Consider the following 119,395-nt stretch of genomic DNA (forward strand, 5'->3'; position numbering starts at 1 on the left):
CGTCACATTTTATCATCGACGTACTGTTAACATCTCAAAGACTTTTGAATTGGGTATTTTGCAGTAATATGGTTGGAATATTGCTACCAGCGACAACAGCACCGTACGTCATCATTCACTAACGTTATGATTCAACTGTGAAGGCTATCTATGTTCTCATTTAAACGTTGCAGGCCCCAACTATGTTTCAAAGTGTGTCGGCACCATACTCGTACTCGTGGGTTTCACCAAAATGATAAACGTCTTAGACCTGCATCACTTCGGACTTCCAAACTGACTCGCCGTGATATTACTGGAATTCTGGTCAAAGCGGCGTTAAACCCAACTTAATCACTCACTCACGCTTTATAATGCAGCCGTGGACGCTGTCATTGTTCTGATTAAACTGTGGTAGGTCGTGGCTATTGGCTGTGTCTCAAGGAATTTGTATTATGAAATAAACTTTGATTTCAAACGTATTCAATGCAGTACAACGTCCAGTTAATTGTTCTGTTGGAGTTGGCAAAATAAGGTTTCACCTGGAACAAATTACAGCAAAATGTATTTCACCATAATGTATTTCTACAAGGTTCCAAGAACAACATACTAAAAGTCCGAAGCAATCACAGTTTGGGATATATATCTGATGTGCAATATCCAATATGGCCAATAGTTATCAATATATCTTCCATATTTCAAATGAGGTTCAATCTATTATTGAACAAAGCATATATCTTTTTGCAAAAAGGTCATACTAGGTTTCTTAAAAAGTTATTCACGAGGTCTACAGAAGGCTTTGACTATTGACAAATCTACAAAAATTCAACATGGCCGTCAATTTCAAGATGGGCGGCAAGTTTCCTAAATCCCTGGTTCAGGGAAATTTGACAGCAAATCGCAATATAAATCAAATTCTTCAACCTCGCCTTCTTCCAGTCGCTGACCGCCAGAGAGAGCTGTTTCAACAGCACAACGCTCTACCGCACACAGCTCGTTTCACGGTAGACTACCTTCATAATGCCAACATCAACGCTTTGCCCTGGCCGTCGAGATCTCCAGGTCTCAACCCAATCGAACACCTCTGGGATGAACGCGATCGACGTGTACGTCAACGTCAGAACACGCCGCAGACACTCCCACAACTGGCCAACGCTTTACAAGCAGAATGGCGCAGAATTCCGCAGGACAGAATTCGTACACTTTTCCAGTCAATGCCGAGGAGATTCAGAGCCGTGATTGTTGCCCGGGGCGGTCACACGAGATACTGAGTTCAGCGCAACCTTTTGGCCTTATATGAGATGACGAGGAACAGTTTTCTATGTCTTTGTTAACGACAACATGTGATTATGGAGCAAATATTTGATCCACTGCTCATTCATTTACATACTTGTGTGATTGAGGAACACTATAACGTGTAGAATAGTGGCAAAACTGTCAAGGTCAATGCTGCAGCTAGGCGTTGCAGAGTCAATATATACCTCGAAAGTGTCAACAGGTTTGTGATCATCCTCGGGGTACTGTTTATTGGTACAGCTTGGATGTCTCTACAGACAACACTGCAAGTCAGCACACAGCACACCATATTTCCGACAAGTGAATCTTCTTGTTTTACAGTCTCTATTGCAATTACGGCGGATGTTGTCCAGTGTGTTGAGGTGGTTATTCCGGCTCGTGGCGTCTATACAGGCCATTGACAATCTCATCAATGGAAATCGTTTTGGCGCCAAAACGGTCGTGTTTGGCAACATCGTACCAATCACAACTGTCTCGGATACCCTGCAGCTCCATGCTTTAGTCACGTACAGACATTGTCAATATTTCAAACAATGAGATGTGCACCAATATCATTAATACCATTTTCAAAAATGTAATGATTATTGTCCTTATATGCCTACAAATAATTGTTCTTTCCGCGCACAGGTTTTCATACCTTATGTAGACCGCCTCCGTGGTCTAGTGGTTGAGCGTCCGCCCGGAGAGCGGAAGGTCAGGGGTTCGATCTCCGGCCGCGTCATACCAAAATACGTTAAAAGATTGTACTTGTTGTTACCCTGTCTGGTGCTCAGCATAAAGGGGCTAAAACAAGGAAAATTTTGCGATGCCACTAGGCCTAGCCAAGCGGGATCAGTAGCCATATCTGTGGAAAAACAATTGTTGTTTTGCGTATATGTTGCTTCGCCACTGTATAAGAACGGATTTCAGTTGGAACTATATTGGCTACTGTCACTGTCCGACTGACACATCACTTACCCTGTGACGTAATAAATATTAATGCGCGCATTCCAGTAAAACTCGCAATGTTTCGGTAATGTTTGTGAGAGAGGGGAAGCGATTTTCAAGCACAGAATTAAAGAATTACATTATATGATGAAGAGGTTATCACGCTTGTGTGTTTGGGGATGGTAAATATCCTGCATTAAGAATAAACACTTTGTATTTAGCTCAACAAGGCTCGCTAAATACAATGTTTCTAATGCAGGATATTTACCATCCCCAAACACACTCGCGTGATAACCTCTCTCTATATATAGGGCAATAATCTTGGACGCGACGTTACGTCACGTCATACCTCATGGCCACAATAACAGCGGCCACCTTGAACTTGTTTTCCATGTGTATATATCAACTTGATTTTGCTCAACAAGGCTCGCTAAATACAATGTTTCTAATGCAGGATATTTACCATCCCCAAACACACTCGCGTGATAACCTCTATATATATAGGGCAATAATCTTGGACGCGACGTTACGTCACGTCATACCTCATGGCCACAATAACAGGGGCCACCTTGAACTTGTTTTCCATGTGTATATATCAACTTGATTTTGCAGTTGAATGCCCACACCAAAGTCAAAGGACAGTTGAGAGTTGTGAGATGGCTGTGTGTGTACATAACCTTAAAAGAAGTCACTGGTTTAATCTATCTTGCCAGATTCTTGCCGTGATACAGCTTTGACTGACGGGTTTAATTCATGTCTTCATTTACCATCAACATGCACACGTGTTCATGCATCTCACTCTGGGGCTTGCAGTTTTACCAGGCACGTGACGTGGAATATTGAAAGGCTAAGATGTATTTACCCCCTGGCCTCTCTTTCAGAACTTTAAACACATAAACACGAAAATGTGTAAAATACGCACACCGTTTTTGAATTACCGTTAACATATATCCTGGGCATGTTCTCAAGTGCCCAGGTCTCAAGGTCACAACATCGGCTCGCTGTTTGCCGAAGTTAACCATCTACAGAATGGACGCTACAACCTGTTACAAACACACAAATGGAATTTACACAATGATGTAAGGTATTCTGAAGAAAGTGAGCATATGCTGTCTTACCTTACAGGAAGTAACCTTCTTGAATGGAGGTCAAGGTCACACCATCGACTTGCTATAGCTAGCAGAGTGGAAGCAATACACAAAAGAAACTACGCTCACATATACGTTCAACTGTACAATTAGGAATTATATTAACTCTACAGTAAACTACGGTTATAACGAACTCAAAGGGACCGCTAATTTTAGTTCGTTATAAGCATATATACAGCATATATACAACAAATGGCCGGGACTAAAAATAAGTTCGTTATATCGGTCAGTTCGTTATAAGCGTGTTCGTTATAACTGTAGTTTACTGTATTACATTTCATTTCTCAGTGTGAACTATTATGAGATTAGTAAAGTGGTAAACTTGTGCTGTTCACCACTTTTCTTGTGCAACGTCAAGGGAAGGAAGGCGAACGTTTCACCCATGTCACATATACATAAAGTCAACCAATTTGTAAAAACGTGTCCGACTGGATTAGTTGAGATTACCCTTCACCTTAGTTAGCTTGTTCAAGTAAGACTGTTCAGTTCGAAGCGAAAGGTGTTTTGACGAGTATCGCATATTTGTATTGACTCTTTGTCATGGCGAGTCTTACTATAACGGTCTGCGTTGATGGAGTTTGTTGCGAATTATGTTTGAACATATTCCCCATCCGAGGTCCACACCGGTCGACCAATGATGCTTGAGTGCCTGGATCCGACTTGTGTTTAAAGGCTTCCTCCTGGTTATGTAAAACGTCCCCCACAACTGTGCTGAACTGTAGTCTTTTGTAACACTGTCGTCGTGGAGGGGTTTCGCTGAGGATCACGACAGTATATTTCTCATTGTTTTGCAACTAAACCTGTTCAGGCAAAATATGGAGATGAAAACCATATACTTGTAGGTCTCTGCAACAAATGATTAGAAATATTAAAATCGTATTCGAAAAATCACAAAAAAATAAATGACCCTACCTAACATGTGTTTGGTCCCTGAAGCAACATTGAGCCCATTCCTTGAAGACCCGGGTTAGAATCGATCTTCAGTAACCTATGATTGTTGTAAGATTAACGGGATCAGGTGGACAAGCCCGGTACTTTGGATGTCGCATGTCGTTGCGGGGCTCGATGCTCATGATATCAGTCACTGGGTTGTCCAGACACGATTGTTTACAACACACAAACAAACAAAACCATTCGTCTGCCTATGTGTTATTTTGAAAGTCCATAATTAGTCATAATTTAGTTGTTGACGTCACATCCTTTTCCATATGTCTGACGCAGACGAAGAAAGACAGAAAATAGGGAGACATCACAATATGTAAAATGTCTTTAATAGGTTTAAAATGAGATTGTTCGGTTTGTATCTATTTGAAAAGACACGCACCTGTTCGGCATCATGTTTCTAAACAACCATATACACAGAATTCTTTTTTTTCGAAACAAGCAAATGAATCTTTCAAAGCACAACTTTATGTATTGTAATTAGAACGTCGTTGATAACTTCATTTTGCCTCAGAGCTAATCAGCAATTTGAAAAAATACAAACATGCGAAAACAATTTTCCTTTATGATTTTATGAACATATATGTGTCTCCCGACGGGTTACCATCATGAGATTCATACAATTCTTCTGACAGAAATAAAGAAATATAGTATACACAATAATATTCTGTGAAATCACGATGATAAAATGTTACAAAGAAAAGGAGCTTTTCCTGTGACGTAGTTTAATTTTTTTGTACATGTACATTCGAACGCTGGGTTCAAAGGCTGCTAGGGGCGGTCAGGTAGCCTAGTGGTTAAAGCGTTCGCTCGTCACGCCGAAGACCCGGGTTCGATTCCCGACATGGGTACAATGTGTGAAGCCCATTTCTGGTGTCCCCCACCGTGATATTGCTGGAATATTGCTAAAAGCGGCGTAAAACCATACTCACTCACTCACTCACTCACTCAAAGGCTGCTGACTTCTAAGGTTCAGCATCTCTCGGGAGAATGTACTTCGTTTTGAGACTTGTAACCATGCATGCGTCCTGGGTTCACAACTAACAGACAGAGACTGTAACATCGCAACGAACGAAGAAGGCAAAATACGTCCCATCAGTTGGCTTCGATTTTCTGGTATTCTAAAGGAACTCTACCACCGAAAGTCAGATCATTCACGGTAAATATAATGCTAATCTGCTTACCGGGCTAGAACATCAAGGTTAAACATCGAGGAAAATTCTTTGAAGGTGTGTTGTTCCACAAGGACAATTCATCTGTGTACAAGTCATGACTGTGGCTTTGGATTCATTGGTCATATGAATATTCACCTGATATGGCACCGTTGGATTTCGATTTGCGTCTTATATCAATAAATCTCGTCAGCTGTGGCAAGTTTTGAACGGGCGCTGGACCGATAAGGTTTCGCTTGTATGCTCGGTTGCCTTTCATGTACAGTGAATGCCCATTCCAGCCCTTGTCTTTCCGTGGGTTGACACAAATATAGCTCGTCTGCCGTACAGTGGAGAGCACATGGTTTCGCAGCTGCTGCGGCCCGGAGTTATCTCCCATTGCTCGGTCTTGCACCCGTCTACGCCGTCCACAACATGGCCTTTGTTTATCCAAAAATTCTCTTTATTCTGTTCCATAGTACATAACTGGTCGGCCGATAATAAGCAGCCAACTCCATCAACGCAATCGTAAATCGCCACAAAATACAAATATGCGATACACGACAACGCACCTTTCGCTGAAACACATTCACCATCATTCCCTTGAAATTCAATGGGGCGGTGAGGTGAAGCGTTCGCTGGTCACGCCGAAGACCCGGGTTCGATTCCCCACATGGGTACTGTGTGTGAATCCCATTCACGGTGTACCCCGCCGTGATATTGCTGGAACATTGCTAACAGTGGCGTAAACCCATACTCACTCACTTGAAGCTCAAATGCACAAGAAAAGTGGCGAACAGCGCGCGTTAACCACCTTACTAATCGCACAACAGGAAATGTAATATGTAATGTAACACCTTCGTAGAACATATGCGTATTATGGTGGAGAGTAAACTGTTTTACAAATTGGCTAACTTACCGTGCGTGTATGTATTTTACGCCGCACTCAGCAATATTCTAGCTATAAAACGGCGGTCTGTAAATAATCGAGTCTGGACCAGACAATCCAGTGATTGATATCATGAGTATCGATCCACACAAATGGGATCGATGACATGCTTCAACCAAGTCAGCCAGCCTGACCACCCGATCCCGTTAGTCGCCTCTTACGACAAACATGGTCGCCTTTCACGGCAGGCATGGGTTGCTGAAGACCTATTCTACCCCAGATCTTCACTGGTCACAAATGCACAAGAAAAGTGACAAACAGCGTGTGTTAACCACCATCACTCGTGTTACTGCAGTTCGCAATCCGTAGCACTGTATCATATATCAATGACATGATGTTAAAGCTGCGTTCATGAGTTGTGATGGTTATATTTTTGCTCTCGGGGCTTGGCATCTAAATTCACAACTAAAAAGGGTCGTTTTCGGCAGATACCTGGTCAGGGAAGGGGAAGCACATATAAAAACATTATATTAATACTTACTCTTGACGAGGGCAATATACGAAAACATTTGGGTCGGGTAGAGCCGATCTGACGGCAGTCGGGATCGGGTACGAGGTTCCTTGTTTTCGTATATTGACCTAGTTAAGAGTAACCATTCCTTTTGTTTCACCAAAATTCACTTTAAAGTTTATGAAGCCTTTAACCTTTTTCTGTGTCATTACAGTAACTTATCTACGAACCGTGAAATGTTACCACTGGACGCCAACTTGTTTTCTAGCAGACGAGTCAATATTCATCATCTGACGAGAAAACATTCGAGGTCAATGCCAGTCTCGTGATTTTTTGTTTGGGGGGGGGGGGGGGGGGGGGGGGGGGGTCTACATCTCACGTAGTCCGGATTAACCAATGGAATTGCAAGATTCTAAATAGCGAACAAGCTATGTGACTTCTGTTAACATGGTCAATTAACACGCCTGCTGTGGAGCGGTTATGAAACATTCTGATAATGTCTTGATAGCATGTGTTTGACATACACAACGGACAGTGCTAGATAGCTCAACAGGCGGATTATAACCGATTATTTCCTTAGAGTGGTAGTGATAAGAACTTGGTGACTTCAAGCAAACCCTGATATAAACTACCATACGCTTAATAAGAGGACCAGTCACACTCTAGGTCCCCTAGGAGAAGGTAAATTGTAAGAATGGAGACATTAGAAGATTGTGAGACACAGGACAAAAGTATAGTCCGGTCCTCCACCGATGAAATCTTTGACGAAGATAAAGCCTTAAACGAGGATGGAATAGAAGATGGATCTACTCAGGATGAAAAGCTTCAATACAATTTGATACAAGTTCCTCCAGCCCCGATTATGATCACTGCTGCCCTACAGGCAAGTATCTTAAATCACCTGTTAGTACTTGATTGATAGTTACATGTTCATCCGTCCTTTTTTTAAGTTGGTTGGTTTGTTTGTTGTTTAACGCCGCACTCAGCAATATTCCAGCTATATGACGGCGGTCTGTATATAATCGAGTCTGGACCAGACAATCCATTTATTGATATCATGAGCATCGATCCACGCAATTGGGATCCATGACATGCATCAACCAAGCCAGCGAGCCTGACCATCCGATCCCGTTAGTCGCCTTTTACGACAAGCACAGTCGCCTTTTACGGTAAGTATGGGTTGCTGAAGACCTATTCTACCCCGGAATCTTCACGGGTCCGGGGCACGGGTGGTACAGTTGTCAAAGGCCCCGGGATTTGCGGTCAAAGTTGCGTCAATCAAGAGTGGTGAAAACATGATCACGGTTCGCCCTATGTTTCCTGGATGCCAGCGCCACACCTGTGCTCCTGGGTTTCAGCAAATTTATAAACGTCATAAAGTTATAAGACCGGCATCACTTCGGACTTTCTTCTCACATCAAGCTGACACGCGGTGATGTAACTGAAATAATGTTAGCCTAAAGACCAATTCACTTATTCTCTCGCTCACTTCGAATATCTAATTCTTTGGATACAAAGAGGATGTTCAAATGTTATTCAAATGATATTTATGTAATCGCGCAAATAGGAATTAAAATGTTCAACATTTTCATATTGATAACATTGTATTGTATTTCGGAAGAATATTCTCTCCATAGTATATAGGTATTACAGTCCTTACCTAGTAACATTTGGATGTCTGGCTGAGTGATATCAGTTAATCAACATTCCGCAAAGAAAATAGCCAGGCGTATTCAAAGGATACATATATAATATAGAAGCCAGTTAACTACCAATGAGATGACACATGACAAATTCGTGATATTCACAACGCTCTGCTTTTTTGGGTACGTCTGCTTTTATAAGTCATCTATCCTCAACACGCCCATGTGGTCTGCATCGTGTGATATCTTGCCGCTTCACGTGTAGAATTGAACCTGGGCCGACGAACGAAAGCTTTTACCGCTAGGCTAACCCACAGCCCAGATTCGAGCTGGAGGGCGAATACGGTTTAGAGGAATTATTAGGTTTGATGCCGGCCAAAAGGGGTTTTGAAGATGATCAATCATGTTTGACGGGTTAGGGTTAGCAATGCGGATCTTTTGTAGTTCCTATTTTGACTTTTTCCATATGTTCCCGTGTTTAAGGTAAACAATTAGCATGCCTTTGCATGTGTTTGTGACGAATGCCACCGGTCGGGCAGGTTACGTTCAGCTTTTCGCGAACACCTTGTATCATCACTATTTGATAGCCACATACTCATCATTTAGTCGGAATCGCACACTCGTCTCTGCTTTTGATAGAGATTTCTGGCGAATGTGGAAAGGGACCTGTCGCGTTATTTACATTCATAGTCAGCAGAAACGTACTTCAGAGCGCGTTCAGAATACACTTTCCTACAGCGTTTTGAATTGTTTTATTGCCTAGTTCTTCAAAACAGGGAAAACTGGTGGCCCAGGCGTCTCAGGCATCGGAATTCGGTTTGCATACTTTGGGCACGCCAGAAACCTATGATTGTGGGTTCGAATCCCGGTTCACCCCGGTTATGTTTCTAGGCTTGTCAGCACCATACCCGTGCCCGTGGGTTTCACCAAAGTTGTACGTTTCTGAGACTGACATCACTTTGGGTTTCCTCCCACATCGCATTATTCCATGCGGCGTTAAACCAAACTAACTAACTCACTGTTATCTCCAAAATTGTCTTTTTTGAAACGTTCAAGGAATAAAAGTGTTTGTGTGTACATCTTTTCCCCAGCATGTATTGTTGAGTCTGTCCTCCTGTTTGGCTACAAGTTTCATCGTCTCAGACGTGTTGTGCGCGGCTGCTGATAGTCCTATCAGAACGAGGCTGTTCTCTTCAACACTGTTTCTGTGTGGAATCTGCACTATCCTGCAAACGCTTGTGGGAATAAGGTAAGATCTATGTATGCGAGACTACAAAACACAATACAACTTCTAGTTTTTGTTGTCTTGACTGGAGTACGTATATGTTCTCGACCGAGTCATCCTGGGAAACCATTGATTTGAGTAGACAAAGACCAACTTATTCAACTCTGTCAACATTTAGACTTGCATCTGATGTCACACCAGTTGCTATGTTCCGAAGATTTGGATCCTCTGTAAATGGATTTTCTTCCTCAAGTAATACACAAATGTATTGATGTCATTGTAATCTCAATTATCGTGCTTGCGTGTCTTCGTGTTGTTCACCTGTGTAGAATTCAGTGTCTGTGAACTGGTGTATGGCAATGTTCATGTCTACACAAGCTGGTCTGGACAATAACCATTTAGCTCTCTGAGATTCTGACATTCAGTATCCTCCAGTTAATTCACCTGTTGTTTAAATACTTATCATTAAAACCTTCTCAATGACAAGATCTGTTGATATCCTCCAGTCAGTTCACCTGTTGTTTAAATACTTATCATTAAAACCTTCTCAATGACAAGATCTGTTGATATCCTCCAGTCAGTTCACCTGTTGTTTAAATACTTATCATCAAAACCTTCTCAATGACAAGATCTGTTGATATCCTCCAGTCAGTTCACCTGTTGTTTAAATACTTATCATCAAAACCTTCTCAATGACAAGATCTGTTGATATCCTCCAGTCAGTTCACCTGTTGTTTAAATACTTATCATCAAAACCTTCTCAATGACAAGATCTGTTGATATCCTCCAGTCAGTTCACCTGTTGTTTAAATGCTTATCATCAAAACCTTCTAATTGACAAGATCTGTTGATAAGCAAGCACTAAAAACGATCACTTCCCCTGGGTATATGATGTCGAGATTCAAAGCAGTTGTACACTTCAGGGTGATCTGCTTCTAGATTAGGCATATTTTTCAAGTACGTGTTAGCTGAGTTCACATACAAATTGTGTCCAGCGGTAGTCCTGTACAGACAGAAGGTGAATATGCCTGTTCCCTGTACGTTCTGCTTGTAGGTTAAGTCTCTTATATCCAGGTACTAAAGCCAAAGAGGTGACTATGATAAAGTTTCCAAAATGTTCGAGCAGTTTCTTTTCATGTACAGAACACTGTTTGCATCATTTCCACTGAAATGAATCATCTTTTACAAGATCGTTTACTTTTGATAGTTCATCATCATTCTTGGCTGAGATCTTTTGCACACTGAACTCTGTTCAGAATATACAGATCTCCCATAGAAAGATTTACTGGTTTTGTCTTGACCCTCATGTAGCTGTGGAACATCTTCACTCGTTTTGAATTTCACTTTACAATACTGGTGATAAATGGCTTCGACAACATGGACATCCTGGGTAAACTCAGCTCGACCTCGTTCTGTCTGCCCCAATCATCAGCATGCTGTTTGCAAATAGCCTCACTGTTTTCTTGAAGGTGGTTGGTGCGAACTGGATAAACATCCAATCCCTTTTTCTTTTTTGAATGTTTTGCAAATTTTCCACACACAAAATTTTTCACTGAAGGGAAAGTGTGGTTACATGGAGCGCAGTGTTTTGGGTCTTCTTGAGTCAGCTGTGGTTGTTCAATCAATAGCTATGTCGCGTTTAATAACGTTGGGGTTGCATTATTTGCGATGACAATCTTGGTGCACAGGTGAGCTCTGTAAAGTGTCTCCATGCTGACTGCTGACCTGGTTTATACCTTGGCCGCCTTTTGTTCCTTGCTCGTTAGTTAAAGGGCCATCTATCGTTGTGTCTTTGCATATTTTAAACGTGATCATCCCTGAGACCAAACCTTCCAAACAAGCTACATACTTATCACATCAACAAATAGCGATCTCCCAAACTTGTTTTATTTGTTAGACTAATGTACATAACGTGATCACCTTCACATGGATTTGATTTATTCATGATGATTGATATGCCACAAAGTATTAAATTTGTTGCATTAGCATAATCAAATTTCCTTAGATTTCAAACTATTTTGCATCTGACCTCTGCCGTTGTGTTCGGGGATGAGGTTAGGGGGGATAGGTGGAAAACATACCCAATATGCATTGCACGTGCACTAACCGGGGGCCGAAGCGCACTGTCACAAACTTTGTCAGTGTGAAAACACTGGACTACGATACTAAACATGACATATACTCTTGATTCACGTCATGGAACATTCATGTAAAACAAATATATATGATACCTAAGCAATAAAACAAAATATTTGTACGCCTAATGTCAACTACATAACTTGAGTGACATGACTGTAAAGGTAAAACAAAAAAATGTCTCGAATGTCTTCAATCCAATTGATCTTTTTTGTCGTTCCTCGAATACGTTACATGATATTAGTCTGCACTGCCTTACATAATATGGTGTAAAAACATACAACATTATCAAGAATTATAACAATCACATATTTGTTTTCCTTTCGGGGAACATATCCACTCAGTAGTAACTTTGCCTTGTAATGAATGTGTTTATCACTTGATAAAGTAAGTGTTGCAATTTTGACTGATACAATTTCCGCTATACCACTGAACTTTGATAATATTATAAGTCCTATTTACGAAACTCAGTTTACCTTTTTCGGACAGGCTCCCGATTTTTCAAGGACCCTCTTCATCATTTTTACCAGCACTACTTGCCATACAGAACAATGCGGAATGGTCATGTGACCATGTATCTAATGGAGGTTTGTATATATTCTGGGGAAATATCACTAGGGGACATAGGTTTATGGCAGACTAAAGATGGATTTATCACGACAACAATGTCTCAAACGTTGCTTCCCTCTCACGAGTGATAGTTTGATGCAATCTGATATTGTTTAACGTGACAGTTACATCGTTAGCGAACTGCAGAGTTCTTGACACATGTTTTAGATTAACTAGTATGTCTTATAATAATATTATTATTATTAATTAAAATAATAATAATACGATTAGTCTAACACTGACACCGATTCTTTTATGTATATGATAATAATAATAATAATAATAATAATAATAATAATAATTATATTAATGATAATAATATTAATAATACGATTAGTCTAACACTGACACCGTTTCTTTGATGTATAGGGTTTGGGGTATATGACATATAACATTGTATATAACATTTGTTATTTGCATTACAGATACCAATACCTACGATGAAAACAATTCGACGATATCTCCTCTTAACATGACTGAGACATCGTCCTTACTCGGATTAACGGAAACTGAGAAGTTGCAAAAGGTAGTAACATTTTAATTTTGGAGATTTATGGTTTGTTTGACAGTGTTTCAGAATCGGATACAAATCGGTAGATTTGAGGAAATCCGATTCTAATAATTATGTTAAAATTGGATGTTTAATAGTTTGATAGTGTTTTCCAATATTAACGTGCCATTTCTGTCAACACCTGGTGTCGTCACCGACTTTCAGTGACCCATTAATATGACTTTCACCACTGTTTGGATTTTTTAAACCCAATGGATAATCGAGACTGATTATTCTCTGGCGTTGATGTTTAATATGTTGTAATATCCAGTAAAGAACCTTGTCAGACGCCAAGTATTGGTATGTAATAAGTATTTCTCCTTCACTTCATAAACAACATATTCCCGACACGCTGACAACAGAACAGTTTGAAAACTAGTATATGTGAAAAACGTAATTTGCTCGTGTCCGAAGCCTATTTGGGATAATATGAATATGCCCCCATTATATCGTGCTTGTCGCAATAGCCTACCGAAATGGGAAGAAGGTGGTTATCCCTACCTGGGAAGATTCACTTTAAGATAGACCTTGCCTGTTATTTGAAACCTTTTTCCAAGAATAAAACCATCATTTATCAAGACTTGATACCTTGCTTTTTTCTAGTCTATCGATCACTGTATTGTCTGGTTTGTTTACCCGCGGACGTCTCATGGCAGAAGTACTGCTGTGCTGCGTCAGGCAATGGGTAGTAACTTTTTTGGTGCAAATTGTGTGGATAGCGGGTTCTACCGGTAGGGCAGGACATGATTGCCTTTTTCGCGAGCACCTGGTGTCATCGCTGATTTTCAGTGGCCCATTCATATAATTTCAACAGCTATTTGCCCTTAGCTCCGGGTGGAATCTATTTCGGCAGAAGATCTAGGATGGGTGTTCTCTTGCATTGACAATTGTATTATCTTTGTTGCAGCTGTCTGGAAGCTTAATGGCAGCTTCATTTGTTGAGATACTGGTTGGTTCAACAGGACTGGTTGGAGCTATGCTTCGTTACATTGGACCCGTGACCGTGGCGCCTACAATATCACTGATAGGACTTTCTTTGTATAAAATCCCAATTATATATTCTAGACCGTCATGGGAAATTTCCATCGCGTAAGTATCTTTAAGTTGATATATGGCAATTACGAACTATGCCTTTTATCAAGTATCCCTCACCATGATATGTGTCTATGTGATCTACTGTGTCTTATCTATCAGACGATAATATTTGCCATATATTTGATATATATTTGTTTTGTGTGTTTGTTCAACGCCGCACTCAGCAATAGTCCAGCTATATGACGGCGGTCTGTACATAATCGAATCTTTACCAGAGAATCCATTAATTGATATAATGAGCATCGACCCACGGCATTGGGATCGATGACATGCATCACACGATCCCGTTAGTCGCCTCTTACGACAAGCTTATTCGCCTTTTAAGGCAAACATGGGTTGCTTTGATAGATATATGTCACCTAGTTTCTGTCACTGTACAGATTTTAGATTCTTATAACCTTGACAAAGAACAAAGCAGGTTTTATCTTATCGTCTTCCAAAACACCCTCAACATCAGAGGCATCAGAAAAAGACATATGAAATATTTAAAGAAATCATATCAATATATTGTCCTCGAAATATCGAAATGTTTTATTGCTTTGAACCTTGGAGTTCAGAAGACTGCTGACGTCATCTCCATGTTTATTTTTCTTTTCTTAAGCGTCCTTCTGTAATTTATAATTGGTTTGTTTCTCGACCCTTTTTGAAAAGGTCCGGTACTTAATGATGGTCTAAGTTACAAACTTGCAAATAATATACAGAACACTTTCGGTAGCATTCACAACGAATAAAAGCGAAGAACAAAATCCTTTCCCGTTACAAACACAGGCAAAAGGCAGTCAATTATTCACCTGAAAAATTCACCTCCATATATCCACCATTAAACGTTTTCAAAGCTTTACTGAGGCCTGAATGTTGTAACCTTGATCAAGCAACTTCCGAGCAAAAGGTGTATGAAGATGTTTCAAATCTTGGAAGAAAGAGCATGACCGATTGTACCTTAAAAGATGTATGTTAAAGACACCAAGGATGCAGGAACAGTGCTCGACATAAAGAGGAAGTTCCAGTAACATTTTAGTTACAAATGTTACTTTGAAGATGATTCAAGTTGACAAAAATCCCTAATCACACGTCACTATTTATACAGTTGGGCATTATTCTATATATTTGGATGGTTCATCAGTTAAACCGCTGAGAATTTCTACTTGTGCATTTTACAGCTTTGATTTAATTTCCCACCCCGTTTTCATATGCCAGAGCCGCCGTCCTGGTTCTGGTGTTTACCCTCTTCCTTGATAATGTGAGATTACCACTTCCCACGTGTGGAAAGGAAAAGCCGAAGAAAGGAAAGAGGAACGGTGTTCGTCTTTTCGGATTACTTCCGGTATGCCCAAAATGTGTTCAAGTTTTTTCATGCATCTTATTATGGTCGATTTGAACACAAACAAAACTCCCATTTAGATAACGATGCCTCCCCGACTCGACGATCCTGGTGGCTGCTTTTCTCAATGTCAAGTTTATTTGTTTGTTGTTTAACGCCGCTCCCAGCAATATTCTAGCTATATGACGGTGTCCTGTAAATAATCGAGTCTAAACCAGACAATCCAGTGATTGACACCATGAGCATCGATCCACGCAATTGGGATCGATGACATACATCAAACAAGTCAGCGAGCCTGACCACCCGATTCCGTAAGTCGCCTCTTACGACAACCATAGTCGCCTTTCACGGCAAGCATTGGTTGCTGAAGACCTATTCTACCCTGGAACTTCACGGGTCACATGCCAAGTAGAAAATATGAAATTCGAAATAATGAAGCTGTTGACTGTAGTTCAGTTTCTAGGCATCTGTATTACATAAATAGTGAAAATTTTAAAAGTAAAATTTCTGTTATTGTCTGACAATTTATTTATTACCTTAGTGAACTGGACATTCTGTCATGCACCTGAGTTTGGACAAGAATCTCCAGAAAGATACAAACTGTAACTCGAGATTGTGTAATTTGTTTCAGATCCTGCTAAGCATCGTGTTAATGTGGATGGTATGCGCCGTTCTCACTGTCACCAACGTCTTCCCCGACGACCCTAGCAGTCTTCGTTACATGGCCAGGACGGACTCTAAGTCGTCTCTGCTATATCTCACTCCCTGGTTTATTTTCCCATACCCAGGTATGCAGTCACATAGTTGTCACGAATCTCCCTATTGTCATGTAGGTGACGCATGACCTACAGAAGGCTCTCTGACCCTCCCCAAAGTAAAGTCGCATAACTGTGCGCAAGGGCAGGCAAGGATGCACGTCCGGTTACTGCCAAAGGACAAGGCTCCGGCCAGCCGACAGTCCCAGCAAGTTTGTTTCAAGTTATTTTACGCCACTTCGCGTATCTGCTATTCCTATTTTGCTATGTGTGTATGGAATCTGAGCATCGATCTACGCATTTGGGACCGGATGACATGCACAAAGCGAGCCTGACCAATCAATGACGTTAGTTGCCTCATACGACAAGCATAGGTTGCTGAAACTGAATTATATGCGAGCGCACACACATACACATACGCATACGCACACTCACAACAATGTCTTTGAAACGGGCACCGGGTAGTAGAGCATAGCCCTCCTAAAACAACATACATGATAAATTTATACAAAGCAGCAATAAGTGGACCTCTTTTATATATATATATATATATATATATATATATATATATATATATATATATATATATATATATATATTTGCTATGGTTTTCTTTTACCATTTTGCAGATTTAAGCATTCTGATTAGACTATAAAGTTGTTTATTATAATCGGTAATGTTATCTGGAATCGTTTTGTAAACTGCTTTCTGTTTCTTCATAAAAATGTTCATCCACAAGTATGAGCTTTGCCTCATACGTCTTTCGCATCCTCCACAAGGATTCCTTGTGCTGTCACCTAGGGTCATTTCTAAGTTCCGGAACATTACAGGAACAGATGATATGAAAAATATAAATTGTCAATGCAAGAGAATAACCAACCTTGATTTTTTGCCGAAAATGAATCCACTTGGCGGTAAGGGCAAATAGTTGTGTAAATAATATGAATGAACGAGTGAAAATCAGTGATGACGCCAGGTTTTTGCGAAAAGGGGAGTGTGAGTATAGGAACAATAAGATAGAACTTGTGGTGTGACATTGTGTGTATTGGTCCTGCTGACATCTGCGTTGAATTCCACAACCAATCAGATTATGATCTTGTAGCGTGCTTGTTGTCCTGTAAGCCACATTCAGATATTGATCCAGATACCAGTCGTTCTTACTCACGGACTGGAATTCGAGGTTTTTAATAGATGGGCGGAATTTAAAAATGAACATATGTTACCACAATGGGCTACGGTTGTATTCTCTGACAATGTTATTATTATCATGTAATTATTCGTAATGCTATACCTTGTAACGCCTACGGAGGAATAAAATTATATATATAGGATAAGCAAATTGGTTCATCCAGATCTGCCCTTATCCAATTAGGTGAGGGATATAACATACAGCAGTGAAATTAGGTGTATTTAAAGATGGGGCGGTGGGGTAGCCTAGAGGATCAAGCGTTCGCTCGTCACTCCGGAGATCCGGGTTCGATTCTGGTGTCAATAATCACTCACTTATTTATTTAGAGATGAAATGGGACATTATGATGTTTTCATTTTCTTTCAGGTCAGTTTGGAATGCCAGGTTTTAGCGTGGCTGTGTTTATCGGGTTTAGCGCAGCTTTCTTTTCATCGTTGGTGGAGTCTGTGGGTGACTATTTTGCTGGATCAAAAGCTTGTGAAGTCGACACTCCGCCAGATCACGCGGTGAACAGAGGAATTTTCATGGAGGGGCTAGGTGGCCTACTTTCTGGTTCAATAGGTGTAGGGCATGCTACGACGTCCTACAGTGGCAACATTGCAACCATATCTGTGTCGAAGGTAATGTTTGATAGCTAATAATTAAATTTAATTTATTACGCCTTGTTGCTTGAAAGTATAAAAAATTCAAATGTTCCAAGAATACTTCAAGTTGGCTACTTCCTTTACAGAATATAATTGTGTGTTTTAAAGCAATGTCCGATAAATCCTGTGTTTGACAGACATTCAGGTTAGGTTAGAAGCAATTCCATACATATTCCCTGAACAGACAAGACACTAGATTTACGAATTCAAATATTTTACAATGTTCTTTCATGATTGGAATAGACGACGATACAGCCAGTACTCGAAACGCCTTGCTACGTGTCATCTCAAATACAGTTGGAAACGTCTTGTAGGATAAGGACATCCCAATCTCTGTCTTATACTCAAGAAAGTATCTATTCCAGCTAAATGTAAAATCATAACCGTTTTCTGATTCGATCAAATGGCGAGAGCTCGGTCGTACAAGGTGGCATCTTTGAATGTGGATCTATAATAATATGTGTACGAATGTTGCGCTAGACTCCATACACAAGGGTGATGTACATGTGCGTTTGGTTCAGGGGATTAAATCCTCCCTATCTGCCACCACGGAGAGGCGTACGTCATCATCATTATAATTACCAACGAGTTTGAATTAGTTTCTGCATACAACGCAAAAAGCCTGGGCACCTGGGCATTTTGAAATAAGCTTCTGATGTGAAATAATGACCTACCGTTTTCCCGAGTTGATGAAATTCGAATATTTTTTATATGTTCTTGTTGCAGACCGGGAGCAGATCCGTGATGGTCTGTGCTGGAATCATGCTGATTATCTTTGCCATTCTGGGGAAGTTTGGTGCTGGATTGGCGTCCATCCCCAATCCTGCTTTAGGGGGTGTCCTCATCCCCACGTTAGGGATGCTGGTCTCACTCGGGCTGTCCACTCTTCGTTACATCAACTTGACCTCGACGAGAAACCTAACAATATTGGGGACGTCAATGTTTGTTGGTATGTTTGTGCCGGAATGGATTAATCTGCATCCCGACTTCATCAACACAGGTAAAGTGCTTCACACATATAATTGACACTTCTCATACACGTTACAGAAGTAACTGATTGTTTTGTTATTGAGGGCCCTGCCATGTGATATTCGGGAGGGATGGGAAGGGGCTGGATTTGTTTGATAAGAATAATCTTTTCCTGAAAATCCTTGAACATTTTTTTCCTTAATGTTTACCCCAAACAGAAATATATCGTCGACTGGACTTGCTACACTTTCAGCGAATCCATAACGTTTAGTGTCTTGAAAAGCTGACAGAAAAGATTTTGTGTCAAACAAAACTCTGATCCCCAAAACATGACAATCTTATGATATAGGTCACTGTGATCTACTTTCAATGAGAAGCACATGCTTGTCGTTACGTTGAATTCCACCTGGGGCCATCATATTTGGTTTATATGCTGGATTTGGAATGTTCTTGAAATCTTGGTCATTGGCTTTGATGGCCAAATGCACCCTCAATAATATTATATTCCAAAAGCATCAGCAGTTTTCACGATGTATGTATCAATTGATTTGAATTGGTAAGGTTTTGAACGACCTTCATTGAAGGCCAAGGCCACGGGAATGGTCATTCAAAAGATGGTTCTGCTTCTTGGCTGACTGAACTGAGTTTGTAAGAGGATGTACTCATGTTTTCAACTAAACATAAACAGGTAGGTAATTGTCAGAAACAGAGGAACAGGGTTATTAATTAACCGGGAGTATATGAAAGTTGTTCGGCTCCTTTTCAAAGAAAAATGTGCGTTCCAGGTACATCTTGTATGTGGTTGCAGTAGGCATCACGATGTATTTTACCAACGTAATGGTATAAACAATCTTAAAATGCATACTTGTATGGAATTGTTTCTGGCGAATTCTTTAAATGCGAGAAGGGGGAGGGGCTTCTGTTTTTGCAAGTCCTGCAAACACATCTCTAGTTATATTTTATATTTTACAGGAAACCCCGAAGGGAATGCCATTTTGAAAGTAATCTGTGGTACACCGATGTTCCTAGGCGGTATGATTGCTATGATCCTTGATAATACTGTGAAAGGTAAGCACGATTGTGACATGAACAGAAGACTATGGTATTTGTTACAGACATTTTATTCAAAGTAAATACCGTCTGGACTTGCTGACTGTAGGTCATAGAACGTCATCGGGGCCAATCGTTGCTCTATCAATTCGATTCTCGACAGGCCTCTGTCGTACAGCGAGTCTATGTCGGCGGGGTATTGATAATAATCACTCACTCTCTTCAGAGGACGTAAAATTGTTTGGATCAGATCTTCATTTCGTTGTTAACCATCCTATTGTGTCTGTATTGAGTAAATGTAGATTTACGGCAGGGTCAACAGTAAGACAGGTGTGTAAAGGCGACCTGTAAATAATAAAGTCCAGGCAAGGCAATTCGGTGATCTGCCCGGTCTGAACCAAATTTCCCGTGATTGTTTCCACGATGTGATTTTGTCTTATACATCTCTGTAATTCAAAGGATACAAATATGTTTGTTTCAGGCTCGATTGAGGACAGGGGAATTGCAAAATGGCGGGAGCGTCATGGTGCAGATTCCAGCACTCAAGAAGGAGGTGCTATCTCTTACATGCTTCCTTCGTCGGTTGCCTATGGTTGGACTTGTATACCAAGTCTCTACAAGAGGTTAAATATCCTGTCATACCTGCCGTTTATGCCACCGAACAGTGAAACACATAACTTGAAATACACGCTCGACAAAGATCATGTCATCATCTAGATAACATCTGTTTACAGCGCAACACCGTGTGGATGTCAGACAGATCTGGTCTCGTTGTCTGAGCTTTTCATAAGAGTTGGCAAACAGGATCCGGCTCTGTCATCGTACCCCGATGCCTCGAATCGTTCCTAAAATATAAGCTTTCAGTGACTGGATCGATTATTTTATACGACGCCGTTATAGAACTGGAAAGTTACTGACTCTGGCGTAAAACAAAATTCACTCACTCACTATTTTATGTAAAACCCTTTAAGACTTGCTTCAACACAACAACGCTATTTTCCGTTCTTGTTACGACTTTAACATTTTATAAGTGTCGTCATAACATTGTTTCCTCAGTTTTACGCTTATACTCGACACACATGTGACGTTTTACTTTCTGGATATTTTGTCAATTTGTAACGCGCCAGTTTCCATTCGTCAAGATACAAGGCGCTACATAAAGGAGGATATTTCATGTGTCTAGTGAAATATCATGTTTCTCTCATCGAGTGACGGGGGTGGGGGAGATAGTTTTACGAGTGACGTAGCCACGAGTGAAAGTATCTCCTTTTTCCCCGTCTTGAGACGGGAGAAACATGATATTTCACGGGACACATGGAATATTCTATATATTATATACTTTTTGTGTAGTTGTTTACCAGGAAATTAAATCATTTCATTACAAATGTAAAACCTTGAAACGTAAATTCTCCTTACCTAACACACAGGGACGGGTCACCACCCATTGTATTTGCGACTCAAAAAGTAGTTTCGTATTTGCAAAGTCATAAAAAAATATAAACAATCGTAACAAAAAAAGATAGGGTCGCGAACATTCTGTATCATACATCATAGATTTGAATATATACAAAATCAACTTTAACAAAAAATATTCTTGAAAACGTCGAGACTGCGTAATAATACACGCTGGCACAGTGAAAAAATGGCAATTTGCGAAACGAACGGTCTCGAGTGATGAGTTAGTTGAGAAATGTACAATTTATAACAGTTCAACATAAAATACTGTAATGAATGGAAACAAACATAACTGTAAACAAACATAAAACGAAGATCGTTTTTAAAAATGGTGGGAAACTTGCTCAAAAGGAAAAATGGTTTGCAAAGGGGAACGCCTAGAAACTACCTCTTTCTTCAAGTATTTAGGTTAATATTTTACATTTTACTTTGTCAATGCATGCAAAGCAAGCCTCGATGCAAACTCAAAAGGTATTAATCGGTGTGTCAAAACAAATTTATACTCTTGGAATTATTACTTACAAGACGTTCTTCAAGATATTTGATTTAAAGATAAGTCCGATATCACTATACGGAGCAGAAAAAAAGTACATTTATATGCCTGCAAGTGTTCTTGTTTATGGTGATTGTGGCAGATTTCCAATGTATATATATTCATATATAAAGGTTATCAAATATTGGTTAAGATTATTAAATAGGCCATGTTATAGGTTCCCCCCCCCCAAAATGTTATAATATGACGGTACTCTTTGATAAAAATGGAAAAACAAATTGGGTAACAGACGTATAAGACCTGCTGTTTTCCGTTGGTTAGGGCAATCTTATTTCATTAGATCACTGACACAAAGAATAAACGATATATATTTACAAAATTGGTCTCAATCTGTATCTGAATAAAACAAATATATTTATTACAAAATGGTAAAAAATGAATTATATCCCGAACAGTATTTATCTTGTTTAAATGGAAAAAATATTCCGGGTTTCCTAAGCAAGATTCCGAAGTTGTTCACGTGGTCTAATGAAACTGGACGTTACACGGGTATTAAACGAGAAGAACGCATTTGTCAATTGTGCGCCCTGAATGACATTGAAGATTGATATCACTTCCTTTTTATATGCCAATTTTATGCAACATTAAGGGCTAAGTATATATCTGAATATTACCATGTCAATCCCGATTTCTTTAAATTCACATCTCTGTTAAACAATGCAAGGTACTTACTTTTACAAAATGTATCTATGTACATTTATCATGCAATGAGACCCCGGAAAAATATTATGCCATCGACACTACATCTTCCCGAGGCAAGAGAGTTAACTGACTTTAAAAGTCCAGTTTCCACCCTTGCCGAACAATGCTGGAATTCCTGGGCTCGATCGTAGAGTCACCAGTGGCAATTACGAGTTATGTCCCTTCTATGCCTCTCCTATGGACCAATCAAATGCCACCTCTCGTAACACGTGCCTTTGCTTCAAACGAAACGGCGGCGCCCAGTCATGACGATCTGATCGATAATCAAGATATATAGATTGTGATAAAACGAGTCTTACATCGCGAAGTGCATCAAATCACGTGAGCACCTTTATTAAAAACATGAAAAGATTTAGAAAATATCTGTTGACAACGATTTAGCGGTGAACATGCTTTGCAAATCCTGCAGTCGACCGAAATCTGCATGACTGTTTACGAACCGCATTTCGATTTCGAAGCACGATTTTGACTCGTTAGTCCTGCCAAAATGACCAGCCCAGGGTGGAAACTAGACTTTTATAGTCAGTTAACTCACTTGCTTCGGGAAAATGTAGACTCTACTGCTGTGAATGTACTAATTATAAATGAACTATAGGTCTCTGGCCTCCTCAGTACGGACATAAAGAAATCGAACGGGACCTATTCAAGAGAATAACAAACGCCATGAAGCGACATTAACTCCATAAGTGACCATCTGTCATTATTTTGCATTGTCGATGTGGAACTAACGTAAAAACGGACGTCAACAGTTGGTGAACGGGCCAGACACTTACGATAAAGGGAGACAATTTGAGGGGAGGTCACTCTTGTATGACAATAGTTCCGTGAAAGTGTTATGTTTCAAACAGTGAAATGTAAAGTGTTATGTTCACTGCAGTCACATATCAGTTGTTATGTTTACTGAAATGAAAATATCACTTTTCGCAACTTTGGAAAACTCTTTCACACTAATAAATCATTAGATGTGCAATTTGAGGAGTTTCAGCTGAGACTTGAACGATGAAAGGTAACTGCTTCATTTTGGTAGTTGGCTTCTTTGTGAGGGTCCGTAGTTCAGGAATGACCTCTCTCCATACCAATTTTGGTTGAAACTATGGAACCATGAGAAGGCTTTAATTTTCAGAACGAAGTGACCTGGTTGGTTTGCATTTGGACAGCAGTTAAATAAAATAAAAAACATAAAGTAGCTTGTCAAAAATGTGTGGCGCTTCGACTAATAAACTGACACGGCTTTCGTGAATTGTTACTACGCACTGAGTTATGATCGGGAGTGTAGCACATCCGACTTCGAACGCTGACAGTTTGGTTTATTTCCAACTCATTTGTGCATATGTCTTTGTGTGACGATACAAATTGTTAACAATGGTGTTCAGTCATCTTATATAATTATTACGTAGTCCTCATATGTATATTGTGTTTGCTGAACATATTAAGATATGCGTTATTTGATTAATACAGTAAATGGTTTGGGAAACTAATTTTCAGATGATTCGATTTTATGTCCACTGACATTCAAGAAAAATATGTAAAAGCGTTTTTTATTAATGTGTTTTTTATTAATCCTGGGACGGCCAATAAAAGAATAATAGATACCAGACAAAGTGGCTTATAACTTTGATCTACAATCAGACACGCATTTTAAACGTCAACGCCAGAGATTAATGAGTCTCGAAGTTTAGCCGAAACAGATTACATATGGCGTGAAAGGAAAAATAGGGATGTAAAGAGGTATGAAAATGCCTTGTAGAGGTCATGGCATGTGGTAGCATAGCACATCAAGTTGACAAGGGACGTGTCATATACAATATACAGTGTATTTGGTCATTGCTCTCACGCTGGTGTGTAGAGGAGAAGAAATACCGGGTATCTAAGGAGGTCAATATGGAGGTCAAGATAATTAGAGTGTTCATCAACCGTCTTGTCTGAATGATGTACATTTTGTTGCGATAAACAATAAAACCCAGAATTTGCTCCATCTCCTTCGTAGCAAACGCAATTTGTGAGTGAGTTGGGTTTAACTCCGCTTTGAACAGTATTCCAGTTATATCACGGCGTGTCAGCTTAATGTTCGAGGAAAGGCCGACGTGGTGAAAGTCTAGGATGTTTACCACTTCATGTGCTTGAGATCTGAAGATTCATGTTACGATCCTACACGGTAAAATTGTAACAATGAACATTATTTGTGTTCTGACATTTAATTTCCTTTCATGTCACACTCTCCTTGTTTTCCTAGACAGTATTGATTCTTACCATTGTCAAACACAAAATTTCCTTTGATGTTTTGTCAGGCGGAACTACATCCTCCAATATCTACGTGTGATTAATTGAATAAAACACTAACAATGTTTGCGGATATTGGCAATAATTATGAAATCGAATCCGTCAATCAACTTTGACTAGTCTTGATCTTAAAAGCCGATATGTTAATACTCGGGGCGACTTATGTACACTGGAAGGACAATACCATTGGTTTTATGCCCAAGCATCGATTGAATTACAGTCGCGTTCGGAATAGACATTCATTGTACAATTGAAGTGTTGTATCACGCATGTTTGCTCCAGATTCAAGTGGATATGAAGTTTGAAGTCTAGGTTGTGGATATTCTTAAGCATGACGTTTATTCGTTTTGGCCTGTGTTTGTGGAGTCATCTTTCACAATTTGGTGATTTGCTGAAATTTCACTTCGACTCTGACTTTACAGGTGGTGATTTTATTCTTTTGGAAGCCTTCTGTGAACCATCAGACACAAAGCTTTGACTTTTGCAGACGATTTGCTGAAATTTGACTTCGACTCTGACTTTACAGGTGGTGACTTGATTCTTTTTGAAGCCTTATGTGAACCATCAGACTCATAGCTTTGACTTCTGCAGACGATTTGCTGAAATTTGACTTCAACTCTGACTTTACAGGTGGTGACTTTATTCTTTTGAAAGCCTTCTGTGAACCATCAGACACAAAGCTTTGACTTTTGCAGACGATTTGCTAAAAATTGACTTCGACTCTGACTTTACAGGTGGTGACTTTATTCTTTTGAAAGCCTTATGTGAACAATCAGACACAAAGCTTTGACTTTTGCAGACGATTTGCTAAAATTTGACTTCGACTCTGACTTTACAGGTGGTGACTTTATTCTTTTTTAAGCCTTATAAGAACCATCAGACACAAAGCTTTGACTTTTGCAGACGATTTGTTGAAAATTGACTTCGAATCTGACTTTACAGGTGGTGACTTTATTCTTTTGAAAGCTTTCTGTGAACCATCAGACACAAGGTTTTGACTTTTGCAGAAGGAATGTTTCTACTGACCAACACCAAAAGCATGTAGACTCCTCTAACTCAAAGGACCGATCATGTTTCTTAAGCGTTTTTAATTACTTTTTGTTCTGCTAGAAAGTCGTTATACTTCTACTCACGCTTGAAATGTACAGTTACATCAGAGTTGTATTTTACACTGTATTAAGAATAGCAGTAATTAATAATGTTTCATGACACTTTTACTTTCTTGAAATACAAAATGCTGAAAAGGTCAGTGTCATATTGAAGATATCAAGACAAAGTGTTTATTGTGTAATGTCATTGAAGAGGAAAAACTTTATTTTCCATTGTCCATTATATCAAGAATTACGAACTCCTAACATAATTACAGTTCGTAACAAGGCTGCACCCTGTTTGATGTCACTAACATAGATAATTAAATATTAGATAATTATATAAAAAAATATTTAGATAATGTATTAAAATTCGTTGTAATGTAATGTAAATGCAACAATATGTGCAACCACTGCAATATGTAATCAGAACTAGAGCTTCCTGTGGCTAATACCACTGCTACCTGTAATCATTATCATTGCTACCTGTAATTAATACCACTGCATTCTGTAAAGAGGACTAGAGCTACGTGCAATTAATACCACTGCTACCTGTAGTTGTTATCATTGCTACCTGCAATTACTAACACTGCTACCTGTAATTATTATCATTGCTAACTGCAATTACTACCACCACTATATGTAATTTTTATCATTGCTTCCTGCAATTAATACCACCACTACCTGTAACTATTATCATTGCTACCTGCAGTCAATACCACTGCAGTATGTAAAGAGGACTAGAAACACCTGCAATTACTACCACTGCTACCTGTAATTATAATCATTGCTTCCTGCAATTAATACCACCACTATCTGTAATTATTATCATTGGATCCTGCAATTAATACCACCACTACCTGTAATTATTATCATTGCTTCCTGCAATTAATACTACCACTACCTGTAATTATAAACATTGCTACCTGCAATTACAACCTCTGCTACCTGTAACTATTATCATTGCTACCTGCAACTAATACCACTGCACTCCGTAAAGAGGACAAGTGCTACCTGCGATTAATACCACTGATACCTGTAGTTATTATCATTGCTAACATACGACGAAGGCATGAATCTATGGGCATGTTTGCAAGGCTTTCTGGTCATTAGAATGATGTGACATTTACATATCTGAACGGTATGAATACAATACTATCCTTATCAGCATAATACCTGCACTGGTGATGAATAATTTCCTTCTTCAAGAAGGAATACGTACAGCGTGGACCTATGTTCGGTACGCATTTAGGAATCGTGGGTATAAAACTTTCTGTTGGGTAAATAGATGTACACAAGTATGTACCTCAGGTGTGTCCAGTAGTACCTGTGCCGCCAACGATTCCAAACGTTTCCAAGTGTTCTTGACTGTTTATGTTATGTTACGTTTGAGGTGTGATACAAATCTTACATCCCGAGAAAGAAAGTGAAACATGTTGACCTGGGAACTGAAATATAGATACGTATTATGTTTACATTTGATCAATTTATATCAAGTCCCTTTGACGTGGAAAAAAAGTGTTTTGGGCAATTAAGTCGGTCTGTTTTGACGCTTATCAGGTTTGACTGGCACTATGTCGGCGAGTTCTGAGAGACCTCCAAGCTTGAAGCCCTGCATTAAGAACGACTTCAGTTACCTGTCGTTGAAGCGAATTCTATCTGGCTACACGGATTAGTGTAAAGTGTTAAGAATTTCAGACGTCATTTAAAACAGATGTATTTCTCTGTTAGAAATACAACCAAGATGAGAGAATTGTATATTGAAATACTGCTATACATTGTTGGAAAAGATGATTATTCTTACATGGTCGACGGTTCCTTTGAATATTCTTCCCATTTGATCTAGGATGATGAACTAAATATATTCCATTATTTAATTGAGAATTGTACACAACTAAACGATGCAATTTACTTTTGGATTTGTGTGGGCGGCCAAATATATTTTTAGTAAGGTTAATACTAAGATGACCAGCAGAATCGTATTAATAAGTATAATTATTTGTTTTGAGTGAGTGAGTTGCGTTTAACGCCGCTTTGAATTAATTGCCAGTATTCAGTTATTTGACGGCGTTCCATAGTGTGGGGTAAAAAGCCCCATGTGAGGCAGGTCTCTCACGTTTACCCCTTTGTATTTCTTGTATAGAACATAGAAGGATGGTTTAGATTCAAACTTTGGATTACTAGCATCAAGGAAATTGCACCTTACCTCAAGTACTTTATTCATTTTTATTTTCTGTAATGAGTTTCAAAAATACAAAATGACAAACAACATCTGCTTGTAGAAACGTACAAAGTGATTGTTATTCTGTTTTAATTGGTTAGAAAAGCTAATACAAACTTGACCATTTTCGTCTGTGACAAGGGCACTTCTCTCAAACCCATCTCCCTCAAAACTAGATCATGTCAGCTCTTGCACGTTTTAAGTTCACTGACAGCCATGTCCATCATCCTTGATTTATGACTATATTATTTGACTGCAGTGCCCTACTGAACTTTGTCTTGCCAAACAACGTCTCACCAGTCCAGACAATCAGCATCAGTACATCTTTCCCTGTCACTAACCTTTCTCATCTCCGTCCTTTGAGTAGAAGAATGTTCTACCGATCCTCATTTGTATCATGATGTAACCAATTTAAAAGTTAAATTTAGTCAAGTGTGACATTTCCTCTGTTAAACCAAAGTGTCGTTTTCTTAATCGGTTAGGAGACACGTACCTGTTCTGACATTTATTTTCAAGGCATTTATTCAATAGTTCTGGTGAGAGTTTCATCAAGTATATGATGTCAGAATGGAGGTATTAAAGTTTTCTGTCCATGACACCTAGTGGGGAGATTGATGCCTATCAGTTTAATCCAAAGAACACCCATAGTTAATTTATTTAATTCACGACCAACTACCGAGTTAGAATTGGTCCCAAGTAAAAGCCTTTCTAACATAGTAAGAAATCCCTACGAAGAGCAGAGTCCAGTGTTACATACACATGCGTGTCGTAAGAGGTGGCTCAATGGATTGTGTGGTGTCGCTCTGGGCCAACTTGCACAGAACAATCTTAGTTACAATCGATCTTAGGTGGCTACAATCAACCTTACAATCACCATACAATTGTCCTATTCCACTTGCACAAACCGATCTTAGCGCGATTGTAAGACGGTTTGGAGTTAAGATCGCGATCTTAGCCAAGACTGAAATCTTCAACGGTGGAGGTACGAATATTTTAAACTCCTGTCTACAGTTGTCTGCAAAAGCGCATAGTTTGCTGCGCATACAGTAAGTGGAACCAGTAACGACACGAAACACGTACCTCGCTCCCTCCATCGCACTTTGCAGTTTCAAGAAAGGTCCCAATTATTTGAAGGAAACGATTAATAGAATGAAGGCATATATTCTTGTCGGCATTAATACTGTCGTGATTTAGGAATTGTTTTCTATTTCAACAAGAGAAATACCTACTCATGTTTTTATTCAAAGTATTGAAATACAAATAAATACATTATTTAGTAACACAATTATTATGAAAATTAAAATAGATAATAACAGTATTTCCTAAAACCATAACGCTTAAATGCATGATCGTCATCTATTTGGGGGAGCTTTTCGTAAAATCCTTAATATATCCCTCATGTTTTCGTTTCGTTGCTACAACAAAGGATGTTATGACTACCATTTCAAAACACAGAAAGACGTGAACTTTCAAAAACGCATATACGAGAAATAAGAATGATGAATAATGTTTCGAGAAAGCAATTGTTTATATATATATATATTCACTAGGTATTATTATTATTTATTTATTTTAAAAGTGTGAATTTTATTTTTGCTATTTATGGCATATTTTGCAAAAAATTCAAATGTATCATCATGTATATTTGCTTGTTTGATGAAAACTTGTATTTGTTTTCTTTTAAACTCAGATATTCAACCGTTCGTCCCCGTCCCATTTGATTTTAGATTTAAACATGTATGATTTGCTCTTCAGCTTGTATTTATTTGTAGATTAATTAAATGATAAACTAAAGACAAAATAACTGACACGAATGTGACCCAAAAGAAATATAGGGGGAGCTCAGCGATTCAACAACATTGATACACTGGGTAAGGTAGATTGTACTCTACAGGCTTATACAAAGGGAAACCACTCCCATCTAGAGTATAAACTAAGATTAGCTGCCCTTGATTTATCGAAAGGTCACTGACCTTACAAATCGCTTGCGGGACGACTTAGGCTTTTATCCTTCCCTTGTTTAGCGAAAAGGTATGTTGTTTCACATTTCTTTCAGTATTGAGTCGGATGGGAATATTCCTTTTAGCTATCGACTCGATATTTACGTGTTTAACTATGGTAATTAACGATATTTCTGACGTAAACCTGTGGTGCGTTCTTCATGTTGTTAACGTGTTGATTCGAATTATAAAGTTTAACAAAAATAAGAGGCAATGTTTGAACGTAAAGCAGATCCGTAAGATTGGTCAGGACCAATTGTAAGTTTCGATTGTAGCTTAGAATGATCTTAGCCTACAATCGCTTTGTGCAAGTGGATGACGATAGTAGTCGAAGCCTAAGATCTCGACCTCTCGATCTCGATTTACAATAATTGTAGCGCTAAGATCGCTTTGTGCAAGTGGACACTGGACTTGATTGATTGGGTGTTTTGTTACCCCGATCATGGATCGTTGATCTTATTCTTAATCACAGACGTGACAGTTTCAGCCTGATTGTTGTGTCATATAAATGTAATATTAGAGCAGCGTTAAACAACAGCAAAACATTTACCACTGTTGATGGCAAGTGCTGTCCCATCCGGCACAACACAGAAGCCAATGTAACTGATCCAATGATTAATAACTCCGTTCGTCTCGGGAGCGAATTGTGAAGGGTGACTGCCTAGGGTATAGAGACTATGAGCTAAAGATGACTACCCTGTTAGCAAACATAAAGGCCAATGGAAACTGCAAATTTTAAATCTGAGGCCAACAAACATCTGGAACATATTCACTATTTGTATAGGTAACAAATCAAATTCGTTCCATGTGTGGCAACATTGACGTCAAGAAATCTGTTGGAGCGGTTATGACTGTGCCTGTTAGTGAAGAAATAATACCGTACCATACTGCTGTACCCACCATCACTACCTCTACAGAATATCATTTCTTAAGTTTCTACATCTTCCAAGTCCAATATATTACGAGTGAACATAGAAAATATCAATCTCACTTTCATATTTCATCCATTGTGGGGACACGGGTGGCCCAGTCGTCTAAAGCGCCGCGATTCGCTGTGCAGAGTTGCGTCCCTTGGGCACGCCAGAAACCTATGATTGTGGGTTTGAATCCCGGGTCGCCCCGATTATTCTTCTAGGTTTGTCAGCACCATACCCGTGCTCGTGGGTTTTACCGAACTGGTAAACGTCTTAGACCTGCATCACTTCGGGCTTTCCTCCCACCTTAAGCTGACACGCCGCGATATAACTGGAATACTGTTAAAAGCGGCGTTAAACCCAACTCATTCACTCACTCAATTCATCTGTTGTTCTGCATTTCTGTTGTTTCTGTAAAACAAACTCTATTCTCCATTAGGGAGACGCATGTTAGTAAAATATATTACGTGCCTTCATCAATTCCCCAGATCCTAAATGCAACCAAACTGCGAAACGATTTCAGAAAGCACAGGACTATATATCTGACTGTACTGTTGACGCATTGAAGAAACGTGAACACTCTCGTCACGTAAGGATTTCAGTCTGGATCAGGATGTCTGATTCAATGTTTCGCGGAGTCCAATACTGAGATACGTAACACCCGCCATCAAACAGCTGATCGTGGAACTGAATGTCTCCTTTCCGTCTTACATTTACATCTTGTGAAACGAAGTAAATTTAATTTGTTTGTCGCCTGTTACATGCATGGAGGAAGATTGAAAGAGATGTAAGCTAAGCGGTTTGATCGTATTAGTGGTAAAGTGTGATATATTAGCGCCCTCTCGGGATTCCACAAGGTCAGTAAAATGGTGAAAGTAATTGGGTTTCTTTGTTTGAGTGGGTGCTTCCTGCCTTACCCTTGCCTTCCCGTGTTTTTTAGGTGAACTTTTGACTTGCCTTTGCATGTGTTTCTGATGGGTGCCACCGTGCAGGATACACTCGCTTTTTCGCGGACACCTGGTAGCATCACTCGATTATTTAGAGACCGCCGTATAGCTGGAAAATTGCTGAGTGCGGCGTTAAACAACAAACAAAACTTTGAGGAATTTACAACAATCACTATGACGAGGTATGCCTATCTTGCACTCAACCTGAATCCAGTTACTGGAATGTCAAACCCGGGATTGGTTAAAACAAGAATTGCAGTTGAGCAGTCTGCGGATCTGGTGGCTGGCTGTTCCTATGTAGGGAAGACTGATGACAAACGGGGCTGTCTGTTGTCGTGGAGGCCGCTCTCAAGGGCTGAGGATGCTGTTGATTGTTTGTTCAACTAGGCTGGTAGGGTAATTGTTGAAGTTAGTGAATACATGGCGGAGGTGGTTGAGTTCAGTTTTTAGCTGTTGTGGCGTGGAACAGATGTTGACAGCACGTCGGGCTAAGGTGGCGATGATTCCTCTCTTGATTTGTGGTGGGTGGTTAGAGGAATTGTGCAGATACTGATCCGTATGGGTGGGTTTACGGTAGACACTGGTATGTAGTGTGTTATCGGGATCTTTCTGTACTCTTACATCTAGGAATGGTAGTTGTCTCTCAGCTTCTTCTTCCATAGTGAACTGCATCCTGGAGTGTTGGGCATTCAGGTGGCTGAGGAGGGTCTTGGGGTCATGGTCAGGTTGGAGAAAAAGTGTCGTTCAGGAACAGCCAGCCACCAGATCCGCAGACTGCTCAAACACCACGCCAACATTGATACAGTATTCCAGAGAGGCAGGACAATCCAGAACATCCTCAGCGCCAATGGCAAGCCCCCTACATCGAAGAAAGAAGACCCAGCTGGAGCCGTATATCACATACAATGTGACCGTGGCGACTCCTATGTAGGAGAAACATCCAGGCCCCTACCCATTAGAATAAAAGAACACAAGACCTCAGTACAAAAAAATTACTCAAAATCAGCCATCTCCGACCACACCCAAACCCACCCCGATCACAACATCCAGTGGAACAACATCAAGATCCTGGCCATCAACCAATCAGACTACAAAATCAGGAAACTCCTAGAAGCCATCTACATCAAAAGGATCCAGCCAGCAATGAACAGAGACCAAGGCTATTAAATCCCGCCTGCTTACCATCACCTAATTGCTAAATCCCTTTGTCCATCCAATTAATACAGTGGCTTCCATCATCTCCATCAGTCTGCTTGTTTACTCTGTGTTCATTAGTCATCCACTGGCTTCCATTTAGCTTAATCACCTCTCTGTGTCCATCAACTAGTCACTGTAACAACTTAGATGTCAATAAGTGTATATATACCTATGTTGTTTAGCCCTATCCATCAATTGCTTGATAAAGGTGTTAGGATCTACACCGAAACGTCGCACTAATTGTAATTAAGAAGTTGTTCATCCATAGAACTCGTCTTACTGTATATTTTCTAGTTGTATAAAGTATCACAACATACTTTTAATGAATGGCCAATTAAACGATGATACACATCAGGATCGCGGAGAAAGTACAAAATTCGTTCTCAAGGCATAAATCAAGGCACTAATTCATCCTTCATAAACTTTTTGTGTCTTTCTGCTTAATATATCAACATATTAACGAAAATATGTAATACCTATCAAACAAGTACATGTATCCACAATGTATATATATACAGGGTAGGTATTTGCCCACAGCAACACCTGCATAACTGTTTATTCACGCGTGGTGTGGCGGATTCTAATTGACCGACAGCAGGTTTTGTAGAATCACCTGTAAATAAGACTGACACTGTAATTAAATACATCGTACTAATGAGAATATGAGAATTATTATAAGAAAGATGTTTCATACTTTCATATTTTCATACCAAAAGTGGCAACGCATTTAAAAGTTGCTTTCGTTTTCCTCAATCGCCTTTAAACATAATTCCCATTGGTCAGTTCGACACCGCATATAATTAAATAATTATTTCGAGCTTTCGTTAGAATGTGAGATATTCAGCCAGACGTTATGCAGTGAAAGACGAATCGGTTTTTTTCCATTAAGATACGCGCACGTGTACCTGTATATTGCATACCTAGTGTCACTTAGTTGCCCAGTGTGATGTATCAACGAGACATAAAATGTAAAAAGGTAAAGAAACTAACTAAACTTTAATGTTGTGGAAAATAACGCCAATGAATTGGAGTACACGCGCATGAATTCGTATGATAAACTATCAAAACGTTTTGAGAGTTAGGGCCGGGTTCATTAAAGATCGTTACAATATGATAAAAGCTAAAATTTGTAAAACTTCTATAAAGTAAACATTCAAATCAAGGCCCTTTTTAAATAGTAATGTAAGGATATAATATAAAGTATATCTCACATGATACAATATAATTTGCAAACAATTAGTAAATGCTTTAAAGGGACTGACGGAAGCATGGACGAAATATTTTGATAACGCCACAAATTAGTTGAATTAAGTAAAACTGAGTTGAATCATGTGTCATGCTTGTAGACACACCTTTCTGCATTTTTGAAACTGAAACTGTTGAGCAAAGGAAAATATTCTCGCCCCATGGGCCAAACTTTCTCGTCCAGAGCGAAATATTTCAATAACGCCGTACAATAGTTGAATTAAATATGTCATGAAACTTCTAAGAACACCTTTATGTATTTGCGAAACAAAAGCACAAGTTTTGAACAAAGGAAAATATTCTCGCCAATTGGCCAAACGTTTTCTCGCCAAGGGCGAAATATTTCAATATCGCTATAAAATCATAGTACAATAGTTGAATTAAATATGTCATGAAACTTCTAAGAACACCTTTATGTATTTGCGAAACAAAAGCACAAGTTTTGAACAAAGGAAAATATTCTCGCCAATTGGCCAAACGTTTTCTCGCCAAGGGCGAAATATTTCAATATCGCTATAAAATCATCGAATAAGGTTAAAATGAGTTAAATTTTGTGTCATGATACTTGAAAGAACTACATTTATGTATTTGGGAAACAAAAACATCAGTCTTGAGCAAAGGAAAATATTCTCGCCCATGGGCAGGCCCATGGGTAGGCCCATGGGCGACATAGTGTAAATATTAAGTTTTTTAACATTTTCTTTTTCATTTTTTCTTCCTTAGTATGTTCCCATGAAAACAGCATGTTTAATTTTGTAAATAACTTTGACCGAGACTGGGCAAAGACCGTAGAGTTTCTTGACTATTGGGTTTCCAGAATCAAAATGGTAATATGCAAATACGACTGTTACGTGGAAATATGTAAATGGCTGAGACATTGTCAAAAGACGACATTCTCCCACTTTGGCACACGATGGAACATCCAACAAACATATACAAATATAAACTATTTATTAACACATGGTGACGTCACTGATATTCAGTATATCTTTTAGCACAATCTTGCCTTTTAAAATCAAAAGGAGATTGCATTTGGTAACTGTAGAGTGAGAAATTCAGCGGCATAAATGGTCCAACTTTAAAGCCTGTCATAAGTCTTTATAACAACAACCAGACTGTATAAACAAGTTGTTTGATCATGTCTATCTTTGAAAACACCTTTGTGTTATACTTTAAGAGCATTTTCTTCTGAAAACACACGTCTTTACTTTTAGATGTACGGTTTTTCTGGGAAACCCTTATATAGTTACACATTGTCAAACTGATTTGCGCGTGTTTTATTCTTGGTATGAGTTTTGGTTTAAACACGCCTTAAAGGAACACAGTCATCACCATCACTATCACTACTGCTTCATCATGTCAAGGGCATACTAATGTAGTTAAAGGGTCATCATTGAATGATTATTATATCAATATTCAGGCGTTATCTATAGAAATTGAGATAACAAATTGAGTGATGCTCGTATTATTACAAATGCCTTGATAATGAAGTGTACAATTATCAAGATGATATGTTGAAAATAAGAGAGTTCTCTCAAGAAACGCAGTTGCAAATAAAAGCTACATAACCCTTTTCAGAATCATTCGAAACCTCTGCTCGAAGCAAAGACCATTGTACGATTTCGACTTTAATGATCACACGCATGTGCGTAGGAATGACTACCAGATAGTGATGATACCTGGCGGTTGCCAAAAAGTAAGCGTATCCTGCCCCAACGGTTCCTCCGTCACAAACACATACAAAGACAAGTCAAGAAAGACGAGAAAACAAGCTGTTGTTCATATGTCAATCATGTTTTCAGAAGATATTGGTGTACTTTAGGCTTTTAACAGATATTACACGCATAAAAAGATGTGAGTATTCATAGTGACAGTCCCTTTGTGAGAAGAAACCAATATATGTACCTATCAGTTAGGAAATAAAGCTGTTGTAGTTTATTGTTATTGTGCAGTAAGATAAATAAAATTTGGGGAGAATAATGTAGTATCTGGGGACTTCTGCAGTATATTCAGCAGAAGCTATTTTCTTGTGAGCAGGCTGCTGTATTACACGGAAACGGTTAGCATAGTTGACCCCGTGTGGTACAGTGCTACTGCTGTACTGTGGTGAGGCTGTACTAGTGTGTTGCGTCAGTTTTCTGGTCTCTTGTTATGTCGTATCACACAGATGCATTATAATGTCTGATGTATGCTGCTCCCACATCATATATTTACTGGATACACCCTTTTCAGGCCGTTATCGAATATTTACTTGATATAGGTTAAACGTTGAGTATCGAGGACTGTTTGAAATGCAGTTAGACGATGCCAGAGAGAGTGTGTCTGTTTGCCACCTTTATATACGTTGTCTTGTACTTCCTTAATCGATGTTCATGTATATCAGCTCGCATGTGTACCCGTAGGGTGATAACCTCGGGCCCTTTGATGCGAAAAGAATGCTTACTTTACACCATTAAACTGAGGTGCGTTACTTACCTGGAAGTGGCCAGCCAAAGATAAATCAATCACGTATAATTCACAAATGGTATATATAAAGGATGGGGGAAATGTTCCATCATCTCTTATCTTCACCTGCCGTTGAGACACAGATACGAGTCAAGACCAAACTGTAAGTACTATTTTAAGGTTTGCTTGTGATATATATGTATACTTTTAATGTTTGATTCATCTGCTGCGCATCTGGCTGTTTTCAATCTTTATGTTGAGCTAATTCATAAAAGTACAAATATGTAACATAAAACGTTCTTGTAAATTGGGAAATATATGAATGCAGGTGAAAGTAAAACTGATAACATAATTCACAATGAGTGGTGTGAACTGAATTTACCAGATGAGTAACGATAACATGCTATTTCCCTTTCTTGACAACGATTTTCACGTTGCTCAATAGATACTCAAAATGATGAAGATAGTCGCCGCTCTTGTTGCCTGCCTGGCTGTTACCGCCTTTGCCGAGCCTACCGGTCTGTATGGTGGAATTGGCGGGTTGAAAGGAGGACTGGGCGGAATTGGCTACGGAATGGGTGGATTGTACGGAGGCCTTGGAGGTCTGTACGGAGGCTATGGAGGTCTGTACGGAGGCATGGGAGGTCTATACGGAGGCGTGGGAGGTCTATACGGAGGCGTGGGAGGTCTATACGGAGGCATGGGAGGTCTGTACGGAGGACTTGGAGGCTATGGTGGTCTCTACGGCGGAATTGGAGGATACGGAATGGGATTGGGAAAAGGTATTTCACAAAATATGATATCATTTGTTTATCGTATCCCACTTTCAGTCTCGTTTGCAAAATTATATAATTTACCTATATGGTATTATTATTTTACGCGACAAAGCTGATGACTTTTACAAAACATCTTTAAAATTATTCTCTGCATTCTCTAATATTTGGTTTAGCTTATCATGCAGCTAGTTTCAAGACTTCGTTGTGACTTATCCATATATCCCAACTTTATTCTACTATTTTTTTGTTTCAGGTATCGGCTATTATTGAGTTATTATCATCTACAGTGTGATGCTGGCTATTTATGTATATTCTCAAACCAATGGAATTGGTTCAATAAAATCTTGTCATATTTATTTACGCCTTGAAATTTGTTTGAGAATCTGAAAACTGAATTGAATGTTCACAATGGAAGAGTGATCTATGTTTCTCCATATTGTAAACTCTGGACATAGTACGTGTTGTAGACCAATATCCAAGCACTTAAATGATATTGCGTTTTACTTCAAGCTAAGATATCAACTACTGAAATGTGTATTAAGTTCCTGAGGAAACCGGACATGATGATAAGAGGAGGGATTTTATGCTTGATATATCTCCCACAAAATGTCACTTACCCGAGTTCATGTTTCACGGGAATGTATCATTTGGGCTGCCACGAAAGGGTTTGATGGCCATTTGAAGTACCATAATATCTGCAATTGGCTGTCTGTATTTCAATTTGCATTTTAAAAACACGCAGCGAAACAAATAAGCAGGGGTATCAATTTTGGTCAAAGCGTTCATTAACGGGATCAAGGGGTAGACAGTGTGCACTGTATTGAAATTCAAATGTGTGTGCTGTCCTTGAAAATGAGCGAAAGTTGTATTCAGAATACAATCTACATGTTGTTATGGCGCTTTGTATAAATAATATCTGAGCTGCTGCAATGAAACAGCGAAAGCCATGGTGATGTAGAGCATCAAAACAAATGTTGCAAGATTCCTACTGCTTTGGTTAGAAGGGAATGCATACAGTTGGAATTTCCATGACAGTAAAATATCTTTACAGTTTATTAATAACACAAACAAAACGATTGAATTCAAAAGTAACTATTAAATACGCTTGTCCGGGTGTAGCTTATCAAACTACAAATTATTTGTAATTTCCATCAAACATGTACTTCTTGATTTGATGATGCAATTTAACATTTTGCATACTGCTTATGTAATTAATAGGAGAAGTATCTATATAGATATATAGTTGTGTGTTTATTAACCACCTTCCCTGTAGGCGCTATTTGTAAAATACATATTGATTAAATCAGACCGCGAAGTTTAAGATTCCGAACTGGATTGGTAGGATTGAAGATTACAATAAACAAACAAATAGCTAATATATCCCTTTTGTTGGATTACAACGCAAAAGTGACAATCATTTATCAATACAAAGGAGATTGCATTTGGTAACTGTAGAGAGTGAAATTCAGCGGAATAAATGGTCCAACTTTAAAGCCTGTCATAAGTCTTTATAACAACAACCAGACTGTAAAAACAAGTCGTTTGATCATGTCTATCTTTGAAAACACCTTTGTGTTATACTTTAAGAGCATTTTCTTCTGAAAACACACGTCTTTACTTTTAGATGTACGGTTTTTCTGGGAAACCCTTATATAGTTACACATTGTCAAACTGATTTGCGCGTGTTTTATTCTTGGTATGAGTTTTGGTTTAAACACGCCTTAAAAGAACACAGTCATCACTGTCACTACTGCTTCATCATGTCAAGGGCATACTTAAAGGGTAGCGGCGATTTATATTCTTTCTTCTAATGTTTAGAACCAAAGACTCACCCGAAGATTAAAACACGTTAAAGTGAGTTATTTGCAACAGTGATTAAGTATATATGCAAATGTATGAATGGCTGAGACATTGTCAAAAGACAACATTCTCCCAATCTGGCACACAATGGAACTGACGGAGGAGCTCATGAAACACCCAACAAATATATACAAATATAAACTATTCATTAACACCTGGTGACATCACTTATATTCAGTATATGTTTTAGCACAATCTTGCCTTTTACACCCAATGAAATCTGTTTCAACAGATAATGGAGCCTGATTTTTCTCTGGCGTTGACGATTTATGTAGTTAAAGGGTCATCATTGAATGATTATTATATCAATATTCAGGCGTTATCTATAGAAATTGAGATAACAAATTGAGTGATGCTCGTATTATTACAAATGCCTTGATAATGAAGTGTACAATTATCAAGATGATATGTTGAAAATAAGAGAGTTCTCTCAAGAAACGCAGTTGCAAATAAAAGCCACATAACCCTGTTCAGAATCATTCGAAACCTCTGCTCGAAGCAAAGACCATTGTACGATTTCGACTTTAATGATCACACGCATGTGCGTAGGAATGACTACCAGATAGTGATGATACCTGGCGGTTGCCAAAAAGTAAGCGTATCCTGCCCCAACGGTTCCTCCGTCACAAACACATACGAAGACGAGAAAACAAGCTGTTGTTCATATGTCAATCATGTTTTCAGAAGATATTGGTGTACTTTAGGCTTTTAACAGATATTACACGCATAAAAAGATGTTGTGAGTATTCATAGTGACAGTCCCTTTGTAAGAAGAAACCAATATATGTACCTATCAGTTAGGAAATAAAGCTGTTGTAGTTTATTGTTATTGTGCAGTAAGATAAATAAAATTCGGGGAGAATAATGTAGTATCTGGGGACTTCTGCAGTATATTCAGCAGAAGCTATTTTCTTGTGAGCAGGCTGCTGTATTACACGGAAACGGTTAGCATAGTTGACCCCGTGTGGTACAGTGCTACTGCTGTACTGTGGTGAGGCTGTACTAGTGTGTTGCGTCAGTTTTCTGGTCTCTTGTTATGTCGTATCACACAGATGCATTATAATGTCTGATGTATGCTGCTCCCACATCATATATTTACTGGATACACCCTTTTCAGACCGTTATCGAATATTTACTTGATATAGGTTAAACGTTGAGTATCGAGGACTGTTTGAAATGCAGTTAGACGATGCCAGAGAGAGTGTGTCTGTTTGCCACCTTTATATACGTTGTCTTGTACTTCCTTAATCGATGTTCATGTATATCAGCTCGCATGTGTACCCGTAGGGTGATAACCTCGGGCCCTTTGATGCGAAAAGAATGCTTACTTTACACCATTAAACTGAGGTGCGTTACCTGGAAGTGGCCAGCCAAAGATAAATCAATCACGTATAATTCACAAATGGTATATATAAAGGATGGGGGAAATGTTCCATCATCTCTTATCTTCACCTGCCGTTGAGACACAGATACGAGTCAAGACCAAGCTGTAAGTACTATTTTAAGGTTTGCTTGTGATATATATGTATACTTTTAATGTTTGATTCATCTGCTGCGCATCTGGCTGTTTTCAATCTTTATGTTGAGCTAATTCATAAAAGTACAAATATGTAACATAAAACGTTCTTGTAAATTGGGAAATATATGAATGCAGGTGAAAGTAAAACTGATAACATAATTCACAATGAGTGGTGTGAACTGAATTTACCAGATGAGTAACGATAACATGCTATTTCCCTTTCTTGACAACGATTTTCACGTTGCTCAATAGATACTCAAAATGATGAAGATAGTCGCCGCTCTTGTTGCCTGCCTGGCTGTTACCGCCTTTGCCGAGCCTACCGGTCTGTATGGTGGAATTGGCGGGTTGAAAGGAGGACTGGGCGGAATTGGCTACGGAATGGGTGGATTGTACGGAGGCCTTGGAGGTCTGTACGGAGGCTATGGAGGTCTGTATGGAGGCATGGGAGGTCTATACGGAGGCGTGGGAGGTCTATACGGAGGCGTGGGAGGTCTATACGGAGGCATGGGAGGTCTGTACGGAGGACTTGGAGGCTATGGTGGTCTCTACGGCGGAATTGGAGGATACGGAATGGGATTGGGAAAAGGTATTTCACAAAATATGATATCATTTGTTTATCGTATCCCACTTTCAGTCTCGTTTGCAAAATTATATAATTTACCTATATGGTATTATTATTTTACGCGACAAAGCTGATGACTTTTACAAAACATCTTTAAAATTATTCTCTGCATTCTCTAATATTTGGTTTAGCTTATCATGCAGCTAGTTTCAAGACTTCGTTGTGACTTATCCATATATCCCAACTTTATTCTACTATTTTTTTGTTTCAGGTATCGGCTATTATTGAGTTATTATCATCTACAGTGTGATGCTGGCTATTTATGTATATTCTCAAACCAATGGAATTGGTTCAATAAAATCTTGTCATATTTATTTACGCCTTGAAATTTGTTTGAGAATCTGAAAACTGAATTGAATGTTCACAATGGAAGAGTGATCTATGTTTCTCCATATTGTAAACTCTGGACATTGTACGTGTTGTAGACCAATATCCAAGCACTTAAATGATATTGCGTTTTACTTCAAGCTAAGATATCAACTACTGAAATGTGTATTAAGTTCCTTAGGAAACCGGACATGATGATAAGAGGAGGGATTTTATGCTTGATATATCTCCCACAAAATGTCACTTACCCGAGTTCATGTTTCACGGGAATGTATCATTTGGGCTGCCACGAAAGGGTTTGATGGCCATTTGAAGTACCATAATATCTGCAATTGGCTGTCTGTATTTCAATTTGCATTTTAAAAACACGCAGCGAAACAAATAAGCAGGGGTATCAATTTTGGTCAAAGCGTTCATTAACGGGATCAAGGGGTAGACAGTGTGCACTGTATTGAAATTCAAATGTGTGTGCTGTCCTTGAAAATGAGCGAAAGTTGTATTCAGAATACAATCTACATGTTGTTATGGCGCTTTGTATAAATAATATCTGAGCTGCTGCAATGAAACAGCGAAAGCCATGGTGATGTAGAGCATCAAAACAAATGTTGCAAGATTCCTACTGCTTTGGTTAGAAGAGAATGCATACAGTTGGAATTTCCATGACAGTAACATATCTTTACAGTTTATTAATAACACAAACAAAACGATCGAATTCAAAAGTAACTATTGAATACGCTTGTCCGGGTGTAGCTTATCAAACTACAAATTATTTGTAATTTCCATCAAACATGTACTTCTTGATTTGATGATGCAATTTAACTTTTTGCATACTGCTTATGTAATTAATAGGAGAAGTATCTATATAGATATATAGTTGTGTGTTTATTAACCACCTTCCCTGTAGGCGCTATTTGTAAAATACATATTGATTAAATCAGACCGCGAAGTTTAAGATTCCGAACTGGATTGGTAGGATTGAAGATTACAATAAACAAACAAATAGCTAATATATCCCTTTTGTTGGATTACAACGCAAAAGTGACAATCATTTATCAATACAAAGGAGATTGCATTTGGTAACTGTAGAGAGTGAAATTCAGCGGAATAAATGGTCCAACTTTAAAGCCTGTCATAAGTCTTTCTAACAACAACCAGACTGTAAAAACAAGTCGTTTGATCATGTCTATCTTTGAAAACACCTTTGTGTTATACTTTAAGAGCATTTTCTTCTGAAAACACACGTCTTTACTTTTAGATGTACGGTTTTTCTGGGAAACCCTTATATAGTTACACATTGTCAAACTGATTTGCGCGTGTTTTATTCTTGGTATGAGTTTTGGTTTAAACACGCCTTAAAAGAACACAGTCATCACTGTCACTACTGCTTCATCATGTCAAGGGCATACTTAAAGGGTAGCGGCGATTTATATTCTTTCTTCTAATGTTTAGAACCAAAGACTCACCCGAAGATTAAAACACGTTAAAGTGAGTTATTTGCAACAGTGATTAAGTATATATGCAAATGTATGAATGGCTGAGACATTGTCAAAAGACAACATTCTCCCAATCTGGCACACAATGGAACTGACGGAGGAGCTCATGAAACACCCAACAAATATATACAAATATAAACTATTCATTAACACCTGGTGACATCACTTATATTCAGTATATGTTTTAGCACAATCTTGCCTTTTACACCCAATGAAATCTGTTTCAACAGATAATGGAGCCTGATTTTTCTCTGGCGTTGACGATTTATGTAGTTAAAGGGTCATCATTGAATGATTATTATATCAATATTCAGGCGTTATCTATAGAAATTGAGATAACAAATTGAGTGATGCTCGTATTATTACAAATGCCTTGATAATGAAGTGTACAATTATCAAGATGATATGTTGAAAATAAGAGAGTTCTCTCAAGAAACGCAGTTGCAAATAAAAGCCACATAACCCTGTTCAGAATCATTCGAAACCTCTGCTCGAAGCAAAGACTATTGTACGATTTCGACTTTAATGATCACACGCATGTGCGTAGGAATGACTACCAGATAGTGATGATACCTGGCGGTTGCCAAAAAGTAAGCGTATCCTGCCCCAACGGTTCCTCCGTCACAAACACATACAAAGACGAGAAAACAAGCTGTTGTTCATATGTCAATCATGTTTTCAGAAGATATTGGTGTACTTTAGGCTTTTAACAGATATTACACGCATAAAAAGATGTTGTGAGTATTCATAGTGACAGTCCCTTTGTGAGAAGAAACCAATATATGTACCTATCAGTTAGGAAATAAAGCTGTTGTAGTTTATTGTTATTGTGCAGTAAGATAAATAAAATTCGGGGAGAATAATGTAGTATCTGGGGACTTCTGCAGTATATTCAGCAGAAGCTATTTTCTTGTGAGCAGGCTGCTGTATTACACGGAAACGGTTAGTATAGTTGACCCCGTGTGGTACAGTGCTACTGCTGTACTGTGGTGAGGCTGTACTAGTGTGTTGCGTCAGTTTTCTGGTCTCTTGTTATGTCGTATCACACAGATGCATTATAATGTCTGATGTATGCTGCTCCCACATCATATATTTACTGGATACACCCTTTTCAGACCGTTATCGAATATTTACTTGATATAGGTTAAACGTTGAGTATCGAGGACTGTTTGAAATGCAGTTAGACGATGCCAGAGAGAGTGTGTCTGTTTGCCACCTTTATATACGTTGTCTTGTACTTCCTTAATCGATGTTCATGTATATCAGCTCGCATGTGTACCCGTAGGGTGATAACCTCGGGCCCTTTGATGCGAAAAGAATGCATACTTTACACCATTAAACTGAGGTTCGTTACTTACCTGGAAGTGGCCAGCCAAAGATAAATCAATCACGTATAATTCACAAATGGTATATATAAAGGATGGGGGAAACTGTTCCATCATCTCTTATCTTCACCTGCCGTTGAGACACAGATACGAGTCAAGACCAAACTGTAAGTACTATTTTAAGGTTTGCTTGTGATATATATGTATACTTTTAATGTTTGATTCATCTGCTGCCCATCTGGCTGTTTTCAATCTTTATGTTGAGCTAATTCATAAAAGTACAAATATGTAACATAAAACGTTCTTGTAAATTGGGAAATATATGAATGCAGGTGAAAGTAAAACTGATAACATAATTCACAATGAGTGGTGTAAACTGAATGTACCAGATGAGTAACGATAACATGCTATTTCCCTTTCTTGACAACGATTTTCACTTTACTCAACAGATACTCAAAATGATGAAGATAGTCGCCGCTCTTGTTGCCTGCCTGGCTGTTACCGCTTTTGCCGAGCCTACCGGTCTGTATGGTGGAATTGGCGGGTTGAAAGGAGGACTGGGCGGAATTGGCTACGGAATGGGTGGATTGTACGGAGGCCTTGGAGGTCTGTACGGAGGCTATGGAGGTCTGTACGGAGGCATGGGAGGTCTATACGGAGGCGTGGGAGGTCTATACGGAGGCGTGGGAGGTCTATACGGAGGCGTGGGAGGTCTATACGGAGGCATGGGAGGTCTGTACGGAGGACTTGGAGGCTATGGTGGTCTCTACGGCGGAATTGGAGGATACGGAATGGGATTGGGAAAAGGTATTTCACAAAATATGATATCATTTGTTTATCGTATCCCACTTTCAGTCTCGTTTGCAAAATTATATAATTTACCTATATGGTATTATTATTTTACGCGACAAAGCTGATGACTTTTACAAAACATCTTTAAAATTATTCTCTGCATTCTCTAATATTTGGTTTAGCTTATCATGCAGCTAGTTTCAAGACTTCGTTGTGACTTATCCATATATCCCAACTTTATTCTACTATTTTTTTGTTTCAGGTATCGGCTATTATTGAGTTATTATCATCTACAGTGTGATGCTGGCTATTTATGTATATTCTCAAACCAATGGAATTGGTTCAATAAAATCTTGTCATATTTATTTACGCCTTGAAATTTGTTTGAGAATCTGAAAACTGAATTGAATGTTCACAATGGAAGAGTGATCTATGTTTCTCCATATTGTAAACTCTGGACATAGTACGTGTTGTAGACCAATATCCAAGCACTTAAATGATATTGCGTTTCACTTCAAGCTAAGATATCAACTACTGAAATGTGTATTAAGTTCCTGAGGAAACCGGACATGATGATAAGAGGAGGGATTTTATGCTTGATATATCTCTCAACAAAATGTCACTTACCCGAGTTCATGTTTCACGGGAATGTATCATTTGGGCTGCCACGAAAGGGTTTGATGGCCATTTGAAGTACCATAATATCTGCAATTGGCTGTCTGTATTTCAATTTGCATTTTAAAAACACGCAGCGAAACAAATAAGCAGGGGTATCAATTTTGGTCAAAGCGTTCATTAACGGGATCAAGGGGTAGACAGTGTGCACTGTATTGAAATGCAAATGTGTGTGCTGTCCTTGAAAATGAGCGAAAGTTGTATTCAGAATACAATCTACATGTTGTTATGGCGCTTTGTATAAATAATATCTGAGCTGCTGCAATGAAACAGCGAAAGCCATGGTGATGTAGAGCATCAAAACAAATGTTGCAAGATTCTTACTGCTTTGGTTAGAAAGGAATGCATACAGTTGGAATTTCCATGACAGTAAAATATCTTTACAGTTTATTAATAACACAAACAAAACGATTGAATTCAAAAGTAACTATTAAAAACGCTTGTCCGGGTGTAGCTTATCAAACTACAAATTATTTGTAATTTCCATCAAACATGTACTTCTTGATTTGATGATGCAATTTAACATTTTGCATACTGCTTATGTAATTAATAGGAGAAGTATCTATATAGATATATAGTTGTGTGTTTATTAACCACCTTCCCTGTAGGCGCTATTTGTAAAATACATATTGATTAAATCAGACCGCAAAGTTTAAGATTCCGAACTGGATTGGTAGGATTGAAGATTACAATAAACAAACAAATAGCTAATATATCCCTTTTGTTTGATTACAACGCAAAAGTGACAATCATTTATCAATACAAAGGAGATTGCATTTGGTAACTGTAGAGAGTGAAATTCAGCGGAATAAATGGTCCAACTTTAAAGCCTGTCATAAGTCTTTATAACAACAACCAGACTGTAAAAACAAGTCGTTTGATCATGTCTATCTTTGAAAACACCTTTGTGTTATACTTTAAGAGCATTTTCTTCTGAAAACACACGTCTTTACTTTTAGATGTACGGTTTTTCTGGGAAACCCTTATATAGTTACACATTGTCAAACTGATTTGCGCGTGTTTTATTCTTGGTATGAGTTTTGGTTTAAACACGCCTTAAAAGAACACAGTCATCACTGTCACTACTGCTTCATAATGTCAAGGGCATACTTAAAGGGTAGCGGCGATTTATATTCTTTCTTCTAATGTTTAGAACCAAAGACTCACCCGAAGATTAAAACACGTTAAAGTGAGTTATTTGCAACAGTGATTAAGTATATATGCAAATGTATGAATGGCTGAGACATTGTCAAAAGACAACATTCTCCCAATCTGGCACACAATGGAACTGACGGAGGAGCTCATGAAACACCCAACAAATATATACAAATATAAACTATTCATTAACACCTGGTGACATCACTTATATTCAGTATATGTTTTAGCACAATCTTGCCTTTTACACCCAATAAATTCTGTTTCAACAGATAATGGAGCCTGATTTTTCTCTGGCGTTGACGATTTATGTAGTTAAAGGGTCATCATTGAATGATTATTATATCAATATTCAGGCGTTATCTATAGAAATTGAGATAACAAATTGAGTGATGCTCGTATTATTACAAATGCCTTGATAATGAAGTGTACAATTATCAAGATGATATGTTGAAAATAAGAGAGTTCTCTCAAGAAACGCAGTTGCAAATAAAAGCCACATAACCCTGTTCAGAATCATTCGAAACCTCTGCTCGAAGCAAAGACTATTGTACGATTTCGACTTTAATGATCACACGCATGTGCGTAGGAATGACTACCAGATAGTGATGATACCTGGCGGTTGCCAAAAAGTAAGCGTATCCTGCCCCAACGGTTCCTCCGTCACAAACACATACAAAGACGAGAAAACAAGCTGTTGTTCATATGTCAATCATGTTTTCAGAAGATATTGGTGTACTTTAGGCTTTTAACAGATATTACACGCATAAAAAGATGTTGTGAGTATTCATAGTGACAGTCCCTTTGTGAGAAGAAACCAATATATGTACCTATCAGTTAGGAAATAAAGCTGTTGTAGTTTATTGTTATTGTGCAGTAAGATAAATAAAATTCGGGGAGAATAATGTAGTATCTGGGGACTTCTGCAGTATATTCAGCAGAAGCTATTTTCTTGTGAGCAGGCTGCTGTATTACACGGAAACGGTTAGCATAGTTGACCCCGTGTGGTACAGTGCTACTGCTGTACTGTGGTGAGGCTGTACTAGTGTGTTGCGTCAGTTTTCTGGTCTCTTGTTATGTCGTATCACACAGATGCATTATAATGTCTGATGTATGCTGCTCCCACATCATATATTTACTGGATACACCCTTTTCAGACCGTTATCGAATATTTACTTGATATAGGTTAAACGTTGAGTATCGAGGACTGTTTGAAATGCAGTTAGACGATGCCAGAGAGAGTGTGTCTGTTTGCCACCTTTATATACGTTGTCTTGTACTTCCTTAATCGATGTTCATGTATATCAGCTCGCATGTGTACCCGTAGGGTGATAACCTCGGGCCCTTTGATGCGAAAAGAATGCATACTTTACACCATTAAACTGAGGTTCGTTACTTACCTGGAAGTGGCCAGCCAAAGATAAATCAATCACGTATAATTCACAAATGGTATATATAAAGGATGGGGGAAACTGTTCCATCATCTCTTATCTTCACCTGCCGTTGAGACACAGATACGAGTCAAGACCAAACTGTAAGTACTATTTTAAGGTTTGCTTGTGATATATATGTATACTTTTAATGTTTGATTCATCTGCTGCCCATCTGGCTGTTTTCAATCTTTATGTTGAGCTAATTCATAAAAGTACAAATATGTAACATAAAACGTTCTTGTAAATTGGGAAATATATGAATGCAGGTGAAAGTAAAACTGATAACATAATTCACAATGAGTGGTGTAAACTGAATGTACCAGATGAGTAACGATAACATGCTATTTCCCTTTCTTGACAACGATTTTCACTTTACTCAACAGATACTCAAAATGATGAAGATAGTCGCCGCTCTTGTTGCCTGCCTGGCTGTTACCGCTTTTGCCGAGCCTACCGGTCTGTATGGTGGAATTGGCGGGTTGAAAGGAGGACTGGGCGGAATTGGCTACGGAATGGGTGGATTGTACGGAGGCCTTGGAGGTCTGTACGGAGGCTATGGAGGTCTGTACGGAGGCATGGGAGGTCTATACGGAGGCGTGGGAGGTCTATACGGAGGCGTGGGAGGTCTATACGGAGGCGTGGGAGGTCTATACGGAGGCATGGGAGGTCTGTACGGAGGACTTGGAGGCTATGGTGGTCTCTACGGCGGAATTGGAGGATACGGAATGGGATTGGGAAAAGGTATTTCACAAAATATGATATCATTTGTTTATCGTATCCCACTTTCAGTCTCGTTTGCAAAATTATATAATTTACCTATATGGTATTATTATTTTACGCGACAAAGCTGATGACTTTTACAAAACATCTTTAAAATTATTCTCTGCATTCTCTAATATTTGGTTTAGCTTATCATGCAGCTAGTTTCAAGACTTCGTTGTGACTTATCCATATATCCCAACTTTATTCTACTATTTTTTTGTTTCAGGTATCGGCTATTATTGAGTTATTATCATCTACAGTGTGATGCTGGCTATTTATGTATATTCTCAAACCAATGGAATTGGTTCAATAAAATCTTGTCATATTTATTTACGCCTTGAAATTTGTTTGAGAATCTGAAAACTGAATTGAATGTTCACAATGGAAGAGTGATCTATGTTTCTCCATATTGTAAACTCTGGACATAGTACGTGTTGTAGACCAATATCCAAGCACTTAAATGATATTGCGTTTCACTTCAAGCTAAGATATCAACTACTGAAATGTGTATTAAGTTCCTGAGGAAACCGGACATGATGATAAGAGGAGGGATTTTATGCTTGATATATCTCTCAACAAAATGTCACTTACCCGAGTTCATGTTTCACGGGAATGTATCATTTGGGCTGCCACGAAAGGGTTTGATGGCCATTTGAAGTACCATAATATCTGCAATTGGCTGTCTGTATTTCAATTTGCATTTTAAAAACACGCAGCGAAACAAATAAGCAGGGGTATCAATTTTGGTCAAATCGTTCATTAACGGGATCAAGGGGTAGACAGTGTGCACTGTATTGAAATGCAAATGTGTGTGCTGTCCTTGAAAATGAGCGAAAGTTGTATTCAGAATACAATCTACATGTTGTTATGGCGCTTTGTATAAATAATATCTGAGCTGCTGCAATGAAACAGCGAAAGCCATGGTGATGTAGAGCATCAAAACAAATGTTGCAAGATTCTTACTGCTTTGGTTAGAAAGGAATGCATACAGTTGGAATTTCCATGACAGTAAAATATCTTTACAGTTTATTAATAACACAAACAAAACGATTGAATTCAAAAGTAACTATTAAAAACGCTTGTCCGGGTGTAGCTTATCAAACTACAAATTATTTGTAATTTCCATCAAACATGTACTTCTTGATTTGATGATGCAATTTAACATTTTGCATACTGCTTATGTAATTAATAGGAGAAGTATCTATATAGATATATAGTTGTGTGTTTATTAACCACCTTCCCTGTAGGCGCTATTTGTAAAATACATATTGATTAAATCAGACCGCAAAGTTTAAGATTCCGAACTGGATTGGTAGGATTGAAGATTACAATAAACAAACAAATAGCTAATATATCCCTTTTGTTTGATTACAACGCAAAAGTGACAATCATTTATCAATACAAAGGAGATTGCATTTGGTAACTGTAGAGAGTGAAATTCAGCGGAATAAATGGTCCAACTTTAAAGCCTGTCATAAGTCTTTATAACAACAACCAGACTGTAAAAACAAGTCGTTTGATCATGTCTATCTTTGAAAACACCTTTGTGTTATACTTTAAGAGCATTTTCTTCTGAAAACACACGTCTTTACTTTTAGATGTACGGTTTTTCTGGGAAACCCTTATATAGTTACACATTGTCAAACTGATTTGCGCGTGTTTTATTCTTGGTATGAGTTTTGGTTTAAACACGCCTTAAAAGAACACAGTCATCACTGTCACTACTGCTTCATCATGTCAAGGGCATACTTAAAGGGTAGCGGCGATTTATATTCTTTCTTCTAATGTTTAGAACCAAAGACTCACCCGAAGATTAAAACATGTTAAAGTGAGTTATTTGCAACAGTGATTAAGTATATATGCAAATGTATGAATGGCTGAGACATTGTCAAAAGACAACATTCTCCCAATCTGGCACACAATGGAACTGACGGAGGAGCTCATGAAACACCCAACAAATATATACAAATATAAACTATTCATTAACACCTGGTGACATCACTTATATTCAGTATATGTTTTAGCACAATCTTGCCTTTTACACCCAATGAAATCTGTTTCAACAGATAATGGAGCCTGATTTTTCTCTGGCGTTGACGATTTATGTAGTTAAAGGGTCATCATTGAATGATTATTATATCAATATTCAGGCGTTATCTATAGAAATTGAGATAACAAATTGAGTGATGCTCGTATTATTACAAATGCCTTGATAATGAAGTGTACAATTATCAAGATGATATGTTGAAAATAAGAGAGTTCTCTCAAGAAACGCAGTTGCAAATAAAAGCCACATAACCCTGTTCAGAATCATTCGAAACCTCTGCTCGAAGCAAAGACTATTGTACGATTTCGACTTTAATGATCACACGCATGTGCGTAGGAATGACTACCAGATAGTGATGATACCTGGCGGTTGCCAAAAAGTAAGCGTATCCTGCCCCAACGGTTCCTCCATCACAAACACATACGAAGACGAGAAAACAAGCTGTTGTTCATATGTCAATCATGTTTTCAGAAGATATTGGTGTACTTTAGGCTTTTAACAGATATTACACGCATAAAAAGATGTTGTGAGTATTCATAGTGACAGTCCCTTTGTGAGAAGAAACCAATATATGTACCTATCAGTTAGGAAATAAAGCTGTTGTAGTTTATTGTTATTGTGCAGTAAGATAAATAAAATTCGGGGAGAATAATGTAGTATCTGGGGACTTCTGCAGTATATTCAGCAGAAGCTATTTTCTTGTGAGCAGGCTGCTGTATTACACGGAAACGGTTAGCATAGTTGACCCCGTGTGGTACAGTGCTACTGCTGTACTGTGGTGAGGCTGTACTAGTGTGTTGCGTCAGTTTTCTGGTCTCTTGTTATGTCGTATCACACAGATGCATTATAATGTCTGATGTATGCTGCTCCCACATCATATATTTACTGGATACACCCTTTTCAGACCGTTATCGAATATTTACTTGATATAGGTTAAACGTTGAGTATCGAGGACTGTTTGAAATGCAGTTAGACGATGCCAGAGAGAGTGTGTCTGTTTGCCACCTTTATATACGTTGTCTTGTACTTCCTACATCGATGTTCATGTATATCAGCTCGCATGTGTACCCGTAGGGTGATAACCTCGGGCCCTTTGATGCGAAAAGAATGCTTACTTTACACCATTAAACTGAGGTGCGTTACTTACCTGGAAGTGGCCAGCCAAAGATAAATCAATCACGTATAATTCACAAATGGTATATATAAAGGATGGGGGAAACTGTTCCATCATCTCTTATCTTCACCTGCCGTTGAGACACAGATACGAGTCAAGACCAAACTGTAAGTACTATTTTAAGGTTTGCTTGTGATATATATGTATACTTTTAATGTTTGATTCATCTGCTGCCCATCTGGCTGTTTTCAATCTTTATGTTGAGCTAATTCATAAAAGTACAAATATGTAACATAAAACGTTCTTGTAAATTGGGAAATATATGAATGCAGGTGAAAGTAAAACTGATAACATAATTCACAATGAGTGGTGTGAACTGAATGTACCAGATGAGTAACGATAACATGCTATTTCCCTTTCTTGACAACGATTTTCACTTTACTCAACAGATACTCAAAATGATGAAGATAGTCGCCGCTCTTGTTGCCTGCCTGGCTGTTACCGCCTTTGCCGAGCCTACCGGTCTGTATGGTGGAATTGGCGGGTTGAAAGGAGGACTGGGCGGAATTGGCTACGGAATGGGTGGATTGTACGGAGGCCTTGGAGGTCTGTACGGAGGCTATGGAGGTCTGTACGGAGGCATGGGAGGTCTATGTGGAGGCGTGGGAGGTCTATACGGAGGCGTGGGAGGTCTATACGGAGGCGTGGGAGGTCTATACGGAGGCATGGGAGGTCTATGTGGAGGCGTGGGAGGTCTATACGGAGGCGTGGGAGGTCTATACGGAGGCGTGGGAGGTCTATACGGAGGCATGGGAGGTCTGTACGGAGGACTTGGAGGCTATGGTGGTCTCTACGGCGGAATTGGAGGATACGGAATGGGATTGGGAAAAGGTATTTCACAAAATATGATATCATTTGTTTATCGTATCCCACTTTCAGTCTCGTTTGCAAAATTATATAATTTACCTATATGGTATTATTATTTTACGCGACAAAGCTGATGACTTTTACAAAACATCTTTAAAATTATTCTCTGCATTCTCTAATATTTGGTTTAGCTTATCATGCAGCTAGTTTCAAGACTTCGTTGTGACTTATCCATATATCCCAACTTTATTCTACTATTTTTTTGTTTCAGGTATCGGCTATTATTGAGTTATTATCATCTACAGTGTGATGCTGGCTATTTATGTATATTCTCAAACCAATGGAATTGGTTCAATAAAATCTTGTCATATTTATTTACGCCTTGAAATTTGTTTGAGAATCTGAAAACTGAATTGAATGTTCACAATGGAAGAGTGATCTATGTTTCTCCATATTGTAAACTCTGGACATAGTACGTGTTGTAGACCAATATCCAAGCACTTAAATGATATTGCGTTTCACTTCAAGCTAAGATATCAACTACTGAAATGTGTATTAAGTTCCTGAGGAAACCGGACATGATGATAAGAGGAGGGATTTTATGCTTGATATATCTCTCAACAAAATGTCACTTACCCGAGTTCATGTTTCACGGGAATGTATCATTTGGGCTGCCACGAAAGGGTTTGATGGCCATTTGAAGTACCATAATATCTGCAATTGGCTGTCTGTATTTCAATTTGCATTTTAAAAACACGCAGCGAAACAAATAAGCAGGGGTATCAATTTTGGTCAAATCGTTCATTAACGGGATCAAGGGGTAGACAGTGTGCACTGTATTGAAATGCAAATGTGTGTGCTGTCCTTGAAAATGAGCGAAAGTTGTATTCAGAATACAATCTACATGTTGTTATGGCGCTTTGTATAAATAATATCTGAGCTGCTGCAATGAAACAGCGAAAGCCATGGTGATGTAGAGCATCAAAACAAATGTTGCAAGATTCTTACTGCTTTGGTTAGAAGGGAATGCATACAGTTGGAATTTCCATGACAGTAACATATCTTTACAGTTTATTAATAACACAAACAAAACGATTGAATTCAAAAGTAACTATTAAAAACGCTTGTCCGGGTGTAGCTTATCAAACTACAAATTATTTGTAATTTCCATCAAACATGTACTTCTTGATTTGATGATGCAATTTAACATTTTGCATACTGCTTATGTAATTAATAGGAGAAGTATCTATATAGATATATAGTTGTGTGTTTATTAACCACCTTCCCTGTAGGCGCTATTTGTAAAATACATATTGATTAAATCAGACCGCGAAGTTTAAGATTCCGAACTGGATTGGTAGGATTGAAGATTACAATAAACAAACAAATAGCTAATATATCCCTTTTGTTTGATTACAACGCAAAAGTGACAATCATTTATCAATACAAAGGAGATTGCATTTGGTAACTGTAGAGAGTTATGTTTAGCTGAATAAATGGTCCAACTTTAAAGCTTGCCATAAGTCTTTATAACAACAACCAGACTGAAAAAACAAGTCGTTTGATCGTGTCTATCTTTGAAAACACCTTTGTGTTATACTTTAAGAGCATTTTCTTCTGAAAACACACGTCTTTACTTTTAGATGTACGGTTTTTCTGGGAAACCCTTATACACTTACACATTGACACGAATGTCAAACTGATTTGCGCGTGTTTTATTCTTGGTATGAGTTTTGGTTTAAACACGCCTTAAAAGAACACAGTCATCACCATCACTATCACTACTGCTTCATCATGTCAAGGGCATACTTAAAGGGTAGCGGCGATTTATATTCTTTCTTCTAATGTTTAGAACCAAAGACTCACCCGAAGATTAAAACACGTTAAAGTGAGTTATTTGCAACAGTGATTAAGTATATATGCAAATGTATGAATGGCTGAGACATTGTCAAAAGACAACATTCTCCCAATCTGGCACACAATGGAACTGACGGAGGAGCTCATGAAACACCCAACAAATATATACAAATATAAACTATTCATTAACACCTGGTGACATCACTTATATTCAGTATATGTTTTAGCACAATCTTGCCTTTTACACCCAATGAAATCTGTTTCAACAGATAATGGAGCCTGATTTTTCTCTGGCGTTGACGATTTATGTAGTTAAAGGGTCATCATTGAATGATTATTATATCAATATTCAGGCGTTATCTATAGAAATTGAGATAACAAATTGAGTGATGCTCGTATTATTACAAATGCCTTGATAATGAAGTGTACAATTATCAAGATGATATGTTGAAAATAAGAGAGTTCTCTCAAGAAACGCAGTTGCAAATAAAAGCTACATAACCCTGTTCAGAATCATTCGAAACCTCTGCTCGAAGCAAAGACCATTGTACGATTTCGACTTTAATGATCACACGCATGTGCGTATGAATGTCTACCAGATAGTGATGATACCTGGCGGTTGCCAAAAAGTAAGCGTATCCTGCCCCAACGGTTCCTCCGTCACAAACACATACAAAGACAAGTCAAGAAAGACGAGAAAACAAGCTGTTGTTCATATGTCAATCATGTTTTCAGAAGATATTGGTGTACTTTAGGCTTTTAACAGATATTACACGCATAAAAAGATGTTGTGAGTATTCATAGTGACAGTCCCTTTGTGAGAAGAAACCAATATATGTACCTATCAGTTAGGAAATAAAGCTGTTGTAGTTTATTGTTATTGTGCAGTAAGATAAATAAAATTCGGGGAGAATAATGTAGTATCTGGGGACTTCTGCAGTATATTCAGCAGAAGCTATTTTCTTGTGAGCAGGCTGCTGTATTACACGGAAACGGTTAGCATAGTTGACCCCGTGTGGTACAGTGCTACTGCTGTACTGTGGTGAGGCTGTACTAGTGTGTTGCGTCAGTTTTCTGGTCTCTTGTTATGTCGTATCACACAGATGCATTATAATGTCTGATGTATGCTGCTCCCACATCATATATTTACTGGATACACCCTTTTCAGACCGTTATCGAATATTTACTTGATATAGGTTAAACGTTGAGTATCGAGGACTGTTTGAAATGCAGTTAGACGATGCCAGAGAGAGTGTGTCTGTTTGCCACCTTTATATACGTTGTCTTGTACTTCCTACATCGATGTTCATGTATATCAGCTCGCATGTGTACCCGTAGGGTGATAACCTCGGGCCCTTTGATGCGAAAAGAATGCTTACTTTACACCATTAAACTGAGGTGCGTTACTTACCTGGAAGTGGCCAGCCAAAGATAAATCAATCACGTATAATTCACAAATGGTATATATAAAGGATGGGGGAAACTGTTCCATCATCTCTTATCTTCACCTGCCGTTGAGACACAGATACGAGTCAAGACCAAACTGTAAGTACTATTTTAAGGTTTGCTTGTGATATATATGTATACTTTTAATGTTTGATTCATCTGCTGCCCATCTGGCTGTTTTCAATCTTTATGTTGAGCTAATTCATAAAAGTACAAATATGTAACATAAAACGTTCTTGTAAATTGGGAAATATATGAATGCAGGTGAAAGTAAAACTGATAACATAATTCACAATGAGTGGTGTGAACTGAATGTACCAGATGAGTAACGATAACATGCTATTTCCCTTTCTTGACAACGATTTTCACTTTACTCAACAGATACTCAAAATGATGAAGATAGTCGCCGCTCTTGTTGCCTGCCTGGCTGTTACCGCCTTTGCCGAGCCTACCGGTCTGTATGGTGGAATTGGCGGGTTGAAAGGAGGACTGGGCGGAATTGGCTACGGAATGGGTGGATTGTACGGAGGCCTTGGAGGTCTGTACGGAGGCTATGGAGGTCTGTACGGAGGCATGGGAGGTCTATGTGGAGGCGTGGGAGGTCTATACGGAGGCGTGGGAGGTCTATACGGAGGCGTGGGAGGTCTATACGGAGGCATGGGAGGTCTATGTGGAGGCGTGGGAGGTCTATACGGAGGCGTGGGAGGTCTATACGGAGGCGTGGGAGGTCTATACGGAGGCATGGGAGGTCTGTACGGAGGACTTGGAGGCTATGGTGGTCTCTACGGCGGAATTGGAGGATACGGAATGGGATTGGGAAAAGGTATTTCACAAAATATGATATCATTTGTTTATCGTATCCCACTTTCAGTCTCGTTTGCAAAATTATATAATTTACCTATATGGTATTATTATTTTACGCGACAAAGCTGATGACTTTTACAAAACATCTTTAAAATTATTCTCTGCATTCTCTAATATTTGGTTTAGCTTATCATGCAGCTAGTTTCAAGACTTCGTTGTGACTTATCCATATATCCCAACTTTATTCTACTATTTTTTTGTTTCAGGTATCGGCTATTATTGAGTTATTATCATCTACAGTGTGATGCTGGCTATTTATGTATATTCTCAAACCAATGGAATTGGTTCAATAAAATCTTGTCATATTTATTTACGCCTTGAAATTTGTTTGAGAATCTGAAAACTGAATTGAATGTTCACAATGGAAGAGTGATCTATGTTTCTCCATATTGTAAACTCTGGACATAGTACGTGTTGTAGACCAATATCCAAGCACTTAAATGATATTGCGTTTCACTTCAAGCTAAGATATCAACTACTGAAATGTGTATTAAGTTCCTGAGGAAACCGGACATGATGATAAGAGGAGGGATTTTATGCTTGATATATCTCTCAACAAAATGTCACTTACCCGAGTTCATGTTTCACGGGAATGTATCATTTGGGCTGCCACGAAAGGGTTTGATGGCCATTTGAAGTACCATAATATCTGCAATTGGCTGTCTGTATTTCAATTTGCATTTTAAAAACACGCAGCGAAACAAATAAGCAGGGGTATCAATTTTGGTCAAATCGTTCATTAACGGGATCAAGGGGTAGACAGTGTGCACTGTATTGAAATGCAAATGTGTGTGCTGTCCTTGAAAATGAGCGAAAGTTGTATTCAGAATACAATCTACATGTTGTTATGGCGCTTTGTATAAATAATATCTGAGCTGCTGCAATGAAACAGCGAAAGCCATGGTGATGTAGAGCATCAAAACAAATGTTGCAAGATTCTTACTGCTTTGGTTAGAAGGGAATGCATACAGTTGGAATTTCCATGACAGTAACATATCTTTACAGTTTATTAATAACACAAACAAAACGATTGAATTCAAAAGTAACTATTAAAAACGCTTGTCCGGGTGTAGCTTATCAAACTACAAATTATTTGTAATTTCCATCAAACATGTACTTCTTGATTTGATGATGCAATTTAACATTTTGCATACTGCTTATGTAATTAATAGGAGAAGTATCTATATAGATATATAGTTGTGTGTTTATTAACCACCTTCCCTGTAGGCGCTATTTGTAAAATACATATTGATTAAATCAGACCGCGAAGTTTAAGATTCCGAACTGGATTGGTAGGATTGAAGATTACAATAAACAAACAAATAGCTAATATATCCCTTTTGTTTGATTACAACGCAAAAGTGACAATCATTTATCAATACAAAGGAGATTGCATTTGGTAACTGTAGAGAGTTATGTTTAGCTGAATAAATGGTCCAACTTTAAAGCTTGCCATAAGTCTTTATAACAACAACCAGACTGAAAAAACAAGTCGTTTGATCGTGTCTATCTTTGAAAACACCTTTGTGTTATACTTTAAGAGCATTTTCTTCTGAAAACACACGTCTTTACTTTTAGATGTACGGTTTTTCTGGGAAACCCTTATACACTTACACATTGACACGAATGTCAAACTGATTTGCGCGTGTTTTATTCTTGGTATGAGTTTTGGTTTAAACACGCCTTAAAAGAACACAGTCATCACCATCACTATCACTACTGCTTCATCATGTCAAGGGCATACTTAAAGGGTAGCGGCGATTTATATTCTTTCTTCTAATGTTTAGAACCAAAGACTCACCCGAAGATTAAAACACGTTAAAGTGAGTTATTTGCAACAGTGATTAAGTATATATGCAAATGTATGAATGGCTGAGACATTGTCAAAAGACAACATTCTCCCAATCTGGCACACAATGGAACTGACGGAGGAGCTCATGAAACACCCAACAAATATATACAAATATAAACTATTCATTAACACCTGGTGACATCACTTATATTCAGTATATGTTTTAGCACAATCTTGCCTTTTACACCCAATGAAATCTGTTTCAACAGATAATGGAGCCTGATTTTTCTCTGGCGTTGACGATTTATGTAGTTAAAGGGTCATCATTGAATGATTATTATATCAATATTCAGGCGTTATCTATAGAAATTGAGATAACAAATTGAGTGATGCTCGTATTATTACAAATGCCTTGATAATGAAGTGTACAATTATCAAGATGATATGTTGAAAATAAGAGAGTTCTCTCAAGAAACGCAGTTGCAAATAAAAGCTACATAACCCTGTTCAGAATCATTCGAAACCTCTGCTCGAAGCAAAGACCATTGTACGATTTCGACTTTAATGATCACACGCATGTGCGTATGAATGTCTACCAGATAGTGATGATACCTGGCGGTTGCCAAAAAGTAAGCGTATCCTGCCCCAACGGTTCCTCCGTCACAAACACATACAAAGACAAGTCAAGAAAGACGAGAAAACAAGCTGTTGTTCATATGTCAATCATGTTTTCAGAAGATATTGGTGTACTTTAGGCTTTTAACAGATATTACACGCATAAAAAGATGTTGTGAGTATTCATAGTGACAGTCCCTTTGTGAGAAGAAACCAATATATGTACCTATCAGTTAGGAAATAAAGCTGTTGTAGTTTATTGTTATTGTGCAGTAAGATAAATAAAATTCGGGGAGAATAATGTAGTATCTGGGGACTTCTGCAGTATATTCAGCAGAAGCTATTTTCTTGTGAGCAGGCTGCTGTATTACACGGAAACGGTTAGCATAGTTGACCCCGTGTGGTACAGTGCTACTGCTGTACTGTGGTGAGGCTGTACTAGTGTGTTGCGTCAGTTTTCTGGTCTCTTGTTATGTCGTATCACACAGATGCATTATAATGTCTGATGTATGCTGCTCCCACATCATATATTTACTGGATACACCCTTTTCAGACCGTTATCGAATATTTACTTGATATAGGTTAAACGTTGAGTATCGAGGACTGTTTGAAATGCAGTTAGACGATGCCAGAGAGAGTGTGTCTGTTTGCCACCTTTATATACGTTGTCTTGTACTTCCTACATCGATGTTCATGTATATCAGCTCGCATGTGTACCCGTAGGGTGATAACCTCGGGCCCTTTGATGCGAAAAGAATGCTTACTTTACACCATTAAACTGAGGTGCGTTACTTACCTGGAAGTGGCCAGCCAAAGATAAATCAATCACGTATAATTCACAAATGGTATATATAAAGGATGGGGGAAACTGTTCCATCATCTCTTATCTTCACCTGCCGTTGAGACACAGATACGAGTCAAGACCAAACTGTAAGTACTATTTTAAGGTTTGCTTGTGATATATATGTATACTTTTAATGTTTGATTCATCTGCTGCGCATCTGGCTGTTTTCAATCTTTATGTTGAGCTAATTCATAAAAGTACAAATATGTAACATAAAACGTTCTTGTAAATTGGGAAATATATGAATGAAGGTGAAAGTAAAACTGATAACATAATTCACAATGAGTGGTGTGAACTGAATGTACCAGATGAGTAACGATAACATGCTATTTCCCTTTCTTGACAACGATTTTCACGTTACTCAACAGATACTCAAAATGATGAAGATAGTCGCCGCTCTTGTTGCCTGCCTGGCTGTTACCGCCTTTGCCGAGCCTACCGGTCTGTATGGTGGAATTGGCGGGTTGAAAGGAGGACTGGGCGGAATTGGCTACGGAATGGGTGGATTGTACGGAGGCCTTGGAGGTCTGTACGGAGGCTATGGAGGTCTGTACGGAGGCATGGGTGGTCTATACGGAGGCGTGGGAGGTCTATACGGAGGCGTGGGAGGTCTATACGGAGGCATGGGAGGTCTGTACGGAGGACTTGGAGGCTATGGTGGTCTCTACGGCGGAATTGGAGGATACGGAATGGGATTGGGAAAAGGTATTTCACAAAATATGATATCATTTGTTTATCGTATCCCACTTTCAGTCTCGTTTGCAAAATTATATAATTTACCTATATGGTATTATTATTTTACGCGACAAAGCTGATGACTTTTACAAAACATCTTTAAAATTATTCTCTGCATTCTCTAATATTTGGTTTAGCTTATCATGCAGCTAGTTTCAAGACTTCGTTGTGACTTATCCATATATCCCAACTTTATTCTACTATTTTTTTGTTTCAGGTATCGGCTATTATTGAGTTATTATCATCTACAGTGTGATGCTGGCTATTTATGTATATTCTCAAACCAATGGAATTGGTTCAATAAAATCTTGTCATATTTATTTACGCCTTGAAATTTGTTTGAGAATCTGAAAACTGAATTGAATGTTCACAATGGAAGAGTGATCTATGTTTCTCCATATTGTAAACTCTGGACATAGTACGTGTTGTAGACCAATATCCAAGCACTTAAATGATATTGCGTTTCACTTCAAGCTAAGATATCAACTACTGAAATGTGTATTAAGTTCCTGAGGAAACCGGACATGATGATAAGAGGAGGGATTTTATGCTTGATATATCTCCCACAAAATGTCACTTACCCGAGTTCATGTTTCACGGGAATGTATCATTTGGGCTGCCACGAAAGGGTTTGATGGCCATTTGAAGTACCATAATATCTGCAATTGGCTGTCTGTATTTCAATTTGCATTTTAAAAACACGCAGCGAAACAAATAAGCAGGGGTATCAATTTTGGTCAAAGCGTTCATTAACGGGATCAAGGGGTAGACAGTGTGCACTGTATTGAAATTCAAATGTGTGTGCTGTCCTTGAAAATGAGCGAAAGTTGTAGAAAGAATACAATCTATATGTTGTTATGGTGCTTTGTATAAATAATATCTGAGCTGCTGCAATGAAACAGCGAAAGCCATGGTGATGTAGAGCATCAAAACAAATGTTGCAAGATTCTTACTGCTTTGGTTAGAAGGGAATGCATACAGTTGGAATTTCCATGACAGTAAAATATCTTTACAGTTTATTAATAACACAAACAAAACGATTGAATTCAAAAGTAACTATTAAAAACGCTTGTCCGGGTGTAGCTTATCAAACTACAAATTATTTGTAATTTCCATCAAACATGTACTTCTTGATTTGATGATGCAATTTAACATTTTGCATACTGCTTATGTAATTAATAGGAGAAGTATCTATATAGATATATAGTTGTGTGTTTATTAACCACCTTCCCTGTAGGCGCTATTTATAAAATACATATTGATTAAATCAGACCGCGAAGTTTAAGATTCCGAACTGGATTGGTAGGATTGAAGATTACAATAAACAAACAAATAGCTAATATATCCCTTTTGTTTGATTACAACGCAAAAGTGACAATCATTTATCAATACAAAGGAGATTGCATTTGGTAACTGTAGAGAGTTATGTTTAGCTGAATAAATGGTCCAACTTTAAAGCTTGCCATAAGTCTTTATAACAACAACCAGACTGTAAAAACAAGTCGTTTGATCATGTCTATCTTTGAAAACACCTTTGTGTTATACTTTAAGAGCATTTTCTTCTGAAAACACACGTCTTTACTTTTAGATGTACGGTTTTTCTGGGAAACCCTTATACACTTACACATTGACACGAATGTCAAACTGATTTGCGCGTGTTTTATTCTTGGTATGAGTTTTGGTTTAAACACGCCTTAAAAGAACACAGTCATCACCATCACTATCACTACTGCTTCATCATGTCAAGGGCATACTTAAAGGGTAGAGGCGATTTATATTCTTTCTTCTAATGTTTAGAACCAAAGACTCACCCGAAGATTAAAACACGTTAAAGTGAGTTATTTGCAACAGTGATTAAGTATATATGCAAATGTATGAATGGCTGAGACATTGTCAAAAGACAACATTCTCCTAATCTGGCACACAATGGAACTGACGGAGGAGCTCATGAAACACCCAACAAATATATACAAATATAAACTATTCATTAACACCTGGTGACATCTTTCATATTCAGTATATGTTTTAGCACAATCTTGCCTTTTACACCCAATGAAATCTGTTTCAGCAGATAATGGGGCCTGATTATTCTCTGGCGTTGACGATTTATGTAGTTAAAGGGTCATCATTGAATGATTATTATATCAATATTCAGGCGTTATCTATAGAAATTGAGATAACAAATTGAGTGATGCTCGTATTATTACAAATGCCTTGATAATGAAGTGTACAATTATCAAGATGATATGTTGAAAATAAGAGAGTTCTCTCAAGAAACGCAGTTGCAAATAAAAGCTACATAACCCTGTTCAGAATCATTCGAAACCTCTGCTCGAAGCAAAGACCATTGTACGATTTCGACTTTAATGATCACACGCATGTGCGTAGGAATGACTACCAGATAGTGATGATACCTGGCGGTTGCCAAAAAGTAAGCGTATCCTGCCCCAACGGTTCCTCCGTCACAAACACATACAAAGACAAGTCAAGAAAGACGAGAAAACAAGCTGTTGTTCATATGTCAATCATGTTTTCAGAAGATATTGGTGTACTTTAGGCTTTTAACAGATATTACACGCATAAAAAGATGTTGTGCACGTGAGTATTCATAGTGACAGTCCCTTTGTGAGAAGAAACCAATATATGTACCTATCAGTTAGGAAATAAAGCTGTTGTAGTTTATTGTTATTATGCAGTAAGATAAATAAAATTCGGGGAGAATAATGTAGTATCTGGGGACTTCTGCAGTATATTCAGCAGAAGCTATTTTCTTGTGAGCAGGCTGCTGTATTACACGGAAACGGTTAGCATAGTTGACCCCGTGTGGTACAGTGCTACTGCTGTACTGTGGTGAGGCTGTACTAGTGTGTTGCGTCAGTTTTCTGGTCTCTTGTTATGTCGTATCACACAGATGCATTATAATGTCTGATGTATGCTGCTCCCACATCATATATTTACTGGATACACCCTTTTCAGACCGTTATCGAATATTTACTTGATATAGGTTAAACGTTGAGTATCGAGGACTGTTTGAAATGCAGTTAGACGATGCCAGAGAGAGTGTGTCTGTTTGCCACCTTTATATACGTTGTCTTGTACTTCCTTAATCGATGTTCATGTATATCAGCTCGCATGTGTACCCGTAGGGTGATAACCTCGGGCCCTTTGATGCGAAAAGAATGCTTACTTTAAACCATTAAACTGAGGTGCGTTACTTACCTGGAAGTGGCCAGCCAAAGATAAATCAATCACGTATAATTCACAAATGGTATATATAAAGGATGGGGGAAACTGTTCCATCATCTCTTATCTTCACCTGCCGTTGAGACACAGATACGAGTCAAGACCAAACTGTAAGTACTATTTTAAGGTTTGCTTGTGATATATATGTATACTTTTAATGTTTGATTCATCTGCTGCGCATCTGGCTGTTTTCAATCTTTATGTTGAGCCAATTCATAAAAGTACAAATATGTAACATAAAACGTTCTTGTAAATTGGGAAATATATGAATGCAGGTGAAAGTAAAACTGATAACATAATTCACAATGAGTGGTGTGAACTGAATGTACCAGATAAGTAACGATAACATGCTATTTCCCTTTCTTGACAACGATTTTCACGTTACTCAACAGATACTCAAAATGATGAAGATAGTCGCCGCTCTTGTTGCCTGCCTGGCTGTTACCGCCTTTGCCGAGCCTACCGGTCTGTATGGTGGAATTGGCGGGTTGAAAGGAGGACTGGGCGGAATTGGCTACGGAATGGGTGGATTGTACGGAGGCCTTGGAGGTCTGTACGGAGGCTATGGAGGTCTGTACGGAGGCATGGGAGGTCTATACGGAGGCGTGGGAGGTCTATACGGAGGCGTGGGAGGTCTATACGGAGGCGTGGGAGGTCTATACGGAGGCATGGGAGGTCTGTACGGAGGACTTGGAGGCTATGGTGGTCTCTACGGCGGAATTGGAGGATACGGAATGGGATTGGGAAAAGGTATTTCACAAAATATGATATCATTTGTTTATCGTATCCCACTTTCAGTCTCGTTTGCAAAATTATATAATTTACCTATATGGTATTATTATTTTACGCGACAAAGCTGATGACTTTTACAAAACATCTTTAAAATTATTCTCTGCATTCTCTAATATTTGGTTTAGCTTATCATGCAGCTAGTTTCAAGACTTCGTTGTGACTTATCCATATATCCCAACTTTATTCTACTATTTTTTTGTTTCAGGTATCGGCTATTATTGAGTTATTATCATCTACAGTGTGATGCTGGCTATTTATGTATATTCTCAAACCAATGGAATTGGTTCAATAAAATCTTGTCATATTTATTTACGCCTTGAAATTTGTTTGAGAATCTGAAAACTGAATTGAATGTTCACAATGGAAGAGTGATCTATGTTTCTCCATATTGTAAACTCTGGACATAGTACGTGTTGTAGACCAATATCCAAGCACTTAAATGATATTGCGTTTCACTTCAAGCTAAGATATCAACTACTGAAATGTGTATTAAGTTCCTGAGGAAACCGGACATGATGATAAGAGGAGGGATTTTATGCTTGATATATCTCCCACAAAATGTCACTTACCCGAGTTCATGTTTCACGGGAATGTATCATTTGGGCTGCCACGAAAGGGTTTGATGGCCATTTGAAGTACCATAATATCTGCAATTGGCTGTCTGTATTTCAATTTGCATTTTAAAAACACGCAGCGAAACAAATAAGCAGGGGTATCAATTTTGGTCAAAGCGTTCATTAACGGGATCAAGGGGTAGACAGTGTGCACTGTATTGAAATTCAAATGTGTGTGCTGTCCTTGAAAATGAGCGAAAGTTGTAGAAAGAATACAATCTATATGTTGTTATGGTGCTTTGTATAAATAATATCTGAGCTGCTGCAATGAAACAGCGAAAGCCATGGTGATGTAGAGCATCAAAACAAATGTTGCAAGATTCTTACTGCTTTGGTTAGAAGGGAATGCATACAGTTGGAATTTCCATGACAGTAAAATATCTTTACAGTTTATTAATAACACAAACAAAACGATTGAATTCAAAAGTAACTATTAAAAACGCTTGTCCGGGTGTAGCTTATCAAACTACAAATTATTTGTAATTTCCATCAAACATGTACTTCTTGATTTGATGATGCAATTTAACATTTTGCATACTGCTTATGTAATTAATAGGAGAAGTATCTATATAGATATATAGTTGTGTGTTTATTAACCACCTTCCCTGTAGGCGCTATTTGTAAAATACATATTGATTAAATCAGACCGCGAAGTTTAAGATTCCGAACTGGATTGGTAGGATTGAAGATTACAATAAACAAACAAATAGCTAATATATCCCTTTTGTTTGATTACAACGCAAAAGTGACAATCATTTATCAATACAAAGGAGATTGCATTTGGTAACTGTAGAGAGTTATGTTTAGCTGAATAAATGGTCCAACTTTAAAGCTTGCCATAAGTCTTTATAATGTGGCAGTTACAGGTTTTGTTTAACTGTCAACTAACCAGTAATATACCAGTAGTATATAGTGTATATAATACATAGTGTAGTTAGTATTAGTATTAATATTAGCATTAGTTATTTGTGTCAGTATTAGTATATAGTGTAAATAATAGATACTGTAGTTAGTATTAGCATTAGTATTATTATTATTAATATTAGTATTTAGTATTAGTACTTAATATTAGTATTTAGTATTAGTATTTAGTATTAGTATTTAGTATTAGTTTGCAGTATGGGTTTTAGGGATTTTAATGAAGATTTGATACAATTCCTTTTAACTTAGTTATGCTTGGGTCAGTCACTACCCTATCAGCTCTTTTGTGTCAGCCAGGGCAAATGTTCTGGTTGAGTGGTTGACCCTATTGTTTTCCTTAGGGTCAGCTTTGCATGCTTTTTAACCCTCACTTGCACCTCAGTCACTACACTGACAAGTCACTGACAGACAACAGCAAGTGGGCACATTTTTTACAGATTTTGTAAAGTCAAGGTATGTTTCCAATTTAATACTCAAGAATATATAAATCTATCTTTTCATAAATAAGATTATATAAATAGGTGTACGTTAAATAAGGTATTTGTTATGATGTGTGTGAGTTAGTCAATGTCTGATTCTCCTGGACAGAGTGTTGTTTGACTATGTTTATGAGGCTATTTTCATATATGTGTTAAATGTATTGTAAGTGTGTGGACATTTATGATAGTTTTAGGATGTTTAGTAATTTATTGTGTTTTATGGTAGTGCTTTGTTCAGATCTGTAAATATGTATAAACAATAGCACTGATTTGATAATAATGTCCACACGCGCAAGAGCATTGTGTAAGGAAGCTAGTTTTATTGTACATTTAGAATAACTTCCATATTTATAGGTACTTTGATGTCACTGTAGCCCTGACCATGTAGTCGTGACAGACTAAAGTGTCACCTACACCTAGAGGCCATACTTCTGGTATGTTTACTAATCACCACATGTAAATATATATTATTATTATGATGTCTATCTATTGATCACGTTTTACACCACCTAAGAAGTATTTTGATTTGATGTATGCATATACTATATGTATGTATAATGTAATTCTAATGATCTAGCATGTTAGGACGTATACATATCCTCTATATATGTATAAGGTAATCCTGATGAAGCATCATGTTCTCATTTTAATTGTCATGATTTACAAGATTCTTATTGAGTGTTATTGTGCATTTCAGGGTGTGAAAGAAAGGTATACCACTCATCATCTAATAAAACGAATCACACCCGTAGCTGTGTTTTTGACATCATTTATCGACACACACACATAATTCTGCTACAAAATGGAGCCCCCAGTGAGGACCTTGATGATTGAGTGTGGATCTGACGTCTACATGTTGGAATGAACAGTGATGGTTTGCCCGGGATGCCATAGTGCTTGAATAGTTGATTAATTCAGCCTTTCACGTTATCTAAAATACGTATTGTCATATAGGCCTACGCGTTATCATGTTTATCGTGGCATGATTAGTGACTCTTGATGGTGACATTCGTGAAATATATGTTCGGACTATTCGTTGTAAGTACGTGGAAACGAGATGCTTGGCCACTTTCACAGATCGCGGGATCCCCTTGACGCGCCGTGTTGTCGTGATTTGCAAATATACCGGTGATCACTGATTGTGTTGTTTATTTAATTTGATCCATTTGAAATATATTTCCTGTTGTTTTCATGCTTTGGTATACCATGGTTTATTATAGTCATGCTGGCATATTCAATCTCAGTTTCAAGTTTAGTGTGAATGAATCTTGTGTTGTGAGGGAGAGTAAATAAATAATTAACTTTCATTCCAAAGAAACATGAACCTAACTTACCCTAAAGTTACGTAAACACTTATACCTTCACCTATATAGGCTAGTAGGTTTCCTTATTGTTTTTTTTCATTGACAACAGACAGAACACTGAACTGAACAGACAATATAGCACGTATTAATCACTCACCCTGCATACTAACATTTGCTATTTAGTAATTTAGTATTGTTTTGGGTCATGTATTTCTGATAGGATTAATGTTTTATGTTTAACCTTGTAGTAGTTAGCCATGAAGTAACTTAGTCACATTAAGTAATTAAAGTTACTTATTCCTATACAGTTACTTGGTACTACTAATACCTACCTTAGATTGTGTTTCCGTTTCAGTTATCATACAATAAGTACAATGTGTTGCTGTCACAGGTATAACTGTATTACACTTCCTTAACCACAAGAGGGTGGTGAGGTGAAGTAATTGCTGTTATTAAGTGACAGTGTAATTGTGTGATAGTTCATTTAGAGGTGGTATTATCGGGTCAGAAAAGGTAACTTTTGAAACTGCTTTCACCTAAACTGTTCTATACTTACACTGTACAATGTACTTTGCTGTATAGTTGGACGACAACTATATTTACTTAAACCAATTTAAACCAAAATTAAACCATCTAATCCAATTTAAACCCAAACCGTACACACATACACACCGTGTGTCAACAAAACGACAGTTGTAACTGTTTTTCACTGTACGTTTATAAAACGACAGTTGTATCCGTTCTACACTTAGAATGGTTTTCAGTTTGTTTTAGTTGTTTACTCTGATAGTCATTGTGAACAATTCATTCTGAGTCTTGGACGAATATTTATTTATAAGGATGGAACTCACCGGTGATGAATTGAAGAATATTGTCCTGGCTTTCAAGAAGTTAGGTGTTAAACCCAAAGCAGACACCCCAGAGGACTTTGCAACATGGATGAATGAATACTCTGCAGTCGAATCAGAGAAGGAATCCAAGGAGGGAATAGCCCAAGCTACAGCTCCACAGGCACCATCAGGCATGCCTACCTACATGTATCAGAAGTTCCCCAGACTTCCAAATTTCAGCGGTGACAAATCCGGCAAAGATACATCTTATGAAGTCTGGAGATACCATGTAGACTGTCTCATTAACAACAAGGTTTATTCCTCTGAAGCTAAGGACCAAGCTATAAGGGATTCTTTAAAGGGGGAGGCGGCCAAGATTGCCGTTCACATGCAACCAGACGCCAGCACCACTGACTTACTTAGGAAGTTCAAAAGCGTGTTTGGTGTTGTGGAGAGGAGAGAGTGCAGTATGGCACTCTTCTACAGCGCTCGACAGGAAGAGAAAGAGGATGTATCTGTATGGAGTTGTAGACTAGAGGAACTTCTTTCAAGGGCCATGAGGGATAACTCCATCACGTATGAGACACGGGATGAGATGCTCCATAATATGCTGTGGACTGGGCTTAAACCCTCTTTGAAAAATATATCTGGCCACAAGTTTGACAGCATCCATAACTTTGTGGACTTACTGGAAGCACTACGTGAAATCGAGGCAGATCAACATAGCGCCACATCAGCTAGCCAACAGAAACAGGCCTGTACCGCCAAGAGAGCCATGGAGTCTGAACCAGAATGGAAGAAGGAAATGTCTGATATGAAGACTATCCTACACCAACTTACTACAGACATGGCCGACATGAAAAACCAAAGAGGACAGAGTTGGAAAACATCCCAGGACTATCAACAAGTGCCAAGGGGAGATAACCAGTGGAGGAGTCGACAGCCCTCCAACTATTCTAACCCAAGACCAGAAGGCCATTCTGAATATTCGCCTTATTCATCCCAACGAGCAGGAAGTGAAGCAGCTGATCCAGAGTGTTGGCGATGTGGACAGAGAGGCCATTACCAGTATGGATGCCGAGTGAGACTCGAACACAGTCGTCGTGGGAGGACTTTAAACTCATGCAGGCCTATGGGCAGGGGCAAGCCATAGGTCCTTCAAGACAGCCCAGGAACAGAGTTCCTGAGGGATTAGTTGGGAATACGAATGAGGTTGATTTATATATGGGAGATACACAGGTCAGATCATTGTTGGATACAGGAGCATCAGTATCTTTGGTGTCTAGGTCCTTCTACAATTCTCATCTCTCAAGTATTCCTATTGAGCCCTTAGGAGATCTATTGGATATCGAATGTGCGGATGGCGAAACATTACCTTACGATGGTTTCATTGAGGTCAAGGTCAATGCAATAGGTTCTGGTACTAGTGAAGCTATTCCTTGTTTGTTACTGGTGGTACCAGATACACAGTACAATGGGAAAGTGCCTGTGCTATTAGGAACCAATGTGCTTACCCACTTCTTGAAGGATTGCAAGGTACGACATGGTGCCAGATTCTTGCAGCATGCCAACCTAATAACGCCTTGGTACCTTGCTTTTAGAACCATTACTTTATGTGAGAAGAACTTGGAGAAGAATGACTGGAGACTTGGACTAGTATACAACGCTGAAGGTTCCAGAGTTACCATATCAGCCAACAGCCATGCGGTGCTTAGAGGCCACGTTACCAAAGGAGTTAGATGTCCAAGAGTTTGTGCCCTTTTACAGCCAACAAACAGTTCATCCATTCCTACAGATTTGGACATAGCCCCTACGATTATTGATTATGACAGCAGTTATCCTGGATACATAGACGTGCATATTGCTAATGTTACCACACGAACTGTTGTGATACAACCGAGAGCGATTCTTTGTGAACTCCAACCAGTTACTTTACAACATCCGTCCATTGGCAAGCCGTTTGAAGGAGTTGCATTGACAGAGCAAGTAGAGATTGAACACAGTACCCTAACACCAGAGGAGTTTGAGAGAGGGATACAAGTCATCATGAAGTTTCGTGATATATTCTCAAAAGGTGAAGAGGACATAGGCCATTCAGATGCTGTCAAGCATAGGATAGATCTGGTTGATGATGTCCCCTTTAAACAGCGACACCGGCGTATACCACCTGCCATGTATGATGAAGTCCGGACACACCTTCAACAACTCTTATCTGCTGGAGTGATACGACATTCTCATAGCCCATGGGCATCGAATGTTGTATTGGCACGGAAGAAGTCAGGCCAGCTGAGGATGTGTGTCGACTTCAGACAGCTGAATCGTAAGACCATCAAGGATTCCTATGCTCTTCCCCGGATTGAAGAACTCTTGGATTGTCTCAGAGGGATGAAATATTACAGTGTCCTGGACATGAAGAGTGGTTACCACCAGGTTGAGTTGGAGGAGGACCATAAGCAGCGTACAGCATTCACAGTTGGACCTCTTGGATTCTTTGAATACCATCGTATGCCATTTGGTTTGTGCAATGCACCGGCGACTTACCAACGTCTAATGGAACAGTGTCTCGTTGGATTACATCTTGATATATGTTTAATCTACCTTGACGATCTGATTATCTTTTCAAGAACATTTGAGGAACATCTGGAGCGACTGGAACGTGTCCTACAGAGATTGAGGGAATGTGGTTTGAAGCTGGCCCCAAAGAAATGCCAATTCTTCAAAAGACGAGTGAAATATGTGGGATATATAGTATCTGAAGATGGCATTGAGGCAGATCCAGAAAAGATAAACAAGATTCAGGACTGGCCCACACCTTGCACACCAGAAGACGTCAGAAAATTCCTTGGATTTGCTGGTTACTATAGGAAGTTTGTGAGGAACTTTTCCACAATTGCCAAGCCTCTTTCAGAACTAATGCCAAAGATTCATCGAAAGAAATCTCACATTCCTAAGAAGGAGCAAGTTCAGTGGCAGTGGGGACCGACTCAAGAGAGTGCCTTTCAAGAACTCAAGACGTGTCTATCTACACCTCCGGTTCTTGGTTATGTGGATTATTCTCTCCCCTTTGAACTGCACACAGATGCCAGCAGTCATGGTCTTGGAGCAGTGCTATACCAGCAACAGAATGGACAACCAAGAGTGATTGCTTATGCCAGCAGGGGACTTAGCAAGTCGGAGCGCCACTATTCAGCCCACAAGCTTGAGTTTTTGTGCTTGAAATGGTCCATTTGTGAGAAGTTCCATGATTATCTTTATGGACAGAAGTTCACTGTACTGACGGATAACAATCCACTCACATATATCCTAACTAGTGCCAAACTGGATGCCACCGGACACAGATGGTTAGCTGCCCTTGCATCGTACAACTTTGACATCAAATACAGAGCAGGAAAAGCCAATGTCGATGCTGACATACTATCTAGGCTGCCAGAGTCCAGTGAAGTAAACGAGAAAGTGGATGTGATTTCTCAAGACTCCGTACATGCTATTTGTGGCACGATTTTACCTACAAATCTGTTGGAATGTGTTTGTTTTTCAGCAGATGCTCTGCCTGATGAAGAACTAAACATCACTGAAGAAACCTGTTCCATCAATGCTACAGACTGGCGGAGAGCCCAAACAAGAGATCCAGCTCTAGACATTATTATGGCCCATCTCAGGAATCGGACAAGACCACATTACACAGACTACACTGGAAACACAGAGATGATTACTTTATTGAAGAGCTTTGACCACTTCAAGCTGAAGAGAGGTGTGCTCTACCGAGTAATCCATGACAATGGAGAGGTACAAGAACAGTTAGTGCTACCAACAAGATGCCGTAAAGGAGCGCTGCATAGTCTTCATGACAATGTTGGTCACCCTGGTCGAGATCGAACATCTTCATTGATAAAAGCAAGGTTCTACTGGCCAGGGATGACAAAGGATATAGAGGGACATGTACAGAATTGTGAACGGTGTACTAGACGCAAGACTACCCCAGGAAGAGCCCCATTAGTGAACATACAAACATCACAACCTCTGGAATTAGTCTGTATGGACTTTTTGACACTGGAACCATCCAAGGGCGGACAACAACATATTCTTGTAGTCACCGATCACTTCACCAGATATGCACAGGCGTATCCAACCAGAAATATGACTGCCAAGACCACTGCTGATGTATTCTTTCACAACTTTGTGGTACATTATGGATTACCTGTGCGTATTCATTCAGATCAAGGTGCCAACTTTGAAGGAGCTCTTATGAAAGAACTGTGTATGTTGACCAACATGCAGAAGTCTCGCACTACGCCCTATCATGCCATGGGTAATGGCATGTGCGAACGGTTCAACAGGACACTTCTCAACATGCTTGGGACACTTGACCCTGAGAGCAAGAAGGATTGGAAGAGCCACGTTGGACCTTTGGTACATGCGTACAACAGCACCAGGCATGAGGCTACAAATTATTCACCATTCTATCTGATGTTTGGGAGAGCTCCAAGATTACCAGTAGACTTGGCATTTGGTTTAGACATTGAGCCAGAGAAGTCGAGATCCATGTCTAAATACATCAGGAACCTCAAGGACAATCTACAACAGGCTTATGAACTGGCATCTGCCAATGCTAAGAGGTCTCAGACAAGGCACAAGTCAAATTACGACTACCGAGCGAGAGCAACCCAACTGGAAATTGCAGATAGGGTATTGGTGAAAAAGGTGGCATTTGATGGGAAACATAAACTGTCAGACAAGTGGGAGGAGGATGTGTATATAGTAATTAAACAGCCAAATCCCAGCATTCCAGTTTATGTTGTACAGAAAGAGCGTGGAGATGGAAAAACCCGTACACTCCATAGGAATCTGCTTTTGCCCATCAGTTCCTTACCATTGGAAACACCGATTCCTAAGCCAAGACACTCAGACAGGACACTGCTTGGACCATCCCCCAAGGAAGACAGGAGCCCCTTGTCTGACGAAGATCAGGACCAGGAAGAAGAAACAGATGACATCACCATTGTTGTTTCTCTTGACCCATCAGACCCGTCAGTGTCAACTGATAATCCAGATGACAGGCCGACTGAGGGAGAAGCACAAGACAGTGCTGTTCTGGATGAGGTCGTGACAGGAGAAGAGGAAGTGGTAGATGCTGCTGAAGATGTCCACAGCTCTGACACCCAAGGAACGGAGCAGGATGCAGACTCTTCACAGAATGAACCACAGGCTCCTGAAGACGGTCCTGGTGACACACAGACCCAACCCAAGGTCGCAGTCCCACCTATACCAGCACCAAGGAGATCTACCAGAGAGAGAACAAGACCAGCATGGCAGATCAGAGGAGATTATGTAATGTCTGCATTATCTCCATCATCATCATCACCATCACCATCATCAGACTGGCTTGGTCGTGCGGAGTACCTTAGCTCCCTAATGGCTAAGGGTGTATTTGCAGGCAGATCAGAGAAGGCACTTGATGCGTTAGTCAACTTGGTAGCTGGTAAGCAAGAATGACGAGGACGTCATTAAACAGGGAGGGGAAGTGTGTGGCAGTTACAGGTTTTGTTTAACTGTCAACTAACCAGTAATATACCAGTAGTATATAGTGTATATAATACATAGTGTAGTTAGTATTAGTATTAATATTAGCATTAGTTATTTGTGTCAGTATTAGTATATAGTGTAAATAATAGATACTGTAGTTAGTATTAGCATTAGTATTATTATTATTAATATTAGTATTTAGTATTAGTACTTAATATTAGTATTTAGTATTAGTATTTAGTATTAGTATTTAGTATTAGTTTGCAGTATGGGTTTTAGGGATTTTAATGAAGATTTGATACAATTCCTTTTAACTTAGTTATGCTTGGGTCAGTCACTACCCTATCAGCTCTTTTGTGTCAGCCAGGGCAAATGTTCTGGTTGAGTGGTTGACCCTATTGTTTTCCTTAGGGTCAGCTTTGCATGCTTTTTAACCCTCACTTGCACCTCAGTCACTACACTGACAAGTCACTGACAGACAACAGCAAGTGGGCACATTTTTTACAGATTTTGTAAAGTCAAGGTATGTTTCCAATTTAATACTCAAGAATATATAAATCTATCTTTTCATAAATAAGATTATATAAATAGGTGTACGTTAAATAAGGTATTTGTTATGATGTGTGTGAGTTAGTCAATGTCTGATTCTCCTGGACAGAGTGTTGTTTGACTATGTTTATGAGGCTATTTTCATATATGTGTTAAATGTATTGTAAGTGTGTGGACATTTATGATAGTTTTAGGATGTTTAGTAATTTATTGTGTTTTATGGTAGTGCTTTGTTCAGATCTGTAAATATGTATAAACAATAGCACTGATTTGATAATAATGTCCACACGCGCAAGAGCATTGTGTAAGGAAGCTAGTTTTATTGTACATTTAGAATAACTTCCATATTTATAGGTACTTTGATGTCACTGTAGCCCTGACCATGTAGTCGTGACAGACTAAAGTGTCACCTACACCTAGAGGCCATACTTCTGGTATGTTTACTAATCACCACATGTAAATATATATTATTATTATGATGTCTATCTATTGATCACGTTTTACACCACCTAAGAAGTATTTTGATTTGATGTATGCATATACTATATGTATGTATAATGTAATTCTAATGATCTAGCATGTTAGGACGTATACATATCCTCTATATATGTATAAGGTAATCCTGATGAAGCATCATGTTCTCATTTTAATTGTCATGATTTACAAGATTCTTATTGAGTGTTATTGTGCATTTCAGGGTGTGAAAGAAAGGTATACCACTCATCATCTAATAAAACGAATCACACCCGTAGCTGTGTTTTTGACATCATTTATCGACACACACACATAATTCTGCTACAATAACAACAACCAGACTGTAAAAACAAGTCGTTTGATCATGTCTATCTTTGAAAACACCTTTGTGTTATACTTTAAGAGCATTTTCTTCTGAAAACACACGTCTTTACTTTTAGATGTACGGTTTTTCTGGGAAACCCTTATACACTTACACATTGACACGAATGTCAAACTGATTTGCGCGTGTTTTATTCTTGGTATGAGTTTTGGTTTAAACACGCCTTAAAAGAACACAGTCATCACCATCACTATCACTACTGCTTCATCATGTCAAGGGCATACTTAAAGGGTAGAGGCGATTTATATTCTTTCTTCTAATGTTTAGAACCAAAGACTCACCCGAAGATTAAAACACGTTAAAGTGAGTTATTTGCAACAGTGATTAAGTATATATGCAAATGTATGAATGGCTGAGACATTGTCAAAAGACAACATTCTCCTAATCTGACACACAATGGAACTGACGGAGGAGCTCATGAAACACCCAACAAATATATACAAATATAAACTATTCATTAACACCTGGTGACATCTTTCATATTCAGTATATGTTTTAGCACAATCTTGCCTTTTACACCCAATGAAATCTGTTTCAGCAGATAATGGGGCCTGATTATTCTCTGGCGTTGACGATTTATGTAGTTAAAGGGTCATCATTGAATGATTATTATATCAATATTCAGGCGTTATCTATAGAAATTGAGATAACAAATTGAGTGATGCTCGTATTATTACAAATGCCTTGATAATGAAGTGTACAATTATCAAGATGATATGTTGAAAATAAGAGAGTTCTCTCAAGAAACGCAGTTGCAAATAAAAGCTACATAACCCTGTTCAGAATCATTCGAAACCTCTGCTCGAAGCAAAGACCATTGTACGATTTCGACTTTAATGATCACACGCATGTGCGTAGGAATGACTACCAGATAGTGATGATACCTGGCGGTTGCCAAAAAGTAAGCGTATCCTGCCCCAACGGTTCCTCCGTCACAAACACATACAAAGACAAGTCAAGAAAGACGAGAAAACAAGCTGTTGTTCATATGTCAATCATGTTTTCAGAAGATATTGGTGTACTTTAGGCTTTTAACAGATATTACACGCATAAAAAGATGTTGTGCACGTGAGTATTCATAGTGACAGTCCCTTTGTGAGAAGAAACCAATATATGTACCTATCAGTTAGGAAATAAAGCTGTTGTAGTTTATTGTTATTATGCAGTAAGATAAATAAAATTCGGGGAGAATAATGTAGTATCTGGGGACTTCTGCAGTATATTCAGCAGAAGCTATTTTCTTGTGAGCAGGCTGCTGTATTACACGGAAACGGTTAGCATAGTTGACCCCGTGTGGTACAGTGCTACTGCTGTACTGTGGTGAGGCTGTACTAGTGTGTTGCGTCAGTTTTCTGGTCTCTTGTTATGTCGTATCACACAGATGCATTATAATGTCTGATGTATGCTGCTCCCACATCATATATTTACTGGATACACCCTTTTCAGACCGTTATCGAATATTTACTTGATATAGGTTAAACGTTGAGTATCGAGGACTGTTTGAAATGCAGTTAGACGATGCCAGAGAGAGTGTGTCTGTTTGCCACCTTTATATACGTTGTCTTGTACTTCCTTAATCGATGTTCATGTATATCAGCTCGCATGTGTACCCGTAGGGTGATAACCTCGGGCCCTTTGATGCGAAAAGAATGCTTACTTTAAACCATTAAACTGAGGTGCGTTACTTACCTGGAAGTGGCCAGCCAAAGATAAATCAATCACGTATAATTCACAAATGGTATATATAAAGGATGGGGGAAACTGTTCCATCATCTCTTATCTTCACCTGCCGTTCAGACACAGATACGAGTCAAGACCAAACTGTAAGTACTATTTTAAGGTTTGCTTGTGATATATATGTATACTTTTAATGTTTGATTCATCTGCTGCGCATCTGGCTGTTTTCAATCTTTATGTTGAGCCAATTCATAAAAGTACAAATATGTAACATAAAACGTTCTTGTAAATTGGGAAATATATGAATGCAGGTGAAAGTAAAACTGATAACATAATTCACAATGAGTGGTGTGAACTGAATGTACCAGATAAGTAACGATAACATGCTATTTCCCTTTCTTGACAACGATTTTCACGTTACTCAACAGATACTCAAAATGATGAAGATAGTCGCCGCTCTTGTTGCCTGCCTGGCTGTTACCGCCTTTGCCGAGCCTACCGGTCTGTATGGTGGAATTGGCGGGTTGAAAGGAGGACTGGGCGGAATTGGCTACGGAATGGGTGGATTGTACGGAGGCCTTGGAGGTCTGTACGGAGGCTATGGAGGTCTGTACGGAGGCATGGGAGGTCTATACGGAGGCGTGGGAGGTCTATACGGAGGCGTGGGAGGTCTATACGGAGGCGTGGGAGGTCTATACGGAGGCATGGGAGGTCTGTACGGAGGACTTGGAGGCTATGGTGGTCTCTACGGCGGAATTGGAGGATACGGAATGGGATTGGGAAAAGGTATTTCACAAAATATGATATCATTTGTTTATCGTATCCCACTTTCAGTCTCGTTTGCAAAATTATATAATTTACCTATATGGTATTATTATTTTACGCGACAAAGCTGATGACTTTTACAAAACATCTTTAAAATTATTCTCTGCATTCTCTAATATTTGGTTTAGCTTATCATGCAGCTAGTTTCAAGACTTCGTTGTGACTTATCCATATATCCCAACTTTATTCTACTATTTTTTTGTTTCAGGTATCGGCTATTATTGAGTTATTATCATCTACAGTGTGATGCTGGCTATTTATGTATATTCTCAAACCAATGGAATTGGTTCAATAAAATCTTGTCATATTTATTTACGCCTTGAAATTTGTTTGAGAATCTGAAAACTGAATTGAATATTCACAATGGAAGAGTGATCTATGTTTCTCCATATTGTAAACTCTGGACATAGTACGTGTTGTAGACCAATATCCAAGCACTTAAATGATATTGCGTTTCACTTCAAGCTAAGATATCAACTACTGAAATGTGTATTAAGTTCCTGAGGAAACCGGACATGATGATAAGAGGAGGGATTTTATGCTTGATATATCTCCCACAAAATGTCACTTACCCGAGTTCATGTTTCACGGGAATGTATCATTTGGGCTGCCACGAAAGGGTTTGATGGCCATTTGAAGTACCATAATATCTGCAATTGGCTGTCTGTATTTCAATTTGCATTTTAAAAACACGCAGCGAAACAAATAAGCAGGGGTATCAATTTTGGTCAAAGCGTTCATTAACGGGATCAAGGGGTAGACAGTGTGCACTGTATTGAAATTCAAATGTGTGTGCTGTCCTTGAAAATGAGCGAAAGTTGTAGAAAGAATACAATCTATATGTTGTTATGGTGCTTTGTATAAATAATATCTGAGCTGCTGCAATGAAACAGCGAAAGCCATGGTGATGTAGAGCATCAAAACAAATGTTGCAAGATTCTTACTGCTTTGGTTAGAAGGGAATGCATACAGTTGGAATTTCCATGACAGTAAAATATCTTTACAGTTTATTAATAACACAAACAAAACTATTGAATTCAAAAGTAACTATTAAAAACGCTTGTCCGGGTGTAGCTTATCAAACTACAAATTATTTGTAATTTCCATCAAACATGTACTTCTTGATTTGATGATGCAATTTAACATTTTGCATACTGCTTATGTAATTAATAGGAGAAGTATCTATATAGATATATAGTTGTGTGTTTATTAACCACCTTCCCTGTAGGCGCTATTTGTAAAATACATATTGATTAAATCAGACCGCGAAGTTTAAGATTCCGAACTGGATTGGTAGGATTGAAGATTACAATAAACAAACAAATAGCTAATATATCCCTTTTGTTTGATTACAACGCAAAAGTGACAATCATTTATCAATACAAAGGAGATTGCATTTGGTAACTGTAGAGAGTTATGTTTAGCTGAATAAATGGTCCAACTTTAAAGCTTGCCATAAGTCTTTATAACAACAACCAGACTGTAAAAACAAGTCGTTTGATCATGTCTATCTTTGAAAACACCTTTGTGTTATACTTTAAGAGCATTTTCTTCTGAAAACACACGTCTTTACTTTTAGATGTACGGTTTTTCTGGGAAACCCTTATACACTTACACATTGACACGAATGTCAAACTGATTTGCGCGTGTTTTATTCTTGGTATGAGTTTTGGTTTAAACACGCCTTAAAAGAACACAGTCATCACCATCACTATCACTACTGCTTCATCATGTCAAGGGCATACTTAAAGGGTAGAGGCGATTTATATTCTTTCTTCTAATGTTTAGAACCAAAGACTCACCCGAAGATTAAAACACGTTAAAGTGAGTTATTTGCAACAGTGATTAAGTATATATGCAAATGTATGAATGGCTGAGACATTGTCAAAAGACAACATTCTCCTAATCTGGCACACAATGGAACTGACGGAGGAGCTCATGAAACACCCAACAAATATATACAAATATAAACTATTCATTAACACCTGGTGACATCTTTCATATTCAGTATATGTTTTAGCACAATCTTGCCTTTTACACCAAATGAAATCTGTTTCAGCAGATAATGGGGCCTGATTATTCTCTGGCGTTGACGATTTATGTAGTTAAAGGGTCATCATTGAATGATTATTATATCAATATTCAGGCGTTATCTATAGAAATTGAGATAACAAATTGAGTGATGCTCGTATTATTACAAATGCCTTGATAATGAAGTGTACAATTATCAAGATGATATGTTGAAAATAAGAGAGTTCTCTCAAGAAACGCAGTTGCAAATAAAAGCTACATAACCCTGTTCAGAATCATTCGAAACCTCTGCTCGAAGCAAAGACCATTGTACGATTTCGACTTTAATGATCACACGCATGTGCGTAGGAATGACTACCAGATAGTGATGATACCTGGCGGTTGCCAAAAAGTAAGCGTATCCTGCCCCAACGGTTCCTCCGTCACAAACACATACAAAGACAAGTCAAGAAAGACGAGAAAACAAGCTGTTGTTCATATGTCAATCATGTTTTCAGAAGATATTGGTGTACTTTAGGCTTTTAACAGATATTACACGCATAAAAAGATGTTGTGCACGTGAGTATTCATAGTGACAGTCCCTTTGTGAGAAGAAACCAATATATGTACCTATCAGTTAGGAAATAAAGCTGTTGTAGTTTATTGTTATTATGCAGTAAGATAAATAAAATTCGGGGAGAATAATGTAGTATCTGGGGACTTCTGCAGTATATTCAGCAGAAGCTATTTTCTTGTGAGCAGGCTGCTGTATTACACGGAAACGGTTAGCATAGTTGACCCCGTGTGGTACAGTGCTACTGCTGTACTGTGGTGAGGCTGTACTAGTGTGTTGCGTCAGTTTTCTGGTCTCTTGTTATGTCGTATCACACAGATGCATTATAATGTCTGATGTATGCTGCTCCCACATCATATATTTACTGGATACACCCTTTTCAGACCGTTATCGAATATTTACTTGATATAGGTTAAACGTTGAGTATCGAGGACTGTTTGAAATGCAGTTAGACGATGCCAGAGAGAGTGTGTCTGTTTGCCACCTTTATATACGTTGTCTTGTACTTCCTTAATCGATGTTCATGTATATCAGCTCGCATGTGTACCCGTAGGGTGATAACCTCGGGCCCTTTGATGCGAAAAGAATGCTTACTTTAAACCATTAAACTGAGGTGCGTTACTTACCTGGAAGTGGCCAGCCAAAGATAAATCAATCACGTATAATTCACAAATGGTATATATAAAGGATGGGGGAAACTGTTCCATCATCTCTTATCTTCACCTGCCGTTCAGACACAGATACGAGTCAAGACCAAACTGTAAGTACTATTTTAAGGTTTGCTTGTGATATATATGTATACTTTTAATGTTTGATTCATCTGCTGCGCATCTGGCTGTTTTCAATCTTTATGTTGAGCCAATTCATAAAAGTACAAATATGTAACATAAAACGTTCTTGTAAATTGGGAAATATATGAATGCAGGTGAAAGTAAAACTGATAACATAATTCACAATGAGTGGTGTGAACTGAATGTACCAGATAAGTAACGATAACATGCTATTTCCCTTTCTTGACAACGATTTTCACGTTACTCAACAGATACTCAAAATGATGAAGATAGTCGCCGCTCTTGTTGCCTGCCTGGCTGTTACCGCCTTTGCCGAGCCTACCGGTCTGTATGGTGGAATTGACCGCCTCCGTGGTCTTGTGGTAGAGCGTCCGCCCGGAGAGCGGAAGGTCCAGGGTTCGATCCCGGGCCGCGTCATACAAAAAGACGTTAAAAGATTGTACTTGTTGTTACCCTGTCTGGCGCTCGGCATTAAGGGGCTAAAACAAGGACTGGTCGGCTCGGAGTCAGTATACTGTGTCTGAGTGGGGTATTCATGTTAAACTGCGGCATGGTATCTCAGTGAGCTAGCACTATAAATCGGCATCAGTCCGGACTAGTACAAGCAGCCACACACACACATACACGTGCATGCACGTCGCTATATAAGTGCAATAATCTTGGACGCGACGTTAAACCCCATTTCACCTCACCTCACCTGTATGGTGGAATTGGCGGGTTGAAAGGAGGACTGGGCGGAATTGGCTACGGAATGGGTGGATTGTACGGAGGCCTTGGAGGTCTGTACGGAGGCTATGGAGGTCTGTACGGAGGCATGGGAGGTCTATACGGAGGCGTGGGAGGTCTATACGGAGGCGTGGGAGGTCTATACGGAGGCGTGGGAGGTCTATACGGAGGCATGGGAGGTCTGTACGGAGGACTTGGAGGCTATGGTGGTCTCTACGGCGGAATTGGAGGATACGGAATGGGATTGGGAAAAGGTATTTCACAAAATATGATATCATTTGTTTATCGTATCCCACTTTCAGTCTCGTTTGCAAAATTATATAATTTACCTATATGGTATTATTATTTTACGCGACAAAGCTGATGACTTTTACAAAACATCTTTAAAATTATTCTCTGCATTTTCTAATATTTGGTTTAGCTTATCATGCAGCTAGTTTCAAGACTTCGTTGTGACTTATCCATATATCCCAACTTTATTCTACTATTTTTTTGTTTCAGGTATCGGCTATTATTGAGTTATTATCATCTACAGTGTGATGCTGGCTATTTATGTATATTCTCAAACCAATGGAATTGGTTCAATAAAATCTTGTCATATTTATTTACGCCTTGAAATTTGTTTGAGAATCTGAAAACTGAATTGAATGTTCACAATGGAAGAGTGATCTATGTTTCTCCATATTGTAAACTCTGGACATAGTACGTGTTGTAGACCAATATCCAAGCACTTAAATGATATTGCGTTTTACTTCAAGCTAAGATATCAACTACTGAAATGTGTATTAAGTTCCTGAGGAAACCGGACATGATGATAAGAGGAGGGATTTTATGCTTGATATATCTCCCACAAAATGTCACTTACCCGAGTTCATGTTTCACGGGAATGTATCATTTGGGCTGCCATGAAAGGGTTTGATGGCCATTTGAAGTACCATAATATCTGCAATTGGCTGTCTGTATTTCAATTTGCATTTTAAAAACACGCAGCGAAACAAATAACAGGGGTATCAATTTTGGTCAAAGCGTTCATTAACGGGATCAAGGGGTAGACAGTGTGCACTGTATTGAAATTCAAATGTGTGTGCTGTCCTTGAAAATGAGCGAAAGTTGTATTCAGAATACAATCTACATGTTGTTATGGTGCTTTGTATAAATAATATCTGAGCTGCTGCAATGAAACAGCGAAAGCCATGGTGATGTAGAGCATCAAAACAAATGTTGCAAGATTCTTACTGCTTTGGTTAGAAGGGAATGCATACAGTTGGAATTTCCATGACAGTAAAATATCTTTACAGTTTATTAATAACACAAACAAAACGATTGAATTCAACAGTAACTATTAAATACGCTTGTCCGGGTGTAGCTTATCAAACTACAAATTATTTGTAATTTCCATCAAACATGTACTTCTTGATTTGATGATGCAATTTAACATTTTGCATACTGCTTATGTAATTAATAGAAGAAGTATCTTTGTGTATATATAGTTGTGTGTTTACTAACCACCTTCCCTGTAGGCGCTATTTGTAAAATACATATTGATTAAATCAGACCGCGAAGTTTAAGATTCCGAACTGGATTGGTAGGATTGAAGATTACAATAAACAAACAAATAGCTAATATATCCCTTTTGTTTGATTACAACGCAAAAGTGACAATCATTTATCAATACAAAGGAGATTGCATTTGGTAACTGTAGAGAGTTAAGTTTAGCTGAATAAATGGTCCAACTTTGAAGCTTGTCATAAGTCTTTAGAACAACAACCAGACTGTAAAAACAAGTCGTTTGATCATGTCTATCTTTGAAAACACCTTTGTGTTATACTTTAAGAGCATTTTCTTCTGAAAACACATGTCTTTACTTTTAGATGTACGGTTTTTCTGGGAAACCCTTATACACTTACACATTGACACGAATGTCAAACTGATTTGAGCGTGTTTTATTCTTGGTATGAGTTTTGGTTTTAACACGCCTTACAAGAACACAGTCATCACCATCACTATCACTACTGCTTCATCATGTCAAGGGCATACTTAAAGGGTAGAGGCGATTTATATTCTTTCTTCTAATGTTTAAAACCAAAGACTCACCCGAAGATTAAAACACGTTAAAGTGAGTTATTTGCAACAGTGATTAAGTATATATGCAAATGTATGAATGGCTGAGACATTGTCAAAAGACAACATTCTCCCAATCTGGCACACAATGGAACTGACGGAGGAGCTCATGAAACACCCAACAAATATATACAAATATAAACTATTCATTAACACCTGGTGACATCTTTCATATTCAGTATATGTTTTAGCACAATCTTGCCTTTTACACCAAATGAAATCTGTTTCAGCAGATAATGGGGCCTGATTATTCTCTGGCGTTGACGATTTATGTAGTTAAAGGGTCATCATTGAATGATTATTATATCAATATTCAGGCGTTATCTATAGAAATTGAGATAACAAATTGAGTAATGCTCGTATTATTACAAATGCCTTGATAATGAAGTGTACAATTATCAAGATGATATGTTGAAAATAAGAGAGTTCTCTCAAGAAACGCAGTTGCAAATAAAAGCACATAACCCTGTTCAGAATCATTCGAAACCTCTGCTCGAAGCAAAGACCATTGTACGATTTCGACTTTAATGATCACACGCATGTGCGTAAGAATGACTCCCAGATAGTGATGATACCTGGCGGTTGCCAAAAAGTAAGCGTATCCTGCCCCAACGGTTCCTCCGTCACAAACACATACAAAGACAAGTCAAGAAAGACGAGAAAACAAGCTGTTGTTCATATGTCAATCATGTTTTCAGAAGATATTGGTGTACTTTAGGCTTTTAACAGATATTACACGCATAAAAAGATGTTGTGCACGTGAGTATTCATAGTGACAGTCCCTTTGTGAGAAGAAACCAATATATGTACCTATCAGTTAGGAAATAAAGCTGTTGTAGTTTATTGTTATTATGCAGTAAGATAAATAAAATTCGGGGAGAATAATGTAGTATCTGGGGACTTCTGCAGTATATTCAGCAGAAGCTATTTTCTTGTGAGCAGGCTGCTGTATTACACGGAAACGGTTAGCATAGTTGACCCCGTGTGGTACAGTGCTACTGCTGTACTGTGGTGAGGCTGTACTAGTGTGTTGCGTCAGTTTTCTGGTCTCTTGTTATGTCGTATCACACAGATGCATTATAATGTCTGATGTATGCTGCTCCCACATCATATATTTACTGGATACACCCTTTTCAGACCGTTATCGAATATTTACTTGATATAGGTTAAACGTTGAGTATCGAGGACTGTTTGAAATGCAGTTAGACGATGCCAGAGAGAGTGTGTCTGTTTGCCACCTTTATATACGTTGTCTTGTACTTCCTTAATCGATGTTCATGTATATCAGCTCGCATGTGTACCCGTAGGGTGATAACCTCGGGCCCTTTGATGCGAAAAGAATGCTTACTTTAAACCATTAAACTGAGGTGCGTTACTTACCTGGAAGTGGCCAGCCAAAGATAAATCAATCACGTATAATTCACAAATGGTATATATAAAGGATGGGGGAAACTGTTCCATCATCTCTTATCTTCACCTGCCGTTGAGACACAGATACGAGTCAAGACCAAACTGTAAGTACTATTTTAAGGTTTGCTTGTGATATATATGTATACTTTTAATGTTTGATTCATCTGCTGCGCATCTGGCTGTTTTCAATCTTTATGTTGAGCCAATTCATAAAAGTACAAATATGTAACATAAAACGTTCTTGTAAATTGGGAAATATATGAATGCAGGTGAAAGTAAAACTGATAACATAATTCACAATGAGTGGTGTGAACTGAATGTACCAGATAAGTGACGATAACATGCTATTTCCCTTTCTTGACAACGATTTTCACGTTATTCAACAGATACTCAAAAAGATGAAGATAGTCGCCGCTCTTGTTGCCTGCCTGGCTGTTACCGCCTTTGCCGAGCCTACCGGTCTGTATGGTGGAATTGGCGGGTTGAAAGGAGGACTGGGCGGAATTGGCTACGGAATGGGTGGATTGTACGGAGGCCTTGGAGGTCTGTACGGAGGCTATGGAGGTCTGTACGGAGGCATGGGTGGTCTATACGGAGGCGTGGGAGGTCTATACGGAGGCGTGGGAGGTCTATACGGAGGCGTGGGAGGTCTATACGGAGGCATGGGAGGTCTGTACGGAGGACTTGGAGGCTATGGTGGTCTCTACGGCGGAATTGGAGGATACGGAATGGGATTGGGAAAAGGTATTTCACAAAATATGATATCATTTGTTTATCGTATCCCACTTTCAGTCTCGTTTGCAAAATTATATAATTTACCTATATGGTATTATTATTTAACGCAACAAAGCTGATGACTTTTACAAAACATCTTTAAAATTATTCTCTGCATTCTCTAATATTTGGTTTAGCTTATCATGCAGCTTAGTTTCAAGACTTCGTTGTGACTTATCCATATATCCCAACTTTATTCTACTATTTTTTTGTTTCAGGTATCGGCTATTATTGAGTTATTATCATCTACAGTGTGATGCTGGCTATTTATGTATATTCTCAAACCAATGGAATTGGTTCTTTAAAATCTTGTCATATTTATTTACGCCTTGAAATTTGTTTGAGAATCTGAAAACTGAATTGAATGTTCACAATGGAAGAGTGATCTATGTTTCTCCATATTGTAAACTCTGGACATAGTACGTGTTGTAGACCAATATCCAAGCACTTAAATGATATTGCGTTTTACTTCAAGCTAAGATATCAACTACTGAAATGTGTATTAAGTTCCTGAGGAAACCGGACATGATGATAAGAGGAGGGATTTTATGCTTGATATATCTCCCACAAAATGTCACTTACCCGAGTTCATGTTTCACGGGAATGTATCATTTGGGCTGCCATGAAAGGGTTTGATGGCCATTTGAAGTACCATAATATCTGCAATTGGCTGTCTGTATTTCAATTTGCATTTTAAAAACACGCAGCGAAACAAATAAGCAGGGGTATCAATTTTGGTCAAAGCGTTCATTAACGGGATCAAGGGGTAGACAGTGTGCACTGTATTGAAATTCAAATGTGTGTGCTGTCCTTGAAAATGAGCGAAAGTTGTAGAAAGAATACAATCTATATGTTGTTATGGTGCTTTGTATAAATAATATCTGAGCTGCTGCAATGAAACAGCGAAAGCCATGGTGATGTAGAGCATCAAAACAAATGTTGCAAGATTCTTACTGCTTTGGTTAGAAGGGAATGCATACAGTTGGAATTTCCATGACAGTAAAATATCTTTACAGTTTATTAATAACACAAACAAAACGATTGAATTCAACAGTAACTATTAAAAACGCTTGTCCGGGTGTAGCTTATCAAACTACAAATTATTTGTAATTTCCATCAAACATGTACTTCTTGATTTGATGATGCAATTTAACATTTTGCATACTGCTTATGTAATTAATAGGAGAAGTATCTATATAGATGTATAGTTGTGTGTTTATTAACCACCTTCCCTGTAGGCGCTATTTGTAAAATACATATTGATTAAATCAGACCGCAAAGTTTAAGATTCCGAACTGGATTGGTAGGATTGAAGATTACAATAAACAAACAAATAGCTAATATATCCCTTTTGTTTGATTACAACGCAAAAGTGACAATCATTTATCAATACAAAGGAGATTGCATTTGGTAACTGTAGAGAGTTATGTTTAGCTGAATAAATGGTCCAACTTTAAAGCTTGCCATAAGTCTTTATAACAACAACCAGACTGTAAAAACAAGTCGTTTGATCATGTCTATCTTTGAAAACACCTTTGTGTTATACTTTAAGAGCATTTTCTTCTGAAAACACACGTCTTTACTTTTAGATGTACGGTTTTTCTGGGAAACCCTTATACACTTACACATTGACACGAATGTCAAACTGATTTGCGCGTGTTTTATTCTTGGTATGAGTTTTGGTTTAAACACGCCTTAAAAGAACACAGTCATCACCATCACTATCACTACTGCTTCATCATGTCAAGGGCATACTTAAAGGGTAGAGGCGATTTATATTCTTTCTTCTAATGTTTAGAACCAAAGACTCACCCGAAGATTAAAACACGTTAAAGTGAGTTATTTGCAACAGTGATTAAGTATATATGCAAATGTATGAATGGCTGAGACATTGTCAAAAGACAACATTCTCCCAATCTGGCACACAATGGAACTGACGGAGGAGCTCATGAAACACCCAACAAATATATACAAATATAAACTATTCATTAACACCTGGTGACATCTTTCATATTCAGTATATGTTTTAGCACAATCTTGCCTTTTACACCAAATGAAATCTGTTTCAGCAGATAATGGAGCCTGATTATTCTCTGGCGTTGACGATTTATGTAGTTAAAGGGTCATCATTGAATGATTATTATATCAATATTCAGGCGTTATCTATAGAAATTGAGATAACAAATTGAGTGATGCTCGTATTATTACAAATGCCTTGATAATGAAGTGTACAATTATCAAGATGATATGTTGAAAATAAGAGAGTTCTCTCAAGAAACGCAGTTGCAAATAAAAGCTACATAACCCTGTTCAGAATCATTCGAAACCTCTGCTCGAAGCAAAGACCATTGTACGATTTCGACTTTAATGATCACACGCATGTGCGTAGGAATGACTACCAGATAGTGATGATACCTGGCGGTTGCCAAAAAGTGAGCGTATCCTGCCCCAACGGTTCCTCCGTCACAAACACATACAAAGACAAGTCAAGAAAGACGAGAAAACAAGCTGTTGTTCATATGTCAATCATGTTTTCAGAAGATATTGGTGTACTTTAGGCTTTTAACAGATATTACACGCATAAAAAGATGTTGTGCACGTGAGTATTCATAGTGACAGTCCCTTTGTGAGAAGAAACCAATATATGTACCTATCAGTCAGGAAATAAAGCTGTTGTAGTTTATTGTTATTGTGCAGTAAGATAAATAAAATTCGGGGAGAATAATGTAGTATCTGGGGACTTCTGCAGTATATTCAGCAGAAGCTATTTTCTTGTGAGCAGGCTGCTGTATTACACGGAAACGGTTAGCATAGTTGACCCCGTGTGGTACAGTGCTACTGCTGTACTGTGGTGAGGCTGTACTAGTGTGTTGCGTCAGTTTTCTGGTCTCTTGTTATGTCGTATCACACAGATGCATTATAATGTCTGATGTATGCTGCTCCCACATCATATATTTACTGGATACACCCTTTTCAGACCGTTATCGAATATTTACTTGATATAGGTTAAACGTTGAGTATCGAGGACTGTTTGAAATGCAGTTAGACGATGCCAGAGAGAGTGTGTCTGTTTGCCACCTTTATATACGTTGTCTTGTACTTCCTTAATCGATGTTCATGTATATCAGCTCGCATGTGTACCCGTAGGGTGATAACCTCGGGCCCTTTGATGCGAAAAGAATGCTTACTTTACACCATTAAACTGAGGTGCGTTACTTACCTGGAAGTGGCCAGCCAAAGATAAATCAATCACGTATAATTCACAAATGGTATATATAAAGGATGGGGGAAACTGTTCCATCATCTCTTATCTTCACCTGCCTTTGAGACACAGATACGAGTCAAGACCAAACTGTAAGTACTATTTTAAGGTTTGCTTGTGATATATATGTATACTTTTAATGTTTGATTCATCTGCTGAGCATCTGGCTGTTTTCAATCTTTATGTTGAGCCAATTCATAAAAGTACAAATATGTAACATAAAACGTTCTTGTAAATTGGGAAATATATGAATGAAGGTGAAAGTAAAACTGATAACATAATTCACAATGAGTGGTGTGAACTGAATGTACCAGATAAGTAACGATAACATGCTATTTCCCATTCTTGACAACGATTTTCACGTTACTCAATAGATACTCAAAATGATGAAGATAGTCGCCGCTCTTGTTGCCTGCCTGGCTGTTACCGCCTTTGCCGAGCCTACCGGTCTGTATGGTGGAATTGGCGGGTTGAAAGGAGGACTGGGCGGAATTGGCTACGGAATGGGTGGATTGTACGGAGGCCTTGGAGGTCTGTACGGAGGCTATGGAGGTCTGTACGGAGGCATGGGTGGTCTATACGGAGGCGTGGGAGGTCTATACGGAGGCGTGGGAGGTCTATACGGAGGCGTGGGAGGTCTATACGGAGGCATGGGAGGTCTGTACGGAGGACTTGGAGGCTATGGTGGTCTCTACGGCGGAATTGGAGGATACGGAATGGGATTGGGAAAAGGTATTTCACAAAATATGATATCATTTGTTTATCGTATCCCACTTTCAGTCTCGTTTGCAAAATTATATAATTTACCTATATGGTATTATTATTTTACGTGACAAAGCTGATGACTTTTACAAAACATCTTTAAAATTATTCTCTGCTTTCTCTAATATTTGGTTTAGCTTATCATGCAGCTAGTTTCAAGACTTCGTTGTGACTTATCCATATATCCCAACTTTATTCTACTATTTTTTTGTTTCAGGTATCGGCTATTATTGAGTTATTATCATCTACAGTGTGATGCTGGCTATTTATGTATATTCTCAAACCAATGGAATTGGTTCAATAAAATCTTGTCATATTTATTTACGCCTTGAAATTTGTTTGAGAATCTGAAAACTGAATTGAATGTTCACAATGGAAGAGTGATCTATGTTTCTCCATATTGTAAACTCTGGACATAGTACGTGTTGTAGACCAATATCCAAGCACTTAAATGATATTGCGTTTTACTTCAAGCTAAGATATCAACTACTGAAATGTGTATTAAGTTCCTGAGGAAACCGGACATGATGATAAGAGGAGGGATTTTATGCTTGATATATCTCCCACAAAATGTCACTTACCCGAGTTCATGTTTCACGGGAATGTATCATTTGGGCTGCCATGAAAGGGTTTGATGGCCATTTGAAGTACCATAATATCTGCAATTGGCTGCCTGTATTTCAATTTGCATTTTAAAAACACGCAGCGAAACAAATAAGCAGGGGTATCAATTTTGGTCAAAGCGTTCATTAACGGGATCAAGGGGTAGACAGTGTGCACTGTATTGAAATTCAAATGTGTGTGCTGTCCTTGAAAATGAGCGAAAGTTGTATTCAGAATACAATCTACATGTTGTTATGGTTCTCTGTATAAATAATATCTGAGCTGCTGCAATGAAACAGCGAAAGCCATGGTAATGTAGAGCATCAAAACAAATGTTGCAAGATTCTTACTGCTTTGGTTAGAAGGGAATGCATACAGTTGGAATTTCCATGACAGTAAAATATCTTTACAGTTTATTAATAACACAAACAAAACGATTGAATTCAACAGTAACTATTAAATACGCTTGTCCGGGTGTAGCTTATCAAACTACAAATTATTTGTAATTTCCATCAAACATGTACTTCTTTATTTGATGATGCAATTTAACATTTTGCATACTGCTTATGTAATTAATAGGAGAAGTATCTTTGTGTATATATAGTTGTGTGTTTACTAACCACCTTCCCTGTAGGCGCTATTTGTAAAATACATATTGATTAAATCAGACCGCGAAGTTTAAGATTCCGAACTGGATTGGTAGGATTGAAGATTACAATAAACAAACAAATAGCTAATATATCCCTTTTGTTGGATTACAACGCAAAAGTGACAATCATTTATCAATACAAAGGAGATTGCATTTGGAAACTGTAGAGAGTTAAGTTTAGCTGAATAAATGGTCAACTTTAAAGCTTGTCATAAGTCTTTATAACAACAACCAGACTGTAAAAACAAGTCGTTTGATCATGTCTATCTTTGAAAACACCTTTGTGTTATACTTTAAGAGCATTTTCTTCTGAAAACACATGTCTTTACTTTTAGATGTACGGTTTTTCTGGGAAACCCTTATACACTTACACATTGACACGAATGTCAAACTGATTTGCGCGTGTTTTATTCTTGGTATGAGTTTTGGTTTAAACACGCCTTAAAAGAACACAGTCATCACCATCACTATCACTACTGCTTCATCATGTCAAGGGCATACTTAAAGGGTAGAGGCGATTTATATTCTTTCTTCTAATGTTTAGAACCAAAGACTCACCCGAAGATTAAAACACGTTAAAGTGAGTTATTTGCAAGAGTGATTAAGTATATATGCAAATGTATGAATGGCTGAGACATTGTCAAAAGACAACATTCTCCCAATCTGGCACACAATGGAACTGACGGAGGAGCTCATGAAACACCCAACAAATATATACAAATATAAACTATTCATTAACACCTGGTGACATCACTCATATTCAGTATATGTTTTAGCACAATCTTGCCTTTTACACCAAATGAAATCTGTTTCAGCAGATAATGGAGCCTGATTATTCTCTGGCGTTGACGATTTATGTAGTTAAAGGGTCATCATTGAATGATTATTATATCAATATTCAGGCGTTATCTATAGAAATTGAGATAACAAATTGAGTGATGCTCGTATTAGTACAAATGCCTTGATAATGAAGTGTACAATTATCAAGATGATATGTTGAAAATAAGAGAGTTCTCTCAAGAAACGCAGTTGCAAATAAAAGCCACATAACCCTGTTCAGAATCATTCGAAACCTCTGCTCGAAGCAAAGACCATTGTACGATTTCGACTTTAATGATCACACGCATGTGCGTAGGAATGACTACCAGATAGTGATGATACCTGGCGGTTGCCAAAAAGTAAGCGTATCCTGCCCCAACGGTTCCTCCGTCACAAACACATACAAAGACAAGTCAAGAAAGACGAGAAAACAAGCTGTTGTTCATATGTCAATCATGTTTTCAGAAGATATTGGTGTACTTTAGGCTTTTAACAGATATTACACGCATAAAAAGATGTTGTGAGTATTCATAGTGACAGTCCCTTTGTGAGAAGAAACCAATATATGTACCTATCAGTTAGGAAATAAAGCTGTTGTAGTTTATTGTTATTGTGCAGTAAGATAAATAAAATTCGGGGAGAATAATGTAGTATCTGGGGACTTCTGCAGTATATTCAGCAGAAGCTATTTTCTTGTGAGCAGGCTGCTGTATTACACGGAAACGGTTAGCATAGTTGACCCCGTGTGGTACAGTGCTACTGCTGTACTGTGGTGAGGCTGTACTAGTGTGTTGCGTCAGTTTTCTGGTCTCTTGTTATGTCGTATCACACAGATGCATTATAATGTCTGATGTATGCTGCTCCCACATCATATATTTACTGGATACACCCTTTTCAGACCGTTATCGAATATTTACTTGATATAGGTTAAACGTTGAGTATCGAGGACTGTTTGAAATGCAGTTAGACGATGCCAGAGAGAGTGTGTCTGTTTGCCACCTTTATATACGTTGTCTTGTACTTCCTTAATCGATGTTCATGTATACCAGCTCGCATGTGTACCCGTAGGGTGATAACCTCGGGCCCTTTGATACGAAAAGAATGCTTACTTTACACCATTAAACTGAGGTGCGTTACTTACCTGGAAGTGGCCAGCCAAAGATAAATCAATCACGTATAATTCACAAATGGTATATATAAAGGATGGAGGAAACTGTTCCATCATCTCTTATCTTCACCTGCTTTTGAGACACAGATACGAGTCAAGACCAAACTGTAAGTACTATTTTAAGGTTTGCTTGTGATATATATGTATACTTTTAATGTTTGATTCATCTGCTGAGCATCTGGCTGTTTTCAATCTTTATGTTGAGCCAATTCATAAAAGTACAAATATGTAACATAAAACGTTCTTGTAAATTGGGAAATATATGAATGAAGGTGAAAGTAAAACTGATAACATAGTTCACAATGAGTGGTGTGAACTGAATTTACCAGATGAGTAACGATAACATGCTATTTCCCTTTCTTGACAACGATTTTCACGTTACTCAATAGATACTCAAAATGATGAAGATAGTCGCCGCTCTTGTTGCCTGCCTGGCTGTTACCGCCTTTGCCGAGCCTACCGGTCTGTATGGTGGAATTGGCGGGTTGAAAGGAGGACTGGGCGGAATTGGCTACGGAATGGGTGGATTGTACGGAGGCCTTGGAGGTCTGTACGGAGGCTATGGAGGTCTGTACGGAGGCATGGGAGGTCTATACGGAGGCGTGGGAGGTCTATACGGAGGCGTGGGAGGTCTATACGGAGGCATGGGAGGTCTATACGGAGGCATGGGAGGTCTGTACGGAGGACTTGGAGGCTATGGTGGTCTCTACGGCGGAATTGGAGGATACGGAATGGGATTGGGAAAAGGTATTTCACAAAATATGATATCATTTGTTTATCGTATCCCACTTTCAGTCTCGTTTGCAAAATTATATAATTTACCTATATGGTATTATTATTTTACGTGACAAAGCTGATGACTTTTACAAAACATCTTTAAAATTATTCTCTGCATTCTCTAATATTTGGTTTAGCTTATCATGCAGCTAGTTTCAAGACTTCGTTGTGACTTATCCATATATCCCAACTTTATTCTACTATTTTTTTGTTTCAGGTATCGGCTATTATTGAGTTATTATCATCTACAGTGTGATGCTGGCTATTTATGTATATTCTCAAACCAATGGAATTGGTTCAATAAAATCTTGTCATATTTATTTACGCCTTGAAATTTGTTTGAGAATCTGAAAACTGAATTGAATGTTCACAATGGAAGAGTGATCTATGTTTCTCCATATTGTAAACTCTGGACATAGTACGTGTTGTAGACCAATATCCAAGCACTTAAATAATATTGCGTTTTACTTCAAGCTAAGATATCAACTACTGAAATGTGTATTAAGTTCCTGAGGAAACCGGACATGATGATAAGAGGAGGGATTTTATGCTTGATATATCTCCCACAAAATGTCACTTACCCGAGTTCATGTTTCAGGGGAATGTATCATTTGGGCTGCCACGAAAGGGTTTGATGGCCATTTGAAGTACCATAATATCTGCAATTGGCTGTCCGTATTTCAATTTGCATTTTAAAAACACGCAGCGAAACAAATAAGCAGGGGTATCAATTTTGGTCAAAGCGTTCATTAACTTGATCAAGGGGTAGACAGTGTGCACTGTATTGAAATTCAAATGTGTGTGCTGTCCTTGAAAATGAGCGAAAGTTGTATTCAGAATACCATATACATGTTGTTATGGTGCTCTGTATAAATAATATCTGAGCTGCTGCAATGAAACAGCGAAAGCCATGGTGATGTAGAGCATCAAAACAAATGTTGCAAGATTCTTACTGCTTTGGTTAGAAGGGAAATTCAATGCATACAGTTGGAATTTCCATGACAGTAAAATATCTTTACAGTTTATTAATAACACAAACAAAACGATTGAATTCAACAGTAACTATTAAATACGCTTGTCCGGGTGTAGCTTATCAAACTACAAATTATTTGTAATTTCCATCAAACATGTACTTCTTGATTTGATGATGCAATTTAACATTTTGCATACTGCTTATGTAATTAATAGGAGAAGTATCTTTGTGTGTATATATAGTTGTGTGTTTACTAACCACCTTCCCTGTAGGCGCTATTTGTAAAATACATATTGATTAAATCAGACCGCGAAGTTTAAGATTCCGAACTGGATTGGTAGGATTGAAGATTACAATAAACAAACAAATAGCTAATATATCCCTTTTGTTGGATTACAACGCAAAAGTGACAATCATTTATCAATACAAAGGAGATTGCATTTGGAAACTGTAGAGAGTTAAGTTTAGCTGAATAAATGGTCCAACTTTGAAGCTTGTCATAAGTCTTTATAACAACAACCAGACTGTAAAAACAAGTCGTTTGATCATGTCTATCTTTGAAAACACCTTTGTGTTATACTTTAAGAGCATTTTCTTCTGAAAACACATGTCTTTACTTTTAGATGTACGGTTTTTCTGGGAAACCCTTATACACTTACACATTGACACGAATGTCAAACTGATTTGCGCGTGTTTTATTCTTGGTATGAGTTTTGGTTTAAACACGCCTTAAAAGAACACAGTCATCACCATCACTATCACTACTGCTTCATCATGTCAAGGGCATACTTAAAGGGTAGAGGCGATTTATATTCTTTCTTCTAATGTTTAGAACCAAAGACTCACCCGAAGATTAAAACACGATAAAGTGAGTTATTTGCAACAGTGATTAAGTATATATGCAAATGTATGAATGGCTGAGACATTGTCAAAAGACAACATTCTCCCAATCTGGCACACAATGGAACTGACGGAGGAGCTCATGAAACACCCAACAAATATATACAAATATAAACTATTCATTAACACCTGGTGACATCACTCATATTCAGTATATGTTTTAGCACAATCTTGCCTTTTACACCCAATGAAATCTGTTTCAGCAGATAATGGAGCCTGATTATTCTCTGGCGTTGACGATTTATGTAGTTAAAGGGTCATCATTGAATGATTATTATATCAATATTCAGGCGTTATCTATAGAAATTGAGATAACAAATTGAGTGATGCTCGTATTAGTACAAATGCCTTGATAATGAAGTGTACAATTATCAAGATGATATGTTGAAAATAAGAGAGTTCTCTCAAGAAACGCAGTTGCAAATAAAAGCCACATAACCCTGTTCAGAATCATTCGAAACCTCTGCTCGAAGCAAAGACCATTGTACGATTTCGACTTTAATGATCACATGCATGTGCGTAGGAATGACTACCAGATAGTGATGATACCTGGCGGTTGCCAAAAAGTAAGCGTATCCTGCCCCAACGGTTCCTCCGTCACAAACACATACAAAGACAAGTCAAGAAAGACGAGAAAACAAGCTGTTGTTCATATGTCAATCATGTTTTCAGAAGATATTGGTGTACTTTAGGCTTTTAACAGATATTACACGCATAAAAAGATGTTGTGAGTATTCATAGTGACAGTCCCTTTGTGAGAAGAAACCAATATATGTACCTATCAGTCAGGAAATAAAGCTGTTGTAGTTTATTGTTATTGTGCAGTAAGATAAATAAAATTCGGGGAGAATAATGTAGTATCTGGGGACTTCTGCAGTATATTCAGCAGAAGCTATTTTCTTGTGAGCAGGCTGCTGTATTACACGGAAACGGTTAGCATAGTTGACCCCGTGTGGTACAGTGCTACTGCTGTACTGTGGTGAGGCTGTACTAGTGTGTTGCGTCAGTTTTCTGGTCTCTTGTTATGTCGTATCACACAGATGCATTATAATGTCTGATGTATGCTGCTCCCACATCATATATTTACTGGATACACCCTTTTCAGACCGTTATCGAATATTTACTTGATATAGCTAGGTTAAACGTTGAGTATCGAGGACTGTTTGAAATGCAGTTAGACGATGCCAGAGAGAGTGTGTCTGTTTGCCACCTTTATATACGTTGTCTTGTACTTCCTTAATCGATGTTCATGTATATCAGCTCGCATGTGTACCCGTAGGGTGATAACCTCGGGCCCTTTGATGCGAAAAGAATGCTTACTTTACACCATTAAACTGAGGTGCGTTACTTACCTGGAAGTGGCCAGCCAAAGATAAATCAATCACGTATAATTCACAAATGGTATATATAAAGGATGGGGGAAACTGTTCCATCATCTCTTATCTTCACCTGCCTTTGAGACACAGATACGAGTCAAGACCAAACTGTAAGTACTATTTTAAGGTTTGCTTGTGATATATATGTATACTTTTAATGTTTGATTCATCTGCTGAGCATCTGGCTGTTTTCAATCTTTATGTTGAGCCAATTCATAAAAGTACAAATATGTAACATAAAACGTTCTTGTAAATTGGGAAATATATGAATGAAGGTGAAAGTAAAACTGATAACATAATTCACAATGAGTGGTGTGAACTGAATTTACCAGATGAGTAACGATAACATGCTATTTCCCTTTCTTGACAACGATTTTCACGTTACTCAATAGATACTCAAAATGATGAAGATAGTCGCCGCTCTTGTTGCCTGCCTGGCTGTTACCGCCTTTGCCGAGCCTACCGGTCTGTATGGTGGAATTGGCGGGTTGAAAGGAGGACTGGGCGGAATTGGCTACGGAATGGGTGGATTGTACGGAGGCCTTGGAGGTCTGTACGGAGGCTATGGAGGTCTGTACGGAGGCATGGGAGGTCTATACGGAGGCGTGGGAGGTCTATACGGAGGCGTGGGAGGTCTATACGGAGGCATGGGAGGTCTGTACGGAGGACTTGGAGGCTATGGTGGTCTCTACGGCGGAATTGGAGGATACGGAATGGGATTGGGAAAAGGTATTTCACAAAATATGATATCATTTGTTTATCGTATCCCACTTTCAGTCTCGTTTGCAAAATTATATAACTTACCTATGTGGTATTATTAATTACGCGACAAAGCTGATGACATTTACAAAATATCTTTACAATTATTCTCTGCTTTCTCTAATATTTGGTTTAGCTTATCATGCAGCTAGTTTCAAGACTTCGTTGTGACTTATCCATATATCCCAACTTTATTCTACTCTGTTTTTGTTTCAGGTATCGGCTATTATTGATTTTTTATCACCTGCAGTGTGATGTTGGCTATCTATGTATATTCGCAAACCAATGGAATTGGTTCAATAAAATCTTGTCATATTTATTTACGCCTTGAAATTTGTTTGAGAACCTGAAAACTGAATTGAATGTTCACAATGGAAGAGGGATCTATGTTTCTCCATATTGTAAACTCTGGACATAGTACGTGTTGTAGACCAATATCCAAGCACTTAAATGATATTGCGTTTTACTTCAAGCTAAGATATCAACTACTGAAATGTGTATTAAGTTCCTGAGGAAACCGCACATGATGATAAGAGGAGGGATTTTATGCTTGATATATCTCCCACAAAATGTCACTTACCCGAGTTCATGTTTCAGGGGAATGTATCATTTGGGCTGCCACGAAAGGGTTTGATGGCCATTTGAAGTACCATAATATCTGGAATTGGCTGTCTGTATTTCAATTTGCATTTTAAAAACAAGCAGCGAAGCAAATAAGCAGGAGTATCAATTTTGGTCAAAGCGTTCATTAACGGGATCAAGGGGTAGACAGTGTGCACTGTATTGAAATTCAAATGTGTGTGCTGTCCTTGAAAATGAGCGAAAGTTGTATTCAGAATACAATCTACATGTTGTTATGGTGCCCTGTATAAATAATATCTGAGCTGCTGCAATGAAACAGCGAAAGCCATGGTGATGTAGAGCATCAAAACAAATGTTGCAAGATTCTTACTGCTTTGGTTAGAAGGGAATGCATACAGTTGGAATTTCCATGACAGTAACATATCTTTACAGTTTATTAATAACACAAACAAAACGATTGAATTCAAAAGTAACTATTAAATACGCTTGTCCGGGTGTAGCTTATCAAACTACAAATTATTTGTAATTTCCATCAAACATGTACTTCTTGAATTGATGATGCAATTTAACATTTTGCATACTGTTTATGTAATTAATAGGAGAAGTATCTATATAGATATTTAGTTGTGTGTTTACTAACGACCTTCCCTGTAGGCGCTATTTGTAGAATACATATTGATTAAATCAGACCGCGAAGTTTAAGATTCCGAACTGGATTGGTAGGATTGAAGATTACAATAAACAAACAAATAGCTAATATATCCCTTTTGTTGGATTACAACGCAAAAGTGACAATCATTTATCAATACAAAGGAGATTGCATTTGGTAACTGTAGAGAGTTATGTTTAGCTGAATAAATGGTCCAACTTTAAAGCTTGTCATAAGTCTTTATAACAACAACCAGACTGTAAAAACAAGTCGTTTGATCATGTCTATCTTTGAAAACACCTTTGTGTTATACTTTAAGAGCATTTTCTTCTGAAAACACACGTCTTTACTTTTAGATGTACGGTTTTTCTGGGAAACCCTTATACACTTACACATTGTCAAACTGATTTGCGCGTGTTTTATTCTTGGTATGAGTTTTGGTTTAAACACGCCTTAAAAGAACACAGTCATCACTGTCACTACTGCTTCATCATGTCAAGGGTATACTTAAAGGGTAGAGGCGATTTATATACTTTCTTCTTTCTTCTAATGTTTAGAACCAAAGACTCACCCGAAGATTAAAACATGTTAAAGTGAGTTATTTGCAACAGTGATGAAGTATATATGCAAATGTATGAATGGCTGAGACATTGTCAAAAGACAACATTCTCCCAATATGGCACACGATGGAACTGACGGAGGAGCTCATGAAACACCCAACAAATATATACAAATATAAACTATTCATTAACACCTGGTGACATCAATCTTGTACAATCTTGCCTTTTACAACCAATGAAATCTGTTTCAGCAGATAATGGAGCCTGATTATTCTCTGGCGTTGACGATTTATGTAGTTCAAGGGTCATCATTGAATGATTATTATATCAATATTCAGGCGTTATCTATAGAAATTGAGATAACAAATTGAGTGATGCTCGTATTATTACAAATGCCTTGATAATGAAGTGTACAATTATCAAGATGATATGTTGAAAATAAGAGAATTCTCTCAAGAAACGCAGTTGCAAATAAAAGCTACATAACCCTTTTCAGAATCATTCGAAACCTCTGCTCGAAGGAAAGACCATTGTACGATTTGGACTTTAATGATCACACGCATCTGCGTATGAAAGACTAGCAGATAGTGATGATACCTGGCGGTTGCCAAAAAGTAAGCGTATCCTGCCCCAACGGTTCCTCCGTCACAAACACATACAAAGACAAGTCAACAAAGACGAGAAAACAAGCTGTTGTTCATATGTCAATCATGTTTTCAGAAGACATTGGTGTACTTTAAGCTTTTAACAGATATTACACGCATAAAAAGGTGTGGTGAGTATTCATAGTGACAGTCCCTTTGTGAGAAGAAACCAATATATGTACCTATCAGTTAGGGAATAAAGCTGTTGTAGTTTATTGTTATTGTACAGTAAGATAAATAAAATTCGGAGAGAATAATGTAGTATCTTGGGACTTCTGCAGTATATTCAGCAGAAGCTATTTTCTTGTGAGCAGGCTGCTGTATTACACGGAAACGGTTAGCATAGTTGACCCCGTGTGGTACAGTGCTACTGCTGTACTGTGGTGAGGCTGTACTAGTGTGTTGCGTCAGTTTTCTGGTCTCTTGTTATGTCGTATCACACAGATGCATTATAATGTATGATGTATGTTGCTCCCTCATCATACATATACTGGATACACACTTGTCAGACCGTTATCGAATATTTACTTGATATAGGTTAAACGTTGAGTATCGAGGACTGTTCGAATGCATTTAGACGATGCCAGAGAGAGTGTGTCTGTTTGCCACCTTTATATACGTTGTCTTGTACTTCTTTAATCGATGTTCATGTATACCAGCTCGCATGTGTACCCGTAGGGTGATAACCTCGGGCCCTTTGATGCGAAAAGAATGCTTATTTTACACCATTAAACTGAGGTGCGTTACTTACCTGGAAGTGGCCAGCCCAAGGTAAATCAATCACGTATAATTCACAAATGGTATATATAAAGGATGGGGGAAACTGTTCCATCATCTCTTATTTTCACCTGCCGTTCAGACACAGATACGAGTCAAGACCAAACTGTAAGTACTATTTTAAGGTTTGCTTTTGATATATATGTATACTTTTAATGTTTGATTCATCTGCTGCGCATCTGGCTGTTTTCAATCTTTATGTTGAGCCAATTCATAAAAGTACAAATATGTAACATAAAACGTTCTTGTAAATTGGGAAATATATGAATGCAGGTGAAAGTAAAACTGATAACATAATTCACAATGAGTGGTGTGAACTGAATTTACCAGATGAGTAACGATAACATGCTATTTCCCTTTCTTGTCAACGATTTTCACGTTACTCAATAGATACTCAAAATGATGAAGATAGTCGCCGCTCTTGTTGCCTGCCTGGCTGTTACCGCCTTTGCCGAGCCTACCGGTCTGTATGGTGGAATTGGCGGGTTGAAAGGAGGACTGGGCGGAATTGGCTACGGAATGGGTGGATTGTACGGAGGCCTTGGAGGTCTGTACGGGGGCTATGGAGGTCTGTACGGAGGCATGGGAGGTCTATACGGAGGCGTGGGAGGTCTATACGGAGGCATGGGAGGTCTATACGGAGGCATGGGAGGTCTGTACGGAGGACTTGGAGGCTATGGTGGTCTCTACGGCGGAATTGGAGGATACGGAATGGGATTGGGAAAAGGTATTTCACAAAATATGATATCATTTGTTTATCGTATCCCACTTTCAGTCTCGTTTGCAAAATTATATAACTTACCTATGTGGTATTATTATTTACGCGACAAAGCTGATGACATTTACAAAACATCTTTAAAATTATTCTCTGCTTTCTCTAATATTTGGTTTAGCTTATCATGCAGCTAGTTTCAAGACTTCGTTGTGACTTATCCATATATCCCAACTTTATTCTACTATGTTTTTGTTTCAGGTATCGGCTATTATTGATTTTTTATCACCTGCAGTGTGATGTTGGCTATCTATGTATATTCGCAAACCAATGGAATTGGTTCAATAAAATCTTGTCATATTTATTTACGCCTTGAAATTTGTTTGAGAATCTGAAAACTGAATTGAATGTTCACAATGGAAGAGTGATCTATGTTTCTCCATATTGTAAACTCTGGACATAGTACGTGTTGTAGACCAATATCCAAGCACTTAAATGATATTGCGTTTTACTTCAAGCTAAGATATCAACTACTGAAATGTGTATTAAGTTCCTGAGGAAACCGGACATGATGATAAGAGGAGGGATTTTATGCTTGATATATCTCCCACAAAATGTCACTTACCCGAGTTCATGTTTCAGGGGAATGTATCATTTGGGCTGCCACGAAAGGGTTTGATGGCCATTTGAAGTACCATAATATCTGCAATTGGCTGGCTGTATTTCAATTTGCATTTTAAAAACAAGCAGCGAAACAAATAAGCAGGTGTATCAATTTTGGTCAAAGCGTTCATTAACGGGATCAAGGGGTAGACAGTGTTCACTGTATTGAAATGCAAATGTGTGTGCTGTCCTTGAAAATGAGCGAAAGTTGTATTCAGAATACAATCTACATGTTGTTATGGTGCTTTGTATAAATAATATCTGAGCTGCTGCAATGAAACAGCGAAAGCCATGGTGATGTAGAGCATCAAAACAAATGTTGCAAGATTCTTACTGCTTTGGTTAGAAGGGAAATTCAATGCATACAGTTGGAATTTCCATGACAGTAACATATCTTTACAGTTTATTAATAACACAAACAAAACGATTGAATTCAAAAGTAACTATTAAATACGCTTGTCCGGGTGTAGCTTATCAAACTACAAATTATTTGTAATTTCCATCAAACATGTACTTCTTGGTTTGATGATGCAATTTAACATTTTGCATACTGTTTATGTAATTAATAGGAGAAGTATCTATATAGATATTTAGTTGTGTGTTTACTAACGACCTTCCCTGTAGGCGCTATTTGTAGAATACATATTGATTAAATCAGACCGCGAATTTTAAAATTCCGAACTGGATTGGTAGGATTGAAGATTACAATAAACAAACAAATAGCTAATATACCCCTTTTGTTGGATTACAACGCAAAAGTGACAATCATTTATCAATACAAAGGAGATTGCATTTGGTAACTGTAGAGAGTTAAGTTTAGCTGAATAAATGGTCCAACTTTAAAGCTTGTCATAAATCTTTATAACAACAACCAGACTGTAAAAACAAGTCGTTTGATCATGTCTATCTTTGAAAACACCTTTGTGTTATACTTTAAGAGCATTTTCTTCTGAAAACACACGTCTTTACTTTTAGATGTACGGTTTTTCTGGGAAACCCTTATACACTTACACATTGTCAAACTGATTTGGGCGTGTTTTATTCTTGGTATGAGTTTTGGTTTAAACATGCCTTAAAAGAACACAGTCATCACTATCACTACTGCTTCATCATGTCAAGAGCATACTTAAAGGGTAGAGGCGATTTATATACTTTCTTCTTTCTTCTAATGTTTAGAACCAAAGACTCACCCGAAGATTAAAACATGTTAAAGTGAGTTATTTGCAACAGTGATTAAGTATATATGCAAATGTATGAATGGCTGAGACATTGTCAAAAGACAACATTCTCCCAATATGGCACACGATGGAACTGACGGAGGAGCTCATGAAACACCCAACAAATATATACAAATATAAACTATTCATTAACACCTGGTGACATCATTGATATTCAGTATATGTTTTAGTACAATCTTGCCTTTTACAACCAATGAAATCTGTTTCAGCAGATAATGGAGCCTGATTATTCTCTGGCGTTGACGATTTATGTAGTTAAAGGGTCATCATTGAATGATTATTATATCAATATTCAGGCGTTATCTATAGAAATTGTGATAACAAATTGAGTGATGCTCGTATTATTACAAATGCCTTGATAATGAAGTGTACAATTATCAAGATGATATGTTGAAAATAAGAGAATTCTCTCAAGAAACGCAGTTGCAAATAAAAGCTACATAACCCTTTTCAGAATCATTCGAAACCTCTGCTCGAAGGAAAGACCATTGTACGATTTGGACTTTAATGATCACACGCATCTGCGTATGAAAGACTAGCAGATAGTGATGATACCTGGCGGTTGCCAAAAAGTAAGCGTATCCTGCCCCAACGGTTCCTCCGTCACAAACACATACAAAGACAAGTCAACAAAGACGAGAAAACAAGCTGTTGTTCATATGTCAATCATGTTTTCAGAAGACATTGGTGTACTTTAAGCTTTTAACAGATATTACACGCATAAAAAGGTGTGGTGAGTATTCATAGTGACAGTCCCTTTGTGAGAAGAAACCAATATATGTACCTATCAGTTAGGAAATAAAGCTGTTGTAGTTTATTGTTATTGTACAGTAAGATAAATAAAATTCGGAGAGAATAATGTAGTATCTGGGGACTTCTGCAGTATATTCAGCAGAAGCTATTTTCTTGTGAGCAGGCTGCTGTATTACACGGAAACGGTTAGCATAGTTGACCCCGTGTGGGACAGTGCTACTGCTGTACTGTGGTGGGGCTGTACTAGTGTGTTGCGTCAGTTTTCTGGTCTCTTGTTATGTTGTATCACACAGATGCATTATAATGTATGATGTATGTTGCTCCCTCATCATACATATACTGGATACACACTTGTCAGACCGTTATCGAATATTTACTTGATATAGGTTAAACGTTGAGTATCGAGGACTGTTCGAAAGCATTTAGACGATGCCAGAGAGAGTGTGTCTGTTTGCCACCTTTATATACGTTGTCTTGTACTTCCTTAATCGATGTTCATGTATACCAGCTCGCATGTGCACCCGTAGGGTGATAACCTCGGGCCCTTTGATGCGAAATGAATGCTTATTTTACACCATTAAACTGAGGTGCGTTACTTACCTGGAAGTGGCCAGCCCAAGGTAAATCAATCACGTATAATTCACAAATGGTATATATAAAGGATGGGGGAAACTGTTCCATCATCTCTTATTTTCACCTGCCGTTCAGACACAGATACGAGTCAAGACCAAACTGTAAGTACTATTTTAAGGTTTGCTTTTGATATATATGTATACTTTTAATGTTTGATTCATCTGCTGCGCATCTGGCTGTTTTCAATCTTTATGTTAAGCCAATTCATAAAAGTACAAATATGTAACATAAAACGTTCTTGTAAATTGGGAAATATATGAATGCAGGTGAAAGTAAAACTGATAACATAATTCACAATGAGTGGTGTGAACTGAATTTACCAGATGAGTAACGATAACATGCTATTTCCCTTTCTTAACAAAGATTTTCACGTTACTCAATAGATACTCAAAATGATGAAGATAGTCGCCGCTCTTGTTGCCTGCCTGGCTGTTACCGCCTTTGCCGAGCCTACCGGTCTGTATGGTGGAATTGGCGGGTTGAAAGGAGGACTGGGCGGAATTGGCTACGGAATGGGTGGATTGTACGGAGGCCTTGGAGGTCTGTACGGGGGCTATGGAGGTCTGTACGGAGGCATGGGAGGTCTATACGGAGGCGTGGGAGGTCTATACGGAGGCATGGGAGGTCTATACGGAGGCATGGGAGGTCTGTACGGAGGACTTGGAGGCTATGGTGGTCTCTACGGCGGAATTGGAGGATACGGAATGGGATTGGGAAAAGGTATTTCACAAAATATGATATCATTTGTTTATCGTATCCCACTGTCAGTCTCGTTTGCAAAATTATATAACTTACCTATGTGGTATTATTATTTACGCGACAAAGCTGATGACATTTACAAAACATCTTTAAAATTATTCTCTGCTTTCTCTAATATTTGGTTTAGCTTATCATGCAGCTAGTTTCAAGACTTCGTTGTGACTTATCCATATATCCCAACTTTATTCTACTATTTTTTTGTTTCAGGTATCGGCTATTATTGATTTTTTATCACCTGCAGTGTGATGTTGGCTATCTATGTATATTCGCAAACCAATGGAATTGGTTCAATAAAATCTTGTCATATTTATTTACGCCTTGAAATTTGTTTGAGAACCTGAAAACTGAATTGAATGTTCACAATGGAAGAGGGATCTATGTTTCTCCATATTGTAAACTCTGGACATAGTACGTGTTGTAGACCAATATCCAAGCACTTAAATGATATTGCGTTTTACTTCAAGCTAAGATATCAACTACTGAAATGTGTATTAAGTTCCTGAGGAAACCGGACATGATGATAAGAGGAGGGATTTTATGCTTGATATATCTCCCACAAAATGTCACTTACCCGAGTTCATGTTTCAGGGGAATGTATCATTTGGGCTGCCACGAAAGGGTTTGATGGCCATTTGAAGTACCATAATATCTGGAATTGGCTGGCTGTATTTCAATTTGCATTTTAAAAACAAGCAGCGAAACAAATAAGCAGGAGTATCAATTTTGGTCAAAGCGTTCATTAACGGGATCAAGGGGTAGACAGTGTGCACTGTATTGAAATGCAAATGTGTGTGCTGGCCTTGAAAATGAGCGAAAGTTGTAGAAAGAATACAATCTACATGTTGTTATGGTGCTCTGTATAAATGATATCTGAGCTGCTGCAATGAAACAGCGAAAGCCATGGTGATGTAGAGCATCAAAACAAATGTTGCAAGATTCTTACTGCTTTGGTTAGAAGGGAATGCATACAGTTGGAATTTCCATGACAGTAACATATCTTTACAGTTTATTAATAACACAAACAAAACGATTGAATTCAAAAGTAACTATTAAATACGCTTGTCCGGGTGTAGCTTATCAAACTACAAATTATTTGTAATTTCCATCAAACATGTACTTCTTGGTTTGATGATGCAATTTAACATTTTGCATACTGTTTATGTAATTAATAGGAGAAGTATCTATATAGATATTTAGTTGTGTGTTTACTAACGACCTTCCCTGTAGGCGCTATTTGTAGAATACATATTGATTAAATCAGACCGCGAATTTTAAGATTCCGAACTGGATTGGTAGGATTGAAGATTACAATAAACAAACAAATAGCTAATATATCCCTTTTGTTGGATTACAACGCAAAAGTGACAATCATTTATCAATACAAAGGAGATAGCATTTGGTAACTGTAGAGAGTTATGTTTAGCTGAATAAATGGTCCAACTTTAAAGCTTGTCATAAGTCTTTATAACAACAACCAGACTGTAAAAACAAGTCGTTTGATCATGTCTATCTTTGAAAACACCTTTGTGTTATACTTTAAGAGCATTTTCTTCTGAAAACACACGTCTTTACTTTTAGATGTACGGTTTTTCTGGGAAACCCTTATACACTTACACATTGTCAAACTGATTTGGGCGTGTTTTATTCTTGGTATGAGTTTTGGTTTAAACATGCCTTAAAAGAACACTGTCATCACTGTCACTACTGCTTCATCATGTCAAGAGCATACTTAAAGGGTAGAGGCGATTTATATACTTTCTTCTTTCTTCTAATGTTTAGAACCAAAGACTCACCCGAAGATTAAAACATGTTAAAGTGAGTTATTTGCAACAGTGATTAAGTATATATGCAAATGTATGAATGGCTGAGACATTGTCAAAAGACAACATTCTCCCAATATGGCACACGATGGAACTGACGGAGGAGCTCATGAAACACCCAACAAATATATACAAATATAAACTATTCATTAACACCTGGTGACATCATTGATATTCAGTATATGTTTTAGTACAATCTTGCCTTTTACAACCAATGAAATCTGTTTCAGCAGATAATGGAGCCTGATTATTCTCCGGCGTTGACGATTTATGTACTTAAAGGATCATCATTGAATGATTATTATATCAATATTCAGGCGTTATCTATAGAAATTGAGATAACAAATTTAGTGATGCTCGTATTATTACAAATGCCTTGATAATGAAGTGTACAATTATCAAGATGATATGTTGAAAATAAGAGAATTCTCTCAAGAAACGCAGTTGCAAATAAAAGCCACATAACCCTTTTCAGAATCATTCGAAACCTCTGCTCGAAGCAAAGACCATTGTACGATTTCGACTTTAATGATCACACGCATCTGCGTATGAAAGACTAGCAGATAGTGATGATACCTGGCGGTTGCCAAAAAGTAAGCGTATCCTGCCCCAACGGTTCCTCCGTCACAAACACATACAAAGACAAGTCAACAAAGACGAGAAAACAAGCTGTTGTTCATATGTCAATCATGTTTTCAGAAGACATTGGTGTACTTTAGGCTTTTAACAGATATTACACGCATAAAAAGGTGTGGTGAGTATTCATAGTGACAGTCCCTTTGTGAGAAGAAACCAATATATGTACCTATCAGTCAGGAAATAAAGCTGTTGTAGTTTATTGTTATTGTACAGTAAGATAAATAAAATTCGGAGAGAATAATGTAGTATCTGGGGACTTCTGCAGTATATTCAGCAGAAGCTATTTTCTTGTGAGCAGGCTGCTGTATTACACGGAAACGGTTAGCATAGTTGACCCCGTGTGGTACAGTGCTACTGCTGTACTGTGGTGGGGCTGTACTAGTGTGTTGCGTCAGTTTTCTGGTCTCTTGTTATGTCGTATCACACAGATGCATTATAATGTATGATGTATGTTGCTCCCTCATCATACATATACTGGATACACACTTGTCAGACCGTTATCGAATATTTACTTGATATAGGTTAAACGTTGAGTATCTAGGACTGTTCGAATGCATTGAGACGATGCCAGAGAGAGTGTGTCTGTTTGCCACCTTTATATACGTTGTCTTGTACTTCCTTAATCGATGTTCATGTATACCAGCTCGCATGTGTACCCGTAGGGTGATAACCTCGGGCCCTTTGATGCGAAATGAATGCTTATTTTACACCATTAAATTGAGGTGCGTTACTTACCTGGAAGTGGCCAGCCCAAGGTAAATCAATCACGTATAATTCACAAATGGTATATATAAAGGATGGGGGAAACTGTTCCATCATCTCTTATTTTCACCTGCCGTTCAGACACAGATACGAGTCAAGACCAAACTGTAAGTACTATTTTAAGGTTTGCTTTTGATATATATGTATACTTTTAATGTTTGATTCATCTGCTGCCCATCTGGCTGTTTTCAATCTTTATGTTGAGCCAATTCATAAAAGTACAAATATGTAACATAAAACGTTCTTGTAAATTGGGAAATATATGAATGCAGGTGAAAGTAAAACTGATAACATAATTCACAATGAGTGGTGTGAACTGAATTTACCAGATGAGTAACGATAACATGCTATTTCCCTTTCTTAACAAAGATTTTCACGTTACTCAATAGATACTCAAAATGATGAAGATAGTCGCCGCTCTTGTTGCCTGCCTGGCTGTTACCGCCTTTGCCGAGCCTACCGGTCTGTATGGTGGAATTGGCGGGTTGAAAGGAGGACTGGGCGGAATTGGCTACGGAATGGGTGGATTGTACGGAGGCCTTGGAGGTCTGTACGGAGGCTATGGAGGTCTGTACGGAGGCATGGGAGGTCTATACGGAGGCGTGGGAGGTCTATACGGAGGCATGGGAGGTCTATACGGAGGCATGGGAGGTCTGTACGGAGGACTTGGAGGCTATGGTGGTCTCTACGGCGGAATTGGAGGATACGGAATGGGATTGGGAAAAGGTATTTCACAAAATATGATATCATTTGTTTATCGTATCCCACTGTCAGTCTCGTTTGCAAAATTATATAACTTACCTATGTGGTATTATTATTTACGCAACAAAGCTGATGACATTTACAAAACATCTTTAAAATTATTCTCTGCTTTCTCTAATATTTGGTTTAGCTTATCATGCAGCTAGTTTCAAGACTTCGTTGTGACTTATCCATATATCCCAACTTTATTCTACTATTTTTTTGTTTCAGGTATCGGCTATTATTGATTTTTTATCACCTGCAGTGTGATGTTGGCTATCTATGTATATTCGCAAACCAATGGAATTGGTTCAATAAAATCTTGTCATATTTATTTACGCCTTGAAATTTGTTTGAGAATCTGAAAACTGAATTGAATGTTCACAATGGAAGAGTGATCTATGTTTCTCCATATTGTAAACTCTGGACATAGTACGTGTTGTAGACCAATATCCAAGCACTTAAATGATATTGCGTTTTACTTCAAGCTAAGATATCAACTACTGAAATGTGTATTAAGTTCCTGAGGAAACCGGACATGATGATAAGAGGAGGGATTTTATGCTTGATATATCTCCCACAAAATGTCACTTACCCGAGTTCATGTTTCAGGGGAATGTATCATTTGGGCTGCCACGAAAGGGTTTGATGGCCATTTGAAGTACCATAATATCTGGAATTGGCTGGCTGTATTTCAATTTGCATTTTAAAAACAAGCAGCGAAACAAATAAGCAGGAGTATCAATTTTGGTCAAAGCGTTCATTAACGGGATCAAGGGGTAGACAGTGTGCACTGTATTGAAATGCAAATGTGTGTGCTGGCCTTGAAAATGAGCGAAAGTTGTAGAAAGAATACAATCTACATGTTGTTATGGTGCTCTGTATAAATGATATCTGAGCTGCTGCAATGAAACAGCGAAAGCCATGGTGATGTAGAGCATCAAAACAAATGTTGCAAGATTCTTACTGCTTTGGTTAGAAGGGAATGCATACAGTTGGAATTTCCATGACAGTAACATATCTTTACAGTTTATTAATAACACAAACAAAACGATTGAATTCAAAAGTAACTATTAAATACGCTTGTCCGGGTGTAGCTTATCAAACTACAAATTATTTGTAATTTCCATCAAACATGTACTTCTTGGTTTGATGATGCAATTTAACATTTTGCATACTGTTTATGTAATTAATAGGAGAAGTATCTATATAGATATTTAGTTGTGTGTTTACTAACGACCTTCCCTGTAGGCGCTATTTGTAGAATACATATTGATTAAATCAGACCGCGAATTTTAAGATTCCGAACTGGATTGGTAGGATTGAAGATTACAATAAACAAACAAATAGCTAATATATCCCTTTTGTTGGATTACAACGCAAAAGTGACAATCATTTATCAATACAAAGGAGATAGCATTTGGTAACTGTAGAGAGTTATGTTTAGCTGAATAAATGGTCCAACTTTAAAGCTTGTCATAAGTCTTTATAACAACAACCAGACTGTAAAAACAAGTCGTTTGATCATGTCTATCTTTGAAAACACCTTTGTGTTATACTTTAAGAGCATTTTCTTCTGAAAACACACGTCTTTACTTTTAGATGTACGGTTTTTCTGGGAAACCCTTATACACTTACACATTGTCAAACTGATTTGGGCGTGTTTTATTCTTGGTATGAGTTTTGGTTTAAACACGCCTTAAAAGAACACAGTCATCACTGTCACTACTGCTTCATCATGTCAAGGGCATACTTAAAGGGTAGAGGCGATTTATATACTTTCTTCTTTCTTCTAATGTTTAGAACCAAAGACTCACCCGAAGATTAAAACATGTTAAAGTGAGTTATTTGCAACAGTGATTAAGTATATATGCAAATGTATGAATGGCTGAGACATTGTCAAAAGACAACATTCTCCCAAAATGGCACACGATGGAACTGACGGAGGAGCTCATGAAACACCCAACAAATATATACAAATATAAACTATTCATTAACACCTGGTGACATCATTGATATTCAGTATATGTTTTAGTACAATCTTGCCTTTTACAACCAATGAAATCTGTTTCAGCAGATAATGGAGCCTGATTATTCTCCGGCGTTGACGATTTATGTACTTAAAGGATCATCATTGAATGATTATTATATCAATATTCAGGCGTTATCTATAGAAATTGAGATAACAAATTTAGTGATGCTCGTATTATTACAAATGCCTTGATAATGAAGTGTACAATTATCAAGATGATATGTTGAAAATAAGAGAATTCTCTCAAGAAACGCAGTTGCAAATAAAAGCTACATAACCCTTTTCAGAATCATTCGAAACCTCTGCTCGAAGCAAAGACCATTGTACGATTTCGACTTTAATGATCACACGCATCTGCGTATGAATGACTACCAGATAGTGATGATACCTGGCGGTTGCCAAAAAGTAAGCGTATCCTGCCCCAACGGTTCCTCCGTCACAAACACATACAAAGACAAGTCAACAAAGACGAGAAAACAAGCTGTTGTTCATATGTCAATCATGTTTTCAGAAGACATTGGTGTACTTTAGGCTTTTAACAGATATTACACGCATAAAAAGGTGTGGTGAGTATTCATAGTGACAGTCCCTTTGTGAGAAGAAACCGATATATGTACCTATCAGTCAGGAAATAAAGCTGTTGTAGTTTATTGTTATTGTACAGTAAGATAAATAAAATTCGGAGAGAATAATGTAGTATCTGGGGACTTCTGCAGTATATTCAGCAGAAGCTATTTTCTTGTGAGCAGGCTGCTGTATTACACGGAAACGGTTAGCATAGTTGACCCCGTGTGGTACAGTGCTACTGCTGTACTGTGGTGGGGCTGTACTAGTGTGTTGCGTCAGTTTTCTGGTCTCTTGTTATGTCGTATCACACAGATGCATTATAATGTCTGATGTATGTTGCTCCCTCATCATACATATACTGGATACACACTTGTCAGACCGTTATCGAATATTTACTTGATATAGGTTAAACGTTGAGTATCGAGGACTGTTCGAATGCATTTAGACGATACCAGAGAGAGTGTGTCTGTTTGCCACCTTTATATACGTTGTCTTGTACTTCCTTAATCGATGTTCATGTATACCAGCTCGCATGTGCACCCGTAGGGTGATAACCTCGGGCCCTTTGATGCGAAATGAATGCTTATTTTACACCATTAAACTGAGGTGCGTTACTTACCTGGAAGTGGCCAGCCCAAGGTAAATCAATCACGTATAATTCACAAATGGTATATATAAAGGATGGGGGAAACTGTTCCATCATCTCTTATTTTCACCTGCCGTTCAGACACAGATACGAGTCAAGACCAAACTGTAAGTACTATTTTAAGGTTTGCTTTTGATATATATGTATACTTTTAATGTTTGATTCATCTGCTGCCCATCTGGCTGTTTTCAATCTTTATGTTGAGCCAATTCATAAAAGTACAAATATGTAACATAAAACGTTCTTGTAAATTGGGAAATATATGAATGCAGGTGAAAGTAAAACTGATAACATAATTCACAATGAGTGGTGTGAACTGAATTTACCAGATGAGTAACGATAACATGCTATTTCCCTTTCTTAACAAAGATTTTCACGTTACTCAATAGATACTCAAAATGATGAAGATAGTCGCCGCTCTTGTTGCCTGCCTGGCTGTTACCGCCTTTGCCGAGCCTACCGGTCTGTATGGTGGAATTGGCGGGTTGAAAGGAGGACTGGGCGGAATTGGCTACGGAATGGGTGGATTGTACGGAGGCCTTGGAGGTCTGTACGGAGGCTATGGAGGTCTGTACGGAGGCATGGGAGGTCTATACGGAGGCGTGGGAGGTCTATACGGAGGCATGGGAGGTCTATACGGAGGCATGGGAGGTCTGTACGGAGGACTTGGAGGCTATGGTGGTCTCTACGGCGGAATTGGAGGATACGGAATGGGATTGGGAAAAGGTATTTCACAAAATATGATATCATTTGTTTATCGTATCCCACTTTCAGTCTCGTTTGCAAAATTATATAACTTACCTATGTGGTATTATTATTTACGCGACAAAGCTGATGACATTTACAAAATATCTTTAAAATTATTCTCTGCTTTCTCTAATATTTGGTTTAGCTTATCATGCAGCTAGTTTCAAGACTTCGTTGTGACTTATCCATATATCCCAACTTTATTCTACTATGTTTTTGTTTCAGGTATCGGCTATTATTGATTTTTTATCACCTGCAGTGTGATGCTGGCTATCTATGTATATTCGCAAACCAATGGAATTGGTTCAATAAAATCTTGTCATATTTATTTACGCCTTGAAATTTGTTTGAGAACCTGAAAACTGAATTGAATGTTCACAATGGAAGAGGGATCTATGTTTCTCCATATTGTAAACTCTGGACATAGTACGTGTTGTAGACCAATATCCAAGCACTTAAATGATATTGCGTTTTACTTCAAGCTAAGATATCAACTACTGAAATGTGTATTAAGTTCCTGAGGAAACCGGACATGATGATAAGAGGAGGGATTTTATGCTTGATATATCTCCCACAAAATGTCACTTACCCGAGTTCATGTTTCAGGGGAATGTATCATTTGGGCTGCCACGAAAGGGTTTGATGGCCATTTGAAGTACCATAATATCTGGAATTGGCTGGCTGTATTTCAATTTGCATTTTAAAAACAAGCAGCGAAACAAATAAGCAGGAGTATCAATTTTGGTCAAAGCGTTCATTAACGGGATCAAGGGGTAGACAGTGTGCACTGTATTGAAATGCAAATGTGTGTGCTGGCCTTGAAAATGAGCGAAAGTTGTAGAAAGAATACAATCTACATGTTGTTATGGTGCTCTGTATAAATAATATCTGAGCTGCTGCAATGAAACAGCGAAAGCCATGGTGATGTAGAGCATCAAAACAAATGTTGCAAGATTCTTACTGCTTTGGTTAGAAGGGAATGCATACAGTTGGAATTTCCATGACAGTAACATATCTTTACAGTTTATTAATAACACAAACAAAACGATTGAATTCAAAAGTAACTATTAAATACGCTTGTCCGGGTGTAGCTTATCAAACTACAAATTATTTGTAATTTCCATCAAACATGTACTTCTTGATTTGATGATGCAATTTAACATTTTGCATACTGCTTATGTAATTAATAGGAGAAGTATCTATATAGATATTTAGTTGTGTGTTTACTAACGACCTTCCCTGTAGGCGCTATTTGTAGAATACATATTGATTAAATCAGACCGCGAATTTTAAGATTCCGAACTGGATTGGTAGGATTGAAGATTACAATAAACAAACAAATAGCTAATATATCCCTTTTGTTGGATTACAACGCAAAAGTGACAATCATTTATCAATACAAAGGAGATAGCATTTGGTAACTGTAGAGAGTTATGTTTAGCTGAATAAATGGTCCAACTTTAAAGCTTGTCATAAGTCTTTATAACAACAACCAGACTGTAAAAACAAGTCGTTTGATCATGTCTATGTTTGAAAACACCTTTGTGTTATACTTTAAGAGCATTTTCTTCTGAAAACACACGTCTTTACTTTTAGATGTACGGTTTTTCTGGGAAACCCTTATACACTTACACATTGTCAAACTGATTTGGGCGTGTTTTATTCTTGGTATGAGTTTTGGTTTAAACACGCCTTAAAAGAACACAGTCATCACTGTCACTACTGCTTCATCATGTCAAGGGCATACTTAAAGGGTAGAGGCGATTTATATACTTTCTTCTTTCTTCTAATGTTTAGAACCAAAGACTCACCCGAAGATTAAAACATGTTAAAGTGAGTTATTTGCAACAGTGATTAAGTATATATGCAAATGTATGAATGGCTGAGACATTGTCAAAAGACAACATTCTCCCAATATGGCACACGATGGAACTGACGGAGCAGCCCATGAAACACCCAACAAATATATACAAATATAAACTATTCATTAACACCTGGTGACATCATTGATATTCAGTATATGTTTTAGTACAATCTTGCCTTTTACAACCAATGAAATCTGTTTCAGCAGATAATGGAGCCTGATTATTCTCTGGCGTTGACGATTTATGTAGTTAAAGGGTCATCATTGAATGATTATTATATCAATATTCAGGCGTTATCTATAGAAATTGAGATAACAAATTTAGTGATGCTCGTATTATTACAAATGCCTTGATAATGAAGTGTACAATTATCAAGATGATATGTTGAAAATAAGAGAATTCTCTCAAGAAACGCAGTTGCAAATAAAAGCCACATAACCCTTTTCAGAATCATTCGAAACCTCTGCTCGAAGCAAAGACCATTGTACGATTTCGACTTTAATGATCACACGCATCTGCGTATGAAAGACTAGCAGATAGTGATGATACCTGGCGGTTGCCAAAAAGTAAGCGTATCCTGCCCCAACGGTTCCTCCGTCACAAACACATACAAAGACAAGTCAACAAAGACGAGAAAACAAGCTGTTGTTCATATGTCAATCATGTTTTCAGAAGACATTGGTGTACTTTAGGCTTTTAACAGATATTACACGCATAAAAAGGTGTGGTGAGTATTCATAGTGACAGTCCCTTTGTGAGAAGAAACCAATATATGTACCTATCAGTCAGGAAATAAAGCTGTTGTAGTTTATTGTAATGGTACAGTAAGATAAACAAAATTCGGAGAGAATAATGTAGTATCTGGGGACTTCTGCAGTATATTCAGCAGAAGCTATTTTCTTGTGAGCAGGCTGCTGTATTACACGGAAACGGTTAGCATAGTTGACCCCGTGTGGTACAGTGCTACTGCTGTACTGTGGTGGGGCTGTACTAGTGTGTTGCGTCAGTTTTCTGGTCTCTTGTTATGTCGTATCACACAGATGCATTATAATGTCTGATGTATGTTGCTCCCTCATCATACATATACTGGATACACACTTGTCAGACCGTTATCGAATATTTACTTGATATAGGTTAAACGTTGAGTATCGAGGACTGTTCGAATGCATTTAGACGATACCAGAGAGAGTGTGTCTGTTTGCCACCTTTATATACGTTGTCTTGTACTTCCTTAATCGATGTTCATGTATACCAGCTCGCATGTGTACCCGTAGGGTGATAACCTCGGGCCCTTTGATGCGAAATGAATGCTTATTTTACACCATTAAACTGAGGTGCGTTACTTACCTGGAAGTGGCCAGCCCAAGGTAAATCAATCACGTATAATTCACAAATTGTATATATAAAGGATGGGGGAAACTGTTCCATCATCTCTTATTTTCACCTGCCGTTCAGACACAGATACGAGTCAAGACCAAACTGTAAGTACTATTTTAAGGTTTGCTTTTGATATATATGTATACTTTTAATGTTTGATTCATCT

The 119,395-nt window shown here is 38.2% G+C and overlaps 17 protein-coding genes across 17 annotated transcripts; all 17 read left to right on the forward strand.

Annotated features, from left to right (window-relative positions):
* The first annotated feature begins 7,534 nt into the window (after positions 1-7,534).
* LOC139453331 (solute carrier family 23 member 2-like) lies at positions 7,535-20,743 on the forward strand. Its single transcript, XM_071235001.1, has 11 exons — positions 7,535-7,723; positions 9,575-9,732; positions 12,334-12,431; positions 12,879-12,979; positions 13,911-14,092; positions 15,296-15,422; positions 16,051-16,207; positions 17,730-17,983; positions 18,734-19,007; positions 19,949-20,044; positions 20,508-20,743. Exons 1-11 carry the CDS (start codon positions 7,535-7,537, stop codon positions 20,741-20,743), a joined length of 1,872 nt encoding a protein of 623 aa, XP_071091102.1.
* A 20,746-nt stretch (positions 20,744-41,489) lies between these two features.
* On the forward strand, positions 41,490-42,081 carry LOC139451938 (acanthoscurrin-1-like). Its single transcript, XM_071233222.1, has 2 exons — positions 41,490-41,817; positions 42,065-42,081. The coding sequence occupies exons 1-2, from the start codon at positions 41,490-41,492 to the stop codon at positions 42,079-42,081; spliced, it is 345 nt and encodes a 114-aa protein (XP_071089323.1).
* Positions 42,082-45,456: 3,375 nt separating this feature from the next.
* On the forward strand, positions 45,457-46,069 carry LOC139451940 (acanthoscurrin-1-like). Its single transcript, XM_071233223.1, has 2 exons — positions 45,457-45,805; positions 46,053-46,069. The coding sequence occupies exons 1-2, from the start codon at positions 45,457-45,459 to the stop codon at positions 46,067-46,069; spliced, it is 366 nt and encodes a 121-aa protein (XP_071089324.1).
* A 3,376-nt stretch (positions 46,070-49,445) lies between these two features.
* Positions 49,446-50,058, forward strand: LOC139451941 (acanthoscurrin-1-like). Its single transcript, XM_071233224.1, has 2 exons — positions 49,446-49,794; positions 50,042-50,058. The coding sequence occupies exons 1-2, from the start codon at positions 49,446-49,448 to the stop codon at positions 50,056-50,058; spliced, it is 366 nt and encodes a 121-aa protein (XP_071089325.1).
* Positions 50,059-53,434: 3,376 nt separating this feature from the next.
* Positions 53,435-54,131, forward strand: LOC139451942 (acanthoscurrin-1-like). The gene is made up of 2 exons (XM_071233225.1): positions 53,435-53,867; positions 54,115-54,131. The coding sequence occupies exons 1-2, from the start codon at positions 53,435-53,437 to the stop codon at positions 54,129-54,131; spliced, it is 450 nt and encodes a 149-aa protein (XP_071089326.1).
* Positions 54,132-57,536: 3,405 nt separating this feature from the next.
* Positions 57,537-58,233, forward strand: LOC139451943 (acanthoscurrin-1-like). Its single transcript, XM_071233227.1, has 2 exons — positions 57,537-57,969; positions 58,217-58,233. Exons 1-2 carry the CDS (start codon positions 57,537-57,539, stop codon positions 58,231-58,233), a joined length of 450 nt encoding a protein of 149 aa, XP_071089328.1.
* Positions 58,234-61,638: 3,405 nt separating this feature from the next.
* On the forward strand, positions 61,639-62,230 carry LOC139451944 (acanthoscurrin-1-like). Its single transcript, XM_071233228.1, has 2 exons — positions 61,639-61,966; positions 62,214-62,230. The coding sequence occupies exons 1-2, from the start codon at positions 61,639-61,641 to the stop codon at positions 62,228-62,230; spliced, it is 345 nt and encodes a 114-aa protein (XP_071089329.1).
* A 3,410-nt stretch (positions 62,231-65,640) lies between these two features.
* On the forward strand, positions 65,641-66,253 carry LOC139451945 (acanthoscurrin-1-like). The gene is made up of 2 exons (XM_071233229.1): positions 65,641-65,989; positions 66,237-66,253. Exons 1-2 carry the CDS (start codon positions 65,641-65,643, stop codon positions 66,251-66,253), a joined length of 366 nt encoding a protein of 121 aa, XP_071089330.1.
* A 12,968-nt stretch (positions 66,254-79,221) lies between these two features.
* LOC139451946 (acanthoscurrin-1-like) lies at positions 79,222-79,834 on the forward strand. Its single transcript, XM_071233230.1, has 2 exons — positions 79,222-79,570; positions 79,818-79,834. The coding sequence occupies exons 1-2, from the start codon at positions 79,222-79,224 to the stop codon at positions 79,832-79,834; spliced, it is 366 nt and encodes a 121-aa protein (XP_071089331.1).
* Positions 79,835-87,639: 7,805 nt separating this feature from the next.
* LOC139451947 (acanthoscurrin-1-like) lies at positions 87,640-88,250 on the forward strand. Its single transcript, XM_071233231.1, has 2 exons — positions 87,640-87,985; positions 88,234-88,250. The coding sequence occupies exons 1-2, from the start codon at positions 87,640-87,642 to the stop codon at positions 88,248-88,250; spliced, it is 363 nt and encodes a 120-aa protein (XP_071089332.1).
* A 3,410-nt stretch (positions 88,251-91,660) lies between these two features.
* LOC139451948 (acanthoscurrin-1-like) lies at positions 91,661-92,273 on the forward strand. Its single transcript, XM_071233232.1, has 2 exons — positions 91,661-92,009; positions 92,257-92,273. Exons 1-2 carry the CDS (start codon positions 91,661-91,663, stop codon positions 92,271-92,273), a joined length of 366 nt encoding a protein of 121 aa, XP_071089333.1.
* Positions 92,274-95,676: 3,403 nt separating this feature from the next.
* Positions 95,677-96,289, forward strand: LOC139451950 (acanthoscurrin-1-like). Its single transcript, XM_071233233.1, has 2 exons — positions 95,677-96,025; positions 96,273-96,289. The coding sequence occupies exons 1-2, from the start codon at positions 95,677-95,679 to the stop codon at positions 96,287-96,289; spliced, it is 366 nt and encodes a 121-aa protein (XP_071089334.1).
* A 3,416-nt stretch (positions 96,290-99,705) lies between these two features.
* Positions 99,706-100,296, forward strand: LOC139451951 (acanthoscurrin-1-like). Its single transcript, XM_071233234.1, has 2 exons — positions 99,706-100,033; positions 100,280-100,296. Exons 1-2 carry the CDS (start codon positions 99,706-99,708, stop codon positions 100,294-100,296), a joined length of 345 nt encoding a protein of 114 aa, XP_071089335.1.
* A 3,378-nt stretch (positions 100,297-103,674) lies between these two features.
* On the forward strand, positions 103,675-104,265 carry LOC139451952 (acanthoscurrin-1-like). Its single transcript, XM_071233235.1, has 2 exons — positions 103,675-104,002; positions 104,249-104,265. The coding sequence occupies exons 1-2, from the start codon at positions 103,675-103,677 to the stop codon at positions 104,263-104,265; spliced, it is 345 nt and encodes a 114-aa protein (XP_071089336.1).
* Positions 104,266-107,666: 3,401 nt separating this feature from the next.
* Positions 107,667-108,257, forward strand: LOC139451953 (acanthoscurrin-1-like). Its single transcript, XM_071233237.1, has 2 exons — positions 107,667-107,994; positions 108,241-108,257. The coding sequence occupies exons 1-2, from the start codon at positions 107,667-107,669 to the stop codon at positions 108,255-108,257; spliced, it is 345 nt and encodes a 114-aa protein (XP_071089338.1).
* A 3,395-nt stretch (positions 108,258-111,652) lies between these two features.
* Positions 111,653-112,243, forward strand: LOC139451954 (acanthoscurrin-1-like). The gene is made up of 2 exons (XM_071233238.1): positions 111,653-111,980; positions 112,227-112,243. Exons 1-2 carry the CDS (start codon positions 111,653-111,655, stop codon positions 112,241-112,243), a joined length of 345 nt encoding a protein of 114 aa, XP_071089339.1.
* Positions 112,244-115,638: 3,395 nt separating this feature from the next.
* LOC139451955 (acanthoscurrin-1-like) lies at positions 115,639-116,229 on the forward strand. Its single transcript, XM_071233239.1, has 2 exons — positions 115,639-115,966; positions 116,213-116,229. The coding sequence occupies exons 1-2, from the start codon at positions 115,639-115,641 to the stop codon at positions 116,227-116,229; spliced, it is 345 nt and encodes a 114-aa protein (XP_071089340.1).
* The last annotated feature ends 3,166 nt before the right edge of the window (positions 116,230-119,395 follow it).

Source organism: Haliotis cracherodii, unplaced genomic scaffold, assembly GCF_022045235.1.
Source record: "Haliotis cracherodii isolate W230 unplaced genomic scaffold, xgHalCrac1.p SCAF_9, whole genome shotgun sequence".
NCBI classification, from domain to species: Eukaryota; Metazoa; Mollusca; class Gastropoda; order Lepetellida; family Haliotidae; genus Haliotis; species Haliotis cracherodii.

Bases quoted from the DNA above. Each gene is read 5' to 3' on its own strand.
- LOC139451938 (XM_071233222.1), top strand. From the start codon at position 41,490: ATGATGAAGATAGTCGCCGCTCTTGTTGCCTGCCTGGCTGTTACCGCC.
- LOC139451955 (XM_071233239.1), top strand. From the start codon at position 115,639: ATGATGAAGATAGTCGCCGCTCTTGTTGCCTGCCTGGCTGTTACCGCC.
- LOC139451941 (XM_071233224.1), top strand. From the start codon at position 49,446: ATGATGAAGATAGTCGCCGCTCTTGTTGCCTGCCTGGCTGTTACCGCT.
- LOC139453331 (XM_071235001.1), top strand. From the start codon at position 7,535: ATGGAGACATTAGAAGATTGTGAGACACAGGACAAAAGTATAGTCCGG. The intron at 9,733-12,333 runs GTAAGATCTATG...TTTTTCGGACAG, and splicing joins CAAACGCTTGTGGGAATAAG to GCTCCCGATTTTTCAAGGAC. The intron at 20,045-20,507 runs GTAAGCACGATT...TGTTTGTTTCAG, and splicing joins CCTTGATAATACTGTGAAAG to GCTCGATTGAGGACAGGGGA.
- LOC139451952 (XM_071233235.1), top strand. From the start codon at position 103,675: ATGATGAAGATAGTCGCCGCTCTTGTTGCCTGCCTGGCTGTTACCGCC.
- LOC139451950 (XM_071233233.1), top strand. From the start codon at position 95,677: ATGATGAAGATAGTCGCCGCTCTTGTTGCCTGCCTGGCTGTTACCGCC.
- LOC139451946 (XM_071233230.1), top strand. From the start codon at position 79,222: ATGATGAAGATAGTCGCCGCTCTTGTTGCCTGCCTGGCTGTTACCGCC.
- LOC139451942 (XM_071233225.1), top strand. From the start codon at position 53,435: ATGATGAAGATAGTCGCCGCTCTTGTTGCCTGCCTGGCTGTTACCGCC.
- LOC139451954 (XM_071233238.1), top strand. From the start codon at position 111,653: ATGATGAAGATAGTCGCCGCTCTTGTTGCCTGCCTGGCTGTTACCGCC.
- LOC139451948 (XM_071233232.1), top strand. From the start codon at position 91,661: ATGATGAAGATAGTCGCCGCTCTTGTTGCCTGCCTGGCTGTTACCGCC.
- LOC139451947 (XM_071233231.1), top strand. From the start codon at position 87,640: ATGAAGATAGTCGCCGCTCTTGTTGCCTGCCTGGCTGTTACCGCCTTT.
- LOC139451953 (XM_071233237.1), top strand. From the start codon at position 107,667: ATGATGAAGATAGTCGCCGCTCTTGTTGCCTGCCTGGCTGTTACCGCC.
- LOC139451951 (XM_071233234.1), top strand. From the start codon at position 99,706: ATGATGAAGATAGTCGCCGCTCTTGTTGCCTGCCTGGCTGTTACCGCC.
- LOC139451944 (XM_071233228.1), top strand. From the start codon at position 61,639: ATGATGAAGATAGTCGCCGCTCTTGTTGCCTGCCTGGCTGTTACCGCC.
- LOC139451945 (XM_071233229.1), top strand. From the start codon at position 65,641: ATGATGAAGATAGTCGCCGCTCTTGTTGCCTGCCTGGCTGTTACCGCC.
- LOC139451943 (XM_071233227.1), top strand. From the start codon at position 57,537: ATGATGAAGATAGTCGCCGCTCTTGTTGCCTGCCTGGCTGTTACCGCC.
- LOC139451940 (XM_071233223.1), top strand. From the start codon at position 45,457: ATGATGAAGATAGTCGCCGCTCTTGTTGCCTGCCTGGCTGTTACCGCT.